Raw genomic sequence first — 144,179 nt, forward strand, 5'->3', positions numbered from 1 at the left:
AATCTTTGATTTTTGCACAGAAGCATTATCTTGATATAAAAAGTCCTGAAACTCGAACAGTTATGTCGATCGAGATGAGCACCCTTGATTCATCAGTAAGAACGACCTTCTGCCAAAAAGAGAAAGACTCCCTGAACAAAATGATAAGCCATTTTGAATAAAAACACTTGCTTTTTCCTCACACTGACTCGTTTTCCGCATTTCTTTTAGAAAAAACGTTTTCTGTAAAAAATATTTAAAATAACATTTCATTAAATCTTTTCTTAAAAAAGGATTTTTTGTCGCATTTCTTTAAAAAAGCATTTATCGTAGCAAGAGAAAGAGCTATGGTCAACTCTGATACGCTCCAGGAAGTTTTTGGGATCTTTAAAATATCGTTAAGTAACTTTCGCCCAATTTTTTGGCATAGGAACTGTTATTTTTCAGATAACGTTTGTATGCATGCTGCGAGCTGGATCTCGGATTCAACTTGAGTTGTTTTTGTTTTTTAGTCCGACATATCGTAGCCTAAATGAAAATCCGACATCTCGTAGCGTAAAAACCTGGCAAACAGTGAAAGAACAAAGCGGTTTAACCATCTTTTCTGTTTGAGCGCAGAAAATGGTAATGAAAATGTATAATCTTTACACCTTTTTTCACGCCTCGGATCAATTACAGCTGATGAAGAACAAATCATGCTTTAAAAATAGAAATTATGTTGTACGTAGCGTCTTGGTACCTTATTTATTTTTTCAAATCAGTGTTTTGATTTGAAGCACGTTTTGAAATATAATTGAGAGTTTGCATCATAGGACGGCAAATCAACGTTGTGATCTTTTCTTGGGTCTTTCCCATTACAGCCCTCCAGGCGAAATTTTAGACCCCATTATTGTATGTTTACCATGGTGAGCTACAGGTTGTCTGCTATAATGGGAAAGACCCTTATCTTTTTGTACCCCCCAGCTTAGCAGGTGAATATTATTTGCACCCCCAGACCCACCACTTGTCATATTTTTACATGTTTATTTGGGTCTTTCCCATTATAGCCCCCCCATGAAATTATAGCCCCCCCATTATGGTATAATTACCATGATTGGGGGGCTTTAAGTTATGTGACCACTAAGCTGGGGGGGGGGGCTATAATGCGAAAGACCTGTTTATTTACTATGCAATGGTACGTGCTCTGTGACGGGGGGAGCATAAAGTAATGGGGGCACTAACTGAAAATATCCCAGGGTTTTTATACTTTATATGCACAAAATTCCCTCACAAACAGTCACCAAAGTTATTGACTTTCATCTGGAAATTTGGAAACTTAACAATTTATTTGGTTTAAGTTTAATCGGAAAAATGCGTGGAAATACGTATGGAAACGGGGAAATAAGTATGCCATTTACGGGAGTTATTACCTACGATATAAAACATTACAATGATACTAACGGTCTATGGGAGAGAGTTACATCATTGGCCCTCAACACAATCTCGTACATGATGTGTTCAGAACTGATTGGATGTATGAAAACTGTGCGGCCGTTTTTCACTTCTTTCTGCACTTTCACGCTTTCCTCACTTTTCTCCTTCCCGTCATCACCATTTCCATTGAGTTTCTCAACTTCGGGATGCAGCTTTTTCCTAATTCCTATGAACAAAAAAGGGATCTTTTTCGTTTGTGCCCAACCCCCCCCCCCCCCAAAGTACGTTATGCACTCCAGTTGCAGAGCACGTTTCATTACCTAGTAAACTAGTAAATCATTAAGTAAAAACATGGCACGTGCGTCTGGGGGGGGGGGGTGGAAAAAACAAGCACTCACTAAGCTCGGGGGGGGGGGGGTCACAAACGGAATAGATCCCAAAAAAGTTATTATCTATTCTGTTTTCCCCGCGATTTCATAAAGATCCCCTGTTTTTCCCTGGCCTGGAACCCATATCGTGCCATGCTGGGGCAAATATGCGTGTGTGCGACTATAATGTGAAAGACTCAACCCCCATTTAGAAAATGATCAGTTTCCACCTTTAGACAATTTTTTGTGTTTTAGACCATGCGTCCAGTTGCCATTCCGTCGGAGCGTCGAGTTACTCTCAATTTCTTTTAGTTCTTGCAAGGCCTCGTTTAAAATTTCGTCAAAGTTTATCACATTTGCTTCATCTCTTCCGTCCATTTCGTCATGGCTCTCATTCACCGTCGGAACATTTCTACGCATTTTGCGAGAATTCGCCATATTGTTGATGAAAACGTGAATTTTGTCTGCAGACGTGACGCACGTGGCAAGAGTCAAAACGTATTCCCGGTGGATAACTGCACCTACGCAGTTTTTGTCCCACAGTCCTCGTGTGGACACTATTTTTACAACAGCCGAATTGTTATATAAGACCGGTATTCCTTCCACTATTCGTTTTTCGCTATCAAATGATTCTGGTCTTCTGGCGCAGTTTGCGAAGGATGCCAACGTGTTTATTGTGATTACAAGCAAAGCAACTTTTGTGATACACATTTTGATAATGTTAGATTGTTTTTGTTTTCGAGTATTTGTAATCCTTGGTTTCATGCGATTCCTATGTCAAGAATTGTCTCTAGACAAACTATGGAAATCCACCTGAGTTATTTGTTGTTTTTCTTTTAAGGCAAAACATCCCGCCATTTTAATTACTTGAAGAGAGTCACTCGATAAAAGTCAACAGTGTGGTTTTGGGCAAAAATCAGCTGCTTTGTTCTTGGGCGCAAAAAGAAAACACAACAGCAGGGGTTCCAGAAATGACTTGTTCGAAAGAGGTTTCTTTCTCATAGCCCTTCCCCGAGCTTAGAGGTCATATAACATGCAGCCCACAAATAGTGTACTTATGCAACAATGCGATGAGGGCTAAAAATTCATGATGGGGTTCTGATTGGAATTACCAGAAGAGAGATTTATTTAACGTGCTCTCCACCAAAAGGTACCTTAATGGCTACAAAAAACTTTTTCCCACTACGTTTTACGTCTCTGGGTACAGAGCACATTTTTACATCCCCGCTTAGAGTGGCATTATAGAGTGTCATAATGAAAAAAATATGGCACGTGATCTTTAGGGCGGGGGATGTAAATAATATGCACAAGTAAGCAAAGTCACTAACGGAAATGATCCAAGCTGCCAAACCCCCAAGAGCTTGTGCTATTATTAAGGATCCTTCCCTTTGTGCCCCCTTAAGAGGTGCAATTTATGAGCTCTTTAAAAGGATAGTGCATAACTTGTTGAATAATTTAACAGTCTCGTTTTATTAAATGATATTTGAATCTCAGATAAACTGAACCGCAAAAGTAAATTACCACCCCCTATTTTCACAAAGCAAAAATTTAAATTTTGATGCAATATTAATCCAATTTAAAATCAAATTTCGAAAACATTTTTAAACCATTGATCCACTACATTACTCTTTTCGCCTATCTATGAAATTCAGATAAAACACAACATTAACTTTCCAGAAATCCCAATGTAAAAGTTGATGAAATCAAGCAAATTTCACAGTAAAACGAAAGTGATCACAAGATGTGGATCTTTTCCGTTTGTGTCCCCAATACGTTATGCTCCCCAGTTACAGAGCACATGTCATTACAAAGCAAATCCTTATGTAAAAATAGCACGTGCATCTGGGGGTTGCAAATAATATACACCCACTAAGCTGTGGGGGGGGGGGGGGCAGAAACGGAAAAGATCCCAAGATGTGATAATTTTCAGGTTTGTTCAACTATGACTATGTTCGGCTGAGTTTGGCTAAGTTTGGCCATGGCATTTGTCTTAACTGTGACATTTGGGTGAAACGCATACATTTTATATTGGGTTTTCAGGTAAGTGAATGTTGTGTTTTATCTGAATTTCATTGGTAGACGAGAAGACTAGTGAAAGTGATCAGTGACGTAAAAATTGTTTGTGAAACTGATTTTATGTTGGAGTAACGTTGCCACAGAAATTGAATTACTTTTGCCGTTCAGTGTAAATTTTGAGATCAAATTCAAATTAAGTGCGGTTAAATTTTACTTTTAGCTCAATTCTAACTCTTTGCCCCGTTGCGATAGCTCATACCTTCAAAAAATCTGCTGTATATAAGTTATCTGCTATAATCTGCTATATAGCTCCACGGTAGACGAGAAGACTAGTGAAGGGGATCAGTGGTGTAAAAATTGTTTTCGAAACTGATTTTATGTTGGAGTAACACTGCCACAGAAATTGAATTTTTTTTTGCCGTTCAGTGTGAATTTAGAGATCAAATTCATATTAATTGCGGTTAAATTTTACTTTTAGCTCAATTCTAACTCTTTGCCCCGTTGCGATAGCTCATACCTTCAAAAAATCTGCTGTATATAAGTTATCTGCTATAATCTGCCATATAGCTCCACGGTAGACGAGAAGACTAGTGAAGGGGATCAGTGGTGTAAAAATTGTTTTCGAAACTGATTTTATGTTGGAGTAACATTGCCACAGAAATTGAAATATTTTTGCCGTTCAGTGTGAATTTAGAGATCAAATTCATATTAATTGCGATCAAATTTTACTTTTAGCTCATTTCTAACGCTTTGCCCCGTTGCAATAACTCAGATCTTCAAAAAATCTGCTGTATATAGGTTATCTGCTCTAATCTGCTAGAACTCCACAGATTTTGAAAAACAGTGTTTTACATGCTAACCTCACTAAAGTGTGTCAAATGTTGGCAAAAACTACAAAATAATAGCTAAAAATCATTCAAGTGTTACAAGAAAGTTAATAGTTTTTCGAATCGTACATATTGAATTACTGAATGATAGAGATATCATTAATCCATTAGATTTTCCGAGTTCAATGATAATTTAACTCAGTTCCCGTACCGAATGCCAAGTGTAAATCAATACTGGGCAAATGTAAATGCAAGTCTCCCATGTAATATAATTTGCTCGCTTTCTCACTTGAAATTTGTTTCTTTCAAGCGTATTTTAACAGCCCAAAAGACAAAATTTGAACAGTCGCGGTGGCGCAGTTGGGAGAACAAATATCTCGGCAGCGGGACATCGTCGGCGCTTTCCCCGTACGAAACTTTATTTTCTCACTTGGCTTAGACTTGCGAAATCTGACAAGTGTTAAGTGCGTTATGATCATAGCTCTGAATCAGTACTGATACCTAGACTTGGAATTAGATTTGCCCAGTACTGATATTGACTTGGCGTTAAGTACGGGTGTATAGCTTGACTATTTTATTTATAGAAAATTGAAGTTACGGCATATATGTGCCATCTTTTCTGTTCCCGGTGATTTTCATTTAATAATTTATGGCACGTAATATATACTTCATTTTCATAACTGTCTGTTACTCTGTAGTTATTGGCACATTTAAGAGGTAGACAAATGGATGAATTTTTGTTTCCGGTTGTCAAAAAAATTAGTACCATAGAGCTATTCCTGCAAAAGAAAAGCGAAAAAAAATATTACAAACACGATTATTCTTTGTCTGCTTACATTATAAGCAAAGTTTGATTACCGTATACGTCTTAATTTCAACACTTGGCTGCACAAATAAATTGTAAATGCCGTTTGTATATAATTGTATATATTAGTGTATGAAATGAAACCAATATGCTATATCATGTATAAGTGGGGGGTGCAAACGGACGTGGGGGGGGGGGGGGGGGGGGGGCAATAACAGAAAAGAGCCACTATTTTCAGCTAATTTTTATGAATTTATATGAGACATATATGCTACCGTCCAAAATTACGGATAGGCAGGATTTGGGAAAAGTGTTTCGGGCTAAAACGGTTTCAGGGTTAAAAGACGCAGGCTTAAAATTATACAATATTAAAATATCGGTGGTTTAAGAGTCGGGATTTTTTTCCTTTCACTGCTATCACAATATTTGCTTACTTATGAATGTGCTTATCGCTTTTAAACCTTTAAAAGCTAAACCCATTTTAACGTTTCTGCCACACCTATATCCATTGACCAATTACTAATAGAAAATCAGTTTCTATAAATACTATAATTCCGACTCGCTTGAATGGAAATTATTTTAAAAATCTCCATGTACTTTCTGGCAATACGCGGCATTAAATGTTTTAAAATCCAATTGGATTATTGACAATATTTCACAAAATACTTCCCGCATTTCCGCTCATTTTTAATTGAGGCAAATTGAGCGAATTGAGGTAATCGCCTTTCCGGGGTTAATTTGTTCAGGGGTTAATTCAGACGTGTCTTAATTTGTAACTTGGGCCCCGCTTAATACTGGACAGGAAAATCGATCGAGGTACTATCATTCCTGTTATTACTATTTTTGCTAATACCCAAGAAATTCTGCCACTAAATGGAGCGATTCACATTTAAAGACCGCAAAATATACTACACAATAGTGTACAGTTATTTTTTCATGTGGCTACTTTAAAAATAGGTGTTCAAACATCTTTTAAATTTTGGCATCAATTTGGAAAGGATCATAAGCTGTTTGAAGAAAATATTAGACATCCACCTTACACAGAAAAACTTCAAAAATTTTCTAAGACTTTTTCGGTGCCTCAGAAAACGCGCAAAAACTAATGCGGCGTCGCATAAGTCCGTATTTACCCTTTCACGGTGCCGTACCCATAAGTTATACCTGCCGAGAACTCTATTCTTCCACCTTAAAAAATTTTAAATTAAACCGCTTATCTCTTTCATGTTATTTCTCATTGATTTTCAACAATGAAATGTGTTTTACAGCCATGAAATGTTACAAAACATTCTTTCTACAAATTTTTATAGAATTTAGCTTTTTGAGATGAATTCCTTCCTATATTGATGAGATGCAGTTGCCCCAGGCAGTTTTGAAAGTCAAAACTGACGATTGTCACACATTAAAGTTTTCAAGAAAAAAAAATTAAATTGTGTTTTTCAAATTTCGAATTTTAGCAAACACCATTTTGAATCACAACTTCATAAGTGGTTCAGACTATTTTGTTGATCTGGGAACTGTACCGCAACCAAGAATTAAAAAAGGTTGGGTTGGTAAAAAACTAACTAAACAAAACTTTCATCTTTAAAAAAAAGCCTTTTATCTTTAATTCATGTATCTTGTTTTCTGTTTTCTAATTCTTATCTTGGTTACGCTGATGAACTGTGCAAGTACGCTCCTTCAGTCTCCTAAAGAAATTTCGCATTTTTTTGCATCTAAAATTTTGCATATATAATTCTTCATATAACTCCGCTTCTAATTATAGTAACTGAGCTACTAACTGTAGGATCTCAAGAATAAACGTCGAACAAATGGTTTTTAACTTAGTTTAACTGCATTTGTCAAAAACTGCCTATTTTAAACATTATAAAGCTTAAGTAGAAATTGTAGCACGGCTTCACTATGTTGCCGTAGTATGACTTAGAAGGTTTAGTGAGGCTTTTTCGGGTAAGTAACACTTCGGGTAAGTTCTGCTTCCAATGTTGCTGGCAAGTTTGATGCAAATTTTCAAGAACGTTATGAGTTAATAAATTATTGTTCGTAACCATTTGGCAGGGGAAGTAAAGACAACAAACTTTCTGTCTCGACAAGTTTTGTTGGAATTATGTACGAGGTGAATCGTTTGCTTTCAACAATTATAAAAAGCGTTTTTAACCTGATTTGGATCAGCTTTGCTCACACATGACTGCGACTGCAATGAGGCCCAAATTGTTCGTTGAAATTCCAGACGGTAACTAGTTGATTAATTAGTAACCCGGTTGGTCTACTTTGATAATTTAGATTGAAGAAGACACATTTCTTCCGATCCGATGTTTACTTTTGTTTTTCAATGACTATTACGTTGAGTTAACAGGGTAGGGAGCAGAAATGGCAAAAGAAATTTCCAAAAATGTGGCTTGCTTTATGAGGCAGATAAAAGTAACACAGTATTTTGTGCTTATTTATCTTTTTCGTCGTTGTTTAGACAGAAGATATACCATCCACAGTTTGCAAAAAGAAAGGACGAGTTGTCGCTCAAAGATTTGTCTTGAGTCATCGGTATCATCACAACTTCAATGCTTTGTTTTAAAATTGCCCACAGAGGAAGCATTTCAAATTGGATTCTCATTAAAGTTCTGTGTGAATCAACTAGAAAAGGCCGTTTCTGAGCAAAAGTCCCCAGCATTTTTACGTCCTGTAGAAAATAAAAGGTAATGTCTAAAGAACCATTTAAAAGCGCCTTGGACTTTCTGATTGGGTAAACTACCTGACAATCGGGATTCCTATTCTTTTTACTGATTTAAAATCAGTGGACACCTGATTTCAGAGTTTCTTAATTGCGTATAACAAACTCAATTCAAAACTTGAGACAAATTGATTAGCCACAAAAAATGAACGAAAATTGTACGGTAAAGGCAATTCTCCAGCCAAAACGTGTGTATATTGGCGCAAAACATCAAAATACGAAATCAAAAACTTAGCGGGAGTTCGAGCACCCCACGCGCCACAGCTGTCTCGAGTAAACAGACATAGCAGATCGTTGCTCATACCTTCTAGTTTTAACTTAATTCACTTTCTTTTCTCTCTCTCTTACTTACTTATTCTTTCTTTCTCTCCCCTTCCGGACAAAACAGTTTCACTTACCTTTTTGCCTAACAATGACCACTAACAACTGCAAACGCGGCTAACCAGAGATACACAACGACAAGAAATCTTAATCAGGAAAATCCAGTAGAAACAATTCACGGTGTTTAAAATGGCTCCGTACCCCAGTAACAGTGCACAGTTTAGAACCAAAGACGCAAAATAAAATTGCATTACAAACTCACAAGCTCTTGAAAGCGCTTTTGTAATAAATTTGATTTTTAATGGTTGTAAATATATTTCTTGCTTCATCAAGAGGTCGTTTCTGAGCAAAAGTGTTGACAGTTTCAGTTCCGTGAATGATGAATCTGCAATTCTCATGTTCAATAAGGAGACGAGCTGTGCTGTTTTTTGGTATAAGGAAACTATTCAATAGGCGTCCAGCAATTAAAAAGGTGCAAATTAGTGGTGTCCTTGTTACTTTAGAAGAAATGCTTTTCAGGATAGGGTTAAGTACCCAAATTAGAATTATGCTTCTAGTTTGAGAAACCACGTGTGCCATAATCGGCTACGTTTTAAAATTTCGGATCTTAACGTCATTCAGACAGTTGCTGAAGAGTAGGTTTGAAAGTCTCTTTCCGAAAAAAATCGTTTTCTCAATAGTTGAGTAAAACGCGGCTATTAGATCAAGACCACTAAAAAACAAGACGTGAGAGATCTTAAGGCAATTCATGTCTTTCAAATGTCCATGAGAGGTACGTCAAGAATGTCAATTTCCAGCTCTTTGCGCTTTGCGCCGTTGCCCTGCTAAAACTTGTCATCGTTTTAGTAGGGCAACGGCGCTTTTTCCGATAAAAAAATTGATTAAAAATTTTTCTGCGTCTTTTTCTACGGATTAATTGAAAAACAAACAACATAATTGTGGATGCGTCCAAAAAGATTTTTTAATGATTTTCTGGGACTTGCAAAATTGAAGATGAAATCGCTCTGATCAAACCAAGTTGCGGTATCAAAAAGCTATCAAGAACTTCGTAACTGTTGGCTCAACTGTTCGGGAAATGGATCCGCTTGTTTGTTTCCCAATTCCCACAATTTAGACTGCTGAAGAATCATTTTAAACTGGATTTTCAATAGAAAAGAAATTCCAATTGGATAATTTGTCTTGACAAAGGCTCCACTTTCATCCTAACACTTTAATGGTTTCTGTTGAAAAATTGATTCCATAGTGCGGCATGTTTCTGAGTTTCTCAGGAGGCGTTGAGATGATTTTGTTAGCTTGATACTAACTTTTTGAAGACCATTTTCTACTTGATCGGCTATCTCCAGTCAGGTATTTATATCTGGAAGGGATGAAACCAAGCCAACCATATGAGGCTGTTATTTTAGGGGCAAATGATCTTCGAAGATGTGAAATTTCTTGAGCGTATTTGTTTAGAACTAAAATGACCACTGGTGGGGAAAATGTTGCGCGAAAGATGAACCCAGCATAATGAAACTGACTTACAGTACAGTTAATTGGCCAGAGAAAAGGAAGATTAGACTGATGAAATTCGACTCTTTTGATCGATATCTGCGAGAACAGCAAACGGTTAACTATTCTCCAGGAAAGCAATTGAGAAGATCTGGTTTCGTTACGGGCTACTTAAGATTATATTTTGAACCGGATGCCGAGGCGAGCAACATTGTATTATGTGAAGTTTCAGACATTTCTTTTGCGTTTTGCATAGTTTTCCTTGATCATTTCCATTTGTGCCCCCCCCCCCCCCCCCAATACGTTATGCACCTCCAGTTACAGAGCACGTATCATTAAATAGTAAATCATTGTGTAAAAATATGGCACGTGCGTCTGGGGGTTGTAAATAATATGCACCAACTAAGCTGGGCAGGCACAAACCGAAAAGATCCAAAAAAATTTATGATGTTCATTCTGCGCATACTGAGATAGCAAGATAACACTGATGAACACTGTTTTAACTATATAGAAATGTAATACAATAGATAAGTACTGAAATTCTATGAGACAAGAGTCCGGGCCACCATTTATATGAAGTAAATTATATGCAATAATCCAAACTCGGCGACAGTGGCTTTAGTTCCAGGGCAGCTAAGTTCAGGAAAAACAATAAAGCTGAGCAATTTCCTTTTCATACTGATCACCGGTCGGTAGCATTCTCTTCATGAGCCATCGATGGCAAAAATTGTATTTGTGTCAAATAAAAGAATGACCCAATCTTTTTTGTACACTGACGTCACAGTGTCAAACTTTCTCAAACAAAAATGTTTGGGGAAAAGTTTCGACAAACATGTGTCTCCTTCTGCACTTTTTGTGTGGTTTATCACCACCTCCCCCAGTTATTCCACCCATGAATCCCCTCATTTTGTACTTCGGCTGACATCAGAAGATGAATAGCTGCTTACAATTCCACCCCCTACGTTACTTCCACTACTGCTGTCGGGCACACCAACCCCGACTACTCCCACCAAATGTGGGTGATGGTGATTGGGTTGATGAAGGTTGGGGGTGGGGGTGGGATGCGAAAGGAGTTGACGAAAGTGGAACTGAAAAAAAAAGAGTTCATTGCAGTTTGTCAAATTCTGGATTTAGATTTTGACATCGGTTTGTACAGTGATCAATGAGTGATTTTTACCAAAACAAAGTTTTGTTGTATGAAATAAGAGATGCATTAGAATGATATAACAGCTACAGTAAGATTAAGACTTCAGGCTTCAAATCAAAACATGGGCGGCAGATTGCCGGAAAATAGCCGCGATAAACGCTTGTGACCTACCACGAATTAAAACAACTAAAGAAATCAGATTGACAGATCGACCACCAGAATTTTTTTTGTTAGATTCGGACTGCCAATTTTATGAGACACATTTAATCTACAAGGAAAAAACTCTAATGCAGCTTTTTTAAAAATAATATTCAATATTGAAACTCAAGACTCTATTACTCAGGAACTAGGGCATATAAGTTTCGCACTACTTAGATGCACGCTTTTGACCTTTAATTAGTCAGTGTTCATAAAATTTAAAGTTCCATAAGTGAGTTCAGATGTGATTTTTTTAGTGAGGTAAGTCACGCAGTTGATCTAAAAGCAGAAATGACGTCACAAATACAAATTTTAACTGCAAAGCATTAGAAGTCACTGAAGTCATTGAAAAAGTCAATTAAGTAGTCGTCAGGGTGAGACAAAACAAATATCTGTTAGACGAAGTAAAAAACAGCAGGACAAGTCCTGGCGTACAATTCAAAGAATTTTCCTTGACTAAACAGAAAACTAGACCTAGAACGGACTGTGAATGTATTGGGAAAACCATTACGAGAAAAATTCAATCAAAAACAGTAAAAATTAAAATGAAGTTGCCGAATGTGAACAAAAAACCACTAGCGAGAAATCGATTTAATCGAATTTTTGTTCAACCACCGTTTTCTCACTCTAATTTGAAATTAGAGTTCAAAAAAATCACGCCGCAAAACTACTCGCTTTTTCGCTCCACTTCCCGTTTCGGTGTGACCAAAATCACTACTCCAATTTGACTTCAATTCAAATTCTTTGATTTTTAAAAAATTAGGAGCGCAATAAAAGCCGCCTGGAAGTGCTGACGCGGCTATTAATCAAAACGTGCACGAATTAGAAAGTTTGCGGAAATGGGAATACAAAAAGACGCCAGCGGGACTCAACGAACTTTCGTCTATTTTACCCTGACTACCGATAATAGAGGGACTTAGAGCCTATCTGCAAGGGTACGTGGTTTACAATATTGGATTTGTTGCATTAGCCCCCGAAGCTTATAGGACATAAAACGTTCCCCCCATTACCCTAAGTAAACCATAAGGCCTAATATTTTGTGAGGATTGGGTCTAAAAATGGAAATACCCCTCAAAAAGATCTAGAAAGAGTCTTTGAAAGTGAGAATCCAAATTTTAACTTTTTTACTGAAACAACGACTGCGTGAACTCAAGAACTTTTAATCAACACCTGTTGCGATAGTAGCAGTTGAATAAAATGCCAGTTAATAAATTTTAATACTCGATCGACACTGGAAATACACTTCAGCGTTAGACTACGAGTATATCACACTCTTTTATCTTCACTGTTACTAAGTAAACAGTGGCGATAAAAAAGTGTCGATAAACTCGTAGTCTAATGATGAAAACAGTTTGATATACTTCTAGTCTAAAAAATTTGTGTGTTGTGTGTGCTGTGTGGTGTGTGTGTGCGTGTGTGTGGTGCAATTGCGTGCGTGTGGTTGTGTGTGTGTGTGTGTGTGTCTATGTGTGGTATGTGTGTGTGTGGTCTGTGTGTTTGTGTGTGGTGTGATGTGTGTGGTGTGTGTGCGTGCGTGTGTGTTTGTGCGTGCGTGCGTGTGTGTGTGTACGTGCGTGCGTGCGAGTGCGTGTATGCGTGTGTGTGTGTAAGTGTGTGTGTGTGTGTGTGCGCGCGTGTGTGTGTGTGTGTGTGTTTGTGTGTGTGTGCGTGTGTGGGTGCGTGTGATGTGTGTGGTGTGTGCTTGCGTATGTGTTTGTGCGTGCGTGCGTGCGAGTGCGTGTATGCGTGTGTGTGTGTGTGTGTAAGTGTGTGTAAGTGTAAGTGTGTGTGTGTGCGTGTGTGTTTGTGTGTGTGTGCGTGTGTGTGTGTGCTTGAGTGTGTGTTTGTGTGCATGCGTGTGTGTGTGTGTGCTTGTGTTGTGTGTGTGTGTGCGTGCGTGTGTGGATGCGCGTGCGTGTGTGTGTGAGTGCGTGTGTGTGTGTCTGTGTGTAAGTGTGTGTGTGTGGGGGGGGGGGGGGCGAATGAGGACAAAACGAAGAAGAGATCCGAAAAAATATCACTTACCTTTGAAAATGTAATTGTCCACAAAAAATAGAAATGAAAAACCAATAAAACTGCGTTCAATTTTGAAATGATCGCAACAGCTGTTGATTAAAAAAATTACCACACGGTTGTTATCGCCCTCGAAGTTATCATAACACCTCGGCTTCGCCTCAGAGTTTGATAACTTCTCGGTGGCGATAACAAACGTGTGGTAATAATCATTATCAATCCAATTTCCAAAGCCCGGGTTATCTAATAGTACGCAAAGTTTGAAGGTTAACATCAGTACTTTTTAAGCCAACTGATTTCTGATTGTTTTCTCTCTCATTTTTGATAGAAAAAGGATTTTCCCGAACAATTTTGAATTATAACAAACAAATTTGGCACGTGCATTTTTTATTTCATCAAATTATAATGGAGACAAACGTGTTATATTAGTGCAAAAAATGGAGCCCAATATTGAACTTACCCTGTAGAATAACCAGTGGATGTCACTTGAAATGGTTGCCTCTTAAGAGCGCAATCTCAAGTTATGGTTTCAGAGGGCGGTCGACGATGTCTCTTTATTATCAACGTCGTGTTTCAATTTGGAGTTGTTGGGTTTTTAATATTTTCCAATTTCAACTACGGCTGGGAAGCTTCTTTGAGTAAGGATAACTTTGATATTGTTACTGGAGCTAAGTCCAAAAATCCAACTCGGATGAGAAGAGGAGGTGACGAGCATTACATGCGAGGGGGTGTGTGGTACTACTGTTTGAAACCCTATACTGATGACTGCAAAGTAAGTAAACTGTTGGGTTTTGCGGATTACTGAAGAAAAGGAGCATCCCCAGGCGCACGTGCCGTTCTTTACTTTGTATATATTGCATGTATATATTTTCTTAAGAAAGTCTCAATCTGTTTATTTTGCATTTTCCTATTCACCAACTAAGCCTCCTGTAAAACGTGATTACACGTGACTTTCTCTTGAAGAGCTGCAACTCCTATGATTGCTTCGATAATGGGTCTCACTTTCATGAAACACAGAAGGAGTTTTAACTATTTATTTTGTTTAATTCTTTAATAGCTAAATGCTTTTCATAATCAAAATTAGCCAAACAAAATTCTTTGCATATGTTTAGCTGAACCCAGGTCGAAGTGACCAGACCGAAGTGACCCCTGATCAGACGAGTTTTGAGCGCACACATGTTCCCGGTGCGCTCGAATTACATGGTCTGGAAAAGGCTTCGAGCGCACTTTTGTCTGCACAATGGTCTGGAACTTGCCTGATCAGAGGCCACTTTGTTCTGGGACGGTCTGATCAGAGGTCACTTTGGTCTGGGAGGGTCTGATCAGAGGCAGTTTCAAGCGCACACAAGTCTGATCGGAGGCCGTTTCGAGCGCACACTAGTCTGACCAGAGACCAATTCGAGAGACATTTTTTTCAAGTTTTTTTTTGTTTTCTTACTGACTTTTGTTGTCTCGGGTAAGAGACAACAATAAAACAGCATTCTAATCGCAACTTCATCTGAAAATCTGATGGGTTTGATCAGAACCAAGGGGTCCAGCTGATAACAACTGCCGGTCCCCCCAAGAAAAGAATTTGAATCAAAGTAGATCAAGACGTTTTTATGCAGAGCTGTCTAAGTTCATTTTTTTCAGTTAAAAGCATAAAAAATTGGCATACTCAGTAATTTTTTTTGATCATTTTTTTTCGATTTACTTTCATTAACAATACTTTCAGGATTGGTTTTTTGTTAGTTGAATATAAGATTGATAAAATGATAGATGAAATGAATATATTATAACGATATTGAGAGATTTGTTCATGTTTAAAGTCAATCTCTGATCAGACTATTTCGAACGCACTTTAGTCTGGACAATGGTCTGGAACTCGTCTGGACAATGGTCTGGAACTTGTCTGATCAGGGGTCACTTCGGTCTGGAGCTCGCCTGATCAGAGGCGGCTTCGAGTGCACTTCGAGCGCACAATGATCTTCGAGCGCATTCTCGTCTGATCAGAGGTCACTTCGTTCTGGGACGGTCTGATCAGTGGTCCCACTTGTCTGGGACGGTCTGATCAGAGGCGATTTCGAACGTGACCTCAACCTGGGAAATCTTTTATTGTATTATCTGTCGAGACAAAATCATTTTAACCCCAGATTCCTTCTTGTCATACGTCGAGCTAAAATCTTTTTAAATCAGCTATCGGTGGAGGACATTTTCATTAGCCAGACATAATTTTTCGGATCTTTTCGGTTTGTGCCCCCCAGCTTAGAGGGTGCATATTATCTGCACCCCCCAGACGCACGTGCCATATTTTCACATAAGGATATATCATGTAAAGACACACGTATCTGTAAATGGGGGAGCAAAACGTACGGGGGGGGGCACAAACGGAAATGATTCAATTTTTCAAGTGGTGAGCATTTCGGGTTCGGGTGTCTTGTTGCTTAGTTTTTTAATCAATGATCAGACATACCTTTCGAATATGAAAGAATTCATTTTGAGAAAAAATACCGCTTATTTTTTCGACTTCATTAAATGGCCAGATGAAAAAAATTAAGGATGAAATTGACTAATTGGGCCATTTAAACCTAGCGGAAGAGGCCAGAAATACACAACAGATACTGAGGGAAACCGATGATGTGTGCAATGAGAGCGCATTGGGCATGACCACAAAGACTCCAGAACCAAGAGTGGCAGTAACCCAAGCAAAAGAGAAAGTGGAAAGCGTGTTCACAGACGTGAGGGACCATTCTGAGTAGAGTCACTGTCACGGTTCTGGCACTGTGTTCGTACCAGAAGTTTGTGTCGTGGACTTGCTTCAAACAAAAAAGTGAAGCACTGGCCAGCCTGAAGACAATTGTTCTCAGTGTGGGGATGCCCAAGAAGCTGAGACAAGACGTTGCAAAGGAGTTTTTCTCGCAGCAGTTAAAGAGGTACTGTATAGACTCAGCAACTCTACGCCAGAAGACCATACCAGAGACGCTAAAAATGGGTTTCCTGAGAGGTGAGAAAGGCAACAGGAGATCACTGGAGATGACAACATGTTTACTCAATTACTCAGGATTTCCCCAGATGATGCGGGGAGCAGCAGTTCTCCAAGCAGCGAGAATCAGAAATTTGATTTTGACACACAGAAGAGACAGTTGCCAGCAAAGCTGACGTCAGGTGTAAAACCTATCCTTCTCATTAGTAAACTATAAACATTTGTTTGCATGGTCTTCACGAGAAAGAGCGACAGAGTAAACAGTAAACTTGATCCGAGGCAATAGAGTGAATGTTTGTGGGTTACACTGAGAGTGGACAAGAGATACCCCATGTCAATAGCCAACTAACCCAAGGTGGTCACAGTTTGAGATGTGATTATCAAAGAGTCTGAAGTGGGCTTAATCCCTAACAACACAGAGACTCCTGACCTCCTAGATGAAGGGTAACAGCAGCTGTAGACGTGTCTACCAAATCATATTCACCAAAACGATGGCAACAAAGAAAGACAGGGCATTTGCACTGCAATAAAACCCAAGAACAACACTGAGACCTGATGCGTTGGACTATTAGGAAGCAGCACTTGAACATACACTGGAGGAAGCGGACAGAGCAGAGCCCAGACGAAGTGTACGTGCAAGTAACGGTCCGCAATTTTTCAGAGAAGTCAGAAACCATCTTGTGATGACCGAGCTTGACTGCTTGGAACCAATACAGTTTACTAGCCCGGCAAGTTAATGATTGGGACGGGTGGCATCAGGAAATAAAAGACGATTTCGATCAATTTCAAGACAACGAGAATTGAAACCTTGTGTAGACACTAATAAACGGTAGCTTCATTCCAAGCAAAGGACCCCAAAAGCCTAAACCGGGACCCAGTGCTCATGTTGACAACCACAAAGCGCGCCATTTGGCGGAAGACTTCAAACAAGTTGAAGAAGTGGACTTTTTGAGATCTTTGCACCCACCTGTAAACCAGAGACTTTCAGGATTCTACTTTGACTATCAATCAACCAAGCAGAATAAAGTGATGCACCAGTCTGATGTATTGATAACCTTCTTGCGCCCACCAACTGGGGAAAAGTGTATCTGGAACAACCGAAGGCCTTTGTGAAACAAAAATTGGATGGAGAAAAGTTAACAAATGAATAAATCATTCAATGGTTTGAAACGAGCTGCTAGTAACGGGTACAAGGAGGTGGTGAAATTCCGGTTTGTTGGCATCTTAGTAGTATCAAGAAGCATGAAAATGATCTCCGATATCAAACAGGCACCCAGGAGAACATTCCACATGGAAGACACAGGAAGTCTACAGTGATTTCGAGGCCTCAGTATTAAAAGAGAAGAGGGCAAAGTAACAGTCGAACAAGAGAGCTGAACAAAAAAATGCTCGACCAATTTCTTTGTCAAGTCCACTTAATTTAAATGACTAAATCGTCCGTGTCACTTGCTTGCATTGTCAGATATCACGCTGTTAGAATGAGCTTGAACTCTGGAGCGCAGCAATGTAATTGAAACAAATTATTCCCTTGAACTAGTTTCACCCGAATATCTTTCAGGATTTCTATGCTGCTGTTTCCTTTTCCGAAAGTCAAGCTACGTCCTCTTTTCGTGCATCTTTAGACTGGCAGGAAGTTTGAAGTATAGTCAGACAAACACAAAAATCTTTATTCGGTTTGAATTGGAATTCTGTATTCGAGGGAATGCTGATCTCCGCACAGCATCTCCTCACCAGTCTGGAAGCCTCTCCGTTGGGATTTTTGATAACTGATTGAATGGGAACAAAGTCCAGGAACGCATCAATAATTGTCACTATGTGATCTGCACAATCACTATCCACTAGCACGCGCGTTTTCTCATCGCGTGTTGGACTCAAGTTTACCTGAAACTCTTTGCCGCCTGCATGCCCTGTCTAGGTGAGCATTCTCCGCGGGCTTGCTGCATTGCGTTGTCTCGTTCCTCCAACAGTCTTTGGCAAAATGTTCAGGGGTTCCACAAAAAAATCAGTTTTTTTCTGCATTTCTTCAATATGTCAGGCTTCATAGCCAATGCCACTGAACCACTTTGTCTTTTGTTTCTGTGTGCTATGTTCTCAAGAATTTCGGCAACGTTTTTCTCAAATCTGTAAAATTTGTAGTCAGGATGAAACGTTCCTGTATAACAAAACTTTCCTGCTTCATTGGCAGACCAATGCGAAGCAAGGCGTTGAAGAGGGCCTCTGAGACTGGGTCTCTTGCTTCGATGTTGAAACTTTCTGAGCAGTTCCTGTCCTCTGATGAAGAAGCTGTCCATTTTCTCAGACTCTCCAATTGCTGTTGAACAAGTTGTGCCACAAAAATCACCATTGTTCGTGTCTCCATACTCTGAAATCTCTCCTGCAAAATTTCCAAGACTTTGTTCCATCTGCATTGCTTTCATCTCCAACACAATCATGTCTTGTCACCTTGAGGGCTTTTTTATCTAGTGTTTGTGCCAGATGGCATCACAGATTGCTTCGTTTTCCTTGATTGCTGATATTTTTATCTCATATGCGTTCTTCGGCGCCTTGTGGTTCTTCCTCTCATTGCTTGCCCCATGGACCAATTGTGCAGGTTTATTGGTTTGCTCCTCTGTCCCCAGTAGTGCCTTGTAGAGCCCCTTCGTCTGCATCAACGCTCTCACTGTCTAAAGATGCATTGTAATGCGGGCAAGCCAAACAATTGTGAAAAAAAAGGAAAAAAGGTTTTTGACTGCCAAAATCAAATTAGTTGTGTGTTAGAAATTATTTCTTTAAACTTGAAAACTGCTAGGCCCATAAACTGTTGGTTTTTAGACTCTTTGCTTGCGGAAAAAATTTTTTTGAAATAATTAAGGAAATTAATTTTTCAAATTGAGAAAAAAAAAACAAAAAGATAGTTTACAGTATATTATAATTTTGGATTAAAAGGGACGCATAAATCAGGTTCAGATATACTCATTGTCAGTGCGAAAAAGTCCAGATACAAAACCAATTCTAGCACCAAGCTTCATAGTCGAGGTCACCAGGGTTGCCCAAAATGGCTTGTTTCTGCAAACTTCCTGGAAATCAATTTTAAAGGATATCTTAAATAGAATGCATTTGCACTTTTCTAAGAATTCATTCACATGTCGGAGCTATCGTAATCAATTAATACAGTCTGAGAAAATTTTCCATCTACTAAAAGCTATCTGGAATCATCAATTTGAAACGCGTATTGATTCACAGCACAATTCCGTGAAGATTCATTTGTATCCGATTTGACTTGAATCAATTAGATCCTGCCTGGTACGCTTAAGATTTCCAATTTTTTAAACTAAGTTTAAAGCTTTAATTTGACTCACAATTCTAACAGTTCGGCGGTCGCAAAAATTTTTATTGTTTAATTTGAGGTCTTAACGCGTAATCGTTTTGAGGTGGACACCAATTGAGGCCATATGAGTTTCATGCCCAAAAATATGTGGTTGAAAATTAATAGATCCCGATTTTTTTATGCAGCTGACCAATATGTTTAAATGCATGCCAGACTTCAAAGGAGGTTTTTTCCAAAATTTTGTCCGCCGTTGTTTACTCCTTGTTTTCTTCTACGTGCCAAGTTGTTAACTGCTTATTAAAACACTGTATCGAGGCTTTGAGAGTTATTGAAAGCAGAAACATGGATTCGGCGCCTCGTATCACAATTCTTACATTATTTCACCGCATGACTCCAATCGTGTCATTGTAGATTGATGAATTGTTTATGAAGGTTTATGAATTGATTTTAATGTTTTTAACGTTGGCGATGTTGCAACTCCATAATATTCTTCCTTTATGAAAAATTGGCAGTGGACTGAAGTTACTATAGACACTATTTCTTATGAGTATGTTCGGTTTTTGATGAAAGTTGCCTTGATATAAAATTAAGCTTAGGATATCTCACTTTTTCATACTCTACAATATAAACTTGTCTCACAACGACTGATTTTTGTAAAATTTGCAGTGAAATGCGTTGCAAAACGCGAAAAAAATTGCAACGAAACATTCAGCGTTAATTGTGCCGATTTTGACAAAAAGAATTGATAACAATTTAGTGCTGAATTTTTTGTATGAATTGCGGTTAATAGCAGTGAAAAAATTTTTACCTCTATTAACAAACAACAGTTGCTAAATCAGTTTGTGACGTTCCCGCATTCGACATGAATAAGTTGTAGTTGCTGTAGAGTGTGGACAAGGACTTTGTGGAGGCGGAAGAAGGTCTGAATGAGTCATGGGCTGCAATGCAATGTGTACAAGCATTCCTCATCTGTTCACTCCTATTGGCCACAACTGTCCTCATCCTCTGTTTCTACAACATTTTTAAGGTCAGTCAGTTGGGCACTTCTGTACATGAAACAACAAAAGATTGCTTATTAAGTGAGCGTAAACGTAATAACAAAAGTAAGCGTTCATACCGCAAGGTTAAGGTTTCGGTTTTGACGTCTCTTTATATCATCAACAATTCATGCAACCCATAGCCAAGATGTCAGATGTAAGCTGTTCAGATTAAATTAACGCTAAGGTTTGCGTTAATTTGGTGTAATTTAGTTTGTTTATATGGTTAAACGAAATGCGATAAAAAATATTAGAATTTGCGCTCTTTAGCGGAGCACGTTCTACGAATCATTTATTGCCTGAATAAGAGGTTGTTTCATGAAAATAGTTTCCTTCTGTTGTTTTCCAATTTAGATGTTTGTCTCAATTGAGTTTGTTAGATACTCTTTCTCCTGCTCTCAAATCTTTTTTAAGCAAAGAACCTCTCAAATTGCTCAAACAGAAACTTTATTTACGAATCGCGGCCCTAAGCCACTGAAAATAAGGGTTAAAACAAGTTTTATAGGACATTAATTTAGGTGGCCCACTTTATTCCACTTTTTTGGTTTTAAAGTGATATATTTTGTTCTAATCGCTGAAAAAAGCTCAATATAGCAAAAAATTGTCATTGGCAGAACAGTCTAAGGCTCTAAAACAGATTGGAACGAGGAGAAGACTCATAGAGATTGTAATGTTGAAAAAGCATTTTGAGCCTGTAGCTCTTGAGTGCGCTACATATACTTCGAACACAAAATTATAAAGCCCCTTTCAATTGATTCTTTTTGTGATTGAATGTCGGCCATGGCATAAACTTCCCAATGAAAAAAGTGGTGTCTATCGTCAATGCCTAATTAACAAAAAACAAAGGTCAGAATATTGATCAAGTCTAATCTAGGATGATTTGGTCTGGGTTTCAACAATTAAACCTTCAAAAGCGTTCCTAAAAAATTACTTTTGTTTTCATTTTATGACTTTTCAATAAAAAAACAACTAGAAGAAGAGCTAGCGCAAAAAATCCATTAAAAATTGCTAATTAGATTATACGCTCAATCACAAAAAAGATTATGTTTTTTTATCATACGAGGAAAAATTTCTTGTGTGAAATCACACGAGACGCATTTTTCACAGGAAAAATTTTGTGGTTTTTCGTCACACGAGAAATTTGTAGAGTGTAAAATACTACCGTGCTGTAATAACTCATAAATTGTACGCGGGTTGGTAAAAATCTGCGGGCAATAGACTGGGGAGCCCAAACAAAATAATGTTTCCAGTTTACTACTTACGTGATACTTTCAGTTTGATAATGAGCTAGCACTTTACCATATCTTAACGTCAACCATAGTCTGAGCAATATAGGCGGCAAAGATAGCCAGGCTGAGCTTTCATAACAAAGTGACCTCAGACAGAATAGCTTTGAGAGTCGCCTCTGGTCAGCCGTTTCCGACAAAAATGACATCTGATCGCACCAATTTCAGAACATTGTTTAGAATTTCAGGAGACCTCGGTGAAGGCTTTTTACATGCGATTGTCTAGACTGTCATGCGTTCGAAATTATCTCTGAATAGAGCTAGGTGCACTTGAGATTTCTTTATCAACAAACTGAAAATTTTTATGGAACAATCATGGCAATTACTTTCTGTAAAATATGGACCTTTCGCAACCAAAGGTTGGCGCTTTCTATTGTGGCGATGGATGACTGATTAATTGTGTTGTACTGATAGACGTAATTTGTGATAGAAATATAGAATACAGTCTGTTGAAAAAATCTTACCTTAAGTTGGGTTCTTAGACAAAGAACTAAAATTTACTGTTACAAAAAATTTTCATGAATTGCTTCCAAAAGAAACCTGTAGCAATTTTTCGTTTGATCTTTTTCATTGAGTGAAATTTTTTTGAGTGCATCTCTTAAAATTGGTTTAGTTTCATGACTTTCTGTGTAATATAAGCCGCTGTCATTTGGAGTTTCCAACAAAAATGACATTTGATGTTCTCATTCACTTTAACTGAACTGGTGTCAGTTTACCAATAAAAATTAAGTAAAAAGGGCGCAAAATTTTAACTTTAGTAGTAGCCATGTGATTCTAAAGTATCAATCTAGGCCTTCCAATGAAAAATGAAAAAACGTAACCCAACTGTCAGAGAGTAATTCAGGTGACGTCATTTGGCTGTGTTCAGCTTAAACTGCACTCGAAACAAATCTTAATCAAACTTGTGTGAGCATGAAACCACCCTTTATCAAGATTTCGTGCCATTTCGTCTGATAAGGTTTTTGCGCGTTTAAATCAGATTATGAGTGCTTAAGTGTTTTTGAGTTCATCGGTGGTCAGGTTGTCCCGGGCTGATTAGACCACTGATAAAAATTTTTTCTGCGTCAAAATGCCCTTGATCAGACATGATTCAAACGCTCGTCCAGATTTTATGCGCCCCGTGATTTGCCCAAATTATTTCCTTCATACGCACGATCAGCAGATTTACGTTTGAAAATGGCATGCGTGTGATTGTATTTGGGTAGTACCTCAAACTGGGTAGCAGGTAAAAATTACAGACAGAAAAGAAAATTCGCCAAAAAGGTCAGCAAAAAATTTACTGTTGCCTAGTTGAAAAATAGGTTTAAGAAGAAAATTTCACCATTAGTCCAGAATAAATACTAGAAAACACTGGTTGGTCGATATTGATTATGAGAGGACTGCAGGTCAAACCTAATTTTCAAGGTAGATCACATAATGAGCAGAACTAAAAAAAATGAGAGGTGACCGTGAGTTGCCCAATGATTGCCTAAGTTGACAAAAGGACGACCAATACTGTCGAGGTCGACGGATCATTGCCAAGATTGACCATAAACTGCCTCTCTTTGAGAAAAGCGTTTAACCCCGCGACACCCGAACTAAAATATGGTACTAATTATTTTGGCTAAACATCACACGGATAGACTTTTACCTTCTAGCAATCAACAAAACCGCGCGTCGGCTTGAGAAAAGAATTATTTGATTATTTGATTGTGAAAAGACCGTGGATTGACTTGTGGAAAAACTGTTGTCGACCAAGTCATGGAATAAAAGAGTCGTGGATCGACTCGTGAAAAATGCCTTTGATCATTATCAAACATTCATTTTTGCCCGTATCGTAGTTCCTTTGATCCATTTATTTTCCATATGCAACAAAAATTGTTCAGAAAACAACTAAGAACGAGCAAAAGGTTACTCTGTCTGGTATGGGTGGACACAAAATTCTGATCTCATGGCCTCCTAAATTGGACAAAGTTTATAACTTATTTGATAGATTGCATTTTTGCAATGCTGCGCGGCTTAGGTCTGCGAAGCTCGTTCATCTTTTTTGCGTTGATGAAGTCCTTCTAGTATTATAAAAAATCTTTGCTGACCGATATTGTCCTTGAAAAGAGCGTGTGTTGATCCACGGAACAACCGCGGTCGACGAATATTGGTTATGCAAAAACCACATTGGGCTGATTTATGGAAATTTTTATATGGTCGACCTCCCATTCTGGGCGCTCATGGAAGAGCGTAAAATGTGGGGATAAGAGGATAAAACGAGAAAGACACCTAACTACAGGCCGGTCTGCCCGAACGCTGATCCCCAGTAGAAATTATGACTAGTTATGTATCTGAGATCTGATCATGTCAGGTCATAGGACGAGGAAGCCGCAAATCATAAATTCTAACCCAACTTAACTAATGATCAAATAAATAATGTAACAATGTTTATTGCAGAACAGACGCTGTCCATCTGAAGTGTGCGCAGCCTTGGCAGTCTCACAAGTAGTGTTAGTGTTAATCCTTGTCATAATGATGACAGTGTTGTTCACATCCTCAGACGACAGCTACCTCCCACGCAGTATAGGCTCAGCCACCTGGTTCACATGGGCATCTCTCACTCTAGCCATCAGTGTGTCCATTGTAGCCTGCATTGCTGTCAGGAAAGGGCCAAAGTCAACTAACTGCTTTTGAAAACGAAGCCGTTTCTTTTCCCCTCGTTAAATATTTGGTTTCACATACAGGTTTGACAAAAAATAGTGCGCGTTATCATTTTGCTAATGATTCGTAGTGCCAAACACCAGCTTTTTTGACTGATTAATTTTTTAATTAAAAGCAGAAAAACATATAAAAAGTTCTTCGTAGAAAATTTTCAGGTTTTTCAGGAAGACATATTCAGGCAGAACTTTTAGTATGTGAAGTTGTTGAACTTTAAATCTATGCGATTACTTGTGATCATATTCCAATGAGGGGACAAGAAAACAGTTCCCCGATTCAATTAAGCACACTTTTATTCACTCGTAAGCGCTATAGTTCGTTCAATCATAAATTTTCAATTGGTAATCAAGTTCTTTTTAATCTTCTGACAATTAGGCTTTATTTTTTCTTAAATCAATTTCTGAGCGTATAAGGAACTGTTCAATATGTTGTAAAGACATACTATGTGCAAAAATTTGTTTAATTTGCAGTACATAACTTAATTCTAATTAATTATTATCTGTCATCAGCTATGAGAAGATACAAATTACAAATTGATGATGTAATAGTAAAAGAAACTCAATTAACAATATATATCTAAAAAAGATTTTGGCTATCTCATTTGTTGCCAAAGTCAATGCAAAATGCGTATCCGCTATCAGAACAACTATTGAGAGAGTTGTTTGTGTAGTTTCTTGATAATATTTTCTAGCGTGATATCTAATTGTTCCGACCCCACTTGTGGGGGGGAGGAACTATATACTCAAATGGTTTTTTTTGTTCCGTGAATTTTGGCCGACCGATATATTCATCGTAGAGAAATGTGCGTGGTATCATTAAAAAGCTCGTCCAGCGTAGAATTCGAAATTAAAAAGATTTTTTTGAATTTCGTTTTTTTCGAGGAGTTATCGAGGTTTAAAGTTTCATGTGATATTTGGTTCCCTTTTGTTCACTTTTACCGTAATTTTCGTTCGAATTAACGTTTTTTCTACGAAAAATTTAATTCAAAACTAGATTTTACGCCAAAAGTAAATCAATTTTAGGTTTTTAATAGACGAAAGGAGATAATAAAGATTAGTTCTAGTCTTAGAGGGAAGTTTAATATATAAAAAAAATTCGAATTAGGTTTGGGAGCTCTTTTTTTTAGAAAATTTAGCAATTTTTTTGTTTTTTCAAGTCACCTAGAGACTACTAGACACTTTTAATATCAAAGTTCCGTTAATGACAAACCTCTTTTACGATCAAATGAAGCCCAATGAACAAAAAATTTGTTTCGAAGGGATCGCTCATGAATTTTTTGGACTCGTATCTCAAATTTCGTAATTTCAAATGAAATTTTGATTTATTTTTTGAGGTTTTACTATAGTTTTATAAGCCTATGGCATAAATTTGTTGACTAAAGGTGCAATAGATTTGCTAATGAGCATTAAGTGAACCTATCTAGTGCTGTGTGTGGACAGCTAATGGCTGTTAAGACTTTGAAAATAAATTTTCGAAAGTTTTTTTAAAATTAGTAAATCATAAAACTATTTTTGTGAACTGTAAGTTCGTCTCAGTAAAAATAAGATTAAACTCCTTCATACCACTGCAATATAAGTTAATCTCATTAGCGGCTTTATCAAATAACTATTGGTTATACGTCTTCAATGCCACAAGATTTCAAATTTTTAAAAAAGTTTTTTGGACATTTCGTTTCATTGGTTCATTTTGAAATCTTATCACGTCATCCTAATTTTGATGGCTACATCTTCCTTTAGTGAAGACGTCCAAAGGATCATAGATAAAACTTTCTGCGAAAAAAATATGGTTTAAATGGCTACACTTTCTTCTCCCATTTTTCTAAAGAAATTTTGGTTTTTGCCTGTATTTGTTGTTTTTTGTCCATAGTCATAAGACATATTGTGATGACTTATTGATTACCTAGGCATCATAAACATCCTTGTATTTACAACGTGGCATAGCTGAGCGTTTTCAAAGAATTCCTATGAAAGCTTTTGACCTTAATGGCTGTTAACACTTTAATAATATTTTTTTATTTTTTTTTGAACATAAATCAATCTTAAGCTTATTTTCGCGGATTGTAAGTCAGTCTCGGTAATGTCGTATCCGCTTTTTTTACATCAGCAACAATTTATCTTGTTAGCGGTTTTGTCTTCTAACTATTGGTTTTTTGACTTCGGTGCACGAGTTTTCATAATTTTTAAAATTTTTGGATTTTTTTTAGTAATTTTGGTTCCTTTTGAAATCGTATTACATTATCCTAATATTGATAGCTCCCATTGGCTCAGTGAAGACGTTCAATGGATCGTTGAAAAGTTTTCAGAGAAAAAAGCTTATGGTTTAAATAGCTTCGACACTTTCTTCTCTCAATTTTCTACCGAACTTTTGGATTTTGCTTGTTTTTGTTGTTGTTTTCATAGTCAATGACTTGTTGTAATGTCTTATTGATAAATTTTGAATGACAAACATCCTAGTCGTCACATCATCTAGGAATAATTTATCGTATTAAAAGCCTTCCGTTGAAAGCTGTAGAATTTTTTGACTTTGATACTATGGGTTTTCTCAAAAATTTCGTGGTTTTGATGTATTTTTCTTTGCCATACGACTTATTGTGATGAGTTATTGATGTCACATGAATGAAACCTATGATTGCTATTTCATCGAGGCAGAATTTGGCGTGTTTAATTAACTTGAAATGTAGCATTTTTTTTAAATTCAAACATCTATTTTTGTTATCTCTTCATTTGGTTGACAATTAAGTCAAAAATGTAGATGAGCTCGGGTCGGAACATCATGTGCGAACGCACATTAACGAGCCGCCTTGTTACTTACGTGATAGAAAAGGGATTATTTTAAATGCCAGGGCCACTTCTTGTTTTTCTGAAACCAGCTGTTTCAATCCAAGTTCTCCAATTTTTCTATAATATTTTTTCTTTGATTGTTGCGTCATTTTAGAATTTCCGTCGTTTGAGGCAACAAATTTAGGCAAAGAAATAGGCGCGGCGCCATTGGATCTTTTTTTTAATAATTAAGATTTTGGTTTGAGGAAAATTTCAAAGTTTCCAAGACAATAAAAAAGACTGGTTTTTTATGCACTTCGTGATGAAATTAGTCAGCATTGGTTAAGCAAACAAATTGTGATATAAGTCAACAACCTGTTTTTGCAATTTTATTATCTGAGTTCACAAATTAAAATTTTATCAAAATTAATTAGAATCTAATTGCTTCGTTTTCCTAACATTTTATTTCTGCATCAGAAAATTGGTTATTGATCTTTATTAATTACTCTTGGATGAAATTTGAAGCAATTATTGCGCATGTGTTTCTCTCTAATGCAATTCACTTTGCGAGTAAACTTTTTACGGTTGATTTCTTGAACTTTCTGAGTGGTTTAAACTGCGGTTGTTTGCTGAGCGCCGACTATGGTAGTTGTAGCTGTGTGATAAATGTCATCAATTCTTATGCGGGAGATCAGGAGTTCGAAACCCAGTTTCTTCGCAAACTTTTGAGCCCAAATATTTGTAGTAGCTGATACCCCTTCTTAATTTCATTCCGCCGATAATTGTAGGAAAAAAATCTCTTCTTCATTCATCATCTCAAAAATCAATATTTAGTTTTGTTGCTACTCGTCAGTTTTTTTCAGGGAAATGTCAAACTATAAACCAACTCAATCATACATTTACTAGAACAGAAAATGTACCAGCGGTGCTCATGTTTGAAAAGTTGGGTGAGGTTTGTGGAGGATAGGGCTTGGAAATGTCACATTTGCAAACTCACATTCATTGTCTTTTTCTTTTCTTCTTCAGCTAAAATATAACAATTAGCCTATAGTTTTGTCTGTAACGGTAAATTTTGCGTTTCTCTAGCTGATGAAAAGCTGAGTTGCTAATAGCTAAATAATTATCCTCTGTTTTGAAGTCAAAATATTCAGTCTGTTGAATGTAAAGGCGCTTGAACCATTCAATTATAGACGACCAAGATTTCGAAACCATTAGTATGGGTTTTCAAGAAAAGGCAAAAAAGTATTGTCGCTGAAATTCTCAAAATAATGAAGAAGAAAGCATTTTTAATTATTCCTTTAAAATTTATTTCGTCCTAAGAATTAAAGTGTTTCAAAATCTAAAAGAGGCGCTATATAGCTATTCTAAATAACTCTCCATTGAGCAAAATTATACGTGATTGTGTGGCTCTAGTTGAATTGTATTAATCATGTTAAAATTTATTTTTCTACATCACTTTTCACTGCAGGTCCTCAAATTAAACGGAACAAAATCGGTGTTGAGGAAAAAGTGGCGTATTTTGAGACAATAGAATGAACGTCCCTCCATACATGATCGTTTTCATGACAAAAATATTCATGAATTCGGTTTCAGTAATTTTGGAATTCTGTTATGAAATTCCAGTGTGCTATTAGCCAAAATGAAGTTGAATGCAAAGTTGAATGCAAAGTTGAACACATTCCAAAATGCCGGTAATTCCGATCAATATATGTAAGAGTTTCTCGTCTTAAAAGCTCATTTTGGTCAGTGGGCTATCAATTTTAATTCGTTTCTTCAGTTTTGTCATAATTTTGACTATATACCACTATTAACAATGGCAACTAAACAATTTTCCGTCATTGTTGGGGTGATGGCCATGATTGTGACTGTATTTTTACTGGTCACCAGCTGTCAAGGATTAGCTCTGGCCTCGGGTGACCAAGATGCAGGAGCGTCATTTATTGCTAGAGAGTCTGCTGATTTATCCAGTTGTCTTGATTTAGTAGACACCAATAAAGAGCCAGGTAATTTAATACACAATAACCTAGACGAGAAAACCGAACAAAAACGCATGAATAAATGTTCGGTATGTTCGGTTTTCCACGTCAGAAATGCGTGGTTTTGTATTGGCAGTTTTTTTCGTATGTTTGGTCTCAAACGCGTGAAATTGTCGGTATGTTCGGTTTCTCGGATTCGGTATTTAACCTTAGATTCGATGGATTCTTATTCATTAAACCGTTTGATTCTTCCATAAAAATTGCAGGAGGTTCAACGTACCTAATGGAGACTATTTCTTCAAAAAAAATTGAAAATGGATTGACTTTTTTCTCTCTCATTTAGAAAATCAGTTAAACAAGTATGAATTTTTAATTGCTCTCAAACAAATTTTGGAGCAATTATATTAGCCGTGATTTTTTAATGCAATTTTTTTATCGATTTTTTGTCTGATCCATTTTTTGTCCTCTAAAACGGAATAAACGGGTAACACTCGGAGGGCATTAAGTTCTCGTATACCCCCCAAATCATCCTAAAGTCGCCCCCACTCAATCACAACCTCCCGCCCACCCCTAATTGCTTGACTTCGCCCTTACTTCGCTCACCCCTACCCCCTACTTCCCCTCAACGCTAGCATCACTGAGCCCTGAGCCCCAGATTGGTACCACCAAAGCCAACCGATTGCCGGCGCTTGAACAGTTTGCTCGACGTTATTTGGTAATGTTTGTTTGTTTGTCAAGTAAAAATTTTAACAGAATTGTTGAACATTGATGGGAATTCAGTTCATTAGGTCTTGATATGATAATGATAAATCAAGTGCATAAGTCATTTCTCATGATTTGCCATGGTTTGAAACCCACCATGCCGATGTTATCTTATGTTTAAAAGCGAACATATCGGATTTAAGAAACCGACCATACCGGCTTTTTCTTACGTAACACAACATACCAATTATACCTTATGTTTAAAAACCGACTTTAACGACAATATCGAAAATAAACGTAGGGTTTTTGTCATTTTTGTCTAACTGAAACCGAACAGAACGATGATTCTGAGGAAGCAGACTGGTAAGAGTTAAATTTGTTTAGCTTTTGTTGATCCTCAACACCCTTGCGGTTGTCCTTTGGTGAATTCAAAGGCAAAATCGAAATCAGGAAAGTTTGACGCACGACTCTTTGGACATTACAACTGGCAACCCTTGAGAATAAAAAGTTCCAATTGCCGGCAATAACCACCATCAAATTTAGAGCCAAACTTCGACAGAAATCGGCACAAAAAGTTTTCCTCCTGCTCACTAAAACATCAATAATATAACCACATTTGCTAGCTGCATTCACAAAGACATACTAACGATGTAAACAATCTGCTTGGAAATACCCTTGAGTAGAGTTTTATTTAGTAATATTATTTTAGCATTTCAAAGACAAAAAGGAAAGGTCTATTCTACATGGGTCATACGTTACTTAAGGAGAAGCAAATAAAACCTGACAACAAAAATCTTGTCGCAATTTAACAGAACCACAAGACGTCAGTTCTAGTTTCCTTCCGTAAACACAGCGGAAGAGGACAATACAATCAGTAGAATTTTTCAGGCCAAGTAAATAAGATTTGAAACATTTTTCGATAAGCAGTTAAAGATCTTTATGTTTTTTCAAAACTGAGACCTTCCGTGCATCCAAATACAGTATACTTACAGCGAGCGCTCAATTACAAAACTTTTGGTCTTTCAATTGTTTTATGCCAGAAAAATGACAGAAGGGAACAAAATTAATGTTCAAATTAGCAGCTGGAAACCAGGAAAAAAACAATGCTATATTTGAGGTGCTCAATGGCAACTTACTCCCTCTCTTAAATCAATCTCTATTGATAATTCAGAAAAAGTCAGGATCGCTGTATACTGCTGATCCACGCTATAGGCACTTAAACAACAAAGTTAGATCGCGGGACCAAATTGTATAAAATAAGAGTTCAACCCTTTATTATAGCCTTTAGTATACAGATAAAAGCAAAACTGAATTAGCATAAAATACAGCGCATTAAATAAGAAATGAGTACTTAGAGAAAGACTTATCACAATAAGAGAAGTGAATAACATTGAAATGGCAGAGGTTGAATTAGTCCAAGTTATTCTATAACTTAGATATAATCTAGAAAGATAAAATAGTAAACTCAACCTTCCACAGATCCAAAATTTATGCTAAGTTTAAACACTTCATGAGTCAGACGCTTTTGAAGTTATAGGTGAACAACTCACTCTATCGTAAGTTGAATTCAAATCATAATATCCAATAACACTGATAACAATAGCGAGGCACAACTGTATTCAATACGTATCAAGGCAAAAAAGCATCGTTAACTTACAGGCAAATCTAGCTTGATGTGTTTTAGCAGGTAATTGTCTGAGCCGATTTTCGGCTGAGATTGGTCACCAACACGTTTTCGAAACACAAAAATATTAAGCCTAAAAAGAGCGCAATCGATTTAGTATATTAGTAGGCTCAACGAAAATTATGTTGAACGAACTCTTTCCGAGCTTTCTATGCCAAATAGAACGTATTTTGTGTGCATTCACATGGTTAAGGAATATGACGTAATAAACTTTCTCGCTGGATGGATTGAATTGTTCATTTCTCGCTTTATTTAAATAGCGTTGCTCATTTACGCGGTAACATCCTCCGGCCCGGAAGAAAATGTTGCGAGGATCGGTACAAACTTAACGAGTGGGCAGACGAGCGATCCGGACGACGTGCGTACGACGGCGGAGCGGGCGACGCTGTCGGAGCCGTAACGGAGTTCTTCAATCCGAGCAGTTGGATAGTAACCCCTAGGGTTGCTTTCTTCAACGATCCAAACTAAGTCACCAACCTTGAGGTGATGCTCTGCAGGCCTCTGCCACTTACCTCTACGGTTTAGCGCAGGTACATACTCCTTAAGCCAACGTGCCCAAATTGCATTGGCGTAGGACTGTGCACGGGCGTACCGCTTACGATGATCGAACTCGTCGACGCCAAAGATGGACGGAATTCCGGTTGCTTGGTTACCGAGTAGAAATTGATTAGGTGTTATTGCGCCTAAATCGGACGGGTCGGCGCTTACGGGCGTTAACGGACGTGCGTTTAGTGCGTGTTCAAGGAGAAAAAAGTAGTGTTCAACACTTCATCTGTGAGGCGGCGTGTACCGAGAATGGTGTACAGTACTCTTTTAAAACTACGAACTAACATCTTCCAGATGCCACCTTAGTGTGGCGCACTAGGTGGATTGAACCTCCACTTAATTCCCTTATTTGCAAGCTCGGCGGCAATGTTAAGCATATTCCATTTTTCCATACATTGAAGGAGCTCTTTCACCGCTCCAATGAAGTTCGTACCATTATCCGACCAAATCTTAGCAGTAGTACCCGACGGAAGATGAACCGCTCCACTCTCATTACACAGGAACTAGTGTCCATGGACGGGACGACTTCAGCATGGACAGCACGAGTACCGAGTCTCTCCTTTGGGAGGTCTGCCATGATAGGTTGAATGGTTGCTGCACGGAACTTTCTGCACAAGACTCAATTTGATCTGATGGAACGCAGAGTGGAACGTAGTTTAAGGATGGCATAACGTTCCTGTACCTTTGACCGTAAGTAATCGATGCCCTGATGATGGTTCTTCAAATAAGTATGCCGCAGGAACAATTTAACAAGTGTGACGCGCATCCAGCACGATAGGATGCTTAGTGTCAACGTCATTTTCCACTAGACGTCGGAGTCGACCAGAAGAACGGATGAGACCATAAGACCCAATAAACGGAGTAAACTGAGCAATGCGGCTGCTCTTCTTAACAGATTTGTTGTCAAGAAGATCCTTTCTTTCAGTATTAAAGGACTCTCCTTAAACCAAGTACTGGAGATGACGCTCGGCTTCGTCAAGCTCAACAGGGTCGGCTATGCTGCCGTCTACGGTACGGTAACTTTCATGAGACGGTAACAGACGGAGCACATATGCGGTGACTCGTAGTAGTTTTTGATAAGAAGTGAACTTATCAAACGGGATTAGATTAGTGCTTTGTTCCTTAGGGGGCTTGGTTACGGATGCGGCTAGAGATGAGATGGAGTCATCAACGTCAGTATTTGGCACAAAAGGGAATTGCTTAGTTCTCGAGAAGTCAGGACCCCTCACCCAGCTACTTGATTGCAAAACTTCAGCGGACATGCCACGCGTGCCAGCATCTGCCGGATTATCACAAGTGGCGACGTGGTTCCATTGGTAAACGCTGGTGTTCTCCAGGATTTCACTAACACGATTTGCAATGAAGATGGGGTGTTTGTTTGTTGAGTTTATCCACTGCAAGACGATGGTACTATCTGTCCACAGTAACCGTTAATGCTCGACAGATTTCCCTTTTTAAACGGGCTGCGAGGAGGGCGGCTTGTAATTCCAACTTAGGAACTGTCATTACCTTCACAGGTGCAACAAGGGCCTTGCCCAAGACAAACGCCAGCTCTGTTATAATCTCCCCAGAGGTGCAAGTTACGTGAGCCCTAAAAAAACCTACTGCACAGAATACGTCTTGCAAGCTATCACCAAACATGTGGAGTTCAAGATGTTGGAATGGTCCTGAAAAGTAACTTCTCGGTATAGTGATCTCAGCTAACAGCGGCAGTTCAACACACCAGGCAAGGAATCTAACAACTGTGTCTTTAGGTAACTCATCATCCCAACTTTGTCAATTGACACGACAAATGTCTTTCAAGAATAACCGAGCACCAACAGTAAACGATGCAACAAGACCAATTGGGTCGTAGACCTTTGACAAAAGACTTAGGACCAAGCGCTTTTTTAAATTTTTCGTGATGGTGCTGTTAGTGCCCCTGCTCACAACCAGAGTATCGTTTTTGTGATCCCACTTAAGTCCAAGCACGTGCATTGATTCCTCCTTGGATACAACGATCAGTGGATTGAGCAGACCCATCAATTTGGTCAGCCAGATCTGGTACATTGCTTACAAACTTAGTAAGCTTGAACCCACCTAGATAGAGATGTACCAATTTCTTCGAGCTAATGAGGGTCCTCTCAAGGGATTCCACTGAGTCTAAGTAATCGTCCATGTAGAAGTTCTCAAGGACGGCTATCGCAGCTTCTAGATACTCCTTAGCATTATCACTTGCCGTGCTTTGAAGTGCGTAGTTGGCACAGGTAGGCGAATCTTTTGCCCCAAAGATGCGGCGTATATACTGGTGTACCACAATATTTGATGTGGGGTCCTTCCGCCACAAAAAGCGCAATGATGGCTGATCACATGGTAACACTCCAACTTGAAGGAACATTCCCTCGATGTCGGCGGATACGGCGAACGGATGTTGTCTGAACCGTAGGAGTACATAGATTAGGTGCTGTAGTAAGTCAGGTCCGGTGAGTAATGACTAATTCCTCTTTGATGGTATTCGAGTACTTTTTCCTTAAAGTCTGATCTTTCGTTAGCCGCTTTTCCAAAGATTTTAATTGAACCAGCGCTGAAAAACAATTGTTGGGCAGTTCGATGTTATCTTCAGCCCATAGCATTCCTACATCGTACCTTTTTCCATTATGCACGGTGGTGTTTTCAAGAATATCATGCGCACGCGCATCCGAGGCGGACCGTGGGTCTACTTGCTTAAGTGCGCCGTACGACTACATGTCGTACCAAGATTTTACCTGACTAGCGAGTTCAAAATCCTGCTCCATATTTGCTTTAAAACAAGTCGAGACTAAACCTGAAGACGACGGTAGATGGCCGCTTAGAACCCAACCTATGGGTAAGCGAACAGCGAAGGGCGAGCAATGCTCGTCGGCAGCGAAGTACTCTAACGGGCGGATGGCATGATACACATCCTGTCCAATTATCATCTCGATGTTTCCATAGCAATATGTAACTGGATCTAGAACTGCTAAGTGCGGGTATGTTTCCTGAAGTGCTTTAATGTTGATGACATCGGCGCCTACATTCAAATCTTCCTTTACGTAAGGGCTTACTTTAAATGGTTCAAATGCTTGGTTGTCACGTGGTGTTACAATTAGTTCAACTATCATAGTGTCTACAACCTCCTCGGTATTTATACCCTTGACTGTTAGTTTCAAAGCTGTACCGTGCAAACCAAGTCTATTTGCAAGATCATTGGACACCCAAGAGTTACTGCAAGCGGTATCGCACAAAACTAAAGCCGTGGTATCTTTACCAGAAGAACTCTTCAACTCTTCAACCTGAAGGAGGCCTTTCATATTGCTCACAGATGACAAATTAGTGGTCTCACTCGATGATTGGACACTAGATAGTTTACTTTGATTTGCGCCAGCATTAGAATTACTATTGTTGTTTGAAGGGGATTTTGAAGGATAAACCCTCTCAGCTCCATGAAGAAGTGTATTATGGGAGCTGTTGCAACCGTCCTTCCTGCATTTCCTGGGATTTGGGCATTGCCTGAACATAAGCTTTTCTCTCAAACATGAGAAACAGAGTTTTGCTTCCGCCACTACCTTTGCTCGCTGAGTGGGAGACTTTTCTTTAAATACCCTACACTCCCAGATGCGGTGGTTACCTTTTTACACAATGCAGCGAGGGGTTGGAGGTGTTGCCGATGTTGAGGCTGGTCTCTGTGTGCCCTTAGATTGCGTATTAGCAGCAAATATTCTTGAGGCAACTTTGGTCTTTACTACTGAGTTGGTGTTATCCTCAGGTCTTGGCTTTGAAGAAGTTTGCTTCATTAAGTCGTGTGCCTCGGCCTTCTTCTTCAACCAATCGTGGAAGTCAAGGAGTGTTAGTTTAATCCAATGTTTCTTCACTGTGCAGAGTGACCAAGACTCTTTTAGATCGGGCGGCAACTTTTGCACAGCCGTGTTAAGAAGTGAGGCGCTCTTTAGGTCTGAGTCATATGAAAGTGATTTAGAGACCCCAACAAGACTTGAAATTGTTGTAGAATAGTTTATGATGTTATCACTATTGTGCATCTTTAATGGAGGAAGAGAGCTGAGTTTGTCTAAGTGTGCACTGACTACTGCCTGTGGTTGGCCAAATTTACGTTCGAGTGTCTTAAGTGCGTCCTTATACATTACATCACCGTATGCGAACTCAGCGACGGCGGTTTTAGCTTTTCCAGTTACAAGAGTTTTTAAGTATGTTAACTTGACATCATCAGTCAAGGACTGTGCGTCTATGGCGCTTTTAAATTGTCCGAACTATTCGTGCCACTGCAGAGGATCACCATTGTACTGTGACAACTTCCACTCGGGCAGTGGATCGTTCTTCTTAAAAGTAATTGCGTCCGCCAACTGCTCTATCAAATCCGCAGAGTCCAAAGAGGGAGCCGAAGGTGTGGGATGCGGCGGGCCACCCCAACACAACGTGTTCGGAACGGTAGCTCCATACGTTGGCGGAATGATCGGAGTGGCAAAGGTGGGGGCGGTACCTGTGGAAAAACTAAATGGATTCGCTTGCAAGAAGTCTGATATTACGTAAATTTGGGCGCCTGCCGCTGGCTGCTTGTACATGAGATGAGCGGAGCGATGTAGTGATATGAGAGTTGATTAACGGGGCCTGTTGTACGGTGTATAAGTTTGCAGATGTACGTTCAAGTGGTACTGCATTATATGCGACTGCTGCCGGAAAACGCCAGACATTTGGATCCGGAGGAGCAGGAGGTGCGTGGGTTATAGAGACAAAATTTTGGGGCTGAAAGCTTTTTTGTGGGGGTGGTGGATGAATTAATTGAGGTACAAAAACGTTTGCGGAGGAAATGAATGGTGCAGGTGGAGAATGGGGTAACAGATTGACATTATTCGCCACGGGGTTAGTGGCGTGTAGTGGGAGTGCTTGTGGCGGCGAAGGATGAAAACGGAATGCTGGTGGGATTAACGGGAAATGCGGTGGTGCGGGGTTTAGAAAGGTGAATGGAGGGCCTGGTACACTCATGTGTGCTTGCTGCTGGTTAAGTGCTAGCGGAGCATTAACGAATGTATTTAAAGGTGGTGAACGCGGAGGGCTGACGAAAATCAACTGTCCCGGCATGCTTGACCTGCGAGGGAATTGTTGATTAACTGTAAAAATCGAAGTGCATTGTTGATTGAGACAGTTGTTGGGCAGTGTTTGGGGCGTTTAGTTGAGTTGGCATACCAAAGTTTATTGGTGGTGATGGAGGCGTATATTGAGGCTGTCGCTGCTCTTGCATGATGTTGTTTGCAACATGTGCATCATTGGTTACATTGGTTCTACTACTTGGTTCTTGCGGCTCATGGACAGGGAGGTTGATGTTGGTCTCAACTTGACCATGTGTATTGAGATTGAAGTGTGAGTTTGGAAGTTGAGCTGAAGAAGGTCGTTGGACAATTGCTGGGTTGGATTGGGCGATGGAACCAGAAAAGTGCACACTCGGTTCGTTTGCAACATCAGCCATGTTCCCGGCCGGTGACGAATTAAGTTTCTTGCTCTTGACTGAACTTCTTTTCGTAAAGAGCCCACTCATTTTGCCTGTACCAGACCCGTCTGCTGATGATTTTGTCATCAACTCAAATTCCTCAAGGGCTGCAGCAGCTACTTCCTTGCGATGATCCTCCTCAAGCTGCTCAATTTCCAATTCCCGCAATTTCGTTTGTTTTTCAATTTCAAGACGCTGTCTAGCAACGCGAAGCTTTGCCTCATGTTGTTTCTCAAGTTTCTCCCTTTTGAGTTTTGATAGTTCTAAGTCTCGTTGACGCTGACTTGATCTTTTTGAGGAAGTCATATGTGAACCTGATCTTGAATGGTGAGAGGTATACAGCTCTGCTGTCTCGTTGTAATTGACCGAATTGATATATCCTCGAGCAGCAGCAATGAACTCATCAGTTTTCTTTGTTACAGTGTCTCTAACCATTTTTCAAGGTTCTTACAGGCAGCATCTGGATCTTGTCTTTTGTGCCAGATCAAAGAGCTCTTCATTCTTATCAACTACTCTAGTTAAAGCATCATTACACTTCACAATCAGACGTTCGATCTTAACTTTCCTGTCTTGCTTATCAACAGCATTGTCAATTTCACCATAGATGTTATTAAGTTCAGCCTCTAATTTTGCCCTCGCACTATAAAGTTTGTTAAATTTGTCCTGCAATGTTGCCATCATCTTATGAAATCAGGAACCAAAAGTTTAATTTGGTACTAATACAAAACTACACATACACCTACAACAGCACAACACAAATGGGTTGAACCGAAGCCTAGTGTGACGGTTTGCCTAGCAAACCGCCAAAGATCAAAGTTGTTCGTCGAGTACAATAGTACCCGGCGAAAGCAGGAAAGAACAGTGAGCGCAGAAAGCGCGATACGGGACAGAACGGGAGACGGGACGGACGGGAAGAGACGCCGAACGAGTAACGCACGACGCAACGGGAAACCAGACGGACAAACGGGAGCGTTAGGTGAACAGCGAGCGACGAAGGAGGAAAATGGCACGGGCGGGGCGGAAACGTCGGGCGGACGGCGCGCGACGAAAAGGGAAAACGGTACGGACGAGAAGGTTACGTCGAGCGGGTACCGCGCGACCGGACGGGAAGCCGGGATAGCACGGGAGGGAGACGGTAAGCCACAAGCGAGGACGAGGGAAGATCAATGCTAGCAGACCACAGCAACAGACTCAACCAAATAAACTAGCCTTAACTCCTGAATAAACTTAAGTCACACCCTAGAAAGAGGGGGAGAAGCTACTGCCAGGAAAACTAGCACAAAACATTATGGGGTTTTATCTACGGCATCAAAACATCAAACAATTTACGGCAACGAAGTAGTATAACCAAAAGTAGAAAAGGTCAGGGATTTTACTAGCCGTAACTCCAGAACAAACTTCAGTCACACTCTAGCAAACCACCATACCCAGACAACAAAACTGCATGCTACCAAAATTAATAAAGCTACAACAAATTGCCACCAAACAAGTGTGGTGAAAGTCACAAAACAAACCAGCCGTAACTCCAGAATAAACTTAAGTCACACCCTAGCAAGCAAGGAGACTAAACAACCAACCAGCATACTAGCAGAAAAAAATTTACTACAGCAAAAACTCAACAAACTACATCATACAACAGATAAACGGGGAATAGAAAGAAACACGGCGACACGGAAGCAAAAGGACGGAAACTGAAAAATGAAACGAGATAGCATGCGGAAAACCGACGGTAGTGAATAACTCAAAAAAAGGGGAGAGCGAAACGTTTAGTAATGCGCTATTGGCGAGAACCAACCACAAACTAACCCGTAACTCGTGAGTAAACTAAGTCACACCGCCAGTCAGAGGGTAGACTCCCACAACAACGCAAGACTAAGTGACATTCAAGTTATCAAAGGCTTGAGTGAGTTCCGCCTCCTCAAACGCATGGCGGGTGCGAAGCGTTTTACGACGGCAGTTAGAGAGCTTTTTTGGTCGGGAGCGTGTTATCAAAGACCGAAGGCTGTTCTTATGTGATAACACTATAATGAGTGTTTTCAGATCAAGCGCAGGCCTTTGGTGTAACGCTTTGTACTCTTTAAGTAAACTAGGATCTTTCTGTTTACGTTTAGATACTGTCTTTCACTACATGGATGGTAACTAGAGTACTACGCTTGAGCTGATCGTAAATAACAGGCGTTCCCTCTCTGGGGCAATAGACTATAGCTTCTATGCGCTCCTGATACTCTTCAAGCACTGCAATAAGCTGCGAAGGTGTTAAAGGCTTATTGTTGTTACTGCGATGACGGGACAATGAGTTGTTCACCACATCATGCCATATTACTAGCCTTTTTTTTTCACGGAAGAAGTGACTCAATTGAAACTGAGCAGTTTTTCGTAATTTCACCGCGTTAGGATTGAAACTCAGACCCGGTAATGCGTAAAATCCTTTTTTATAATGGTCTTGTAACGCTTGAGGCAAAGTTTTTATGGCCTGATGCAGTGAACTTGCAGCTAATATGAAAAACCATATAATGTTTTTTACAACATAATTGATTTGAGCTTTGCTCAAACTCGAACCCTGATGTTAAGTGCACAATTTTCACGATTTACTAAGAATAAGCGCTTATTTGGAAAAAAATCAGTTATCTGATTTTTTATTTTTCTTCAAAATTTAAAAATCTTGACCAAACTCAAAATTCTACCATTTTTTATACAAGTTTTCGATCCGCAATCTGTCGATGCTCTAAATAAAGTATAGCAAAATTTTCTCAAGTTTGGTCATTTTTTTCAAACTTTTTTTTTCGCTTCGCTTGAAAGTGTAATAGACTTTACCCAAGTACCAACCTTCACCCCAATTTGGTCAATTCCTAATTTTGACCAAAAGTTTTCAAAATTGATGTTTTTCAACAGTGTATGGGTTGTGTTATGGGTAACCGTTATTCAAAAAAAATCAGCCTTCTGGGGCAATGGGGGGCAATAGATTTGCCGGATAAATAATCAATTTAATGCATCAAAACCCAGTTTTTTTGGTCGAGTCTCACAGTTTTGTCATCTTGCGTTCGATGAGAGTATCACCCTTTGCACTGCACCTCTACCTGCACCCTTGACACACCTGGCTGAATGTCAATCTGTGTATAGCACTCATGCCCAAAGAGATGATGTTATTGTTAATTGTTGTCTGCATTTCGGATCCAACGGCACTTGTCACCTTTTTCACTATGTCAAAACCTGCACCGGTCTGATACGTTGGTTCCCAGAGACATACAGGACTCCCATCTGGCTAAGTTCCAGAACCTCGTTGTAATTGTTTCGGCCTCTTCGATCGCTGATGGGCCGAAATGCAGCTGATACACAACTCCTTGCAATCCCTCCAATCCGCAAAGGCTAGGACTCCCTCTTCACAGCAAGTGCTCGTTAAAGTTGCAGAAGATCCTCCAGATGAGGAAAGGTTACTACTGTTTGGCACCAAAATATAGGTGAAACACTCACTCTATCGTAAGTTGAATTCAAATCATAATATCCAATAAGACTGATAGCAATAGCGAGGCACAACTGTATTCAATACGTATCAAGGCAAAAAAGCATCGTTAACTTACAGGCAAATCTAGCTTGATGTGTTTTAGCAGGTAATTGTCTGAGCCGATTTTCGGCTGAGATTGGTCACCAACACGTTTTCGAAACACAAAAATATTAAGCCTAAAAAGAGCGCAATCGATTTAGTATATTAGTAGGCTCAACGAAAATTATGTTGAACGAACTCTTTCCGAGCTTTCTATGCCAAATAGAACGTATTTTGTGTGCATTTACATGGTTAAGAAATATGACGTAACAAACTTTCTCGCTGCCTGGATTGAATTGTTCATTTCTCACTTTATTTAAATAGCGCTGCTCATTTACGCGGTAACAGAAGTTACGAACTGTCTAGAAAAACATTATGAGCCAAAATTTATCCTGCTGAATTGAGATGTAGGCAAAAATTTAAGGTACAAGATACTATTTTTTAAACTAAAGTTTTTAGAGACAAGAAAATTTATACTTGCGAACATCTGTTCTCTTGTTTCCCTTTGGATAGAGATAATATTGCCAACAGTGGTTTAATTCTCAAGGTGATTTGGTTTTATCAAATAATTATACGTACTCCAGTTTTTGTTGGTGTTCTCTAAATAATAACAATTCAATCCTACATGTAATTCTGTTCACCGAATAAAACGGACAACGTTCAAACCAGGTCTGTGGTTCACCAATTCTATCTTAGTTCTCAAGCTAATAACACAACTGTACCATGCTCATGTAATTAAGTGTATTGAAATTCAGTACAGTTGTCCAAAACTACAGGCAATAACCTCACCAATAGGATCGTCTTCAGCATTAATTGCATCAACACGCTATTTAAGGCCTACTGTGACAAAAACGATCGAACGCTAAAAACAAAACGAGTTAAGGGTGGAGAAGGATTGGTGGAGGCGTTTTCTTGGTTGTTGCTAGCTTAAGTTTAGAGAGCATAGTTCTAGGGGAAAGCAACACTTTTTGATAAAAATGGTGGTAATTTTTAAATCGGCATAATTAATTCACGAAATTAGAAAATCTTGGTTCATAAACGATCAACGATCATTGTTATCAGTTCAACCCATGCAATCAATCATGCAATCAAAATAGTTTCCTTTTTGGAAAAATTGTTTGAGGTAAAACTTCCTGTTCTGGACAATCACATTTCACCCGCCACTGAGGTACAACTAGTATGATAATTCATTAAATTTGGGCTCCCCGCTCATTGGGTGAGTCAAAAACTTATCACTATAGATTGTCCCCGCTCATGGATGACACACTATTCAATGCCGACTCGTCTCCTAACTTCTGTAACAAGGATTCAAAGATCTGCTCCCGTTTCATATGTGTCTATAATCTTGCATCCCTTGCGAGGAGCATGATTGCAGACCCCCAAATTGCTGTAACAGAGACTGATTGAGATAACCTACTGAAGGCTACCGACAACCCCGCCGGCTGCAAATTTCTGTTATCAGCCAGAGTAGCCATTCGTTTGCGGGTCTTACGAACTGTCTCTGAAAATCCTCCAAATGTTTCGAAAGCCAAAGGAATGAATTGAATTCCGACTTCACTACAATTCTGGGCGTACTGTTCGTACTTCCTGTCCTCAGCAGCTGACAGAGCGAAACCACTCTTCTCCGACGCATTTTTAATGAGGATTGACTGCAAGGGAGAAGTGACGGGAACGTCTAAAGCTGCTGGTAGATCATTATTCCAAACAGGTAAGAAGATATCGCCCGGTCTGGAGTTATTGTCGGGTAGTAAACTTTTCTGTTCAGAGATGGGTGACAAAAGAGCTCCCGAGCAAGCTGATATAATTTTGTCAATGGTGGTAGGTGTGGGCAAAAAAGGGGGGGGGGGTGTTGAAACTGCCTAAAATCCTCTTATCCACAGTAAATTGTCAGCTAAATTGCAGTCCAGAGGGACCAGGAAGTCTAGCAGCTGCGCGCATCTACTTAATGTCTGTCATCACGATTTACTAGTTTATCCTATTTTTCTTGACAAAAATTAAAATAGATGAAATAAATGTCAGACAAAAAATTGGTTGTGCGGTTAAGTAGCGTAAAAAGACCAACAGGGTTGGTCTAAGGTAATTGCAACGACCTTAGTTTGAAAGCAATTATTCGTCTATTGTATGATCACATTCTCCCGTGGTCCCAGGGAGATTCCATGTTCTCATTACAGTGAAAATATGAAGTTCATATTATTTATTTCATTATGTTTGGTCGGCAATAGTTGCGTATCTTCGGAATTTCAAAAGCAAATGAGAGCACTAAATTACACAGCCATATGTTTTCAACCCTCTTCAGTTAACCAATGAAATATGGACTGTTTTTCAACTCTAACTCCGGTTTGCAATTGAATCTGCTAAGCAGAGCAATAAACGTAAACGCATCTAGGAAATACCCCCTTTTGTATTTTAGCTATGTATGCTATGTATTAGCATCAGTATGAGTGTCGTTCGGCTACAGAACGCTTTTTTAAAGGTTTGGAAGGCTAACAAATTGACCATTTTTCGCCATGTTCACAGTAAAAAACGTTAGATTATCGCTACGCAAAACGTAAAATCAAATTTTCTGAATGCCTTCAAGTGTAAAACAAGTGTTTTTTCAACAAAACTTTATGACGGTTGTCTTGCAAGATCTTGCAAGATAAACGTCCGGATCTTGCATCTTGCACGATAGACGTTATTTGCCAGAATCTTGCAAGATCTTACAAGATAACCGTTGGAGTTCATCTGGGGGCCCCTCTGGTTCTAATTGCCTTGGGTATTTTCTTGAGATACAAGACCGAGCACACGAGCGCATAACTGGCGATAAGAGGTCATGTCAGTCTTATCAGGGGTCATTTTGGTTTGTGATTTTAAGCTTTAAAGGAGTTATTGGATGGGGAGTTATTTAAAATTTCAGATCAGCTGACTTGCGATTGTCTCCGGGCGTATTCCTGGATGTCAAACATTCCCAACTTTGACAGCTGCTGTCCACTGTACTACGGACAGTTGTCAACCCACCACTGCTTCCAAGATTTGTCAGTGTCAGCATCAGAGAGACTTGACAGTGAATGTTCAAATGTCGCAATAAAAATGGGAGTGTGTCTAATTGCCGGAACTGATATCTTTGCTGATCCAGTGAGATCTTCACGAGTGGTTCTCGCCAACAACAACAACAATAACAATAACAACAATAACAACAACAATAATAATAACAATAACAATATCTGTGACTCAGCCAGCTTCCTTGATCCAAAACTCTTGACAGTACTGGCAAGTATGTTCCTGAAATATCTGTTGTCTGAGTAGCTCGCTTACCTACCTCTTTGGAAGAGAAGAAAACTCACATAATTTCATCCGAATTTGATATTAAGATTCAGTTCAAATTTCTGATGATTGATTGCGCTCTATATTTTTTTTTCTATTAATTCAAACCGAGTTCTCAATCAACATCAATTGCGAATTTCAAGATGTCATAATTGTTAAAATTGACATTAAATCCTTTTTTTAAGTAAAATTTTGGACACACGCGGGGTGAGGTCGTGAAAAAATGATTCGACAAAACATTGAATCATGAACTAACTAACCACTATACCGTACTCGTATTTCGGAACAATAGCCCGGTACTTAATGAAACTCTAATTCAAACAATGAACCCGATAATTCGAATCATAACGCTTCATTCTGATTCTTCGCAGATTGTTCATGAAAGTAAATGAGGTCAAATTGACTGGGTAGTATTAAGGCAACTTAATATTGCGTTTAAAATGTGTTACATTAATTAAATTGAATTTATTTCTGAGACCTTTGTTACCAGAAGTAAGAATACTTAAAACAAAAGTAGTTCCTTTTTAACATCAAGCGTAGGCCTTCTTCTTTAAAGCACTGCAAAATTATCGAGTAACTTTAAAATGCTTAGAAAATTTGTTCAGAACCTCCTTAGGTACTTTTTTACAAGCCAAACTCGGTAGATCACTTTCTTCAGTGGAGAGATACAAATACACCATCATTGCAAACGTTAGCATATTCCGTTTTTTGCCAAAGATTCGAAAAATGACATATATGCTGTTGCTAATTGTTTTTTAATCTAAAAATTTTATCTCACTTTATTGGGAAATCAAAACCCCTTTATTTTTAGAGGATAATATTTTCAAAACCTTTAAACGAACTATTTTTGACTGTCTGTTGCGATGAAAAGGTTGCAACAATTTTCAATGCCTTCTGGAGGAGAAGAGAATATATATTAGACCATTTATACAAAATTGCAGCAAAATTAAAAAAAATGTCGAGCAAAGTGAGAAAAAGTCCAACAAACGCCGCAGTAGACAAAGACACTTTATATTGCCAAGTATTTCAAGTTGACTTGGTCTAATTCCCTGCTCTCCCCACAATTAACTTTTAAAGAAAAGTTTGCAAGTTTTTTATCTGAGCGAAAATTTACAAAAAGCTGAAAAAATTGTTTTTTGAGAAATTGTTTTTTAATAATATGCCGAATGTATTCTGTAACAAATCATTGTTCCGACCCCACCTGTGGGGGAGGGGAGGAACTATATACTCAAATGGGTTTTTTATTCAGACAATTTTTGCCAATCGATATATTCATCGTAGAGAAAATTGAGTGTTATCATTAAAAAGCTCGTCCAGCGTAGAATTCGAAACTAAAAAGATTTTTTGAATTTCCTTTTTTTTCGAATAGTTATCGAGGATTGAAGTTGTCGTGGTCGATAGCACGGGTCAAAAGAATTCAGCAAGTTGAATTTTAAATTAAATTTGGAACTGAAAATTTACAAAAATTAGCTCGTATTTATAGTACTTATCTATGCGAAAATATACAGAGAAAATTTAGATTTTACTTGATTGACATGTGAATAGATTGTAGTTCCGAATCCCGGAAGTGATTTTCTATTTTCATCAACATTTCATGAGAATCATATGTGGTCTAGGTACAATCGAGTTCATCATTTGGAAGTCGGTGGGTGTTAGTGTCAGATTTCTGTTGGTGGGAGAATTTACTTCTGACATAGGTCAAAAAGATAATGATAGCGCCAAAACAAAATTAGAATTGAGTTTAGTTTTGTGGCCATTACTTATCGATATAGCAACAAAGTTCGTCAAATGAGTTCTTCCTTTGTTCTTTGAAACTTTAAAAATTTTCTTGATGTTTCTTTGAAACCACCACATCCTCCCTCCTTTTTAAAAAAGTTTGTGGATATAGGTTCTCCAAATCTTTCGAGTTGTTTTTGGTTTCTTGTTGATGTTCATGAAGGCTTTGGTGGTTTAGGTAGCTTCATCTTGATGTGATGGTCCCACATCTGTGTTCTGAAGTTGTGGTTCTGATTCAAATATGGTCTGATTCAAAAAAGCAAAAGAAAGACTAGTTCTGGTCTTTAGGGAAGTGTACTATCAAAAAACCTCGAATTGTATTTGAGAGCTCATTTTAAGAAAAGTTTTCATATTTTTTTTGTTTTCTTGTGTCACCTAGAGTCTAGTCACTTTTCATACCACAGTTTCTTTACGGATAAGCTGATTTACAGTCTAATGACGCCCAATGAACTAAAATTTCGTTTTCAAGGCATCGCTAGTGCTTTTTTGGGCTTCCACTCTCGAGTTTTCGTAAATTTAAATTAATTTTTGATTTTCTTTCTGAAGTTTTACTAACTTTTTGGAGTAGTATAGCATTGGAGTCCTATGAATAAAAAAAAGTTTCGCAATGAGCATTAGGTGAAACTATCTAGAGCTTTGAGTGGACAGCTAATGGTTGCTAGGAATTTAAAAGTGATTTATCGCAATTTTTTTAACATTAACAGACAATAAACCCATTTTTCGTGAATTGTAAGTCAGTCTCAGTAATGACTGGTTCCTCTTTACTATTTTAGTATTATTGGTTCCTCTTGAAATCTTATCACATAATCCTGATATTGATATCTCCCGTTGACTCGGGGAAAACGTTCAGTGGGTCATGGATAAAGTTTTCAGAGAAAAGCCCATGGTTGAAATGGCTTTGACACTTTGTTCTCGCATTTTTCCACTGGATTTTTTATTTTTTCCTGTATTTGTTGTTGTTTCCAAAGTCAAAAGACTTATTGTGATCTTCTATAGACTACCTGTTCATGACAATTATCACTTTCTTCCAATCAAGTCAAAACCGAGCGTATTTATCGACTTCCGTTGAAAGCTTTTGAATTCAATAGCTGTAAAGACTTTAAAAAAATTTTTGGTGAAATTTTTTTCACGTCAACCGATCTTAAGCTTTTTTTCGTGAACTGTAAGTCAGCCTTAGTAATTACCGGACCCCTTTCTCTTCTGTTTCAACGAAATTTAATCTAGTTAGTGGTTTTATCTTCCAGCTATTGGTGTTATAACTTTGATGCACGAGTTTTCATAGTTTTTAAAATTTTTTGGGCATTTTTTTGTAAAATAGGGTCCTTTTGGAATACTAACACATTATTCGAATTTTGATAGTTACATTGGCTTCAATGGATCTTACTTAAAGTTTTCATAGAAAAGCTTATGGTTTAAATGGCTTCGACGCTTTCTTCTCGCACTTTTTAAATGTTTGGACAATGCCTTTACTTGTTGTTGTTGTTGTTTTCATAGTCAAAGACTTATCGTAATATCTTATTGGTGAAATACGAATGACAAACATCTTTGTCGCCTCATCGAGGCATAACTTAGCGTTTTTATGAGCTTCCGTTGAAAGATATTGAGTTTAATGGAGTTGATACTACGGTTCTTCTCAAAAATTTCGTGGTTTTAATGAATTTGTTCATTTTTGTTGAATTATTTATTGCAGTCCAATTTTTTAAAAAAGAATCCCATTGCCGTTGAAACGTTTATTGAAAACAGTACAATTTTGCTGAAAATCTCATTTTTTAAGGGCCTACACTTTTCTCGCTCATTTTTTTTTAATTTGCTGCTTTTGCCTTTTTTTTTATTTTTTAAGTAGTCGTAAAATTCTGATCGGTCTCATAGGCTACTTACTAATTGAGGTTTGAATGAATGATGTCAACCAAAGCAGTCATTTTAAAAACTTCAGGATTTTTTCTATTTTTTGTTGTTCTTTTGGTCAACTTGTAGCTTCTCTCATCATTGAGAGGTCCCACTCAATTCCTTCTAGTATGAAATTGATGACGTTTACTGATACTATGACGTAACTGATGTTTTATTTGTTGAACAATATGCCTTTTCATAAAGTTATGTGAGTGGTGTAATTGGTTTTCTTTTTCTCATCCTTTAGCACAACCGCGTATACCAATGGTTTTCAAATGTAGCCTATTTGAACTTATTTAATCATTCAGTATAATTCTAGCTGATTTAAGATAAATTAGGGTCCTTTTGGAATACTAACACATTATTCGAATTTTGATAGTTACATTGGCTTCAATGGATCTTACTTAAAGTATTCACAGAAAAGCTTATGGTTTAAATGGCTTCGACGCTTTCTTCTCGCACTTTTTAAATGTTTGGACAATGCCTTTATTTGTTGTTGTTGTTGTTTTCATAGTTGTTGTTTTCATAGCTTATGGTTCAAATAAAAATAAATAATATTCAGATAATAGCGAACGATTTTAGTGGCTTCACTAATTTGTGTTTTTGCAATGTTTGTAATTTTTTTTCGCAATTTTTGTGTTTTTCTGCATCTTTAGTCCGTTCATACGGCTTAGCCTAACCAAAAACAGTTTTTATTGGTTTCAATATGACTTTTTAGTAAATTGATCAAAAATTATTTCGTAAAAAGCCAATGATTTTTAAGACTTTTGAAATTTTTGGGTTTTACAAATGTTGATTGATTTATGAGTTTCGCCTCAATATTTCTTCTTTTTGTCGACTTGTTACCTAGTCTAATTAAGGAAAAATCATATCTGCTGTGTAGTCAGATAAAAGTAAATCTTTGTAGTCAGGCTTTTGTCTGATTGTAATTTGACGTTGTTACTGAGTGCATTTTAACTTCGAGTTTTTGGCGTGAAATTTTGTTTTTGCTTTTGTTGTTGCTGCTGTTTTTGTTTCTCGGAGTCTTTTTAATAGCAGTTCTGGTTGTAATGAGGCATGGCATTCTTTAATTCAATTGTTAGTTTGGTTGTGTTACGAATATATTTTTGATTATCTTTGTCAAAATGTAAGTCAAAAGACAGTTAATTCAAAAATGAACGCACATTAACGAGCCTCCTTGTTGTAATAAATGTCAGTAAACCAATTTTGTTTTGCTAGTTTATAAAAACCAAACAAGGTAGCTCCCTGGCACGCTAATTCGTCAATCTAACTTAACTTACAATTTTCCCAATTATTCCAATATTTTACCTAACCCAATATTCTAAACCTCAAACCAAAGCTGAATGTAAAATAGTGAATCTGAATTAAATAAAGGTTTACCACTGTTAATAAACCAAACAAAGGTCAAATTAACTGTTTTTGAAAAAAAATTACAATTGGTCCGTCAAATAAAACAATCCGTCAAATAATTTTGGTATTTTGTAATTTTTAGCATTTTGCTCGATCAATCTCACCATCTAAGTGGAAATCGAATCTTTAAATCAGCACGCGGATAGTTGTTTGAAACAATTAAATGTTTAATTTCAATGGAATTTTCGAAAAGAAACAATATTTCGATGAATCAATTTTTGTCACCTAATATGTTCCACACATTTTGACATCAACTTCATACTCAATAGTGAAATCTGTTATGAGGCAGTGCTAATAGCACGTAAGTGAAGGTACTTCCTTCTATTTTAGACGATTCAAACGATTTAATAAAAGCAGCTTCACTATTTTAATTTTGCTTTAATTAACGTCAACATTTACGTAGAAAACAAAAAGTTGATCTTTATCAGCAATTATTTCTTTGACATCAAAAAGGAGGCCAGAATGGCAAACACATACGTCGTCCTAATGGCAAAAAGGTTAAAGATGCAACAATCAGTGGTTGACTTGGAAAAGCGGACTTGGAAAAGATTATAGAAAAATTTGCCAAAACAATCTTGTGACGTGCAAACTAGAATTAGACACAAGTAAGCATGCATTTAATTTGAGCATATTTTGCGACCAATAGGTTGGAACAGTATGTGCACACTTTTTGTTTACAATTCGAGAAAAAAAAAGCAAAACATCATTTTATAAAGATACTTCATTTTTTCCGTAGGCTGAAAAATGGGAGTTGTTTACAGATAATTCAAAATTATCAACTGGTGCATTTCTATGACTATTTGTTTTATATAGCAAAATAGTTGACAACGTAATTGTTTTTTTTCATCTGGTAAAATTTAGGTTTCCCATTTGTTCATTTTTCAGAATAGAAATGTAATCGGGGTTGCTATTCAGAAAATGCAGCAATTTTGAGCCTCGGAAAATTGACGAGCGTTTGTCATATAAAAAAGAGAAGTTTGACAAACTTGAGACGTTTGTTGTTTTAGAGCGAGCCCCGTCTTCATTTTTCTAAGCATCAAATATCATTGACAATACAATTTTCATTGAAGAGAAGCTGTCAGCTGTTTTCGTTTTATTGGATTGTGAATGATTTCAATCTTGGATGCTAAAATCTTGACCCAAGCGAATAGAACTGCTGCAAAATACAATATTTACAGACCAAAATATCTGCTTCTCTTAATTATTTGGGCGTCTAAATTAACGTCAAAATGCAGAGATCCCAATTTATGCGAATTTAGACCACCACTATTTACCATCCGGTTTAAGGATTCCATCTGCTCAATGGAAAAGGAAAGGTGTTCTCATAAAAATTGAATATTAAAAATTGGCAAAAACACCAAGCATTTGCCGTTGATTGCAATAAAATCTAGGCATCTGGAAAAAATTGTCTCCTTTTTACCAATTAAATCCCAAATATTTGAAAGCAAAAGATTCATAGTTAATTCCCAAGCATCATCTTGTCTCCGATATCTTAGAACTCGTCCTCGAATACGGCTACTCCTATTTTTTGAAATACTATTAGACTTGACAAAAACTCGTTCAGCCGACACAGTCAAAGACCTGTACAACTTTTTCAATATGTGACAAAAATGTTCGGACTCATTATTGGGCCTGTTTTTCCTCTCCGGTGAAAACAATACACTAACACTGAATTGCAATCATTAGCAAAAGTTTCAAAACATCCATTAATCAATTAAAGTTGCTGTTTTCACAAATAACAAAATCACCATATCAACTATATTTGAATACTTTTAGCGAATTATCAGATAAAGCTGTTACATAATGCTCATTATTGATGACACTTGGACACAAATCAAGACAAACAAAGTCTTTCAACTTTACATTTTGGACTTTAGAACCGTTCGTAGTTTCCCAAAATATCAGAGTTTCAGATGATTGGTCAAAAGCCGACACAAACAACTGCCCAATATTTCCAGCAGGTGATGAGTAAATACAACTTCTCGTCAACTGCTTCATAGACATTCCTCCATAGAATTCGTGAACTTTTTCAGCCCTGATTTCTTTGAAACAATTTACTCCTGAATCTGTGTTCGTCGATAACTTCGAAACAACATGGCGCACGTTTTTGACGTTCAAACCTGGTCGGAAACTTGCTAAAAGGTGTCCAGAAGTTGCATCATAGTCCATACTCGTACAACTTCCTTTTAACTCGCTTCCGAATACATGGACTGTAGGTTCGTGCTCGTTTTCTTGCATATCAAAATACTTGCAACCATCAAAACCTCCGACCAAGAGTCCAGAACTATTGAAAGTTGAGGCAGCTTCAAAAGGAACAAAACTCAATGACGTAATAGGCAATGCCCTCATTTTATCACTGGGTTCAAAACAGTTCACGGGCTTAGAAAGTTCGCGAGCATCGTATGTAAAAATTGATCCGTTTTGAGCTGCTACATACATCAGGTTATTATTTTTGCGGTTGAATTCGCACGCCCAAATACTTGTGTTACTAGGCATAGTCCACTGCTGTATAACTACGTCACTTTTCAGACACGTAAGACACAATTTCTTATCATTGCCACCACTTAGAACTTTCGAGTCAAAAGCCGCTAATGCTTTTATACTATCGGAATGACATTTGATCATTTTCGAGGTCTTCATATCGAGGCCGCTTATTTTTCTTAAGCCATGACCTTGATTTATAGACAGGAAATCCAATGCTTGTGACGCGACTAAAACTTTTTGGCCTGGGTCGAAAACGACCCGCCTTGAGCTTCCCTTGGCACCTAATGGCAACTGAGAAACAGGTCGGTATATTTTACTTCTATTCGAGCTGTTGGATGTTGATAGTTGCTGCAATTGCATCTGTTCCTGTTCAACTTTTCTTTTAAACCTTTCAAATTCAGCTGATAACGTTTGTATTTTTAACTTCAAGTCACAGTTTTCAACTTCTAACCGCATTCGAACAGCTTTCTCTTGTTCTAAGTCTTCTAAAGCTTTGTTGCGTTCTGCTACATCTAAAGCTACCAACTTAGGACAGTATATTGTTCTGACATCTTTCTTCTTAGCAACAGTATTGCATTGCGGACACTTTTTAATATCTCCTCTATCAAGCCACGTGTAAATACACGATTCTCCAAACACATGTCCACATTTCAAAGACGCAATTCTGTGTTTTCCATAGTTTTCGAACTGTTCCAAGCAAATAATACAAGCAGCGTCATTGTCATTTGACGTGTTCAGATCGCAGTTTGGTCGTTTAGGCGATGCTTTAGCTGGACTACTACTTGCAAGACTGCCCCGATTCCTTTTTGCAGCTCTTGCCGACCTTGCGTGACTACTATGGCGGCTGTTTGAACTACGTCGATTTGCACTTCTACTATGAGATGAAGAATCGGAATTTACCGTGGTTCCAGAATCGCTTATTGTGATAGCAACTGAAGAGTTGGGTAGATTTGTGAATCCGTAGGTTTGGGTTTGCAGATCATAAACATCTGTTGATTCCACTTCGAATGAAACTATATCATCGGCTGTAGAATAGTCTGTACTGTCGTCACCCAGCACCACCAAATCGTCATCTTCGTCGTCTGCCATGACATTGGAGTCTTCACTTCAGCTGATGCACTTGGAGTCTTCAATTCATTTAGACTGTCAATAGAAACTGGTCCATGATGCACAAAACAAGTAAAAAACTGAAATGAAATTTAGAAACTGTATGCACAGTGAATAAAAATAGAGCATGAACATGTTTGCGTGAATGATTGAATATGTTCCATCACATCAAATTCGGAGCTGCGTATCCTAGTTGAAGTGGAAAGAAGACCAAAATTGATACATTTTTGACCAAAATTGATACATTTTTGATCAAAATTGATTTTTAGATCTCGCGAGAACCTAAATGTACTTGAGATACAGTAAAAATGTTTTTCTATGCAAGATAAATTTTACATCTCAATATTCAATGTCGAGAAAACACGAAAATTCCAGATCTGTTTATCCTGAATCGCAACAGGAAAATTGTGGTTCTGAGATCTAGCGCATATTCATTTTATAGCGGAAAAGTCTATAACAGCAGCAACTGTTTCCTAAATAACTCCAAATTAGACGAGAAGGTTAAAAAATAGAGTGACTTCAAAATGCTTAAAATAGGACCAAGGAGAAATTGATGTACAATCGATCGAGGGAAATTATTTTCAAATCACTTGAAAAACGAGATATATGCCCAAACTCAATAAATTCATACCTTTGATTTTACTTCATTACCAGCACGAGAAATTTGTTACAATGCAGAAATATGCACTAAACTGCTGAAAGCTCAAATTTTGCGCCAGAAATTCTCAAACACAGCCGACAGATTGCCGGAAAATAGCCGCGATAGACGCTTGGGGCCTTTCATGAATTGAAACAACTAAAGAGATTAGATAGACAGATCGACCACCAGTCCTTTAATAGACCACTAGACTTTTTGGGTTAGCTTTGAACTGTCATTTTTATGAGACACATAAGCTCTATAAGGAGAAAGCCCTAATAGGGCTTTTCAAAATTAGAATCTTTTCCGTTTGTGCCCCCTCAGCTTAGTGGGCGCACATTATTTGCACCCCTCAGATGCACGTGCAATATTTTTTTTACATAATGACTTACTATGTAATGGCACTTGCTCTGTAACTGGGGGACGCATAACGTACTGGGGGCACAAACGGAGAAAATCCCGCAATTAATATTCGAAATCAAAAACTCAAGACCCTAATAATCAAGAATTAGGGCATATATGTTTGGCACTACGTAGATGCACACTATTGACCTTTAACAAGTAAATATTCCATAAGTGAGTTCAGAAGTCATTTTTTTGAGTGAGGTAAGTCATTGAAAAAGTCAATTCCAAGAAGTCAGGGTTAGACAAAACAAAAATCTGTTAGACGAAGTAAAAAAACATAGCAGGACAAGTCCTGACGTACAATTCAAAGAATTTTCATTGACTAAACAGAAAAACTAGACCAAGAATGGACTATGAGTGAATTGAGAAAACCATTTTTAAAAAAATCAGATCAAAAAATAAGAAAAAAACAAAAAATCACTGTCAAAACTCCGCATGTGAACAAATAAACAACTAGCGAGAAATGAAAATTCAATTCAAACAAAAAACTAGGCCTAAAATGAGCTTTGAATGGATTGGGAAAACCAATTAGAAAAAAATCTGATCCAAAAAATCGGAAAAACAGTAAAAATCAGAGTGAAATTGCCGCATGTGAACAAAAAAACCACTACTGAGAAACTGAATTTTTGTTTAAACACCATTTTCTCACTCTACTTTAAAATTAGAGTGAAAAAAATCCGCGCCGCAAAACCACTCGCTTTTTCGCTCCATTTCCTGTTTCGGCGTGACCAAAATCACTACTCCAATTTGACTTCAAAAATCACGAAAATGTGTGAACAGATCTTAAAAAAAAGACAGCGCCCCAATACAATTCAAATTCTTTTAATTGTAAAAAATTAGGAGCGCTATAATAGCCGCCTGGAATTGAGGACGCGGCTGTTGAAAATGGATGTCAATTCATTGCTGAATTAGTTTTTGCTTCATTGAAAAACAAAAGCTTGATTGAAAAAACCAGGGGCAGCTCATGCCAAAGCTAATTTCTCAATCCGGAGGAAATCAAAACAAAAATAGAGCTGAGAACAACTTCAGTTTCTCAACTTCTTAAAAAATGTCTTTTTTTATTTCAACAATCCCATATTGTGTTAAACATTTTAAACATGTCCTGTTTCGTTGATTAAACCCTATTAAACTAAAGAAAGCCATTTTCGAAGTTAGGTTCCAAAAATTGTCAAACAATTAGTGTAAATTTTCAACAGATTTTTTTTCAAAGGATCTGATTAAAACACAAAAGCAAATTCAGCTCCAAGGATCAAATCAAGTTTCTTAGCAAGTTCTGTTTCATGCAGTTGGCAATTATTAAAATAACAATGGCAATGATTGCTTTTCCAGCAAACTTTTGTCCATTTGTTTCCGATATGTTTTGGTGAGAAAACGGCTGTTTTAATTTTGCTTTTGTATTCAACTTTGATAACTGTTTCTGTAGTCAATCACAAAATTCAAAAAATTCAAATTCTTGATTTTGAAATGCGTGAGGGGTTACAGGTGGAGGCGTAATTTCGAGCATACTTAGAGACTAGTAGGCCGTAACACTAGGAGAAATTAATGCTCTCCTGGTTTCACTTATTTTTTCCGTTTTTGAAGATAGTCTGACAAAAATCAGATAGTCTGACAAAAAGCGGTAGAAAGAAAAACTAAATACATAGACCAGCAGGACTAACATAATTGCTACTATCTTTATTTCAGAGGAATTAATAATACCCTCTCATTCGTTTTCCTGAACATCAAATTGGCAAAAACAACTAGAGGAAAATGGTGACATTTTATTAGACTATTGGAATTAATTTCATGATTTCAACAATTGAGCAAAAAACTGTTTTTGCCTAATCGTTGTTGAAGCATTAGACCTCTATATCGCCACTAAGAGAACGCTGCAACAATGCTGAGCTTCAACACTAACTTTCATTTAAAAAAATCAGTACTTGATTTGAACCAGCATTCATTCAATGACAAGTTATGTGTGCTACACAATCAACATCTGATCTCATGCTCACAAATCTCTTCTGGCCCGTTTTCAAGCTTATCGTTCATCCAGCTCAATTTTCTCTCAAGCAAATTACATAAAAATAACCTTCCGAAGGAAAACTTGCGCTTAAAATTCGAACATGGCGTTCATGATTCTGTCAATTTTCATCGCGTACTCAGCCTTTTCTTTAGCCAAGTTTAAGTTGAACAGAGAGCTGATTTCAAAATTCAAGTTCATCTTATCTTTCATTAGGTTTTGTGTGTAAAAACTAATAGGAGCGTAAAAATGAAACAAACCAACTAATGTCGGAAGAAATGCTCTCGAATGACAGGCGGGTGGAAAAAACAATTAACCACGCCGGGATTCAAATCAATAACCCCCGATCCCTAACCCGAAGCACTGTCCACTCGGCTACCAGGCCCCTTTTTGCTATGCTGCAACCAATTTTATATTAGCAACAAGCTTTACTTCGGAGTGAGAACAATAGAGATCACTCAGAAATGAAGAACGACAGCGTGAAAAAGTCACTTGAGAAGTCAAAGAATGTTCTCGAAGAAAAGCGCAAAAAAGGTCAAGCAAAAAATTTGCATAAAAAAGACCAACACGTTTACAATAATTGCTATGAATGGTCAAGCGAAAACCTTCCCATTTTTTCAAGAGCAATTAAAAAATGGGCAGGTTCATGTGGGTGGGCAGTAATACTCTAAAAACTACACTTCAAACAATGAAACAGTTTGGGTCAATCGTACACAGAGACTAGTGAGCCGGACGGCTCTGAGAAAACTTCTGTCTTTCTCTCGTTTGGTGGACAAAAAGTCAAATCGTCAGACGAAAAGAAACAATGAGGCAAAAAGTTGGTAGTACGAAAAATTGCATAAAAAAGACCAGCAGGACCAAATTGAGAGCAATTGAAAAGACATTCAAAAATAGTAGACAAAAACTTTAAAAAGAAAAACAGCACCAATATAAAAACCAAATTATGACTGACAAAAGATTCAGATTCAGTTTTTAATACACAATATAACATTACCTTTGCATTTCTCTAAATATTGATATCACTCATTATCTAATTCATCAAAAATTTTGCAAAACCGATTTCTGTACAAAATCTATTGAACTATTAAACTACCACTTTTAGGATTAACATCTTCACAAATTTCAATTCATAAGCACCGCTAAATTTACAGCGAGTTAGAGAAAACTTAAATTTATTTAACGATTTAATAGTTTTGTATTTTTAGCTAAAGCGAAATCAAAGAACTGAAGAATATGCACAATATAATTAGACTATGAGCAAATGTATTCCTTATAGGGCATACAACTGTATCCAGCTTATTCAATAAACATATACCAGGAAAGGAAGCAGCTTGATCATTACTTTTGAGATGTGTGCTGTATTATATTAATAACCGTTGCATCTAAGAAGTAGATGTAAATAGACTCAGCGTCTATCTATTCTTGGAAATCTGAATTGTGGTATAAGTATGAAACTAGCTGCACGAATCCGAAAGAAATAGCAGAGCTTTCCATTGTTCCGTTGACTACTGAACAGGCAAAAAGACTAAGCAAAAAACCGTTTTTCTCGGATATGAAATAATGCATCCCTCCCATTCTTGGAGCCAATACATCATCAATAGAATAACAACAGATAATATAATAGCCAGAACACGAATACAAAAAGCCGCATTTGGCCATTTTTACCTTTATTGGGAGGAGTATATACAATCGTCTATTGACACATACAAGCTGTGGGGAATACTTTCCGAAAATGGATGTATATTTCTGTTCCCCATTAATTACGGTAAAAAAATTCGCCTTTTTAAATATTTTAAAATTTTTTTCCTGGGTTTGTGCAGTTCATCCTCTAAAATAGCCGCCGTTGATTCCAATAAGCATGATTGGGATTGAAAGTCCGATTTATTTTGATGGCATTTCGTAGTTGAACATACTTCTGTTTCTCAGAGAGAGGCTAAAGGGGCTAATATCAATACCACTAAGCATTAGAGATGGTAACTAAGACTTATAGGAACGACGTTCAAATAGCGGGCATCTAAAATTGGGCTTTATGGGTTTATCCCGTTTCCATTTCTGACTTCAATTTTTTATACTGACTCTGTTCATTTTGAATTGCTTTGCTGAGCAACTGATGTTCAAAATCACTTTTAGCAGAATGAAAGAAGAGCGAAACTAGCCTAGAGAAGTCAAAAAGATATCACGCAAAAATGTTGAAAAAGCGGCAAACTGAGGTAAAGCGAAACATTTTTTTATTCGACGAAGTAAAAAAACATAGCACGACAAGTCCTGGCGTACAATTCAAAGAATTTTCATTGACTAAACAGAAAAACTAGACCTAGAATGGACTATGAGTGAATTCAGAAAAAGATTTTAAGAAAATCAGAACAAAAAAATAAGAAAAAAAACAGAAAATCAATATCAAAATGCCGCATGTGCACAAAAAAACCCCTAGCGAGAAATGAAAATTTAATTCAAACAAAAAACTAGGCCTAGAATGAGCTGTGAATGGATTGGGAAAACCAGTTAGAAAAAAATCCGATCCAAAAAATCGAAAAAAAAAACAGTAAAAATCAGAGTGAAATTGCCGCATGTGAACAAAAAAAACTACTACCGAAAAACCGAATTTTTGTTCAAACACCGTTTTCTCAATCTACTTTCACTCCATTTCCTGTTTCGGCGTGACCAAAATTACTACTCCAATTTGACTTCAAAAATCATGAAAATGTGTGAACAGATCTTAAAAAAAATAGCCGGAAGAATTCCGGAAACGACTCGAAGTGAAAATCCATTTAAACGCCATCCAACTACTCATCAAACAAAACATGCCTTCACTAATTTATGATTATCTTGAAACAAAGTCATGAAACAAAAAAGTAAAAACAAAAAAATCAAATCTGTTAAAATATGATAAAAAATCTGATCAAATTTTGTTATAAATTGAGATCCCGAAAAAACTATCTCTGCCAAAATAACTTCATCAAAAAAACTAGTACTTACAAAAACCACTTATGTGAAAATTGAGAAAAATCCTTTAGGCTAAAATTATAGCTAAAAAATAGCTCTAAAAACAACTTTCACTGAAAAACTGGAAAAAGTTACTAAATTTTTTAATATTTCAAAAACATATAAATCCAAAGAAAAATTCCCTTCAGCCAAAAGGGTATCCAGATGCTCGCAAAACAATAGGCAAGTCATAATAGGCAAGTCATAATAGGCAAAGAAACTTAGCAAAAAACAAAAAAAAACGAAAAACTGCAAAAAATTAAGAAAAATAGTTCCAAATTTCGCTATTTTTTGTCATATTTCTCAACAAAAAAATGATTCTAACCCACAAAACTGTAACCAATTGTTATCATAAAATTGCTCAAGTAGAAAGGGTTTCTTCAATACCCATTTGAACCAGTAAAACAAAATAATCGTCAAGAGAACGCAAGAATTAGCCCGAAAATCAGCAAAATACATTAAAAACCTCCGAATTATCATAAAATTCATATGAATTTCCAGAAACCTTCAAACCACTACCGAAACCAGTCTAAAATTAAAACAAAATCATAATCAAACCTCTGAACCGAAATAAATGAAAAAAACTGCTTTAAAATGCCGCACGTGAACAAAAAAATTTCGCTCGCTTAGAGAAAATTTTTTCACACATCAATTTCTCGCTCTCTCAAAAACAGCGGTATGAACAAAAACCACTCTCTTTTCGCTCCGCTTTTCACTTTTGTTCAGCGCCAAAATCACTCCAAATTTTTTCACGCGTTTCATTTCCCGCTTCAAAAATCACTCCAATAAAATTGATTAAAAAAAGGACTTCTCCAATACTCCTCTTCGAGTCGTAAAAAAAGGACTTCTCCAATACTCCTCTTCGAGTCGTAAAAAAAAGACACCGCCCCAATACAATTCAAATTCTTTGAATTGTAAAAAATAGGAGCGCTATAATAGCCGGCTGAGAAGATGAGGGCGGCTATTAAATATTACATATCCCGTGTACAATGATCGGAACACTATTAGCCGAAAGCCATTCAGCAGCAGGATCAGGACAGGCATCATCGTAATCAGGCGATGTCTCAGTTTCCCATTGCTATGCTGCGGTTCGGCTTCAAGAGGGGAATTATGAATGAAGGACTGGAGAGCGAGATCAGGCTATATGAGTGCGGGACGCGGCTCTGCATATGAGAAATGAAATGCTAAATCAGTCTAAGAAGGATTTGCGCATTGTCATATATAGGCATAAGAGGACAAAGGCCGATCGGAACCAGGGAAAATACTTGATGCGGCATCTAGGGCGAGCGCGAAACAGTTCTCGGGACACTGAAGCTTGTCTTTGAGTGGAGTTAAAGGAGTGCCGAGCTCTACTGCAGCACAGTCGAGAGCTTCGTGCACCTCCCGAACCCACCACATGACAAGCGTCATTGTCATTTCCAGCGCTTCACAAGGCATAACTGCTGATAAAGCAGATGATACAAACGAAGAACTTCAGAGGGAGAGATTTAACTAATGTTTCTATTGAAACGTAAACAAATGCACCCATCTTTTTAAAGGAAGCTAAGCAAGCTCAACCAGCATTTACATAAAACATAATATCGTGTTTCAAATTGAACCAAAGGATTATTGGCTTGAAATAATATGTGCTTGTGTATCTGAAGGCTGCTTCCCTTCCTAATCGAAGCCATCAGAGCTTTTCTCCCGTGACATTTTATTGTGGTTAACTCTATAGTCGACTCACAGCGGCAAATCAGTAGGTCACAAATATCGGCAGGCAGGTCAGTAGTATAGGCTTAGCAAAGGTGGGGGGAGGGGGGGGGTAAAAGGATGTACCTATGTATTAACATTAGGTATAGCCTTTTTTCATCTAATTACCCAAAGATGTACCTAAAAAGAGAGCGAGAACAATAGACCTGTCAGATTAAGTTAATTACCATAGGGGAATTGCGTCCACTTATATCAATTAAAGTATTACTCGACTTATTCATGTTGGATTTCTTTTGTTTAAATGCTATTCAACTTAAAGTAAGAATAATTACCAAATATCGGCGATCGTAGCACAGTACGCAATGCAAGCTGCGCGGAACTGCTCGAGCAAATCATGCCCCGGGAATGGAAGTTCGATTCCCGGCTTCCTAATTAAAAATAATGAGGCATATTGTTCTTTTTTTGTGTGAACAAAGAAAATTGTTGAATCAACCAAACCTCTTGATTAGAAATTTCAGGGGTTTAAAGTTAATTATCATTTCAAAAGAGTCAAAAGTCTCCTTCCATTGTTTTTGAATACAATGGGTTGTTAACAACTTTTCTATCCTAAGACTCTGTTTTCTTCTGAAAGAAAATTACTAATCTTTCAATTGTACTACTTTACTTATGCTACAATACTTTTTTAAAGTAAATGATCACAGAATATATTAACCAATCAAAACGGATTTGTTAAAAGGAAGTGGTTCTTTTTATTCATTGAATAACAAAATCAGTCTGCTCATTTTCTTCTCGCTTATCAAGTTGACTTGTTTCTCTTCAAAAAAAAATCTCACTCGTCTTTCTCTCTTTCAATTGTTCATATTTGAATTTGCTTCTATTTTGAATTCGCTCCTATTTTAAAATAACTTCTATTTTGAATTTTCTTCTATTTTCAAGTAAAATATAATTCAAGTAAAGATTTAATCAGATACAAGCTTTGCAGCTACTATTTTTACTTGATAAAGATTTAATTCATATACAAGCTTTGCAGCTACTATTTTTACTTGAAAACTTCTGGAATTGTCTACAAACCACTACCTCGTGAGTATTTTTCCTTAAATTTTGAATGTTAAAATGAAGACAAGTCAATTTCAACTTTTACTAATTTTGATTCTCTGTAAATTGTAAACTGTTCGTACAGCTTTTTCTGGTTCTGAATTGTTCAGTTTTTAATTTCTGTTTTGTTTAGATAATGGATTCAACAAAGAGCCTCAGAATTGTGCAGATCAGCAGTCAGGAAAGACTGGTGATCTATACTAGTGACGAGACAACAGATGTTGATACAGATCCCTGGGAGGCGGAGAGTCTCCAAAAAATTCCGAGGGTCCTGCTCTCAAATTTTGAAGAGATACTGAGCGCAAGTGGTCCAAGTTCGCTACAGTACACAAGAGTGGAGAAAGCGAGGCACACAAATAAACTACACAGCGTCAACATCCCTATCAGACGGTTACACAACACCAAGGATGTTGGCGTGAGTGTAAGGAGGCAACTATGTTGGTTTGAATATGGTCTCAAACCGATTTCCGGAGATGCAATTTCCAACACGATGTTGGTGAGTGGTTTAGAGAGGTTTTGGGAGTGTGACAGAATTGCAGAAAAAGGTCATACTCCCAATACTTCCCGTGATTACAGTAGCGGGCTTGATAATACAGGGCACAGTGATACTAACATCAGGGACGACCGAGACATCATTTATATCAGTAGTGATGATGAGCCCCAAAACATCCAGAGTGCTCCAAAAAAGGAGGCTCGTGGACAGTGGCTGCAAAAATCGAAGAGAAAGGGAGTAAAGAAGGTTTTAAATTTTGAAATCGAAACGAGTACTCCCAGAAAGCTACCGCAAACCGTAGAGGGGATGCTCAACTTTTTGGACCTGAGTCCAATCCCATTCTACAAGAAAGATTAAAGAGTTTCTGATTAAATGCTGTATGTTTATTGCTTTCTTGTTTAAATATTTTTCTTGTCTTCAATATTTCAATTCCACTGGTAATGATTTGTTTCTGATTAAATGCTGTATGAGTGTTTATTGCTTTCTTGTTTAAATATTTTTCTTGTCTTCAATATTTCAATTCCACCAATTTGTTTGTACTTCCTATCATTTCTTTTATCTGTTATGATGTAGTTGACTTTGATCATTCAATTAATCTTTTCCTTTTCTAGTTTTAAAAAAGTCTTTCGAGTATAGTATATTGTTTAAAAGTAGCTGAACTTATTGTTTAAAGTAGCCCTCAATTGAGTTGAGTGAAATCTAACATTAACACTTTTTAATGAACAGTAATCTACTACTTTTAGGAAGAGAGAAACATTGTACTGATCAAGATCAAAACTTCTAGACATATGTAATAAAAATCAGAGAATTTCATTTGATGAAAGAGACCAGAAATTTTCAGGAATATATTTAAAAAAAATTTGAGTGTTGAGTTTTTACTGTTGACTGAGCATATTTTAACATACTTCAAAAAAAATCAAATTAATGTTGAGGCACAGTTTTCTTTTTTTTTCATGTAGTTAATTGGAAGTGAAATCTTGTGTATTAGTTTATGTAAAAATGAGATCTCATTATTGAGAGAAATGGAATCTAGCATAGGATAAATTTTCACTTCATCCTTTTACAAAGTTAAATTCAGTTTAATAAATGTCTCCCATTTTTTTTTTCATTTTCAACTAAGAAAAGGTTTTTTAGCTCTACATTAATTTATCTTTTCATTGTAACAATGCAGTATGAGAAGTTATAGTATTCCAAAATGAATTTCTCAGCAGAAAAATCGTTTTGATTTTGGAAAAAATGCCTAGAACTTCTAATCCAAAGGAAAAGTGTCCTTCATGCGAAAAACTCATTCTAAAGTCCAATATGAGCAGACATCAGAAGCTTCATTCAAAAAGCTGCTCAATTTGCTCCAAATCATTTGGCGACGATGCTAAACTACAACATCATATTGCTTCTGTACATATGATTGTGAAGAAAAAGTTTTCTTGTAGCAGTTGTCCCTTATCGTTCTCTACGTATTATCAGCTTCATCACAAAAAGAGCATCCACCAAGGTTCATCTCCCATCAACTACGAAGAGGTTGACCTATCAATCTACGGAGACTCTCCCGCTCTTCACAATGAACTACAAACAGTTGAGCACTTCTTACGAGACTCAGTACTTGAACTCTCGAAAAAGAAGGTACATAATTTTAAATTACAGGATTTAAATCCAGAGGTAGTTATCGAGAAGCTTCTTATTGTTTACAATGAGCTACCAAGTGCTGCGAAAGTTAATATATCGTTTGGTTTCGTTCTACAGAACGTCCAAGACCGCGAAGAATTTCGGTACTTTTACGCAGCCGATAACAATCCCCTTTTTCTAAATCCAGTTATTATTTCTGATTATTCTGATTTGAATCTCATAAAAACAAGGTTAAGAGGCGACGATTTTTACCCAATCTCCTAACACAGCGCCCTGATACAAAATGGAAGTTTTATTGTGTTACAAATGTTACTTTCTTTGTGTTTCTACTGAGTGGTGTTCCGTTAGGATGCATCGACCTGCCCATTCCATGAATTTTACTTAGAAACCCTCTGGTAAAATGTTTTGTCTCCGATAGTGAGCTTGTTCCTTATCGAGATAATTTATGTATGTTTCGAGCACTAGCCTACGATTTATATGGAAACGAAGATCTTCAACAGAACACAAAGAACTTATTACAGCAATTCCTATCAGAACTTCGCACTGACGGTGCAGATTTCCAAGGAATAGACGAAAACGATATTCCTATTCTTGAAGAACTCATTGATAGGAACATTCAAATTTTTACTATACTATTAGATGATGACTCCAAAATGTTTGCAAAACTAACTCGTCGTTCATCGATGAATCGACTTCAGACAACATCTTTATTGAGGTATGAAAATCACATCTGTTGGACAGCAGATATCAACAAGTTCCTGAAAAAATTTCGTTGCTATATTTGTGACCACTTCTATGACAGATCATATAACCTAGTGAACCATATGAAAAATTGTTCTGAGACAACTCAACACAAATATCCAAGTGGTGCATATCAACTTTCCGATACGATTTTTGATAGATTAGAAGAATTCAACATTATTGTTCCAGATGAGCTTAGACTTTTCCCCAATCTAATTGTATACGATTTTGAATCAATAACAGTGCATGATAGTACAATCAAAAACACTGAATTGACAAGCTGGATAGGTAAACATGTTCCTATAAGTGTCTCGTTGTGTTCGAATTTTAATCCAGACACTCTATTTATCTGCAACGAAGATCCGAATCAACTCATTCGCGATTTTGTTCAAAATCTTGTTGCACTGTCCGCAAGTATAATGAAGGAAAAGCTACAAACTTATATTTCACAGCTGCAGGAAAAATACTACTCAGTTCGAGGACTAGTCCCAGTTATGGAAAATGAGCAACGCTCGATGGAAAGAAACTTTTTTGACAATGAAGCAGGAATAGATCATGATGATGATGATGATCAAGATCCCGAAACTCAGCGATACAAATGGGAGTTGAAAACCTTGTCAAATCTGATACAGGATTTTGAAAGTTACTACAGTACGGTACCTGTGTTTGGATTCAATAGTTCGCGATACGATTTGAATCTTATCAAGGAGTATCTGCTGTCTCACCTGCTCCTAGAGAAGAACGTAGTTCCAAAAGTAATTCGTCAAGGCAACAAATATATTGGGTTAAATTTCTTAGGTTTACAATTCCTAGATATTCTGAACTTCCTTGGAGGGACTTCATCTTTGGCGAGCTTTCTAAAGGCATACGGTGCAAGTGAGGAGAAGGGTTTTTCCCCTATGAGTGGTTTGACTCTACAGAGAAGTTAAAAGCGACTCAGTTACCTCCAATTGAGAGCTTCTGGAGTAAACTGAAAAATCACAATGTGTTAGCATTCGAGCATGAGAAGTTTTTGCAGTTGAAATCCAGTGGGATGAGAGACGAAGATATATTGAAAAAACTCAAGCTGAAAAACAGACCCTTGAGTGCGGAAGACAACTACGCTCAACTTCAAAACATTTGGCGCAGCAACAATATGCAAACGTTTCAAGACTTTCTCAAGTGGTATAATAATAAAGATGTGGAGCCAACTCGTGAAGCTATGTTGAAAATGATTGATTTTTACCACTCACAACAAGTAGATATGTTGAAACTGGGCTACACTCTACCTAACCTGGCAAACAGGTTTCTTCATTCGTCAACGAACGCAACCTTTTTCCCATTCTTTGAGAAAGATAAAGACTATGATATCTACATCAGAAAATGGTTGACAGGAGGACCATCGATAATCTTCACGCGATATGCAAAAGTTGGGGAAACGAAGATTAGAGAGTCTGAGAATGTGTGCAAGTCTATAATAGGCATTGATGCGAGTCAACTCTACCCATTTTCGATGACCAAGGAAATGCCAACGGGACTCTACACAAAATGGGAGTTCAATGAGGACACTTCAAAGTTTCACCCAAAAAGGAATTGGAGAAGTTTTTTTGAACAGCAGGTTATTGATTACATGCAAACCACGCGTCCACAATGTACAATCCAATCACAATTTAGTCACAAGAAACAGAAAAAAATTGGAAGTTATTTTGTTGATGGTTTTTGCTCTCATTGCAACACAGTGTTCGAGGCAATGGGATGCTACTTTCACTTTTGTCGTTGTCAGGAACAAAAACCATTATTATTCGAAGATACTGAAAAAAGATTAAAGAAGCGGGAACGAGGTAATGATCGGCGAGATTATCTCGAGAGATTGGGATACACGATTGTGGAAATTTGGGAGTGCCAGTGGAAAAAGTGGAAGACAGATAACACAAATGGAGTAAAAGAATTCGTGAACAAAAATTATCCATTTGTGTCGCCACTGTCCAAAAGCGCTCTTATTGAACGAATCAAACGAGAAGATTTGTTCGGAGTTGTTGATTGTAGTCTGGAGGTTCCAGAGGAGCTATACCCCTACTTTGAAGATTTTCCTCCTATTTTTAAGAATTGTGAAGTTGGACGAGATGACATTGGAGAGCACAAGAAAGATTATGCACAACGCAATCGTTTGTTATCTAGACCACAGAAAATGCTAATATCCAGTTTCAAGCTTGAACGCGGTCCAATTATAACTCCCCTTTTGTTATTTTATCTGGAAAAAGGAGTGATTCTAAGAGACGTTTTTTGGTTCCTACAATACACTCCCCGCCGCTGCTTCCAGTCCTTTGTGCAAAACGTTGTCGACGCACGCCGCGAAGGAGACCGAAACAAAGACTCAACAGTTGTTGCGGAGACCATGAAATTGATAGGTAACAGCTCATACGGATATCAAATAATGGATCGTAGCAGGCATACAAACACAAAGTACGTCAAGGGCCGCAAGTTAATAAGTTTATCAACAACAAGTTTTTCAAGAGCCTAAATGAGTTGCCGCAAGAAATTTTTGAAGTGGAGTTAAACAAGACACGTATCATTATTCATAAAGAACCAATAATAGTTGGTTTTTTTTATTCTGCAGTACGCTAAACTTACAATGTTACAACTCAAGTACAATTTCTTCTCCTCTTTCTGCGATCCAAACAAATATGAGTTGATTGAAATGGATACCGACAGTCTGTACATGGCGCTTAGTGAGGAAAAACTTGACAAAATCATTCGGCCAGAAATGCAATCGTTGTGGTACTGGATGAGACAGAGCGACTGCAGTGATAATTTTGCAGCAAACTCAGACAGCAACTTTTTCCCACGTGAATGTTGCAACAAGCATGCGAATTTTGACAAGAGAACTCCAGGCTTGTTCAAAGAAGAATTTAGATGCTCAGAAATGATTGCTTTGTGCTCAAAAACTTATTGCTGCTACGATGAGCAATCAGATACTGTAAAATTATCCAGTAAGGGACTCAACAAAAACAACATCGAGGAACCCTTCGAGGAACCAAATACAGAAAAGTATTGTTTGACGAGGGGCGAGTATACTCAACGAACCGAGGATTTCGCGTAGTCGACAATAAGAAAGTATGCACTTATGAACTCAAAAACGTGGGACTGTCATACTTTTATCCGAAGCGTAAAGTCTGAAGACGGAATTCACACTACTCCTTTAGATATATAACTCATTTTCATTAGATTTTGTAAACTTTTAGCCTGCTTTCGTTTTATATCTTTTTCAATTCACTGTTTACCTCACAAAATGTCTTTTAAAAAAAATCATTGTATAAAATAACTAAATTAGATACAAATACACATACAAATGATTAAGTACAAAATTTACTATTTTTTTTAAAAAAGTTTTGAAAACCATTTGCATTATTTTACGGATTAATGTTTAAACAATTAGAGGTTTTGGTTGTCAAAACTTACAAAACATTAGCAAAAAATTTTAGTATATAAAAATCATTCAAATATTTAGACGAGACTTTAGAAAATAACACATGTGCGAAATAAATAGCATATAAACCACACAATTCTGAATCTTGGAGTTTTTCCTGTACTAATGAACCAAAGTTTGATTTTGTCCTGATGCCATATTTTTCCAAAACTTCTCCCATCGAATCACCGTAGAACAACTTTCCATTTTTATTGGCTAGCAAAATCCAGTGCGAGCCCGGTTGAGTAGATGGATCTGTGTTGATTATACAAAACGTGTTTCTAGGTAAGTTTTTTGGTCGAAGATCTTCAGGGAAGGAACCGATGATATTTGAACTTTAGGTGTGGGCTGTTGACAACATGTAAGAGTTGTTGATTATCCATTTTTGGTGACTGATTCCTCCTTATCAATTGCAATTGAACTTATACGTTCACCACTAACAAATAATTCTACAGTATTAGCCAAATTGTTAGCAAAGTAGAGCTCCAAACGAATTCCTGCTCCAACTACATCAGGAAAATGCATTTCGACATTGGCCTCCTGTGTTGAAGTGAGATCGAAAAATAAATGAAAATGGTTTTCAAAATCCTTGTATTGAATGTTAGGACCGTCATCATCAAACTTGAGTGCTTTCATCGTTTCTGCATAAGCTCTCACATGATTTTCCGTTTGCAAGCTAACTATAGTTTGATTCCCACGCACAATTTTAACTTGTCGAAGACCAAATTTACGAAAATGGAACGGATTCGTGTTATATGTTCCACTGAACTCATTATTCAGATTCATAGCAATATCAATCATTCGAATTGGCTTGTTTGAAAATATATTTTCTTGTATAAACTGATTCTGTCCTGCGGGAATGATAAACGTTTTTCGAAGCTCTTCATTATAATAAAATATGGCAGGTTCTCGCAGCAGTCTGCTTTTGAAACTTCTCATCCAGTTATCTGAGATTGCTACCTGTCTAGTAAAAAGGCAAGCTTCCAAAATTGTAGCCTCAGAGTTCAGCCCACCAGTATCGATCATATAGAACGCTGGAGGTGACCGAATCAATTTTAGTCTGAGGTTGACATTTGGGAGAAGTAAAGTTTCACAAGCAAATAGACCTATTGCTAACGGACCGTAAAAAGGAAAAATCATCTTTATCCTTTTTAAAAACAGTATCTGTAAATGCTCTTTTTGTAAAATCGTTTGGCTCAATCTCGTATCGATATCCTAGGTATTGAGATAAGCTTTCCTTTGTTCCTTTTGTCCCTGAAAATTCAGCAAAGACAAAAGCTTGATGAGCATAAAGAGAATTGGCACTGTGAACTTGTTCATTGTTAAGATATACTTCGCAATTAGAGAAAAGAGAATGAAGAGCATTGTTTACCAATAATGTTTCTTCGGCATTATCTAAACGTGTTCGATCTCCTTTAATAACCCTTCCTCTGATGAATAAACGAGTAGAGAGCAAGTCAGTAAAAATATTACGATCAGTTTCCAATTGAAATTCGATTGTTCACTCGTTTAAGGAATTTGTTGGAAATATTTGCTGTTCATTGGACCAAAGAATGGGGTCTAGAATTGGAACTTTCCCAAAAAAGTCTAGCATTGAGTGAGACAAGGAATTCATTTGCATTTTAGCCGACCGTTTTTTATAATGATAATTGAAGAAATGATCAAGATTTTTTCTGGAATAATAACGTAAGTTGAACTTGACCAATAGGGAAGAAGGGAACAAGGTACCCAGCAGCGTTTCTTAATTCTACATGGATACTGTGGAAGTTGGATTTGATTACTTTATGGAATCTCCAGTGTTCGAAACTGCGATAACTCAGAACCTGATATCTCTTAAAAATCTCATCGTTATCTAGATGTTTGAATGGGAAGGAGCGTAGAAGAGGACATTTCACATCATCGACTGAATTGGGTTCAACTATATCCAAGTAGAGTAAAATTGTATGTGTTCCAGTAATATCAAAAGGGAGATCTGCCGTTGCCCAGGACTTGGTGTTGTATGATCCTTTCAAATCAGGTGGCATAACAGGTTTGTCAGCTTCAACGCCCAAAATAGCAGCCAAACTTTTGCTGAAGGATACAATTTGAGATCCTCTATTGCAAAAAGTTAGCCTTCGACTTTTTTGTCGATGTTGATAGAAAATTGAGGATCTAAGTTTTTGGGATGTCGTGCTTTTTTGGTTATATCCGTAAGATTCTTCGCAAATTCGTCAATAGAGTTAAAAACTGCTGGTGGAATAGCGAATACATGCTTAAATTTCTCATCATAGTGAAATGTCATCAATTCTCCTTCAATGTTATAACATATACCGGGATATGATGCTTCGACTAAAGCTACTTCCCATGATCCATCCAGCTCAATTTTGTCGGGAAGAAAATTGGTGAACGAAGCCATTGCATTTTGAGGGTAAACTTGAGAGGAAGCGTTGGATACTAATTCTAGATAAAACGAATTCATATGACTGTTCTGTGTGACGTTTGTTTGGGAAAATGATTAGTCAAGGTTCTTCAAAAAGTCTTTGCGAATTTTTTGTCGAGTAACACTTTGTCTAGTGTTTTCCCTGTTTTTTGTACCACCACCAACTTGTTTCTGTATTGTTGATTTTGCAGTTTTCTTTACTGCTTTTTTAATTGAAGTGTCCTGATAAAACACCACCAATTTCGGGAATGGCTGACTCGATTACATCTCGTCCAATTTTTTTTTGCTGCACGTAAAACGTATTTCATGAGAATAGGAAGAGTTGTTCTTGCGACTGTTCTAGCCAAGGCTCCAAAGCCATGCCCCCTCTGATGGGGAACTCCTTTAAAATAAGGCAGATTGTAACTGTCCATTTTCTAGCGCGACTAATTGAAAAATGATTATGCAACTTTTGACAATTCTTGTTCATAAAAGATTCCATCAATGTTTTCACCTTTCTGATCAACAACAAAATAGGTCGGGAAGGGCGCTAAAGTGTTTATTTTTCGAACTAGGAAAATTTCATGGGTATAGTGAGGTTTATATCCTTTCTGAAATTTGCTCTCTGCTAAGGCCAACCTAACTTTATCTCCTACTTGAAACTTGGGCTTTGTATTTTTTCGAAGCTTCATTCGCTTGTACATGACAGTCAAGAAGTCAGCATTCACTACATCCTTGGGCGCCAACCCAATATTCCGATTGATTCTTGAGTTAATGACGTCAACAAACATTTGCAATTCTTTGATATAAGTTAATGTGTCGTTTTCTTCCAGGTAGCGGTAAATTAAATTTTTCAGGGTTCGTATAGCTCTCTCGCCAAAAGTTACTTTTGTTTCACTATAAGTGTGATAATATTTGACTCCCACATCCTCGCAGAAATTGGTCATATCGCCAAAAAACTCTTCCTTGATCTAACCATAATTTTTTTCGGGAACTTGAGCTCGCTCTTCTTTGAACACATTTTGATAAAAGCTGCTTTCACGGCCTCTGCTCCTTTTCTCCGTAATGGTTCTACTCGCAGGTATCGAGAAAAAACATCTACAGTAAACAGTAAAAAGTTGATACCTCGGTTCCATTGTGATAGCTTATCCATTTGTGCAAGGTCCAAGCACCAAATCTCATCAATATAGCGAGCATGCGCTTTTAGCCGGGGAAATTTTTGTCTGATTCCTTTGTACTTCGTATAAGAGTCTTTTGATTGTAAAAATTCTGTAACTTTCTCGCGACTGATTCCACTTGCTTTTGTTAGGTTGTTGATAGAACCGAAAGCTGCTGGTCCCCTCTCGTTAAACAATTTCTGCAATTTGATTCTATCTAAAACTGTAATTGAACCAGTCTGAGCCATACTGTGTCCTCAAAATGTTGTTTTTAACCAGATGTGGTCTCAGATTTAGAACTTTAAGAATTAGAAATTAGTTTGGATCAACTGGAGCGTTCTTCAATTTAATTGAATGAAGGAATGTTTTTATGTCAACTCCTGTGTCAACGTTGTCGACAATAATTGTATTGGAAAGTGAAATTTTCAACCGTTTGTTTTCGTATATCTCTTTCAAAGTTTTCAATGTCTCAGGAGAGTTCTTGTAGTGGAATTCCAGGTGTGTCTTAAGTTCTTTAGGTGAACGATTGGGTTCTTCGGAACGTTCTTCTTTCACTTTTTTGATAACTGGGAAAACTGTTTCTTCTTTTTTATAAATCTCGCTGTAGGGTTCCGATGGTTTCCTTTTTCTGGTTTCCCACAGTTCTTTTTTGACCTGATCAAAACTTTTTGACCTGACTCATTGAAAAAAGTTGAAAATTTGTTCATACAAGGTTGGTATATGTAACTTAATATTGTTATTCCAGCTTTTGAGCCCAATATAAGTCTTCTGGAACTTAGGGTTGTTGATTTTGATGTGAGCTTTCTAAGTTGTTTTTGGAAGCGAGTAAACTGATTTCTTCTTAATCCTGTGAGGTTTCCTTCAATCAAGTTTACAATACACTCACATCTGATGAATTCTTTAGGACAATGTAGAAAAGCTGGCTGAAACTTCTTGTTGAGATTCCGAAAAAGCTTCAGAGTATAATAATTCTGTGCGTTTATCATTAATATCACTAATACGAGCACGACTGTTCGGTACGAAGAATTCTGAAGGAAATGAAGTTACATTTGAACAATATCTTAACAAATCAGGTGTAGATGGTCTCAAATCAATCATAAGATGCCCATATGGTTCTTGTGTTGCGTCATTATACCATTGTTTTAGTTGTTTTCCCAGACCCAGTTGTCTTCCCAATATATAAATTTGCTGAACATCTCTGGGTGATTTGAACAAAACAATGTGAGTAGTCTGAAGCTCGGCGTCACGTCCAGTTTTATTTTTGTGGAAGAGATTATGTTTGATATAAACACAATTTAAATTTCGATGTCTACCGGCTGTCGCAATTTCGTTGATTTTTCCGACTTGGAAAGAATGTCTAATGAGTCATCGAATATAAGTAAATATTTTGTGCCGTCAGCTGGTAAGTTCTCAATTAATTCAAAGTCAACACCCTGAATGAATTCTATGCCTGCAATTAATTGCATCATTGTATCGTAAATTGTCTGAAAGTGCTTATAAAAGTATAAAATTCGATCAAACGAGGGTTGAAAAGTTTTCATTTGAAGCATATCATTAATGAAAACAGTTTTCCCAGATCCGGAAGGCCCAACCAGATACATCAGAATGCGTTCCTTTGTTGATATAATCTTGTTCATTTTATGCTCTGGGGTTAGGAAGTATGTAACCTACAGCACTTGAAAGAATAGCAATCCAAACTGTTCGTTCGTCACAAGTTCTAGCAAAAATAAGGTTGATAATTGAAAAAAGAAGTATTAATACAACTAAGCACTGGAATATTGACAAAAAAGCTGTTCGAGAGCAAGTGCGTCCGCAAAATTTCAAAGGAGGTCGCTCCTGTTTGTTATTATCGAAAATAAAATCAGCTGCGTGATTGTTATGATCTGTCATTAGAGTGCAACTGATTTTTGTTCGTGTTTAGGAAATAATGATTCACACTTTGATTGAATGGAATCGTGGTGAAAATTTCAGAAAACAACAATATGCTAGACCTGTTATATGTCCCAAGAAACAAAAGTTAAATTTTGAATTAAGGAATGGAACCATGTAACAGTACCCAGGACCAATATTTAGATTTGTTTTCAGGTATCCCGTTGCATCATGAAATGTGGCATGTAAACGAAAAATTTTCGACCAATTCAAAAGTTTTTCTAACTGTGAATCGCCAACTCCTATTAGACCTCCAAAGGGAGCTTCTCTGTTAATTTTATCTAGATCTGCATTTTTGTCAAAACTTCGACACAGACAGCCAAAAAATAATTTTTCCTTTTTGTATTTCCAACAAAAAGTTGACTGATTTCTTTTTCGAACTCTACAATTTCCTTAATATTCATATCAAGCAACTGTTCTGAAAGAATTTAATTCAAAAAGTGAATAAATAAAGACATCACATACATTATAAAAGTTTACAATTACTTCTATGCACTTTGCGATTTTGTCGGGTTTTTGACTTTGTTCAGCACTGAAATAATTTCATTGCTCATTCGATGTAATTTCTGCAACTCCCCAATTCTGACAGAAAGGAAGCATTTCCTTCTAAAACTGTCCTTTTCAGTCCCTCGAGATAAGAGCTTGATGCTGAAATAACATCGATTCGGATCATCTTGGTTCTGGTCACACATACTTTTCGCCTAGCAGTCTCACTCAATTCCCAGAACACATCGAATTTTGCTTTCCTCCACATCAGTTGGCTGGAACAAAGTTTCGTCAATCATCAATTTTGCAGTAACTTCTGTGGGTTCAAATTGTAGTGCTTCTTTCAACATCTCAGGTAATTTTTGGATGAAAATTTTCAATTCCCAGACCGACAGCATCAGAAACTGATGTAGAACAAATTCACCTTCGACATTTTCGCGAAAGACTTTCAAGTGCGTCCAATTCGAGCTTGTGTTGAGTCTCCTCTGGGATGCTGATTTGAAATTTCCGGTTGCTGTATTCTTGGAAAGACCAAAGGTTGTTGTTTCCTTGGCGATCCTTATTTGGTTTGGATTCAGTGTCCTCAACTTTCACGTTGATATCATTAAACAAAGAATATATGCTTTCATTATGATAATCAAACTGGGAGGAAGGAATAACTGGTTTTCCCTTATGGTTTCGTTTGCGGAAGGGGAAAGCGTAGGGTTTTTTGCTGTCAGCTGAGACTGAACTTTGATCCATCTGTGGCGTGTGAAGTAAGTAAAAGATGAGTTTTTAAAGCAAGAAAGGAAGAATTGAATAAATAAGGTAACTGAATATTGAAAACGAAAAGCAACAAATGAATGAATTATCTTCAAGAAAGAGCTTCATAAATCGAACCAATGAAATTTTAGTAAGAACGAGAATTATTGCGACTTCGCAACCAATGAGATCATGTTAAAGCAGTCGTAGCCAATGAGATTTGTGTTCATCGTGAGGGAGAATTTAGCAAAGAATACAAGCAACTGTTAAGACTTATATTGGAGAGAACCTGTAGTTCGAGAAAGGAACATTTTGATGAAGTGATTGGTTCTCATCATTGTCATTTTCTTGGATAGGAAGAATAAGATCTCGGAAATTGGGAAGATCGAAGGTTTCTGATTTTGTAGAAATTGTATCAGCAAGTTTGGAGAACATGTCTTCTACCCACCATACACCGTAGTGATTTATTTCACGAGAGTACGGGAACAAAATACCTTTGCAGTCTTTCAGTGGATGAAATCCTTGTTCTTTTCGAATTTTCCCAATGGCCTGGAAATAAGTGGGGAGAGAAAGTACTGAATTGTTGACTTTTTCTTCTCCTAAGTGGAGGTTATGATATCTAGCAGCCTCTAAAGTTCTCCACAAATCTTTCGGAAGTGTTAAGCTAGTAGTCTGTGTTTTTATTGTTACTCTTGTGCAATCCATCTCAAAGGATAATTCGATGTTGTTATCGGTTACTGTTGTTTTAAATTTCAATTCCTCTTTGTTGGGAGCGAAATCTAAATCAGAATGAAGTGTCGACAGAAAAGATGTTGAAGGAAGTAAAGGAAGTATTGGAGTATTTTGCATTTTTTAGACCACTGATGTTCAACTGAGTCAAAACACAAAATGATCAGAGTCTCTCAATCTTAACTCATTTCAAAATAAATTATACAAATGATATGATTGGATAAAAAATTTTAGAAATTTGTTTTTTTTTTGAAATAGTAAAAGAAACTTATGAAAAAAAACTCAGTAAAACAACAATTTTTTTTTCAAAAAAAATTAATGTAAAACTTTTACATAAAAAACTTCAAAAATTGAAAATTGGAAAAATAGAAAAGTAAAAAAAATCAAAATCTGCATTTTTTGTTAAAAAGCTTATGTAAAAAACGACATTTTTGAAGCAATTATGTTTTAAGAAGAACGATTTTTTTACAAAAAAAATAAAAAAATTTACATAAAAAAACTTCAAAACCTGAAAAACAGAAAAAAACATCAAAATCTGCATTTTTTGTTATAAACCTTATGTAAAAAACGACATTTTTCAAAAAAAATTCTAAGTAAATTAACATTTTTATCAAAAAAATATTTTTAAATTAAACTTAAAAATTCGAAAAAAAAATGAAAACTATTTTTTTGGAAAACCAACAAATGGAAAAAAAAGAAAATTTCAAATTATGCTTTTTTCATCAAAAACCTTATGTAAAAACCGACATTTTTCAAAAAAAATTTCTAAGTGAATTAACCTTTTTATCAATAAAAATTTTTTTTAACTAATCACAAAAATTCGAATAAAAATCTTTTTTTTTCGAAAACTAACAAATGGAAAGAAAAGAAAACATCAAATTATGCTTGTTTATTGAAAAAGCTTGTGCACCTGCTGGATCTATCCGATAAAAGAATTGTTTCCTGGACACAAAAAAAGGTTAATTAGACAAGATTAGCTGAAGTGCATTAGAGCGGATGCATTTCCCTGGGGTAATTAAGATAATTAGGGGATAACATAGGTACATCCTTGTACCCCCCCCCCCCACCTTTGCTAAGCCTATACTACTCAGGTCGGTGGTACCTATATTTACTAAAAATTTTTACCCGAAGACGTTTTGACCACCACTTCCCGAGTTATGACGTTCGGAATTTTGGTGTCATGCGGGAAGTCGACGAAAAGAGTGCGGTCATTGCTAGTTTTCTTCTGGGATTTAGGTGGTAAATATTTGTGGGTTGTTGCAACTACGGAAGAACCTCCAGTGACAATAATTATTTTTTATCAATTTGACCACGCATCTTGGATGGCTGACCCCTTTTGGGGAGTTTTGTTTTTTGACTGCGCACGGCGAATTGCATGGAATGATGGGAAAAGCACTCCATACCTTATTTTAGCTTTAGGGGGCATGAATTAGTGAAGTACACATACATGAAGAACAAGGTGAAAAAATCGGCTTGACGCCAAAAATGCCTGCGCAAATAAAGCGACAAGGATAGCGGATTCTGACGTTGATCTCTTGGTTTAGTGAAGAGAATTCCTCCTACGGATGTGTCAATTAGTTTAAATGATTTTAATCAAGATAAGATAATGATAACCGAGATAGAAAAAGGTTTAATGGTTTAATCAGGGTATCAAGATTAAAAGAACAGAGTTCGAAAGCAGCTGGTTTAGTGGGACTAAACTTCTGAAGTTGCAAGACCAGTGAGTGCTGTGAGCAACTTAGAAAATTCAAGTGAATCACGAGAAAAATTTGTGGATAATCCAAATTATTCGCAATTATTTTGTTCTAAAGTTGTTAGTTTCTTGAGTGTTGTTTTAATTACTACTATGGGACAGAAATCTGTATCGTTGCTCTTCAATCAATTAACGTGTTTTGGACAAAGCGTTTTTAACAGCCTGCGAGAGTGGGCGAGGGGAAATTTCAGAGAAGAGACAAGGTAGCGCTTGCTTCACCATTTTCTTTTATACCTCCGGTTTGTTCTAAGTAAGATTGATCGATCTTCTGGGCGACAGATTCCCCTCACTGTTAGCCTAGTTAGAAATTCAGAAGACGACAGCTATGCCATCTTTAGTTACACTACATAACTTATTAATTTGCTCACATAGGCTTTATGAAAACATAATGTTCACGACAAACGGAAACCGATTCGGTTCCTGCTTCTTCGTCTATCATTGTTGTCTCGCAATTCAGGAGGTCGATGTTGGCATATTTAGAAGATGCCTCTCTATGTCTGGATCAAGGGACAAAGCTGAGTGAGATAGGCCCCAGAAACGGGCGGGCTTTAGACTTTGGGGAGCTCCTCTTGCCCTGGTAAACAACCAGCCCAGGTGAGAGTGGCATCCATTGCAAGAGGCAGGAGTCCATGCATACCCGGGGAACCAGCTAAAACATATGTGCAGTTGAAAACAAAGCACTTAAAGTTTAATGGGCATATAACTTTTAGACCACCAGGCGCATGTACTATTTTTTACATAGTAACGTGCTATATAGCAACACAAATTGTTATTGGGGGGGGGGGGGGGGGGGGCATAAAAAACACTGGGGTGCCGAAACAGAATAGATCCCAAAAAAGTATAGTTGTCGTTAATGCCCCCCTGGATATACCTGCGATTAAGTTAGAAAGCTAATGAACGGTTGGGGTTGGTACCATTGTCATCAACTCCCAAGACATCTAAATGCTCCGTTATCCGTTTCTCCTGAGGGACATTAGGCGATACCTAGTGTTCTCAATTATAGCCAGCCTGATATACAAAATTAGAGAGAATTAAAGTACTCGAGCATCGGTGGTTCAGTGGTAGAATTGTCGCCTGCCACGCGATAGACCCGGGTTCGATTCCCGGCCGATGCAACCTTTTCAACTTATAAATGTGTCATCAAAAACAATCAATTGTTTTTTAAATGTTTTAAAAAATCTGTAAATAACCAGCTTTCCCCGCATCTTTCACCTCCAGCTTGTGCACTGCTCGCTCGTTAACGCACCGTAAATGATTCTGTGGGAGGGTTATGGGGCATGAGGGGAGAAGTTCACTATCCCGTATGCATAAACCAACATCAGAGAACGATTCGGTCCTATTCAATCCAGTTTAATGGCATATAACTTTCTTGAGGGGGAGGGGGAGGGGAGGGTGAGGGGAGGGGAGGGTGAGGGAGAGGGGGGTTGGGTTGGTTCCAAAGTATATCGTAAGCTTCCATCTTTTAATTTAGTTCGCCAACAGACGTCCTTATAAATATTTGGATCTTTTCCGTTTGTGCCCCCCCAGCTTAGTGGGTGCATATTATTTGCAACCCCCAGATGCACGTGCAATATTTTTACATAATGATTTACTATGTAATGACACGTGCTCTGTAACTGGGGGGAGCATAACGTACTGGGGGGGGGGGGGGGGGGGGCACAAACGGAAAAGATCCAAATATTTATAGGATCGATCTGTTCTGTTTCGTCACGTCGGATTCGGATGTCAATCTTGCAAGATTATGCACAATCTTGCAAGATTCTTAAATGGGGAAGACCCAAAAAGATTAACATCCGGTTTCGATCAGGTATGACATCTTATCAGTTAAGTTACTTACAGTTACTCACAAATATGTATTAAAAAATTAACAGGCGCCTGGGGGTGAAAAAGTTTTATGCCCACTAAGCTGAGAGGAAACAGAATATACCCCATTTATTTGAGCGTGCCATTGGTAGGTGGGACAGTATTTGATAAAAAGGACTACAGAAGAAATGTAGTATAAGGTTAGTCATTGATTGTGTTCTTCGAGCAAACCAACTCAAGGCAGGATGGCCGAGCGGTCTAAGGCGCTGCGTTAAGGCCGCAGTATCTTCGGATGCGTGGGTTCGAATCCCACTCCTGTCAATACTTTTATTTTATTTTGTAAAAGGCTAAAAAACTCAGCCATTCACCTGTTTTCAGTTTGAGGCCTTCCCACACAGTTGACTTTGCCCGATATTTTATTCAAAGTCAAGGTCTCGTAGATGACACCTCCCGGATTCACGTAGCTGGCCAGGGCGCCAGTATTTGACATGACTATAACCTCTGACACACTCGCCAGTTTAGCAGAACATATGGAACAGAAGAGATACTCCGATCGCCTCAAAAACTCAAGCTCTAATTTCAGACGATGAAGGGCACAGCTGCAATCTAACAATTTAAGCTTGACTCGATTTGATAACGGAAGAAAGCTTGCAACCAGGAAAGAGAAATCGCTCGGATCCTCCACCAGCTTCGCCATTCCACTTTCGTTTTTAAATAACTGTCTAAGAATGGTCCTAATTTGATACATGATAGAGTAGACATTATTTGATTCGATCGTCCAACTTGGCAGGCGAACAGCACCATAGTAGTATTGTTGACACTTCGAAGGTCGCGACCTTGAGAACTCAAATTGCAATGCACTAAATTTGTCGATATCCCGAAACAGATTGTAGTGCAAGTTATTGTCTGGTAAAATTTGAATTTTCAAAGATCTCACACCATCACCTTCATGTGAGCTCATGAAGTCTAAGATCCTGCATCTCTGTCGAGCTTCCGCAATAACTTTGAAGTTATCCTCATCATCTTCCGCGGACATTACGACTTCAGCTACAACCGCAATTTTTCCGACCGAGTCAGCGGGGTGGAAACTTCTGACCAGGCTGCGATCGGGTAGTGGGAGTATGACGAATGTTTTGTCACCTGAGAGCACTCGGCGGAGTAGTGCTACGTCTCTCTGTCTGTTGAAGTACATTGGCATTGACTGTTTCGGAAGGAGCACGTGGGAGACTTGACGCATGAAAGGTAGCACCAACACGTCCTTTTCCTCGTGTACTGTACGTCCCGCTATAACCTTAAAAACAATAACATTGCCCAGCTCAATTAATTGAGATCATTTTCTCAAATTGAAATAGCAAAAAAATTGACAATCATTCAATTTGCTCCATCGAATTAAAACTTTTTACATTTCCCATTAAACACCCCCCTTTTAGTGGGTCTAGAATCTTTTGACCCTCCAATTATAATATCGCTGCCTTCCTCGTTGATTTCTACTATTCCATAGGTTAAAAACTTTACAATGGTTCTAGAAAACGTTAGCTGCTAGATTGCCAGAGAATAGCTGCGACAGCTTTGTAGAGCTTTAGTCTAAAAACACCAATGAAACAAATGCGACGACCTAAGAGAAACCTCAGCGAAAAAAAAACAGATTTTGTTTTAGTCTCTTCAATTGATTTAGACTAATGTACCGTAAAACTTCCCCGAAATAATCTCAAAAAAGGTTATTTTGTTTCCCCACCAGTTACAGGAGATAACAATATTTGACTCCTATTATTATAGTGAGCAAATCTCAATTGGAGAGGAGGTAAGTATTTACACGAAAGAACAACAAACTCGCTCCAATAAGTGTGAACAACGACGTCACTCACGCAGTGGAAAAATTGCATGAAAATGAATATCAGCCGATTTGAAGTGAACTTGACGTCACAAGTCGTAAAAAAAACGGACGTAAAAATACAGCCAGAAGAGACCGCAATTGTCACGAAGCAAAACCTGACTTCAGGCACAGCCAATCTATTTAAAAATATATTTACTTCATTAATACTCAATTAGCCAAACAAAAAACAAAAATGAAGGATAAACAAAACCTGACTTTATTTCTCCACAAGTTTCGACTCCAAAACAATTATTCTGAACTACAGGTAAGATACTATCTATTTCTACACAATTGATGACATACAATATTGTGCACGAAAGAGAACAAGCAGAACACAGATTAAATTAAAGAAGAGGACAAGGAAAATAAATAGTTCAGAATCTGGAAAACAGAATCAGAATTAAATTCTGGAAAACTATAAAAAGTGCGATATCCCAACAAATTTTCCCAAGACCTTTATACACAGTTTCTGTTTGAGCAGAGACCAAACACAAGGCATATGACACATTAAACGCTAATGAAAACCCAAAAAGGCAAAAAAAAAGAAAATCCAAATGAAAAACAAAATGTTTCAGAAAAAATCTGGCCCATCAAATGATCTCTCACAAACAAAGCCTGTAGATTTATTCTAAACTTAAACCTTCGCCACAGAAATTTATAAAAGCACAGTCACCAAAAGAAAGGGGAACAAAACCTCAAAATTAGATAAAAGAAATAGGTCAGAATTTGACTTAATTCAATCATTTTCTAAAAAAGTTTCGAAAATTAAATCAGATGACATAAACACGCTAACGAAACTATGGAAGATTATTTTCAGCAAAAACCTACCAGAATGCTCGAAGTTAGCGAACAATATGAAAAAAGTCAAAAAGCGTCAAACGGAGAATGACAAAATGGCTCAAAATTGCATCTTAAGTCTTTAAATAAGTGTCATAATTATTAGATAAAATTGTCAAAAATGCTACCAAAGTTTTTTGAAAAAATTCTTGAAGCGCAAAACTTATAGAGTTGAATCTAAACGAACTTCCCGGCTTAACGAAAACTTGTCACACCTATTTCCCATTTCTATAAAATGCGACATGGAAAGAAAACAACTGTTCTCTCTCTCTCTCTCTCTGTGGTTCAATTCTATTTAGCAAGTCGACCTAATACTTAGTTCCACGAGCAGTATTGACTTTTACATGTTTTTAATATCCAAAAAATTATCGAAAAGACGCTCCATCAATATTGCTTAGTTGTGCAAAAGTTGTACAAAATATCGAGAAACGGGTTACGGGAGCTCTGCCCAGCCATCGCAGCTGCTGAAAAACGCACTAAATTAAGTGCCATCTATTAAACTTAATGTTCATAATTTAAGTTTCTTTGCGTTAAGTTCAAGAAGCAGTTTTTCTCAACAAGTATGCCACAACACGCAAATTCAATTTCTTACTGGTTGAAAACACCGAACAAATCGCCGCTTCGAAGTGCATTGAAATTTCACATCAAAAACCGGCGGAGTAGACCAAAAAAACTGCGATTAGCTCATTTTGAGCTTCAGCAATTGCTTCCCGGCCATTAATCCCTAAATAATTCAAAACTGATAAGTCTAAGAAGACTCCTGTTTCTATATAAATTGATCACTGCTGGATTCGAACCAGCATTTGTTCAATAGCAAGTTGTGTGCGCCACACCATCATCATCTTTTGCTCTCAAATCTCTTCTTGTCCGTTTTACGTGCGATTAAGCTTTTAACCTTCAAACATTTGCGCTTCAAACTCGAACATGGCTTACATGATTCTGTAAATGTCCATTGCGTCCCTGGCTTATTTAGACAAGTTTCCGTTCAACAGAGACAGCTCATATTCCAAACTAATTCAAGTTCATTTTAATTTTCATTAGCTATTGTGTGTTAAAAAATAACTCACGGAGAGCCATTAAGTGACAAAATGAATGAATGGACCTATGGATAAACGGGACAAGCATTAAGTGGGTGGGGTGTTAAACTATAAGAACCGCCACTCAAACCATGAATTTATGTCTCTTAACCAGTTGCGGTATATCATATACTTCGAGGCGTAGTGAGCCGTACGGTTCCAAGAAAACTTAATACCCTCCAAATTTACCTGCGTCTCCCGTTTTTGCGGATTAAAAGTCAAATGGTTAGATAAAAAAATGATCAGACGAAAAGTCGGTAGTATGAAAAGTTTCGTAAAAGATCAGCACGACAAATATAATTAATACAAGCTTCGTTTCAGTGCAAAATGTGTTTTCCTGCAAATCGAATAGGAAGAAACAGCTTACTGGTAAATCTGTCAAGACACATTAGACAACTATTGAATTAATTTTATGACACCAAAACTTTGGCAAAAACTGTTTTTGCCTTATAATTTTTGAAGCATTTGACCCCAATTTTGCAAATAATAGAAAGCTGCAAAAAGCTGAACTTCAACTCTAACTTTAGGGCTTACTCTTCCAAGAAATTTTCATGTTTTGACCACGTGTTTATAAAATCATACTTTCTTGAGATCTGTGAGCCAAAGTGTGGCAGAAATGAGCAAACTTCTAGGACAGAAACCTTAAAGCAAGATTCTTGGAAGCAAGGCTACTACTTGCTACTTGGAAGGAAGTTTCTTCGTTTATTTTGCAAGCACACTGAATATTGACGCTTTTTACCAGAACAACTAATGAAGCTTCAAATTGTCGGCTATTCAAAGTACGAATTTTGTAAGAGAAAAAACGAGGGAAGTGCTAACGAAGAAACAAATAGCTCAATCTGAGATCCGATCTTGGGTTTAAATAAGTTAGAATCTAGTTCTGAAAATCTCAGCCAAGCTCAAACTGACGCAAGCACCCTCATCTCTGGGCTATAATTGCCTTAGGCGTCCCATAACTATATTCTAACATATAATTAGATTTCAGCAACGAGCGAGCATTAGATTTAAAGCACCAGATTTTAGCTACTAGAAATGCAACAACTTCTGTTGTTTTAAAATCTACGATCAAAGTTAGGGAACAGACCAAAACCCATATAAAGACGCACTTCATACCATACCAGATCGCACTCACTAAGACGAGCTTATTTTAGAGAGCACATTACAAGCAACAAAAAGGCAAAATTCATCAAAATAATGATCCTTTACCTCCATGTCATCCCCAAGGTACTGGTGCCTCTCTGGAAGACTCCGATCAAAATTCATGTTTTGGATCTGATCTACAGACAACCCAGGAACATTTGCATCGTCAATCTCTCGCACCCTCTCCCCAGAGCGGCGGAATGCACGGCGTCGGATGTAGTTGAAGAGGTTTTGCAGCCCCATGTTGCGACGACGTTGATCGACGTAGTAATTGGCACCAGTTCCAGTTAAGAGTCTTAATTCACCGGTATCGTCCGTGGCCAAGACTCCTACTCCTTGATTGTCGTCCCATCGGTCTAAATTTGCGAGCTGAAAAATATGAAGCAATTTAATACAATTTAAAAAATAAAATTCAATTTTCAAACTGTTTTTATGCCGAAACTTTGAAGTCCCATCAATGAAATTATCAGCAGCATCGATGTAAAAATTGTCTAATGAAGACTCGAAACCATAAGAAACCGTCATTAAGCGCCAAAATTATATGCGCAAATGGCTGTATTTGGCCGAAGTCGATACGAACGCCATCACAGCATCAGTTCCTGTAACCGAGTATTTAACAAAAATTAACGTACTCAGTGGGTTAACCAATTGTAGGCATATGTCGAGCAACACATAGAAACTCCTACTACATAGAACGAAAAAATTTAACATGACCGATTGTTCAATGAATTTTCTCCGGAATGGTAGTAGTTTTTGGCTCAAAAGTATACCCACCAATTACTTTATTATTATTGGTTTAAGCACCACTTAAAATCTCAACAGTGCCGAAAAATTAAAACAGATAGGTTTTGAGATGAATTTTCGCATGAACAAAATGTTAGATGTCAGATGGTATGTTTTAACTAAAAACCTGATTCCACTCAACAGCAACGGCATGCGAGAACGAACTTTTTCAAAATTAGAACGAAATTTGGGCACAAGTAAATTTTAAATATATTGAGATCTTGTAAACCTCGTGTTTCGTTTAATTAGTTCCGATAAATAAAGCGTCAGTTTGACAGGCAGATGTACGAAGCGATGCTCATACAATAAAATTTGAAAAAGAAAACGTTGCTTAATTGGCAATCAGTATAGGTGCGTCAGGTACAATAAGGTTGGCGTAAAAGGTGACAATCGAACGATCAAACGCGCAGCAGAGTTCAGCATTCGATGAAGCTCTGCTAACAAAAAGTTATGGCAGACCATAATGAAGCGAAATACCAATTACCAAAAACAAATGCCATTCAATAAAACAAAACCGACTGACGTCGGGCAAATTGCTCTCAAACGACTGGCGAGCGGTTTGCTTCGGTACTAGCCAGCTTGAGCTTAACCAGACTAGCATTACGGGGTTTGGTAGAGTGGAGTGGGGGTCTTAATGAAGGGGGCGCTGACGGGGGGAGGGGTGAAATTTAAACATAATTAGTAAAGTCAAAAGCCTCAGATGAAAAATCATTCAAACAGAAAATCACAAAGACCAAGGAAATCCCATAATTGCCACCAATTTTGCTTTAGAGTTATTAAAAACATCCAGTAAAATGACCGGGAAAATCTTACTGGACATGCTTAACAGTAACAAACTGGACACCAATTTGTTAACAACAGTAAAATACTCAGCAACTAAAATTGTTTACTAATGCATCGCCTGGTCGGAGTTGAACTAAAAACTAAGAAAATCAGAAACAGGAAAAATTACGAAATAAGCATAGTTGAATGGAAACGGAGGATTTTCCTCAAATTTGTATTCTTTTTCTAAATTAACGATGACGACATTAACAAAAAGTAAATTAACATGTCCCGATGCTACAATCCGATGTAACAATCCTACAAGAAAAATCGTTCACTCCCTTTAATCACGTTTGGACAAAGTAAACACAAAATAAAGGCCAGAAGCTGATTAAAAAGTCAAAATCCTTAACAAATTATTAACGCTAAAATTTATCACGAAAAGCCTACTAACGACCAATAATAGATAAAACGCCTATAATACATCTTGACGAATCACACTGTAGCTTAATGAAACAAACACATTGAATGAAAAAATTTGGTTAAAACAAACTAAAGAATGCCCCACATGAACAAATAATTTCCCTAACAGATTCACGTGCCATTTTTTCACGTGGAACTCCTTTTTTCAAACACAAACCGTCAAAACCGATAAAACTCTGAAGAATTTCATTCTAGCCTGTTTCAGGGCGTGGGGTGTTTATAGCCTGTTTCAGTGTGTGTGTGTGTGGGGGGGGGTTTGTTCAAAGTCAGATTTCTTTACAGCTTTATTAGACAATTGTAAGGATTTTAGAAGTAGAAAATGAAAACTCGGCGCACTTTTGATTACACTTTCAGTTGTAAACTACCAAGGATTAAGTTACCGGCTTAAATTCTGGATGTGAGCACTCTTGATCATGCAAAAATCAAGAAGTCAAGCGTGACAAAGCGACCCGAAAAGTCAAATCACTCAAGTGAGCCAAACAATATCCTAGGATGAAACTGTCAAGCGAAAATCTGACGAAAACACAAACCTTTACAAAAACGTTTCAAACTTTGTTGGAGAGCATTTAAATGTCATTGATAAGGTTGAAACTACATTATTATAATCAACTAGGAACTGACAAAAAATCAATGGTCTCCAGTTTTTAGTCGCTTCTTCAGTTTATAGCATTCCAACAAGTCTTAATATGGAGTTGGTTTTAAGGGCAACTAGAACGTACAGATGTCCGTTGTTTAAAGAAAATCAACCATTGATTGTAAAAATAAAAAGAAGTAGGGGGCCAAAATCTCAAATCAATGGCATTAAGGACGTTCGTAGTCATTTCTTCTAAGCTAATACATGTATCGAATTCGAGGGCTTTTTCTCTATCAAGACAATTACTAAAATGCTTGCAACTAACTCTCCCGATCATATTGTAGTGAGCCTCACAAAAGAGCAGCGGACAGCTAAAATCTTTTTTAAGCTGGTGCAAATTCATGCGAAAGATTTCTGTGAGACTGGTAACTCCAATATCCCGAGGCCACCCGCCAACAAAAAGTAAAACTTTTTTTACTCCGCACTACGTTACTCAAAACTTAATCCCGACGTGACCTGTAGTTGGTCCATTAAATGTCGCTTCGCTTTTTGCCGTTCCTAATTTAGTATTTATTTTTTTCTTAGATAAAATAGCATAAGATAATTTTTTTTGTTTTTTCATCTGCATAGATCTTTCTGCTGTGTTGTAATAAAATCCATCATTTGGTCAATTGACGTCTTTTCCTACTATGCCAAAAAATAGATGACAAATAATTCAAAGCCATTAAACGAAAAAGAAGAGCAATAATACATTTCAAATATTCCAAAGCCTTTCAAAAACTTTTCCAAGAGCTCCGAACGCAGATTTAACATTTGAAGTCTGTCACATACCGCCAAATACGAGGAGGGGCTCGTTTAGGTTGAGAGGTAGAACGGGTCTAAAAAAATTGCTAACATTTGATTTAAAAAAAATCGATCTAGAACAGGGCAACTAGAACAGAAAGATGTCCGTTATTTGAAGAATATCAAGCCTGGATTGTAAAAACCAAAAAAAGTTGGGGTCAAAATCTCAAATCAATGGCATTACGGAGGACGTTCGAAGTCATTTCTTCTAAGCTAATACTTGTATCGAATTCGAGGGCTTTTTCTCTATCACGACAATTTCTAAAATGTTTGCAACTAACTCTCCCGATCATATTGCAGTGAGCCCCACAAAAGAGCAGCGCACAGCTAAAATTTTTTTAAAGCTGGTGCAAATTTATGCGAAAGATTTCAGTGAGACTGGTAACTCCAATATCATGAGGCCACCCGCCAACCAGAAGTTTTACTAAAACCTTTTTACTCCGCACTACGTTTCTCAAAATTTTATCCCGACGTGATCTGTAGTTGGTCCATTAAATGTCGCTGCGCTTTTCGCCGTTCCTAATTTAGTATTTATTTTTTTCTTAGATAAAATCGCATAAGATTTATTTTTTTGTTTTTTCATATTCATAGATGTTTCTCTGTGTTGTAATAAAATCCATCATTTGGTCAATTGACGTCTTTTCCCACTAAGCTAAAAAATTAGATGACAAATAATTCAAAGCCATTAAACGACAAAGAAGAGCAATAATACAATTCAAATATTTTATAGCCTTTCAAAAACTTTTTCACAAACTCCGAACTCAGATTTAACATTTAACGTCTGTCACATACCGCCAAATACGAGGAGGTGCTCGTTTAGGTTGAGAGGTAGAACGGGTCTAAAAAAACTGCTAACAATTGATTTAAAAAAATCGATCTAGAACAGGCAACTAGAACAGAAAGATGTCCGTTATTTCAAGAAAACCAAGCCTCGATTGAAAAACCAAAAATGTTGGGGTCAAAATCTCAAATCAATGGCATTACGGAGGACGTTCGGAGTCATTTCTTCTAAACTAATACATGTATCGAATTCGAGGGCTTTTTCTCTATCAAGACAATTTCTAAAATACTTGCAACTAACTCTCCCGATCATATTGTAGTGAGCCCCACAAAAGAGCAGCGGACAGCTAAAATCTTTTTTAAGCTGGTGAAAATTTATGCGAAAGATTTCAGTGAGACTGTTAACTCCAATATCCTGAGGCCACCCGCCAACCAGAAGTTTTACTGAAAACTTTTTTTACTCCGCACTACGTTTCTCAAAGTTTTATCCCGACGTAATCTGTAGTTGGTCTATTAAATGTCGCTGTGCTTTTTGCCGTTCTTAATTTAGTATTTATTTTTTTTCTTAGATAAAATAGCATAAGATTTATTTTTTTGCTTTTTCATATGCATAGATCTTTCTGCTGTGTTGAAATAAAATCTATCATTTGGTCAATTGACGTCTTTTCCTACAAAGCTAAAAAATTAGATGACAAATAATTCAAAGCCATTAAACGAAAAAGAAGAGCAATAATACATTTCGAATATTGCAAAGCCTTTCAAAAACTTTTTCACGAGCTCCGAACTCAGATTTAACATTTGAAGTCTGTCACATACCGCCAAATACGAGGAGGGGTTCGTTTAGGTTGAGAGGTAGAACGGGTTTAAAAAAACTGCTAACATTTGATTAAAAAAATTGATCTAGAACAGGGCAACTAGAACAGAAAGATGTCCGTTATTTGAAGAATATCAAGCCTCGATTGTAAAAACCAAAAAAGTCGGGGAAAAAATCTCAAATCAATGGTATTACGGAGGACGTTCGAAGTCATTTCTTCTGAGCTAATACTTGTATCGAATTCGAGGGCTTTTTCTCTATCAAGACAATTTCTAAAATGCTTGCAAATAACTCTCCCGATCATATTGTAGTGAGCCCCACAAAAGAGCAGCGGACAGCTAAAATCTTTTTTAAGCTGGTGCAAATTCATGCGAAAGATTTCAGTGAGACTGGTAACTCCAATATACTGAGGCCATCCGCCCACCAGAAGTTTTACTGAAAACTTTTTTACTCTGCACTACGTTACTCAAAGTTTAATCCCGACGTGACCTGTAGTTGGTCCATTAAATGTCGCTGTGCTTTTTGCCGTTCTTAATTTCGTATTTATTTTTTCTTAGATGTAATAGCATAAGATTTATTTTCTTTGTTTTTTCATATGCATAGATCTTTCTGCTGTGTTGTATTAAAATCTACCATTTGGTCAATTGACGTCTTTTCCTACTAAGCTAAAAAAAATTAGATGACAAATAATTCAAGCCATTAAACGAAAAAGAAGAGCAATAATACATTTCAAATATTCCAAAGCCTTTCAAAAACTTTTTCACGAGCTCCGAACTCAGATTTAACATTTGAAGTCTGTCACATACCGCCAAATACGAGGAGGGGCTCGTTTAGGTTGAGAGGTAGAACGGGTCTAAAAAAACTGCTAACATTTGATTAAAAAAATCGATCTAGAACAGGGCAACTAGAACAGAAAGATGTCCGTTATTTGAAGAATATCAAGCCTCGATTGTAAAAACCAAAAAAAGTAGGGGAAAAAATCTCAAATCAATGGTATTACGGAGGACGTTCGAAGTCATTTCTTCTAAGCTAATACTTGTATCGAATTCGAGGGCTTTTTCTCTATCAAGACAATTTCTAAAATGCTTGCAACTAACTCTCCCGATCATATTGTAGTGAGCCCCACAAAAGAGCAGCGGACAGCTAAAATCTTTTTTAAGCTGGTGCAAATTCATGCGAAAGATTTCAGTGAGACTGGTAACTCCAATATACTGAGGCCATCCGCCCACCAGAAGTTTTACTGAAAACTTTTTTACTCTGCACTACGTTACTCAAAGTTTAATCCCGACGTGACCTGTAGTTGGTCCATTAAATGTCGCTGTGCTTTTTGCCGTTCTTAATTTTGTATTTATTTTTTCTTAGATGTAATAGCATAAGATTTATTTTCTTTGTTTTTTCATATGCATAGATCTTTCTGCTGTGTTGTAATAAAATCCACCATTTGGTCAATTGACGTCTTTTCCTACTAAGCTAAAAAAAATTAGATGACAAATAATTCAAAGCCATTAAACGAAAAAGAAGAGCAATAATACATTTCAAATATTCCAAAGCCTTTCAAAAACTTTTTCACGAGCTCCGAACTCAGATTTAACATTTAGTCTGTCACATACCGCCAAATACGAGGAGGGGCTCGTTTAGGTTGAGAGGTAGAACGGGTCTAAAAAAACTGCTAACATTTGATTAAAAAAATCGATCTAGAACAGGGCAACTAGAACAGAAAGATGTCCGTTATTTGAAGAATATCAAGCCTCGATTGTAAAAACCAAAAAAAGTAGGGGAAAAAATCTCAAATCAATGGTATTACGGAGGACGTTCGAAGTCATTTCTTCTAAGCTTATACTTGTATCGAATTCGAGGGCTTTTTCTCTATCAAGACAATTTCTAAAATGCTTGCAACTAACTCTCCCGATCATATTGTAGTGAGCCCCACAAAAGAGCAGCGGACAGCTAAAATCTTTTTTAAGCTGGTGCAAATTCATGCGAAAGATTTCAGTGAGACTGGTAACTCCAATATACTGAGGCCATCCGCCCACCAGAAGTTTTACTGAAAACTTTTTTACTCTGCACTACGTTACTCAAAGTTTAATCCCGACGTGACCTGTAGTTGGTCCATTAAATGTCGCTGTGCTTTTTGCCGTTCTTAATTTCGTATTTATTTTTTCTTAGATGTAATAGCATAAGATTTATTTACTTTGTTTTTTCATATGCATAGATCTTTCTGCTGTGTTGTAATAAAATCCACCATTTGGTCAATTGACGTCTTTTCCTACTAAGCTAAAAAAAAATTAGATGACAAATAATTCAAAGCCATTAAACGAAAAAGAAGAGCAATAATACATTTCAAATATCCCAAAGCCTTTCAAAAACTTTTTCACGAGCTCCGAACTCAGATTTAACATTTGAAGTCTGTCACATACCGCCAAATACGAGGAGGGGCTCGTTTAGGTTGAGAGGTAGAACGGGTCTAAAAAAACTGCTAACATTTGATTAAAAAAATCGATCTAGAACAGGGCAACTAGAACAGAAAGATGTCCGTTATTTGAAGAATATCAAGCCTCGATTGTAAAAACCAAAAAAAGTAGGGGAAAAAATCTCAAATCAATGGTATTACGGAGGACGTTCGAAGTCATTTCTTCTAAGCTTATACTTGTATCGAATTCGAGGGCTTTTTCTCTATCAAGACAATTTCTAAAATGCTTGCAACTAACTCTCCCGATCATATTGTAGTGAGCCCCACAAAAGAGCAGCGGACAGCTAAAATCTTTTTTAAGCTGGTGCAAATTCATGCGAAAGATTTCAGTGAGACTGGTAACTCCAATATACTGAGGCCATCCGCCCACCAGAAGTTTTACTGAAAACTTTTTTACTCTGCACTACGTTACTCAAAGTTTAATCCCGACGTGACCTGTAGTTGGTCCATTAAATGTCGCTGTGCTTTTTGCCGTTCTTAATTTCGTATTTATTTTTTCTTAGATGTAATAGCATAAGATTTATTTTCTTTGTTTTTTCATATGCATAGATCTTTCTGCTGTGTTGTAATAAAATCCACCATTTGGTCAATTGACGTCTTTTCCTACTAAGCTAAAAAAAACTAGATGACAAATAATTCAAAGCCATTAAACGAAAAAGAAGAGCAATAATACATTTCAAATATTCCAAAGCCTTTCAAAAACTTTTTCACGAGCTCCGAACTCAGATTTAACATTTGAAGTCTGTCACACACCGCCAAATACGAGGAGGGGCTCGTTTAGGTTGAGAGGTAGAACGGGTCTAAAAAAACTGCTAACATTTGATTTAAAAAAACGATCTAGAACAGGGCAACTAGAACAGAAAGATGTCCGTTATTTGAAGAATATCAAGCCTCGATTGTAAAAACCAAAAAAAGTTGGGGTCAAAATCTCAAATCAATGGCATTACGGAGGAAGTTCGAAGTCATTTCTTCTAAGCTAACACTTGAATCGAATTCGAGGGCTTTTTCTCTATCAAGACAATTTCTAAAATGCTTGCAACTAATTCTCCCGATCATATTGTAGTGAGCCCCACAAAAGAGCAGCGGACAGCTAAAATATTTTTTAAGCTGGAGCAAATTTATGCGAAAGATTTCAGTGAGACTGGTAACTCCAATATCCTGAGGCCACCCGCCAACCAGAAATTTTACTGAAAACCTTTTTACTCCGCACTACGTTTCTCAAACTTTTCTCCCGACGTTATCTGTAGTTGGTCCATTAAACGTCGCTGCGCTTTTTGCCGTTCCTAATTTAGTATTTATTTTTTTCTTAGATAAAATCGCATAAGATTTATTTTTTTTTGTTTTTTCATATTCATAGATGTTTCTGCTGTGTTGTAATAAAATCCATCATTTGGTCAATTGACGTCTTTTCCTACTAAGCTAAAAAATTAGATGACAAATAATTCGAAGCCATTAAACGACAAAGAAGAGCAATAATACATTTCAAATAATTTATAGCCTTTCAAAAACTTTTTCACAAACTCCGAACTCAGATTTAACATTTGAAGTCTGTCACATACCGCCAAATACGAGGAGGGGCTCGTTTAGGTTGAGAGGTAGAACGGGTCTAAAAAAACTGCTAACATTTGATTTAAAAAATCGATCTAGAACAGGGCAACTAGAACAGAAAGATGTCCGTTATTTGAAGAAGATCAAGCCTCGATTGTAAAAACCAAAAAAAGTAGGGGAAAAAAATCTGAAATCAATGGTATTACGGAGGACGTTCGAAGTCATTTCTTCTAAGCTAATACTTGTATCGAATTCGAGGGCTTTTTCTCTATCAAGACGATTTCTAAAATGCTTGCAACTAACTCTCCCAATCATATTGTAGTGAGCCCCACAAAAGAGCAGCGGACAGCTAAAATCTTTCTTAAGCTGATGCAAATTCATGCGAAAGATTTCAGTGAGACTGGTAACTCCAATATACTGAGGCCATCCGCCAACCAGAAGTTTTACGGAAAACTTTTTTACTCCGCACTACGTTACTCAAAGTTTAATCCCGACGTGACCTGTAGTTGGTCCATTAAATGTCGCTGTGCTTTTTGCCGTTCTTAATTTAGTATTTATTTTTTCTTAGATGTAATAGCATAAGATTTATTTTCTTTGTTTTTTCATATGTATAGATCTTTCTGCTGTGTTGTAATAAAATCCATCATTTGGTCAATTGACGTCTTTTCCTACTAAGCTAAAAAAATTAGATGACAAATAATTCAAAGCCATTAAACGAAAAAGAAGAGCAATAATACATTTCAAATATTCCAAAGCCTTTCAAAAACTTTTTCACGAGCTCCGAACTCAGATTTAACATTTGAAGTCTGTCACATACCGCCAAAATATTTTATAGCCTTTCAAAAACTTTTTCGCAAACTCCGATCTCAGATTTAACATTCAAAGTCTGTCAGATACCACCAAATCCGAGGAGGGGCTCGTTTAAGTTGAGAGGCTCGTTTAAGTCGAAGTTAAAACCGTCGATCAGACAAAAAACAAACAAAAACTACCAAAAAGGACTACATTAGCTGCCCCAAACTTAGCTACAGCAATTATTGCACTCACAAAAAATTAAAAGCAATCTGAATTTTTTAAAATGCTCTTATAAGTAGATGTTATGTTATAGTCTAACTGAATTCTTTTCCCGGAACAGAAGTCATTTCCAGAATTTTCGAAAACCGTTTTTACTTACCTCATCAAACCTACGGGCAATAAAAGTTCCGGTGAAACCAGTCTTGGAGTGTATTAGACCGAAGGGCTCTAAGAGAACTTGATGTCCTTCGGGCGTTAACTCTTTATCATTTTGAGGAGGAAGGTCAAAAGGTCAGACCAAAAATCAGCCAAGCGAAAAATCGCATTAGAAAGACCACAGGACTAGTATAATTGCTGTAAACTTCACTTGACTGCAGTTTATAACTTTTCTCTAAATTCTCTAAATGTTCATGTAAAAACGCGAACGCAGACCTTTCAAACTTGAAAAACACAAATTTGGAGTTGATTGTGCAGCTTAGCAAAACAATGCATTTTTAATCTTGAGGCTGATATGGCATTTAGTTCAGTAGTCACAATCTAATCTTTGGATAAAATCAGACTTCAAGTTTTTGCAAAATTTTAAATTTTTTAGATATTGTGAAAAAGCATACTCTGAAAATATTGTACTTGAGAAAATGTTCATATGTTTTCACCTTTCTTTAATTAATCGTAATTTGCTCACCCCTTGGGCCAACTCTTTGCTTCTAAATTTTGTTTAGTTCCACTGTTCTCAAAAGTTACCAAAAAGATGTTTTGAGAAATCACTCCGTTTTGCTTTTAGATATATGATCTAAATAACTAGAAACCAATTTTGATGCCTCATTGATTAAGGCCATCCATCGTCTCAACTCATGATCGCTACACTAATCAATTCGTATACAAAAAAGTAGTTCTCTACTACTTAGAACTATTGCTTAGAAATATATATTTTTTTCAACCATAACTTTTGCCAGTTTTTGCAGCATTTTCATACACGTTTGCCAAGTGTATGAAAACCTGGTAATCGAGATAAAGATAAAACATCTGCGACAAAGAACAGGTCCAATAATAGCGCTCAGCTATCGCTGTTATTAATCAAACTTTTAAAACTCGCAATCTTACCTCTCCGTCGTCATCGTCATCTGTTGATGAATCTAGCTCGTCTCGATCTTCATTATAATCAAGAAGGTCTTCATCATCTTCTGACTGTTCCATTGTCACTATTTCTTGCTGCTCGTCTTGAACAGGTCCAATTGTATTAGAAACATCGCTCATTACATGGGATGTAGAACCCTCAGATATGAGTCCATGTTGTACGGTACCATCAGCGCTTAAAGATGGGGTGTTCTCAAGCGCATTCTCTGAATTGGATGAGTTGACAATCGTAGAACTCCAATCATCTACTGCAGTGTTAAATGTAGTTTGGCCGTTAGAAGTACTAGCGGTGGTGAAGTCATCGTCCAATCCAACGCTCCTGGCAGAACTACTATGTGGAACGTCAAGCTCGAAGAACCGATTGAAATCAATGAGAGTTTCTTGTTGGAGGTCTGTTGTTGTGAATTGGATATCAACAGAATCAGTATCTAAAAACGAATGCCGACCACTGTTTTGATCACTTTCCGATTGCTGATTAAAAGGGATAATCTCAGATACTTCCTCATTGGCACTGAAGAAGTTCTCATCCGACTCCTCGCCAGCTGACATTTTATATCATATTCTTTCTGAAACTCCTCAAGAAGAATGACTTGCTCCTTGTTGCTGTAATCTATTATGCATGATATCAGTTACAAGCAGTAGTTTAGGCTTCAAGCAATTTTTGGCGTAGGGGTTCCACTCATCGTTGACAGCTGAGCGGACTCTTCTGATTCACGTTGCAGCTTCCAGTTGAGCTGAAGGGCACAGGAACAAGTATTTTTCGTACTGTAGCTGGTATTAAAGTAAATCTAGTAAAATTTGCCGAGAATTTGTTTATTTAATTTGACCTTCGGCCTATTTAATTCTTTTACGATTACACTCAATAGCATTTTTTGTTCGATTCAAGAAATTTTTCTGTTTTTTTTTTGGTAATAGTCTTTTCAGTTTCCCATATTTCTAATTTTTGCTGCCTTGTTTTACATTTGTCGGTATCAATTTCAGGTTCGTTAATGGCAAGTTTGATGTCATATAGTATTTGGAACGGCCTCAGATTTGTTCATTTTCCTTGTCTGTGATCGCTGTCAAATTTTCCACGTACCGCTGACTAGATCGTTGTATTGTGCTTGGAAGGGATAGCACAGATAAATCAAGTCTTTTTGAAGCCACAAGGACCTTGGGGCCACAAGGATCTCGCGATAAAGTTGTTTCACTGGAGCGCAAGTTCTGCATAAACCAAAAAATAGGGTACGATCCACCCAATGAACAGAACAGTGAGCCCCACTATGAAACATCACAGTAGCTCATAGATTATACCACAAAAATGCATTGTAATTTAAACTTTTCGCAATAGGTTAGGCTCCAGGAGCAGCGTCAAAACATAAAATTAATACTAGTCTTATTAGGCGTCAAGCCTTCTCTCTCGCACAGCACCAATACAGGTATTATCAACCTCAGCTACTCATTTAGAACCACGACAGGCTCTGAAGAACACTTCCTCTCCGTAGGAATGCTAAACTTCTTCAAGCGAGTGTCCATCATTGTGTCTGAGTAGGTGAAGTCTTTTCTTTCTGAGGTTTTTGTTACCAGTTTCTTTATAGTGCCTGTTGCAGAGGGCCATACGCCTCCCAAGCAAGAAAACACAAGCGGGAAGAAACTCAGTTTTCTATTTCCTAAATGCGTAGTTGATATTTCAACTTTTGAGTTGTCATGGTATTTCTAGGCCTCTTTTGGACAACTTGGCGCACGGATAGAAATTTTTTAAAGTTGAACCTAGACCACCACAAACCAATTGCATTCCATTTGGAGCGTTGTCATCAGTGCTAGTTGATTTCCTGTAAAAGATTTCTCCTTCTAGCAACAGAAGTGGTGTTAACTTCGACGTCACAGCAAACGTCATGCATTATCTTCCAATCGCATCTCTTAAATCTTTGTGCCGCATGTGGATACAACCCCCACTTGCTCAGTGGACGTCATTGGCTATTGTGAAATTTCCACCGCAAGCGCAACCGATAGGTAGATTTTTTGGCTCCAGATTGTACGAATGCACAAACGTTTCAGTGACACGGCAGCGAGCCAGGTGTAGGCTCATTTTTCTAATTCCAATCCGATCACGTGACGTTCTTCTTCAAGTCACCAGCGGAGTGTGTTTTTTGAAATTTCCGTACTCTTCACTCCAGCGTTGCTCGACAACAGCAAGCAACGAAGCGTAATACGCATCAATTTCTGTTCAACCTCTGATATTGAGTCTAACCTACCGGATCGGCAGTGAATAACTGACGTGCGTCCACGGTCTCAGGCGAGTTAGGAGCCAAAATTCTTGATTACTTTTCTTGGCGTCTAAGGAAATGTTCTGAATTTTCCAAGCGATAAACTCCAGTTTCCACTGTATTTGCGCAGAAGTTTGGAAACTATGGTATGTGATCGCCAGGAAGGATTCCAATTCGCAACTATCAAGGATTCATCACAAAACAAACAGCCGTCTATTATTTTAACTTCAGTTTCACGAGCTCTGGATTTAGCGTGGTCCTTTACAATCAAAGGCTTTTCAGTGCTTTTACTAGATATCAGTGCTGCTTACCAAGATCGGACAAATTGGTTAAAAATTTGGGTATTTCCCATTATAGCCCCCGGCAGCTTAGTGGTCAGATAAAGAATAGCCTCCTTCCAGCTTAGTGGTCAGATAACCTATAGCCCCCAATCATGGTAAGAAAACCATAGGGGGGATATAATTTCTGTGGACTATAATGGGAAAAACTCAAAATATTCAGTAGGTTCTTCAAAATTCTTTCTGCACTGCCTATGATTTATTGTTATATTAGAATTGTGCATGAGTTCAATCAATGGGAGTATGGTACATCATAATTTTAACATCTCCAGGCGTGGTGCTTTTCAAGGATTTCAGACAAGTATCGGCTGCGAACAGGCCAGGAATTTGGAGCCACGCAGCTGAAAAAAGCAAATTCATTGTACATTTTAAAAGTCTCATATACTTAAGAGCAAATTGTCGACTGATGGAATTGGGGTCTTTCCCATTATAGCCCCCCCCCCCATTAAATTATAGCCCCCCATTATGGTATAATTACCATGATTGGGGGGGGGCTATAGGTTATCTGACCACTAAGCTGGGGGGGGGGGCTATAATGGGAAAGACCCAGGAATTGAATGCTTTTTCGGCGTCTTTTTGAGGTAGTGTTTTTTTTCGGGGGGTTCATGAGCAGAACGCAACGAAGAAATACTAAATCAATCCCATATGTTCGCCCAGGCACAGCTGACTATTGTCTCCATGAAAACGCAATCATTTCCAATGAGCTTTGACACATTTGCCAATGATACTACGCAGGACTTCATAATGCCAATGGTTATACCGCTGAAATAGTTCACGTCGAAGTTTGGAGTCAACTCGAATACACATGGAGAAATTTATGAAATATGTTTTTTAGCTTAGCTTCTTCATAGCCAGATAAAGATCTTTTCGGCCAATTCTGAAGTTCAAGGAAAAATGCTTGATTTTTTGCGGAAAAATGTGCAAGTAATTGATTTTGGACGAAACCATAGCAGGTCAGATACCATAGTGGGTTTGAAAGACACCCAGGTCAGGGATTTGGAAAAATTAATTGCAATTAGTTGTCGAGAAAAAATAATTGCAATTAGTTTTCTAAAAAGTGGAGCAATCAATTAATTTGATTGACAAAACATAAAAATCAATTATTGCAATAATTGCAATTACTGATCAATTAAGTTTGGGGTTCAATCAATTATTTTTTTGCCTTGATTTACACAAAAAATGTACGCAAATGATTATATTATCTGAATTATTCAATTTCTACTCAACGACGAAAACCTTTTTAACACCCAAATTACATACGATCTCTGACAGAAGTTTGTGATCTGGGAACTTTTTCCCTAGTTGGGGGTTTGCGACCTGACAAAATGCTGCTTCAATTTCCGTCAATTATTGGACAATTAATAATTTCGTTCCAATCGATTATTGCAATTAAAATAAAGTAACCATTCAATTAGTGAAGTCAATTAATTCCAATTATTGCAATTCCAATGTAAAAGAAACCAATTTGTCAAATTAAAATTCATTCCGATAATTAATATAAATGTTTTCGAACTTTACGTTCATCTTCAGGTTAAAACTGTTTCACATATTGTCAAAGCATAAAATGAATATGTATTTACATTTGTCTGAGACCACCATTAAAACAATTCTAGGAATTATTCTAAAAAATTAAATGGAAAATTTTTTCTAATATACAATATTTATCCTATTTACAACTCATATTTACATCTTATCAATTTCTTTAAAACCACTCCTATTCCGGATTTTTCGATTTTGGCCTTGTTTTTGTATTTCTAGGGTTTTTCTAAATTTGCCCTAACCCTAAGTATACCTCTTGTGAAGGTTTTGCAAATTCCGTTTTGTGATGCACAAAATGTTTTTTTGCCCTATGTATCCTTATCTTGTCAAAATTATGATTTGAACTAATATTTTAGCGTGAGTTCCCGCCCCCTATATTAATCACGTGTGTTTACTGCCGGCTTCAGCTTGCTGATGTGTATAGCTTCGACAGCCATTAGCTTTTCTACTGTCCGACAGGCGTTCGGAATTTTCCATTCAATGTCATTCGTGGCGACACAACATTCAACCAGATGTTGAGCCACCTGTGAATCTTTCTTTTGATGTTCTGATATCCTTGTTGTACCATGCCGGCTAGTTTGCCCAACATAGATGGATCCGCCTCCATTACATTTTATCTCATAAACCACGTGGATTTCAGGTCTCTATCGAAAGATGATTTCAGGGTGGGGAGGCATGATCTTAATTTAAGTGTTATGAAAAACCACTTGCAATTAGCATAGTTTCTTCAATTTGCTTGCAAAGTTTAAAATAAGGTTGTCTCTGTATTGTAGAAGATTAGTTGGCTTATCATGAGATCTAGTCTTACTTTTTTGATGCTCCTTTGGTGTTGTTCTCAATTGAACTTTACCGCCGCTTATTATCTTTTCTAAAATCTGGTTGACTATTTTTGAAGACCCCTTCTCTGGATACTGATTTTTGGTCCACCAAAATTTGTTTTTTTTTCAAGAACCTGGTCGAAGACCAGCCAATTAGATTTTGCATTAAATACCCTGTAAAACATCCTCGAATCTCATTTTTCTTATGCTGAAGCGGTGCACCCTGATCTCAAATCCCTGACCCAGGTTGAGTTGCCAGGTAGAAACTGGCATATGAAAACTGCCTGGAAACAGAAACGTCTGTCCAGAGGAAAATATCCTCTGTTCAGACTTTTGTGCAGCAGTTTTAGGTCTTTCATGTGTTCAACAGACTCTTGTGCGTCGATTTTAAAAATTTTGTGCGTATATGTTTAGACTTTCAATTTTTTACCAGAATTTCCTGTCTTCAACAGATTATGCCAATTCGTTCCAGATTTTCATACCTTCAAACTCAAAAAGACTGCAACTACTGCTTATAACTTATATACTTAAAATAAAAATTTTTCAATTTGTTTACACGTCCTCAAAATTATTATTCATTACTCGAACTTACGCAAACGTAAGAATGGCATTGCAAAAGTTTTAGGCATAGCTAATTCGCACCCACATAAATTTTTTTCAGCTAGTTTTAAAGATCAAGAAAAATGCCTGACGTTTTGCGGAACAATCTGTGATTAGATGATTTGAAGAAGCCATAGCGGGATTAGATTAAGTTGAAAGAACCCAAGTTAAGTTGCCAAGCAGAAACGGGTATGTCAAAATCGCCAGAGACGAAAAATGGCTGTCCAGCCTGCCACAGAGGGAAAATTCTTCTGTTCAATTTTTTGTGCGCTAATTTTAAGAATTTCATGTCTTCAACAGAATCTTGTGCAACCTTTTTCAGACTTTCGTGCATTTTTGATCAGACTTTTGCGCATTGACCAGGATTTTGTGAAGAACTTGCGCGATCGCGTCAACAATTTCATACGTTCAAATTAAGAAAAACTGCAATAACTGCAAATCCCTTATATTTAAAATTAGCATAATTTATTGATTTAGTATATACGTCCTCAAAATTATTAACTCTTTAACCAACACTGTGTGAGCTTAAAAAGCATTGCAAATTAATTTTGGCTGAATATGAAGTGATCTGAAGTGTAAAAAAGTAAATTATGAAATGCCCCTCCCCAACACTAGGTGAATATTGGCGGGTCCGGTGCTCCACGCCCGCACTACGCCATCATAAATTATTTTTCATTTCTTATATAATCGACAAATTGATACTAAAAACAAACATCAGCTGAGAAGAAAGTAATAAAGAAGATAGACAGAATTAAAAAAAAAACTATTGGCAAATGTAGATGAGTCAAACTAACAGCCTCCATTCTTCATCCACTGCTCCCATTGAAGCCTTAACGTTTTCGCGTTACCTAAGCGTACTTGAGCCCTGAAAACAGGATAGAACTTCTTAGGAGAGCAAAGCTCATTTGGGTATTTCCCATTATGGCCGTCCCCACACCCAGCTTAGTCGTCCGATAACCTATAGCCCCCAATCGTGGTAAGAAAACAATAAACGGGGGTAGGGGGGGCTATATTTCCACGGGGGGTCTATAACGGGGAAGACCCGCTGATTTTTGTCCTCAGATATGATATGATGTCCACGTGGCTGTCCTCCTTTCGCTCAGAGAGCTTTGACGCCAGTTGTTGCAGGCCTTTTGAAGTTGATGGGCCAGCTCCTCCATTGCATGCCAAAAATGGACAAAAAGTTGTTCAACATCAATCATTCTTTCTTCATATTTTTTCTTTTGTAATAAATTCAAGATACTTGTAGTCATCGCTACTGCTTTCATGGTGAAATCTTGCCAGAGGGTTTAAGATTTTTACATCAAAATAATTTCTGTTGGGCCTCGATTCCCAAAGTGCGGTGGAATTAAAATCTATTCTTGTATCATCATCAGTTGTTGTTGATTTAGAGGAGAAGTTTTCCCCTTGCAACCGCGGAAGATGGGGATCTCGACATCTTGAAAGACATCACTTAAAAAGTTCGCAAAGGTGTTGCAAGTTCATTATGTCTCATGTGGGTCTATCCTCTTTTCGGACAGTGGAGGGCACGTGCTACAGTGAATTGTTCCCTGCATGCGCATAGTGACGGCATCTTCACTGGGTGCAATCCTAGCGAAGGGCAGAGCCATCACACAGCTGCTTTTTGTTAGGTCAAAGTGAAATTGATTCAATTGCAAGGTGTTCAGCCAGCTGGTTGCTCTATTTTCCCTAATTCAAGTGAGCGAATATCGTTCTTATTCAATTCGCTCTTAATTCTCATTTTTTAAATTTGATATCAAGCTCTTTCTCTTTTTTTGTTTCATTTTCGATTTGTTGTTGATCTAGTTCGGCTTTGCGCAGAAATAGAGATAAGGGACTTATCAATTGAAATGATCCGTAGAAACAATTTTAGGGTTTAAGCACATTCAGAGTGCCCTCTCCTATTAGAAACAAACACATATTCCGGTATTTTTGATTGTAGGGAAAATGTTTTGATAGATTAGGTAATAGCTCATCGTTGCTTGATTTCTCACAATTTTTATCAAGCCATCAAAATTGGGGCGTCGTACGAGCTGAGAAGGTCAATTGGCCACTAATCAAGACGAGAAGAAAATAAAAACTTTTTAAGGTAGGCATTGGCTTGACCGGCCGGCTTTTTGAGAACGATTTCCCCTTTTACTGTGATTTTTCTACAAAATCTAGTTCTGCCTTATCTTATTCTATTACACTGCCAGGCGTTCTACAAGCGTCAGCTATTCACAGTTCGTGGTGTACAAAATATTGCTGTGCTTTTTAAGAAAGACGTTTTTGTTAATAATATGGCAATTGATGAGATGGTAACCGAAAGCAAGACCAAGTTTTTTGAATGAGTCGAAAAGTCTTTCAAGTTATCATGAGATGCCAGAGAGCATTACTTTTGCCCATACATCACTTGTGAGCTTTGAAGCAATCATCATGACGTTCGATTAAGTGTATAAAAGCAAGTCCATATATCGACATCGCAAGTGGTTCACGAATTTGATGGTCTAGATATGAGTTATTTATAGAATGAAAGAAAAAGGCCTAAATTTTCGGTGCGTCCTAAATCATGATCACAGTTGAGACTAATGAAGAAGTTTTTTGCATCGTTACAAAAAAGAGCGTCGAATCTGTGTTTTTAAAATCGTTTCGGTATTTTCAAGGCCTTCATAAATAGTTGTTGATCACGGCCCAATATCTTAAGGTCAACATTAGCACACTTGACAATAGTTCTGCCAGTAATTCGTCCTCGGTCTTCAACGATTTCTTTCGGTCGTATAAGGGGGCACCTGTGAAGAGCTACCAAGAATTAAATTATACGGAAGAAGGTAAGACAAATGAGAAGAAGGTATGCATATTGATAGATTAGCAATTGTTCTGCATAGATCAGGCAACAAAGACTTAGGAGAGTATAGAAGCCTTCGCAAATTGTTGACATTCATGCCGGAATGTCCATGGCTTCCATGCCTCTTCATGGCAGAATTTCTAGCCATTGAGGCATTGATTTTTTTAAATATGGGCTGATTTTATGGTAAGCTTTTTGGATGTTCAGTGCCCACTGAATAATTCAATATTTTTTTCGTGGTTCTGGATGTTTCTCGTGTAAGTTATCAAAGAATTGTTCTTGTCAATCTTGGCAGTGAAAAAAAGACATCACAATTCGCTTTTTCAGTAAGATTTCGGGAGGCCTTGTAAATTTTTCCTGTTGACATGCATTTATCGAATTCTTTGTACTCATCAACAGAATGTTTTGCTTTAAATCTGCTCATACAGTCTTGGATAGCTTTTGCTTGAAAAAACAGGGAAAATATGTCCCAATTTATTGTTCTATCTAGCCATCTTGCAATGATTTTATTTTTGAGGGGTAAGGTCTTGTTCTTGCAAGATTGAGATGAGGCATCACCATTGGGCAGTACACTACATTTTCAGGTTAAGATCAATTAAAATGGCACACAGATCATTCAAGATATGGGTGAACTTAAAGCCTGTCTCATTTCTTGGCAGCTTAATAAAGATGGCTTTGCAGTGAACATGAGGTTTGTAGATATTCCTCATGAGCTTTTTTTGCTTTCCTTGAGGTAAAGCCAGTAATTGGCGGGTTCAGGACAGGTTTCCTTTGAAACTTGCAATGTCTGGCTATCAGCCACTGCATGGCTTAGACGTGATGCTTCCGAGGAGATTGGAATTGCTTTTGTTTCGCAGCTTACACTGCATAAATTCTCATGGTGTTCGGGCCTTGCGCTGAGTGCGCTACACTTAAAATGCTAACAAGTGGTTCATTGGTAACACCAAACCCCTCCATCTTTAAGATTGTTTGAATATTTTGAACCAATGTGACTGCTGGACTGTAAGGAATGAATTTGCTTCGTTTTAAGCTAATATCTATAACACAAGAAGTAAAAGTTTTCAATGCAAAGCGAAGTGCAAGGCTAAGTGCATTTCGTATTGCATTCGACATATTGAAATTTACTTTTTACTCTTGTGCTTCAGCTTTAGGCCTTGAAAACTTTTAATAATGATTGGGATAATTTCCGTTTGTGCCCTACCCCAGTACGTTATGCTGCACCCAATTACAGAGCACTATTAATTACAGTGTAAATCACTGTGTAGAAATACAGCACATGCGTCAATGTGGCGCAAATAATATGCCCCTATTTAGCAGAGGGCCACAAACGGAGAATATGCAATCATTTTTACTTGATGATCAACAATAAAACTATTTCAGAGCATCTCTCTCTATGCCGGGATATTAGACAAAGCAAGCTTTATTCAATGCAGGTTTTTCTAGAAAGTTTTGTACATTTTAAATGTTTATTCCTTGAAGCATCAAGTAGTAATAGATAGATGAGTCGAAGCTAGAAAATTATTGTTTCCCCATGGTTATTGTAAACCTAAAATGGGTATCAAATGACAAGATTTGACCCAAATTGCCTATGAGAAGATTTCATTTTAACTTAAGTTGTCATCATAAATAAGTTTGATACAAATTTTGCTTTTTTGGACTTTAACTCAGCCTAATTTTTAGATTCTTAACTTTATTTTCATCCAAATGTTTGTCTCTTTCCAGTTTTGCTGGACTTCTTTTTCATAAAGTATTTCCATGGGTCCGTTTTCTGTCCTGAAAGTTTATTACGTGCAACTTATTGCTAGAGATTTCTTATTAAAGAGTCAGCATTCATGTTTCGTCAAAATTGGCGATTTAAAACACACCAAACTATCAGAAAATCTGACTGATTTTTGTTTTAAAAAATTTTCACAAATTTCAGAGGCAAAAAACCTAAAAAAGCCTTACTTTCATCATGTCTAATGAGAAGAAGACCTCTACAATTTAAACTCGTAGTTTCATTTACTCAACTAATACGGCAATATAGTCAAACCGCGATAATTGCTATATTATCATGAAACCAAGAGTTAATGAGTTTGTGGCAATTTTCCAACTGTTTTAGGTTGACCTGCAGTGGTGCAATGCTGTTCGGAGTTCTCTTTTTTGCTGCTTCTGAAGCTAAAGAAGAAGTCTGAACTAAAAATGCAAAACAGCATACTTATGAGGATACTTTTTGTCGGTCCATGAAAAGACCCTGCCAGACCCAAAGTTGCTATGAAAGGACCATAATTGACCCAATTTGCATAGGAAAATAACTTTGATCAACCAAGGGAAAAACTTATTTGCTCTACCCTAGCAGAGTGCTCATCTGTGTAATTACGGTTAATTTCAAAGAGAATCTGCTATATTTCTCAAAAATTTCTGGAGTTTAGCTCTGCACCCAGATCACATTGAGTGAGACATAATGAAGCATAATCTAACGCTTAAGAGCAAAACTACTGAGAAATTTATGGAAAAAAACAGATGCCAAACAATACATACCAATTTTTCTTTTATTTGGTGCCTCATAAAATTGTTTCAACATATGCTGCACGCATTAGAATACAATAATAAAAATAAATCGATGATTGCATTCAAATAAATTTTGTCCATGGAAAGGAAGGGCGTTTTTTGCCACAACCTATCTGCATCAATTCTATGAGTTTTTTTCTGAAACAAAATACGGGAGTTTTCTTAATAGCAGTACTATATAATAGCTCTACTGCATATTTGCAGTATATTAGGACCCGATAGCACAACAACCTCGATGAGGCATATTAAGATATGAATGTAGAGACAGTAAGATTTTCGTTGTAACTCGAGTAATATTAGGGGAATCAAGAATGGATTTATTGCAAAAAATGACAGCTTTGTAGTCCAAAAAAACATACAGCTTGTTTTCAGTATATATGAGAACTAACCAAGAAAAAACCAGAAAATCTTGCGGCATACTAGTTGACGCCATTTCTGAATTACATATAAAATTTTACTTGGAATTGAAACGCTTGTAATTGATCACAAAGTTCCAATAATCAACCAATATAAAAGAAATGTCAAAAATGGACAAATTTGAGCTCAAACGTGATCCACATTTGCACATTTGCTACAACTTTCAGATCTTTTCCGTTTATGCCGCTCCTTAATGGGTGCAAATTATTTGCCACCCTTTGACGCATGTGCTATGTTTTTAGAAAATAATTTACTATATAAAGGCACAAGCTCTGTAAATGGAGGGCACATAATGTACTGGGGCTCACAAACAAAAAACATCTTAAATTTCTAACTTGATACCTGCAATGGTCGAATTAAACGGATAAATTTGTATTTATTTGTTCATTTTGTCACACTTTAATTTTGTGAGCTGCACGACAAATTCTGAGTTCTTTTCGTTGCTCCTACGAAGCACTGAGTCAGTTAGAAGCAATACATAATTCCATTGTCGTCTTTTTCTACAGTTGTGGACTCAAACTGTTCCTAACCTAGCTCTTTGAGAACGAATTGGTAAAAAGTTGCTGAACCTGAGCCCCTGAAACTCGGCCTCCTAAGATGAGGGTAACACTGTCTGTTGTGCACTCAATCGGCAACTGAGTGAACTCTCACTGTGTTTCCATCTGGAATTAATAGCCTACCGTCAATGTCAATTATCGACATCTCCACTCCTGTCTGTGCTTGTTTTGGCAACTAGAATGCTATAGCTAAATGGTTATTATAAGCCGGCAAGGTTTAACGACTTCTATCTCATGAGTGCCTACCCTTAGTGAGCCTTCCCGTTCTGCCTCTGGTTTCTATTTGTTTTCGGCTGGTGTTCTATAGTTTTACGATCTTGAATTCCAAACTGTTTCAAAAAATTTGGTGTTTAAATTTCTCGTTCTTGATTTATTTCTTCATTTTTTTGTTAAACACTTATCCCTGTAAGCCATCCAGGAGTTTGGTTTTGGTTCTTTTTGCACTCGTGTTTTGATTTTCTCCATTTTTGTATTACTGCTTGCGGCTAAATTCTCTACCCAATCTCAAATGAACATTAGAACAGCTTGTTGCTTTTTATTTGTTGATATGAACAGACAGTAATCATATTTGCTCCTGTCAAATTTTTCTTAATTCAAGCAAAATGAAAGTTCTTCATACCATTTTGTAGCTGGCTGCATTAGCCCTTAAATTAATGCTTGAAAATTAAAAACTAATTTTGCAACATTTTTTGTTTTCTTGTTCCAGGCCTTTTTCGTTGCTCTAGCTAAACGTCATCCGCTATTTTTTTGTATGCTAATGCATATTTCGAATACTCATTTTTTTCTAAATGCTTAGAAACTTTTGTTACATATCGAGCTTTAAAATTGTCATTTTTTGCGAATTTAGTACTAATAAATTAAGTAAAAATTTGTAAATTTTTATGCATGCTAGTTGGAGCAAAAACTTCAGAATATTCTTTTTTATTTTGTTTAAAGCTTCGGTTACAGATCTAACTCTGAAATCGTCAATTTTTCGCCAGATATTTGTTTGTATTTTTTATCCAGATTCTTGGAATAACGTTTAAATTTTTTTCGTTTTTCAATTGATCCTAAACTGGGGTGTTCTAAAATTCTATAAACACAGTTTTCTATGCTTCATTTTTCTTATTTTTTTCTTTCAAAGCAATTGCTTTTTAAATAATTCAAGTAAAAAAATATTGTCTGCTTTGACGTTTGTAAAAAAATTGAGTAGCCTTTTCTATGAAGTTATGGAGGTGCCCGAGACCTCGCAGAACGTTTTGAGTATTTGTCTTGATAATCTTCTTTTCTTCTGCATCTAAATTCTTCATCTCGCCTCTTCATCGTGCTATGACACTAGTTGCTTGTCATTTTCTTCCATTAAAGGAAAAAATTTTGACTTGGTTCTATTGGTTTTTTGACACTTAGGAATAAACTCTAAACTATAAAACGTTTTTGAGCTCTGACTTGATTATGCTTGTTCAATTTGCTGTTCAACATCATTGTCTGAATTAAGTGGACTATCCCCAATACATTCGTTTTCAGTTAACTCAATCTGTTAACACAACTTACTTAGGTCACTTGTCACTTGAGGCGTGTTCTTCAAGTTGTTTATGTCGTGGTGTTGAAAATTTTTTTTCTTGCTATGAAGTCTTTTTTCCTAGCTCTGAAAGTCCTAGTAAGCTGTACTCAATGAAAATGATATTTAACAAAGTAATTGTTCGTTCTTTTTCTCAGATTTTGAGACATTAAATCTGTGGCGTTATCTAAAATACTAAAATGTTTACATAAGCTCTGTGAAACGTCTGAATCAAACACACATTCAAAAAATTCACAATTTGCAGAGCTGATTCTTTCTTTAAAAACAAAGTTTTTAATGCAGCAGGCCAAATTTGCTCCTCTGGCACAAATATTTTATTGGAATTTTGTGCATACTAAAGGCGTCTTGCATTCTCCACTACTCTTCAGTTAAACAATCTGCTGCATCAATTTGTTCTGCTGTTTCAAATTTTAGTCTGCTGCCTTAGAGAATATATTTTTTGAAAGCGAAACAATCTTAGGTCAGAAAATACTTTCCCAGTTTTTGCACACTTTTCACAAATGTCAGAGCTTTCAGAAGTTTTTCTGTAGAGCAGCCTCTTCTGCGAATGCTTTTCTGGTTTAGAGCCTCCTCTCAGGTATCCAAAATGACAATTAAATCAAAACATTTAAAGTAGGAGGAAGAGTTTTCATTTTTTGTATTTTTTGCCACTTATTTTCAGCACTGACTTACCTTCAAGTGAAACGTTTTATTTTTTTCCGATCAAAACTAGATACTGTCCTGTCATACGGCAATGGATACCAATCACATATCCATATCTGTATTTAGTGCAAATTACATTATTTAGTTCCATTTGAAGGGCAAGTGCTGTTCTGATTTCAGTTAAGTTTATTTCCTCCCACTTTTAGTAAAGTAATGTCTTTTCATACTGTCTAGGCAGGAAATTTATTTGTTCATACTATAAACAAATCTTAAATTTGCTTCCTTGTTCGTGATTGAGTTGAACAAACCTTTTCTTAATTTGTAATCACTTAAAACTCTCAGTCTCCCATTTGCAACTCTAGAATTCAGTTTAATTTAAATCTTGCAAAACGCTTCTCATTTTAACTCAGTAACTTCGACAAGTGCCAATCGCACCGCGGTTTACCATTCTAGATACTAACAACTCAGATATAAATAAGTAGCTCGCCAATTGCGGCGCAATTGCCCACTTCGATTTGTAATCGAACATTCGCAACTCAATTGGATTCATCCATCGCAATTGAGTATAACATGGCGCAGCCAGCAGCGGACTCCAAGAAGACACCACTTCACATAGAGGCATTTTGGGAAAAGCCGACAGCAACACCTCCTCTGACGTGGGACAAATGGACACAACAGTGGAAATTGGCTCTACTAGCTAAAGAGGGAATTCAATTAGACAATCTGTTAAACGATCCTCCATCAACAGTAACCTACCCACCCGAACCAACCTATGAAGAACCAGTAGAAAACCATACACAAGCGACGGAACGAGATCGGAAAGTCCGTAATCAACAATTGAAAGTCAACTGGCAAAACCGCTGTAAAAAGGTTGATGAGAATGGGTTTTTTGTAGAAATAAACCTTGGGGAATTTTCGAACAGAAAGCGATATCACTGTTGTACTTGAGTATTGGAACGGAGGGACGACGAACTTTCAAGAGTAAACACCCCCACTTCCAAATCGAGAAACAAGCTTTCAAAGAATTGTGGCAGGCAATGGAGGATTCTTTCACGAAAGTTCTAATATAACTTATGATCGCTTTGTTTTCCACTCTTGTAAGCAACAAAAGGGAGAATCTGTAGAAAGTTTCTATGGTCGCCTCATAGAATTAGCAGAAAATTGTACCCTAGGTAGTGAAGAAACTACCCTGATTCGCTATGCATTCATATTAAATATGATTGATCATTAGACTCAAAAAGAACTGTTGAAAGAAACAGTCGAGCCATCCAAAGCATTGGAGATAGCTATACAAATGGAGATGGGAGCGCAGAATCAACACAAGATAAACCAGAATTTGATATCAAGCTTTAACTCTGTGAATTTAATCAACAATCACCAAATACGCAATCGCAACGCAAATGCCCAACAAACCAAGCGAGATTTCACACGATACGCATCTGTATCTCAGAATTACCAATACACAAGCATTTGTGTGAATTGTGGCCTCCGTTGGAGTCATAACCATAAACAGATTTGCCCCGCGAATGGAAAAAATGTAATAATTGTGCCATCACTGGTCATTTCGCAAGAAAAAGTCGCAAACCAAAAAAGTCACCGGGACAAACACAGAAAGCTCAACAACCAAACGTCAATCAAATCGATCAATCTCCCGAAAAGAGTGATGATGAAGAATCTGTCAATTACATAACGAGCTACCAACAACTGTATGAACAGGTGTATGACTCAAAATATGATAGCGATTCAGATGATTACGTGGCGGTGATTTCGTCAGACTCGGTACATCAGCTGGAACCCCTAAATGTAGAGGTACAACTGGGGAAAGTTAAGGCGCTAGCAATGATCGACTCTGGAAGTGCCGTTAGCATCATAACGGAAACTTTGGCAGACAAAACCCTCCAAACCACAAAATCTGCAAAGTGGACCGACACGAAAGACAGAAGAAATTTGAAAACTTTTTCAAACGAACCCATAAAAGTTCTTGGACATTTGGAAACCAAAATCACCTACAATCAGTGGAAAGATAAAGCAGCAGTGTTCACTGTGGTAGAAGATGGGCACAGAAACATAATCGGGAGAGACTTTTTCACAACCCTGGGGCTTGTAGTGGTACAACAACAACAACCCGATAATGGTAAATGCGTTAAGAACATTAATACCTCTACATGTAAAATTAAAGAGACAATCGCGACGCAATTTCCTCATTTAGTATAAAGAATTGGTTTTTCCAAAACACATGTAGCGAAATCAAAGTTTCATCAAAAGTTTACAGCAAAGCATCAAAAAGGTCGTTACCCTTCAGAAATGCCATTTTGCAAAAACTGAAATCGAATGGTTAGGCTATAAGTTTACACAAACTGGAATTTCACCCCTAGAAAGTAAAACTGCAGCAATAATAACAATACCACCACCAACGACACTAAAACGCCATAGACCATTTTTAGGGTCAGTACACTATATTGGTAAATTCATACCACATCTTGCACAATTATGCCACCCACTTCGACCACTTCTCAAGAAATCAGTAAAGTTTATCTGGACAGAAGAACACACAAAACATTTTAATCTAATTCAAGAAAAAAATGCCAATAGCACAGAAAATAGCCATTATAACCCTAAACTTGATGTCAGAGTCAAATGTGATGCCTCTTGTTCCGGACTGGGGGCCACTTTGGAGCAAAATACACCAGACGGTTGGAAACCAATAGCATTCGCATCATGATTCCTCAACTCAACAGAGGAACGCTATAGTGTTAATGAATTGGAGTAATTGAGAATAGTTTGGTCAATTGACTATTTCAAATACTATTTGTACGGAAAAAATTTTTATTGTAGTAACAGACCATAGAGCTCTCCTGTCCATACTCAAAGAGCACAGATCAAACAAATCGTATAACAGCCGATTATCACGATGGATAGATAGACTACTTCCGTACAACTTCACAATAGAACATATGCCAAGTGCAAAAATGGGTCTCGTCGACTATATCTCAAGAAATCCATATGCGAGAGCTAAAAAGATATCTACATATGACGAGCACTTTGTTGTGGCAACAATCTCAAAAATCCTTGATTCTATGAAATACCTGATTACCAATAAACAAAATGCAACTAAAAAATTCAATAGCATACTAAAGTCAAATTGGCCATCACACAAGTTAAAACGGCCATTCGCGCCGCAACTGCCTACATTACAAAATTCTATTTCACATATACGCAATAAAACATTTGCATCGCAATCACTCCCTTCACTACCGAAAACACCATTCGCGACTCAATTAACACTTACTACTTCTAAATCTAATCCGTATTTTAAACATCCAATTGCATCGCAAATGCCACTTAAAGTTACAAAATTCCAATTTGCACCAAATAACTGTAAAGTTGATAATTCACATTCCATTAACAAATTCGCTGCAAAAGAGGTGCAAATGTCAGACAGTAAAGAATGTGAACACTCTGAACAATTATCCCCAAAAAAGCCCATTGATGGTATTAAGTCAAATAATCCACCTAAAAACGCTAAATTTAGCGCTAAAACAAAAATTCCAAAGTATAAATACCACTTGCACAAGAATCACTCGCTTTTTGCCCAAATTCAACCTACAAATAACTTAACAATAAATAAACAAAATAAATTTTCTATCTTGGATAATTCAGTCAACTCTATTAGTACAATGTCCAAAGCCAAAGCTACCCGATCCAAATCAACACCAACAAAAACAAGGGTGACATTTTCGGATACGACTCCATCTACGCCAGGAATAAACACTACCTCAAACACAGAAACACCCACTGGTAGCATGATTGAGGAGACAGACGATATATTGTTCACCGAGACTCTCAAAAAGGTCTTCAGCAAGAAGTTCCTGGCCATCTTAACAGGCAAAGATGCAATCCTCAAGGAGGTTCGGGATTGTGTCATTCGAAATGATCCAGACAGACTGCAAGAGATAAGTCCCTATCTCTTTTCATATTGGCGGGCCTTGAGTGTCAAGCATGGCTGTGTGTGTATGGATGAGCCGATAGCCATCCCAAAGGCAATTAAAGACGCGGTATTGGAGGACATTCATTCAACACATCCAGGAAGTTTTGCCATGCTATCTCTTGCACAGAACATTTGGTGGCCCTACATACTTAGAGATATACTGGCATAAGCCAGTGATTTCATAGCCGGCACGGAAATTGGTAAGAACCTTAAATCAGTGATTTCAATCCGCAAATGGGCACCTCTTCCAAAATGTAGTGAACCAAATGACGAAATACAAATAGATTTTGGCGGTCCAATTTTGAACGAAAACGGCATAGAACAATATATCATTACAAGTATAGATAGATATTCAAAATATCACACAGCAGAAATAGTAAATAACGCTTCAGGCCCAAATGTACTCAAATTTTTAAATAAATATATATATATATATATATATATATATATCAACACGGAGTACCTAGAACTATTAGATTAGATCAAGCTAGATATTTTCAGGAAAAAAGTTTGAAACATTCTGTACCCAAAAAAAATATTACACCTATCTATGCACCAGCAAATGATCACAGAGCAATTGGGTTAATAGAACGTATTATTCAAACAATTAAACGTCAATTATCTTGCATGAAATGTCAACTAAATAAAAAATTTGACTTAGAAAATTCACTTAAAGCAATAATACAACGACTAAGAATATCTAAACAAAAAACAATAAACACCACACCATTTTAGGCACAATTTGGTAGGAAATGTAACACACCTATATCAAATATCACTACTAAATCTAATAGTAAATATCTTAATTATAATGCAATATTTAAATTTTATTTAGACGAAGATACAATTCCGGGTCGGTCATACCTGTCAGAGGAACAATGGGCAGATACGGCCCTTTTTTCGGACACAGAAATTGAACGCGTCATTTGTGCCGCGAGTGCTAGAGCAAGAGCTGAACAAGACAAACGAAATGACGGGGAACAACTACTGATTAAATCGGAGGGAATTTCCAGATCAATTCCCTGCTCTGAACGTAGCATCCAAGTAAAGCTGGCTCGAAAACTCCACGAGAACCAAAGAGAAAAGATAAACCTGGATAGGTTATACGAAGTATTGGCACCTGGGAGCACAGTGTGCAAAGTGAGCCCTACAATCAGTGTAATTAAGGAACCGAACAGACAGGAGGTACGAGTCAGAAATTCTGACATTGCAAAATTCGGTACGCGTGCGGTACGGGACACTGACCTATCACAATATATCGAAAGACGGCCGAAAAAGATTAACGAGAAGACCATTGAACAGAAAATATACAAACTTAAAGGGGATCTGATAAGAAAAAATATAGGGGATAAGTAAATAAAACGAAACAGAAGCAGTCTGACGATGTTAGTGTAGTCTCATCAGGCAGATCGTGCATTTCCTCCGCGAGTAATGTAGCCAGATCCCTGAAAATGAGAATACCGAAAAGAAACCCAAAACACGACGACGCTTTTATTAATCGGTCCGATCTAACGCAAATTCTGCAATTCAGTCCAATTTCACCATATGCACCACAATCAACTCTGATGCACCTGGCCCATCTGCGACGCAAATGGCTTCATCAAAACCACCAACGCCTTCTCTGAGAAAAACGAGTAAAAAACAGCTCACAATTAGCGATACCTCTGACGTAAGAAAAAGTAAGCGAACATTGAAAGAGAAGTCATCTCAAACTATTGTAGAAAAAGTCAGGAACACTGAAGGTTATTCTGAAAATGAGCGACAGGACATTGGAGAAAATTCTACAAGAAATTCATCGGATTGGACAGAGGACACCCAAAATTTGCCCAGGGAGATGACCGTTCTCCAAGCAGAACATGAAGAAAATTTTGATACAGAATAAACATTATCAAACTTCATAAACTCTTATATTTTACTTATTATTTAATATTTTATTATTTAGTAACCGGTGAATAATTAATAATTTTCTGATTTTAATTAGTAATTTTATTTTCTCTCAAAGAGGGGGAAATGTCATACGGCAATGGATACCATTCACATATCCATATCCGTATTTAGTGCAAATTACATTATTTAGTTCCATTTGAAGGGCAAGTGCTGTTCTGATTTCAGTTAAGTTTATTTCCTCCCATTTTTAGTAAAGTAATGTCTGTTCATACTGTCTAGGCAGGAAATTCATTTGTTCATACTATAAACAAATCTTAAATTTGTTTCCTTGTTCGTGATTGAGTTCAACAAACCTTTTCTTAATTTGTAATCACTTAAAACTCTCAGTCTCCCATTTGCAACTCTAGAATTCAGTTTAATTTAAATCTTGCAAAACGCTTCTCAATTTAACTCAGTAACTTCGACAAGTGCCAATCGCACCGCGATTGACCATTCTAGATACTAACAACTCAGATAGAAATAAGTAGCTCGCCGATTGCGGCGCAATTGCCCACTTCGATTTGTAATCGAACAATCGCAACTCAATTGAATTCATCCATCGCAATTGAGTATAACATGTCCAAAAATCGTTGTTAATTGTCCAAAAATCATTGTTTTTGTAAAGCATTGTTAATCTCCAACATTTTCAAATCATCACCTTTTCCCTTTCAACTGGAAAAACTTAATTCTGCTTTTGTTAAAAACTAGGTAGTGAGAGTAGTTTTTTTTGCACTCAGATACAATCAAAATTTGTCCGGAAATCAGTGCAATTTTCTCTTCCTTTCAAATCATCATCTTCTCCTTCTATTGTTTTTAGCTTTTGAATTATTAGCTTTGGCGTCCTGTTGTTGATACTTTTTGATCAAATACGCCTGAGTCTATAAATAAGGCTGTTTAGGAAACTGCAATTGAAATTCAAGTGAATAAATCAGTTGCAAAGACTATAAGAGGACTCTTCTGTTTCTGAAAACAAGCACTTGATAAAAAATTGTTTGCTTTGCAAATACTATACAACACCTTGTTTTCTCGGAATATAGCAGCTAAAAGTGTATTCCAGTTTGACGAAAAACATTTCTAGCTGACTTGGCTTTGTGCTGATCCTACTTTTCATCTCTCTTTCTGTGAATCTCTCCGTTTTTTTTCGACTCATTTTGAGTTCCCGAACGTTTTTAAAAGGATTGTTGCTCTCTTGCACCACAAAATGCTTGCATTGTAGTTTATTTGCCGATTTTTAAGCCATTTGAGAGCCTGTCTGCAAAATGGGCAACGCCTTCGAATAACACCTCGCCAGCATAATACAGTCGAGTATTCAAAACTTGGGCACTGATAAATTACTTATATACGGCTTCATCTTCACGTAGTTGTAATTTTATCGACTTTTTCATCAAGCTGGTAACTGTTGTTTTCATATCACTTGTAGGCATTGCTGTAGAAGTAGTCGCGCGTTATTATTTTTACCAAGGTCATTTTTCACGCAATCATGAGCATTAGGATTCTGTCGTTCATTGTCATAGCACCATATCTTGTTTGTTTCTTCTCATTTTTATCAATATCTGCCATTTTAGCCCGCGTATAGGCTTTCTGTGCTTCTCTGTTCATCAATGCAATCATCTGCTAATACCTCTGGTTGGTCCTGTGGCTTAACTGTCCTTGTGAAGACTTGAACTAGCTTCTTGTGTGGAAAAATTGGCATCAAGTTACTCCTCAATCGATAGTTTTCTGCTAGTGCTTTGAAAGCTATCCACTTCAAAGTGTTGTTTGATGCATCCATTTTGAAATACACAATTTTTTGTTGAGGTACCTCTTTTAATTTAGATGTCTATCTTTGGATCAGAGCAAAAATTGTTAACAGATTCACCAGTCTCAATCAAAATACGTCGATACTTCGGAGATTGAAGCTGTTTCAGCTAAAAAACGGATTTATTGAGGTTTTTGGAATAAGTTCAATTAATTTTAGGAGACTCAAGCAGATTTGGAATTTCAAGAAAATAAGTTTTTTTTAGGTCTGAAATAAGTATATATTACCGGTTATTTTTTAGGAAACGTTAACATAACAAAGCACGGGCCATCCTGGTACCATCTTGTGTTCACTGAACCAATTTTAATTTATATGCATTTTAACTGTCTTTTCCTATAGTTTTGGACTCAATCTGGTCCTACCCTAGCTCTCTAACTCGCAAGAAGGTTGTTTGAACTCAGCTTTTGGTACTTGGCCACAAAAGATGAGTGTAACACTGCCTGTTGCTTATTCAGTCGCTAAATGACTGAACCCCACTGTTTCCCCGCTTGAATTCATAGCATGTCGTCAAACTCAATTATTGACATCTCCAATCATGTCTCTGCTTGTCATGGCAACTAGAGTGCTGTTGCTAGTTGGTTAAAAACACTCTGCAAGGTTTAACGACTTCTATCTCATGAGTGTCTACCCTTCGCGAGTCTTTCCGTTCTGTCTCTGGATTTGTTTTGTATTTGGCTGTACAGGTTTAAAACCTTGCATTCCAAATTTTAAATTAAACTTGATGTTTACATTTTTCGCTTTTATTTTAATCCTTCAGTTGCTTGTAAAACACCTGCCCCTGTAGTTTGATCTTGGCTCAGTTGGAATTTGTCTTTTGAATTTTTCTATTAGTATTTTACTGCTTCCAGCCAAGTCCTCTAGCCAGTTTCAACTGAACAAATAAAAAACCTGTTGTTTTGCATTTGTTTGTATAAAAGGACAGTAATCACATTTGCTCCTGTAAAATTTTTTATAATTTAGGAAAATTGAAATTTCCTCACACCCTTTTGTAGCCAACTTTTCTTAGTCTCAAAGTTACGTACAAAGTTTGCAAACTAATTTTGCAGCCTTTTTTGTCTATTTGTTCCAGGAGTTTTTGTTGCCTAGCTAAAGGTCTTCCACTATTTTTGAATGATAGTAGGCCACTTTTTTTTCATTTGGTTTTAGCAACTAATTTTAGGTAGCTTCTTTAGCCAAAAAAATCAGAAATTGCTTTGGAGCACAGTTAGAGCAAAAAACCAGATTACTCAATGTTTTCTAAATGTTTAGAAACTTTCGCTATATATCGAGCTTTGAAATCGTCAGTTTTTTTTCGAATTTATTACTAAAATTTTTAGCTTAAAATTTGAAAATTTTTTGGATATGCTAGTTGGAGCAAGAAATTCAGAAAAAATGGGTACGGTAAGGCAATCCAGCTCTAATTGTCAATTTTCCGCCAGATAGTTGTTTGGTTTTGTATATCCAAGGTCTTGAAATAGCGTTTTGCGTTTTTTGTTTTTCCTTAAATCCTGAACTTGGCTGTTCTAAAAACCTTTAAACACAGTTTTCTTTGCTTGAATTTTTTTCTGTTTCGAAGCAAATGCTTTTTAAATGTCACACCTTCCAAAAATTGTCTGATTTTTGTACATAAAATGAGTAGCTTTTACTATAGAGTTATGGAGGATTCCAAGACCTCGCGGATCGTTTTAAATATGTCTTTTATTTTTTTCCATCTTTTAATAAGTTCTTCATCTCATCGTATTATGATAATTTTTTTTGACAAAGGATTAAAATCTAAACCACTAATTGCTCTGACCCTATTTTTCTTATTCAATTTCCTATTCGATATCAGTATCTAAATTAAGTGGACTATCCTTAATATTTTTTTCAAGTATTTCTATCTCTTACCATAACTCATTTAAGTCACTTGTAACTTTAGGCTCATTCTTCACCTTGTTTATATCACGGAGGAGAGAAATCTCATTTTTTGCCCGGCTATGATCTAGAAGTCCTTGTAGGCTGTACTCATTAAACGTGATATTTGTCCAAAAAGTGTTTGTGTTCTTCTTAGATAGAATTTGGCATTATCAACATACTAAAGAATTGCTCTCTGATGCCTCTGCATCGAACATAGAATTTTTTTTTTGATCTTATCCAATTTTTTTAGATCGGCTACACATTCAATTACTCTAGGTGGTCTCTTCTCGGCTTTTTAGCAAAAAAAATTACAGGAGTTGAACTGTTTTTTCTTCTCTAGAAACTAAGTTTCTTTGCAGCAGGCTCTGTCTGCTCCTCTGACCCAAAAACAATTTCTCTCGCATCCTCGACTATTCTTCTATTTTGATTTTTATGTACACCAAATCAGTTTGCTATTTATTACTTTAGTCTGCTGCCTTAGACAATCTTTTTCGACAACCTAATACTTCTGGCTATTATGCTTTATTTTTTTTACTATTGAGCAACTGCTGAACTCATCCACAAAACTGATTTCATTTGTTTTTCCCCTACACTTGATGGAAATATTTATCCAATGACGTCAGAAAACAATTTTCCCAGTTTTTGGTTAACGCAGCTTTCACAATTGTCAAAAGTTTTAGAATTTTTTCTGCAAATTAATCTCTTCTTCAAATGTTTTTCTTGTCAAGAGCCTCCTCTCAAGTTTACAAAATACAACTTGTGTTACTTTTTTTGAAGTAAGAAGATGGAAGTCTTTCTTTAAATCTAACTTTTTTGGTAGTTAGTTTCAGTTCTGATTTACCTTTTAACTGGAATACTTGATTTTCCTTTGATCTAAACTACATACTGAAATTTTTTTTTTGCACTTGGGTAACTTCAAAATTTGTCCGAAAATCAGTTTTATGTAGAATTCTGTTAATTTCTCTTGCTTTCAAATCATAATCTTCTTCTTCTATTTTTCCTAGCTCCTGTTGGAAATTTTAGCTGTGGCGTCCGGTTTTTGATAATTTTTGATCAAAAACGCTTGAGTCTGCCACTGAGATAGTTCAGGAAACTCCAATTGTATTTCAAGTGAATAAATTAGTTGCAGAGACTATATGAAGGCTCTTTTGTTTCTGTTTACATGAACTAGATAAAAAATTTTGCTTTCAATACTACGTAACACCTTGATTTTTTTCAAAAATAGCAATTTAAAGTGTATTCAAGTGTGACGAAAGACATTTCTAGATGATTTGGCCTGTGCTGATCCTCCTTTTCAGCTCTCTATCTGCGGTTCTCCCCTAACTTTGATAGAAGCATCCTCAGTTCCAGAACGTTTTTAACAGGATTGTAGCTCTCCTGCACCGCAAAATGGCCGCATTGTAATTTGCAGATTATTGATATACGGCTTAATCTTCTTGTAATTGTGGTTTTATTATTTTTTTCATCAAGCTGATAACTGTAGTTCTCTAAGATACTAAAATAAAGCTCTGTGATGCTTTTGCATCGTACATAGATTATTGAATGCTAAACAAATTTTAGGATTGGCTACACTATCAAACATTATAGGTTGCCAGTTCTCGGCTTTCAAGCAAATAAATTTACAGAAGCTGAACTGTCATTTTTTGTACACTAAGTTTCATTTGCAGAAAGTTCTGCCTGCTCAACTGACTCGAAAATAATATTGCAGTTTTGAGTATCTCAAATTTGTCTTGCATCCTCGACTACTCTTCTATTTTTATTTTTGATTTATACCAAATTGATAATTTTAGTCTGCCGCTTTAGACAACCTATTTTGAAAACCAATAACTAATTAAATAAGTTTATTTAATTTAGGATGTTCAAGAATATCGAAATTTTAGGAAAAAAGTCTTATTTATAGTCTGAAAGAAAGTATAATTTACATGTTACTTTTTAGGAAAAGTTATCATAACAAAGTATAGGCCATCTTGGGGCGCAAGGTTTGGTATTACATTATACTTTTTCCTTTTTCATAATATATTTTATACTTTCTCTTAATTTCAGTACTAAAAACATTTTAATTTTACGTTTGATCTAAACTAGATACTGAACGTAGTTTTTTGCACGCAGGTACAGTCACAACTTGTTCAAAATCAGTTTTATGTAGAGCATTTTTAATTTCTATAGCTTTCAATTCATCATCATCTTCCATTTTCCTTAACTCCTCTTAGATTATTAGCTCTGGCGTCCAGTTATTGATATTTTTTTGATGAAATACGCCTGAGTCTACTAATAAGGCTGTTTAAGAAACTGCTATTGCATTTCAAGTGAAAAAATCAGTTGCAAAACTATTAGAGGACTGTTCTGTTTCTGAAAGTAAGCACTTGATAAGAGATATTTTGCTTTGCAAATACTACATAACACTTTGTTTTCTAGGAAGATAGCAGCCTAAAGTGTATTCCAGTTTGACGATAAACATTTCTAGATGACACAGCTTTTTGGCTGATCCTACTTTTCATCTCTCTATCAGTGGCTCTCCCCTGCTTTTGTTAGACGCATTTTCAGCTCCAGAACGATTTTAACAGGATTGTAGCTCTCTTGGGTTTTTAAGCCTTTTGAGAACCTGACTGCAAATTGAGCAAGCCTCTGAAGAATTCATCTCCAGCATAATACAGTCGAGTAACCAAAACTTGTGCACTGATAAATTACTGATATATGGCTTCATTCTCACGTAGTTGTAATTTTATCGACTTTTTCATCAAGCTGGTAACTGTTGTTTTCTTATCAATTCTAGGCATTGCTGTAGAAGTAATCAAGCGTTATTTTTTTTACCAAGGTCATTGTTCACGCAATTATGAGCATTAGGATTTTGCCATCCATTGTTATAGGGATATAGTACCATATCTTGTTTGTTTCTACTCATTTTTTATCAATATCTGCCATCTTAGCCTGCGTAAAGGTTTTCTGTTCTTCTCTGTTCATCAATGGCGTCATCTGTTGGTACCGTTGGTTGGTCCTGGGGCTTAAATGTGTCTGTGAAGACGTTAATTAGTTTCTTGGTTGTGGAAAAATTGGCTAAAAATTACTCTGTAATATATAGTTTTCTGCTAGACAACTGAAATTTTTCTACTTCAAGCTGTTGTACGACATCTTTAATTTGAAAAGTACAATTTATTTTCCAGGTATCTTTTTTAACTTAGCTTTCAAATTTTAGTCAAGATCGAAAACTGTCAATAGACTCACCATTCTCAACCAATACACTTTTGGCACCAGAGGTCTGAAGGCTGTACCGATAAACTGTTAGCAGGATATTAGGCTACGGTTGCGCACAAACTCCAAGGAGTGAGTACTTTTTATGATGCTTTAGAGATTGAAGTTGTTTCAGCTAAAGCAAATCAGAGTTTTTGAGGTTTTTGGAATAAGTTCATTCAATTTTTGGAGGTTCGAGATGATCGGAAATTTCGGAAAATAAGGCGTATTTAGAGTCTGAAAAAAGTATAATTTACAGGTTACTTTTTAGGAAAATTATCATAACAAAGTATAGGCCATCCTGGTGTGCAAGAATTGGTTTTATTTTACATTTTTTTAAATACTTTTTACGCAAAAATTTTCATCACTTGAAATAGTGAACGTCGCTCCATTGATTCCGCACAGCTCAAGCATGATTCCAAATAATATTCTAAATTGTTTAATTTGTTGGCTGCAGTTGTTGTTGTCAGTTACAAAATCTTGTCTTCTTTTTTTTCTTATCCACATATTTCAAGTACCTAAAATTTTAGGCGTTTTCTAAGTTTATTTCCACGCTCTAATATTAGCAGTTAATGACGTTTGGGACATTTTCTTCCTAAAGTTCAATAAAAGACGGCGTTGGAGGATTTTGAGTTGTTTATTACCATGCAAATATATCTAATTGTAGCTAGAGAGGAAGCCAAACAACATGCAAACAATATGTACAAAAATTTGATAGCAACTGTTCTATTTTAAAAATTAATCAAGGTTGACTTTCAGATTGCAATGAGCTCAATAAAACGCTTACACTTTTTGAAGACAAATTAGTTGTTTTCGAGAATTTTCTACGGCCTTCTAATTTTTTTTACTTAATTCACAGTACCCTTCTGTATCGGCGCTACGTTTCTCAACGAGTTGGTTGACCTACCTGGCGTGACGCTGTTGCACCGATTCTACTTTCACCGACTACATATATATTTGCGGAAACAACTTGATCAACTGTTTCGCCTTTTGCACGGCGTAATTGATGGTCACATATTTTGTTTAAGAAAATAGAGAAATCTCTCCAGAGAGTTAGGTCGGGCCCTGTCTGATGGAATTCCTTTGACTAAACTGCAATTTGAAAAAAAAAGTTTTACGATTTTCAAAATTTGACTGTTTATTGTAATTAATTTGCTTCCGGTCCCAGAATTCTGAATAACTGAAAAAACTTCTAGTCAACATTTTTAAATTATGCTTGTTGCCGGTTGGGGATAAAAAATCAACTTTTTGCGAAAATAATTTCAGCACTCATATTCGAATAAATTTTTTTCATTTGTTTATCAAGAATTTGGATAAAACACAGATGGCGGTAATATAAGACACAAAAACAAGGAGCCACAGAAGTCAGTTTTTACCAAAAAGTCTTTTGTTTTGACTTTTTTGATGATTTTTATCTTTTTTCTCAGAAATGCTCGATGCCTGACTTATGTTGTCCACGATGAAGGCTGTCTGCAGCAAAAAAATGGGGGTCGAGAAAATATTTTTTTGGCGGAAGAGCACTGCAAAAACATCTAGATTCCAAGGGCCGTTTTCTTAAGGAGTATGATGCTAACTTAATTGAACACTTGACATTTTGTAAAGTCCATTTGTTCATCGAAGTAGTTAAAATACAAACACAATACAAGAAACTACAAAACTACCCTATATAATGAAAAATAAAAAACATTTTTTTAAAATTTTTAATCCTAATTTTTTGAAATTTGACTAGAAAATGCTATAAATTAATCCAAATAAAGTTTTGAACAAGCTGATGTTGATGTTAGAGATCTAAAATATTGGGCCAAACAAACTTGGTTGAGGTTTTACTCCTGTTTTTGTGGAAAATCATATTGATTCTTTTGAATTTATAGTTTTTGACTTACTGTGTCAATGTAGAGCAAATTAGAACAGACGTGAGGCCTTGACTTTTGTAAGGCAGTCCTCACGTTAAACGGAAAGACAGTATTGAGGCTCCCTCAAAGTAGTATTCCTATAGCGAGAAAAGTGAACGGCAAGAAAAGTCAAGGCCCCACGCCAAAAGAACGGTCGTCATACGACAAGAAAACAATTTTTATTGCGTCGTTATCTTCATTATTTATCAGAATAATATCCGATGTAACGTTGGGCCAGTCAGCAACCAAAAATCAGCCGCATGAACTACTGTGAAAAGCAGACATCTGACTATATTTGTCCACCTGCCGAGAGATGAAATCCTTTTCGTATAGGGACCAAGGTGATTCTTACTTGACGATTCTTGCGACGTTCGACAGTTGCTTAACATTTCATTGTAAAATATATCAAAGAGGGGACTTTTTCTTTAAATCCGAAATGCCAGCACAGATTTTTTTTAATACAAAACACGATGTTTTTGACATGATTTAGATCCACTCATCCCTGCTAACCATTATTGGAATGCAGATTAACTGCACGTAATCTCAACAGACACCGTGAGTTATGCAGCAGAGAAATCCACATATGCGATTGAATCGAAATTTACTTAATATAAACAGAGTAGGTCTTCTCTCTGATTGTTGCCGTTGAAGTGCCTGGGGGCTGGCAGGGACTATAAAAAGCTCTTCAGCTTATTGTTCTGCGACCGGAGCGTGGAAGTTACCGGTCGTGCAGAAATCCCCCTCCATTTTCTATTTATACGTTCAGTCAATCATTAAAGCGTTCGTGATGATAATTGATTCCGCTGTGCTATTCCTAGCTCAAGTCGCATTTCGCAACTAGAACTCAGAGCGAATTAGTAGCATGATTGTTTCGGTCCACATTACACAAATATTTTGAAGATCTGATTGAGTTGGTCCCAAAATTTTTCTATCATTCGCCTAATGCGAGTTTACGCCCGGTGTGATGGCCGAGCATTAATAATTTCCTCAAAACATTCATTTCATTAAAACAATTCTTATGTCGACATATTTTGTTTTTAAATTTCATACATTTGTAAACGTAAAAAGAGCCCCAAAAGGTGCGAACAGGCTGACCGGGTTAACGTCCTAACAAAACGAGGTCACTAAAACTGCTGTATACCAAAATTGCGATTTTACACCTGCTAACAACAAAGTGTTAGTTTGACTTTTCTAAAAAATCACAGCTGCTGCCACTTATACAGAAGTGAAGCGAAAGAACTAAGACTCGTGAAATTCCGCATAGATCTGATTCAACACACTTCAAAGCTTAATAAAAGTAAGTGTGTGTGTGTGTCGCAGATTGCTGTGAACAATAAGAAAATTATGCCTGAGCTTTGTTGTGATCATAGAAACCGGGTTCAGTTTTGTGGAAAAAACGGGAGCTCTAGCTTCAGCAGAGAACACAGAGATTTTAGTTGAAGTCAGGTTGGCTTTGAAAGAACTAGGAAAACTATTTTCACAAGAAAACTTGAGCAGTAAAATACTGTGTCTTGCTAACGTGAAACTTGTAATTTATCTCATCATCAATTTGGTCTTAAAATTTGAGTAATTTGAGAGAAAGGAATTAAAAGAACCATAGTTAATTGAACAAAAGGGTGACAAAAATTTCTATTCTTTGACCAGACGAACTACTTGTAATCAGTTCGTTCACAGTAATAGGCGGTGAAAGATAGATTTTCAGTTCACAGACTTGAGTTTTCCGAACCGAAAACCTAGATGCTACTTCGTCTCTATGGCTTCGGCCCCAGTGACTAACGAAGGACCTCTGTTTTGACCAACAATTCAAGTCCGCTTACGGCAAAAGACGGGTTCTCCTCTGTGAATTGTGTTCTATTCTGAAACCGAATGTACCCCCTTAGATTCCTTTATAAACATAAACAGTGAGCAACCTATAGGGATACAAATTTTGGTTTTGAATGGCCCCAAACTGAATTATCGAGTTATTAAACAAAACTCAGAAGAACTTATATGATTTTTTAATTGGAACTTACTGAGAAGATCCAGCAATTGAGTTGATTATTCAGCAAAGCTGAACGATTAGTTATTTGGACTAAAAAAACGTTTAATGCAACGGTGATTTATAGAAAAACGGATATAAAGTTACAAAAGCGAACTGCACAACTTAGTTTCCCGACAGCTTGTAAACCGCTAATAACGAACTGTGCGGTATAAAACTTTCCTTGTCATTGATAGGAAAGCAGCCGTTACATTTGGTCCGCCGACCCGGACTGTGGAATACAAACCGCTGTCTAATCTCGAACAAAACAGAAGGAAAACGAAGCAATTCGCGTTTGCACAGTCAAGCAACGTTGAGGTGTGAACTTTGCCGAAAACAAAACCACAGGATAGAAAAGCGTCAAACTGCGGCGTCAAAGTAAACAAATTGTGACTCGGTCACGTAGTCACAGCAACCTCAAGAGACAAATAAAACACTGCGCAAAGCAGATTGAGCTGAAGGAGAAAGAAGGCTACGAACTGATCAAAAATAAGTTAAAACAGTATATAACCAAATTTTGCAATTCGATATCAACCTAGAGAAGCTACTTGACAAGAGGGGTGATATCTTCAACAATTTGGAATTCTACCGACGACACAAAATCCAACAACGCGAATTTTTTATCAACTTAGAAGCCGATTGGTTGCCATATATCCACGGCCAGGCAAGCATGGCTGATCAGCAGAATCAGACTCCTCTCTAAAGCAGGTCTTCAGAGCCAAATGATAAGGTTCCAAGATCTAGGGGAGAAACCTCCCAAGTTTCAGTTAATAATCAACAAAAAAGAAAACCAGGACAACGAGTCCAAAGCGTCTTCCGATAAAAGGGCAAAGAAAGCAGAGAAGCTTGCAGCTCTAGACAAGGAATTTAACACCAAAATGCGTCTGAGAAAAATTCAATATGAATTGAAGCAAAAGGAGCTTGAGATGGAGCTGCACCGTTTGGAGGTAGAAGGTGCGCTCAAACTGCAATACGAAAAGGAAGCCCTTGATGCCAGAGATTCTGGTTCTGGTGATGGTGCAGCGCCTATTATTAGAAGCTGATCCCCTTTCAATTGGAAAAGTCCGAGGGGCAAGGACATCTTCGGCTGGCTCGACCTAGCAGATAAGTTTGCAAACATTAAAGACTGTAGTTTTGATTATACAAAGAACGGTCAAGAAAACTATCGAGTCAGTTTTGATCGAGAAAGCCTACTTATATCCAGATCCCCAAGCCGCGAGCGTTTCAATTTCAGCCGTTTACCCAACCGGTCTGAGTGCAACGTACTAAGCAGTAGTAGTCAGCTACCAAAGTTGAAAATAAATTCTTTCGACGGCAACCCACTCGAGTGGCTGGAATGGTCGAACCTGGGAGAATGGGCGGCTATAGCAAGTATGGGCTACTCCGGAGATCTATATGGTGAAGCTTGGACTTTGTTGGAACGGAGGTTTGGCCGACCTTACCTAATCGTTGAAGCACAACTCAACACTTTGCGAAATCAACAGGCAATCCGAATGCATGATTCAAAAGCTTTAGTCAGTTATTCAACAACCTTCAGTAATGTAGTCAGTGTTCTGAAGCACTACAAATATGAAGGCGACTTGCGATCTAGTGCAACACTGCAAATTGCGATTGAAAAGTTGCCACCTAATCTGATGGGGAAATGGTGGTTCTATGTAGATGAAACCAATGAGGACCGACCAGATCTCTGTCTCCTAGACAAATGGTTATCAAGAATGTCATTCGTTTACTAAGGCATGTCACAGCCCCCAGGGGAACGTAAGGAGGATCATCGACGAAATGCGAACAAAACCAAGCAGTTCTCTAAATCCTCGAATTTTAGTGCGATTTCAAACGTAAAGGAAGCGCAGGCAACGAATAGCGATCACTGCCCATTAGCTGATGGAACGCACAAAATTTGGAACTGTCCTTTATTAAAGAACATGAACGTGCATGATCGTTATGCGGCTGTAAGGAAGCAACGCTTATGTTACGGATGTCTGGGAAAAGGACATGCAATCAAAGATTGTAAAGTCAACGCTTGTGGTATAAATGGATGTACCAAAAAGCACAACCAATTGCTACACTCAGAAAACCAAATGGACGAGGGAAATCACGCAGTCAACGTAAGCGCAGCATCAATCAGTCAAAGTGACGAAGTTACGAGTTTTCTTCAAATAGTTCCCGTCTCAATTCAGAGTGGCAGCAACAGGTTAAACACTTATGCTTTCCTCGATAGTGGATCAACGGTATCATTCGTCGAACAAAGCGTTAATGAGAAGTTGCGAGTCAAAGGCACCGATGTTACGCTCAACATAGCTGGCATACATGGAACGAAAGATTTGAAGACAGAAATGGTTCCCATCAAAATAAAGGGACCGCATTCAATAGTACATTCGATAGAAGCGTTTGTACACCCGTCAATTTCATTGGGAACCACAAACTACGACTACAACAAGCTGAAGCAAAGCTTCAACCACTTGAACGTTCTCCCAAACAAAACGTTTAACTTGACGGACGTCGGCATCATTTTTGGTCAAGGTGCTTACTAGCTACAGAGACCCCTGGACTACAGGATAGGAACACGAAGTGAACCTTTCGCCGTTCTAACAGAGTTAGGATGGGTAGTCAGTGGACCCATGACGGGCAAGAGAAGACAAAATGTTTGTAATTTCGCCTTCACAGATGTGAAAGTGGCTAAGAATATCCAAAAATGGTGGGACATAGAAATCTAGGCTTCCAAAAACAACGTCGTCAGTCAGTCAAAGAAGGAACTGCAGGCACAAAAGATGCTAGAGAGTACGACGAAGTTAACAGGAGAGCGGTACGAAGTGGGAATGCTGTGGAGTGAACCAGTGCCAAACCTACCGAACAACTACAGCTCAGCCCTGGGTCAGCTTTACTCACTGGAACGAAGATTCCAAAGGGACCCAAATCTGAAGAGTTTGTATCAACAGTCAATAGATACAGATGTAGAAAAGGGATTCGTAAAGATATTGAACGGGTCCGAAGTGAAAGGCACCTTCGGCAAAGAATGGTATTTGCCACACCAAAGTACAAAGGGGTATGCTTAAACGACAAGCTACTAGCAGGGCCTGATCTACTGCATGGTTTGATTGGAACGATTTTCAGATTTCGTGAAAGACCAGTAGCCCTAACAGCAGATATCGAATCGATGTTTCTGCAAGTGCAAGTTCCCGAGCAGGATAGAAATTGCTTGAGGTTTCTATGGCACCCAAGAACTAATGAACCTGTTCAAATATACAAAAATCAGCGTCACGTGTTTGGAGCTAAGAGTTCTCCAACTTGCCCAAACTTTGCTCTCAAACGAGTGGGACTCGATAACGAAGAATTGTTTCCAACTGCATCAAAAGCAATACAAAACAACTTCTACATGGACGATTTCATCAAATCAGTAGAAACCCCTGAAGAGGCAGTCGAAGTTTTCAGGCAGTTGCGACATCTTCTTTCGCAGCACGGATTTCAACTAACAAAGTGGATAAGCAACAGCGATGAGGTTTGCAAAGCAATCCCAGTCGACTTGAAATCAATCAGCATTACGAAGCAAGTCGAAGTGGAGGGATTTTCAATACAGAGGGATTTTCAGTGTTTGTACTACAATGGACTGTTACTGATGATAGTTTTCAAGTCTGCCGATGTACGAACAAGGAAGTTGAAGACCCTATAACCCAGAGCAAAATTCTGTCACTGGTATCTTCAGTATTCCTCCCCATCTGATTGATTGCTCCGTTCAGTTTTCACATGAGACGACTTCTGAAAGACATCTGGACTAAGAATGGGCAACATTGGGACAACCGAGTGGAGCCTGGTGAAGAAGCAGAGTTCTTGATGTGGAAGGAACAACTTCCAATTGTAGCTGAAACAAGCATTGGCAGAAGATACTTCAACAGAGAAAGGGATAAAACCGAACTTCATGTGTTTGCTGATGCATCTGAAGACACAATGTGTGCCGTGGCCTATCTAAGATCCCGACCAAAGGAATACTCAGCCGACTTAGCATTTGTAATTGGAAAATGCAGAGTAGCACCGATGAGGCATCTTTCAATACCACGACTGGAATTACAAGCAGCAGTCATGGCAGTACGGTTGAAGGAGCAGATGGTCAAGGAGCACGAAATGGAGATGCAATGATGCAGTTTTTGGTCGGACTCAACAACAGTACTTCAGTGGATACACAGCTCCCATCGTAAACAACAAGTGTTTGTGGCCAATCGAGTGGCTGAGATATTGGATACAACTGATGTTTCACAGTGGAGACATGTGAGCGGTATCAACAACCCAGCAGACATTGGCACGAGAGCGATCAACATTGAAGAACTCAGGAGGAGTGAGTGGCTCATTGGGCCGGCCAGGATAAAGCGACCAAAAAGTGAGTGGCCAGAGCAGGTGAATCTTGTTTTTGCCTCAGATGAAGATAACAAACCTTCATCAGTCTTCATGAAACAGGTTGAAGAAAAGAAAGCAATTATTCAGTGGGAACGATTCAGTAATTTTAGCAGACTAGTAAATACAATGGCATACGTACGGCCGGCATTCAGCAAATACAAACCCGCAACACTGTTAGTCAGTGTTGAAGAAAAGGAAAAAGCAAAAGCAATCATTTTCAAGTTACTACAGCGAGAACAGTTTGCTGAAGAGATGAAGTCTCTGAAGGTTGAAAGGAAATCCCAAAAGGCAGCAAAATTGTACAATTCTTACCATTCCTGGATGAGGAAGGAATTATTCGTGCCAAAGCAGAATAGGTAAAAGTCAATTGGCTTTAACGCCAAACATCCAATATTGTTACATTGGAAACATCATGCAATTGAATTGTTCTTGCGAAACGAGCACAAAAACAATCAACATGAAGTATCAGAGCATGTCAGAAACATTGTTCAGCAGAAGATGTGGATCCTAGGCATACGAAACGCCTTACGATCAATCAAGAACAAGTGTGTTACCTGCAGAAAAGGTAGAGCACAAACGATAACACCAGTAATGGCAGATCTACCCGAAGATTGGTTAGATGCTTCAACAGCCTTTACAAACGTTAGGGTTGACTACTTTGGCCCTTTCAATGTGAAGATTGGTCGAAGAAACGAAAAGCGATGGTGTTGTCTGTTCACATGTCTAACTGTGAGAGTGGTGCACATAGAAGTGGTAACCAATTTAGACACGGATAGCTGTCTCAATGCAATTTTGCGATTTATTGCACGAAGAGGCAAACCCAGTACAATCATCAGCGACAACGGGACAAACTTTGTTGGAGCTGAAGGAAAGATTGCAGAGTACGTTGCTGCATGGAACAAAGAACGGATCGATGAACATCTAATTCAGAAAGGAATCAGATGGAAGTTCAACCCACCCGCAGCAGCCCACTTTGGAGGGGTATGGGAACGGTTGGTCAGAAGTTGCAAGAAGGCAATGTATGTAGTCTTGGGGAACAGATCAGTCACAGAGGACGTTCTTTCAACAACGATGTGTATTGTGGAACAAACATTGAATGCGAGACCGTTGACTCCCGTGAGTTCATATTTTAATGACCTAGAAGCACTGACCCCCAATCACTTCTTGTTTGGCACCACGAATGTTTGCTTACCATACCTACCATGCGCAGAAGAATTCGTTGATTATCGAAAAGTCTTTCGACAAACTCAAGCCTATGCAAATCTCATTTGGGACAGATTTCGAAAAGAATATCTGCCAACGTTGAACAACCGGCAAAAGTGGCGATCTACAGCGAACGGAAACCTTACAGAAGGTGATCTCGTTTGGTTGATCGAAGACAGTGACAGGCGAGGATATTATAATCTGGGTCGAGTCACAGAGACCATCGAAGGGTCCGACGGAGTGATTCGATCAGCGAAAGTTCGAACAAAAAAAAGAGTTTACAAGAGACCAGTGGTGAAGCTCGCTCCTGTGTTACCAATTAGTAAAGATGTTTTCGTGATGGAAAACAGGGCCAGCGATGTGAAGGCCGAGCAGTAATAATTTCCTCAAAACATTCATTTCATTAAAACAATTCTTATGTCGACATAATTTGTTTCTAAATTTCATACATTTGTAAACATAAAAAGAGTAATAGGCGGTGAAAGATAGATTTTCAGTTCACAGACTTGAGTTTTCCAAACCAAAAACCTAGATGCTACGTCATCTCTATGGCTTCGGCCCCAGTGACTAACGAAGGACCTCTGTTTTGACCAACAATTCAAGTCCGCTTACGGCAAAAGACGGTTTCTCCTCTGTGAATTGTGTTCTATTCTGAAACCGAATGTACTCCCTTAGATTCTTTTATAAACATAAACAGTGAGCAACCTATAGGGATACAAATTTTGGTTTTGAATGGCCCCAAACTGAATTATCGAGTTATTAAACAAAACTCAGAAGAACTTATATGATTATTTAATTGGAACTTACTGAGAAGATCCAGCATTTGAGTTGATTATTCAGCAAAGCTGAACGATTAGTTATTTGGACTAAAAAAAACGTTTAATGCAACGGTGATTTACAGAAAAACGGATATAAATTTACAAAAGCGAACTGCACAACTTATTTTCCCGACAGCTTGTAAACCACTAATAACGAACTGTGCGGTATAAAACTTTCCTTGTCATTGATAGGAAAGCAGCCGTTACACCCGGGTCGAGGTTTTTTGGTGAATTTTTGTAAGAAATGGGGTGAGTTTTTGGGAGAAATGCGTTGATTGCGATGAATGCGCTTAAAAAAAATAATTCACCGCATTTCACCGCATTTTATACAAAAACTCACCGAATTTGCTTTCCAACGTTTACTGAATCTGATTTAAGCTCACGAGAAGTATAGAAGCAGGTGACAGCTGGCGCAGTGCAATAAGAAGTTGAAAGCGTGCAAGAGGAAGGAGTTTCGAACCCGTTAAAGGAAGCTTTTTTGTAATAATACTGAGAACGCGGTGAAAATAAATATTTCACCGCGATTCCCTGCAAAAAGATTTAAGAAATACGCGGTGAACATCATTTTTTTCACCGCATTTCACAGCATTTCTTACAAAATTTCGCCGCCAAACATCGACCCGGGCTGTGATTATAAATTCTTCTTGACAAATATTCGAGTTATTCTAGGAGATGGGTTAGGGCTAGGGTTAGGGAATGATCTCCTTTTACAAATGTCACCCAACAAAGAAGGGGAAAAGTGAAGCTATTGCAAGGAAGGACGCTGGAAACGGATGCTTTTCATTGTCCAACATTGGTGATGAGTTGACAGTTGTTTTATCAAGTGACTTTCATTCGTTTTTTTGAAAACCAATTTTGTAGATAATTACCACAAACATTTCTGTTGTCAAAAGTAAAAAAAGCTGTCAAAACAATCAGACTTGTCAAAAAGCTCTCAAGATTTTACCACATATAGGTTTCAATAAGAACTTTCAAACTATTATTTCACACTTTTGGTGCAAAATCTAGAGGATGTACTCACCCCTCATTTGCTGCTCAAAGAATCCTTATTCAAGATAAGGTAACAAGAAGTGCCCCCCCCCCCAATTTTATAAGTCAAGAGCTTGAGAGTGACTAACCGATGCTCGTTTTATCAATAAAAATTGCCTGACAAAATGTAGGACTGGCCATTATTATAACTTTAGAACTAACCTAAAATGCCCACTTTCACGGGGGAGTCCAGAAACAGTTTAACAATATCGGAAGAAGTCCGCAGATTTCCTCTTTGATATTAACTGCTTTTCTCTTAATAGTTTTTGAAGTCCCTGGCTACTTGTTCTTTTTTCTTCATTAGTATTTTTGGGAGTGCTCGAGTAAAATCATCTTTATCCGATTGCTCTTTTGTGGCGGTCTAAATTATGATGCCGAGCTTTTATTTTATACTCTCAATTGCGTTTAAATCTGGCGTCAGAGAGAGCCTTAGGCCCTCGTTAACAGGTGATCGCTTTGTATGCAGCTTTTCAAAACATTGTTTTGTGGTCGTGTAATTAATTTTCAAACGATTCTGAAGCAAAGATTGCTGATGAATAGCTATAAGCTTATTAAACATCAGCTCAGACGCAAAATTTTGAAGCTGCGAGTCTGTTTGTGTATTATGCATTCTTCTCTTGTAATACCTTCAATCAAACTGTATTAAACGATTTTTGTATGTTTGAGCGCACTGCACATGAAGTTGCCTGGTAACTTAATTTGAGCTCTAGTTCGTTACAATAGCTTTATTGTTATTCAAATTTTAATACTCTCTTCATGCGTTTAATTTTAAGCGCAAAAACGTCGTCTTGATAAAACATTACATCTAATCAATGTTTTAATTGTGAACAATTCATTTGTGTATTAACTACACATCAATTTGGTCCTAAGATATTCATTATAACAATTATCAGTTTTGGGCTATCGGTTCAGTCGTACGCGACCTGGCTAGAACATGTCTGCAGCTAGGGTATCCAGACCTCAGACCCAGTCTCTGATGATGCAGGAGCGGATGATGTCCAGTCTTCCGGATATCGCGCACCCCGCGTCCAGACTTGGCAACCCTGTCGACATCCAAATCGCAACCTCGGCGCCTCATAACATTGCGTCCAACGGGCTGGTTACCGACCGGAGTCTGATCAGAGCTCCAGACGAGGTTCCATTCCGGGTTGCCAGGAGTGCGGCCGTTACACCGCGTGTTGCCTCAAGCGGGGGAGGGATACACTTACCCCCAATTTCAAGGGGAAGCGCCGTTATATCGGCGTCCGGAACCCGTCCTAGCATTCCAGTTCTGGGACAAAAGTCAGATGTTCAACTTCGAGCAGATAGTGCACAATCTCACTTTAGCTCAACCTCAAACATACCAGACTATCAGTCCAAACTAAAATTGGAAGTGGATGAATTATTGGCTGCTGTTACCAAAAAAGTGAACGACAATTTCTACAATGTGAGAAACGCATTCGTAACTTCAGACATTGATGGCCAGGGAGCAATATCACGTGATCAATGCCATAGGGTTTTGATGACAGTCATGGGTCGCACAATTTCACTGAAACATTTCAACCATTTGCTAGTTCGAGTTGGGCTTGCGGATAAGTCGATAATTAACTATACGCAATTTTATACCGCATTCAGAGAAAAAGACAGCTCGGAGCCCCCTGCCATTTTTGACTCCCAGTTTAAACATTTTGCCCAAGATAAAAACATGCTCACAGCTACACAAGTGAACGCTTTGCTAAAGGAGAAAGCACGAAAGAGGGTTTTGGAACTGGGTGATATTATACCGAATTTCACAGTATCCGATGACCCAAATGACAAAGGTCGCATTATGAAACCAGAGTTGTATTCGGCATTGTTGAGACATGGGTTCAACATGTCAGACGCGGAGTTTGACAAACTGTGGGCTCGCTATGACGAGCAAAATCTTGGCGTTGTGGACTCCAAATTGCTGGCTAAGAAACTTGGAATACATTTTATGAAAAGTGAATCCAGCGACATTTCCGAGAAATCGGAAGTTTCCAAACGGAAAGTTCTTGGGGGTCATGAAATCGAGCGAAAGCTTCTAGGGGAGTTACACAGGAGCCACGTTAAAGTCAGAGAAGCGTTTTCTGAACTGGATCCGGATCAAAAGGGATTCCTGCCTTTTGAAGACATGTTTAAGGCGTTTGCAACTCTTGGAATTGACATATCCAAAGCAGTCATGCTTGAAATGCTTCATAGACATGGAATTATGTGTGATGCAACAAATACATCAGTTCCATATGACGACTTGTTAGAGAAAATTCAATCCCATAAAGACGATGACGCGTTTAGCAAATTAGTAAATGAAATCCGAGGCAACGAAATGACCCAAAGCATCACAAACGTGGAGCAGAAGTTAAAGAATCTATTTCAACCACACTTACAACATCTTTTAGAGGCATTTGACAAAGCGGATAGACTTCATTTGATGTTCTTGTCGCAGGATGACTTCAAGAATGTTCTAGAAACTGAGCTCAACATCAAAATTGACGACAAAGAAATGGAATCTTTGTCAGAACGTCTGCCTTTGGACGAAGACGGTCACGTTCTTTATCTCAAATTCCTGGACCAGTTCAACTTCCGGGCTATCAATGGGGCTATTTTGGAGGAACCAGAAGAAGAAAATGAAGAAGCGTGGGAGGAATTCGAGAAAGGTCGTTCAGCTGCCGAGTTGACGAAACAGATTAAAATTGCTCTCCGGGAACATTACTTTGACATGGAGAGTTATTATAAGACCAACATTGACTACAACACAGACACAGGAAAGCTAACACAGGTACAGTTGAAAAACATGCTTAATTCATTCATGGTTCCTGAGTTGAACCATGGCGAGGTCCGGACACTGTGGAAAACGTTTCATTTGAACCAAAATAAAACTCTCGACTACCAGATGTTTGTCAGGCATTTCTTATATGATAAAAGAACAGCTGCGTTCCCCAGTCAGAGACTCCTGCCACCACAGATCGGAGATTCAGATTTGATTCGAAGATCAAACATGGTCAACAGCTCGCGAGATCTTGTCTTCAACATGCTGCATCGAAAACTGGACGTTTACTGGAACCAAGTTCGAGGAGAGATGAAGTACTTGGATCCGTATCATACAGGATTCGTATCTTATCAACAATTCAAGAACGTCATGAGCGAATTGCAGGTTGAGTTGGACCCTTACGAGTTGAATGTTTTGTGTGAAAAGTTTGACACTGCCAATGACAAAAGAGTAAACTACATCGCGATGTTGGAACAGTTCGCGGGCCGAACTAAACCCACAAATATGGTCGAAGTTTTCAACCAAAACGCCAACAAAATTCCAGACGACAGCGAGGTTGTCGTCGACAAAATGACCGAAATGACAAACAGACTTCGTGAACGACTTTTGGGCGACGTTAAAAATTTGCGAAAAGCGTTTAAGAAACTGGACGATACCAAGTCTGGATACTTGTCAATTTCAGAGTTCAGATCAGTGCTGGAGTTGTGCAACGTAGTTTTAGACGAAGAGGAGTCGTTTCAGCTGGCTGCGAGGTATGACGACAACCTGAGTGGAAAGTTGAAATATGACAGTTTTCTACGGGATCTGCAGAAGACGCCCAAACACTTGAAGGATCGCCCGCTTGTTAATACAAATGGCCCCCTTCTGGTTTGATCAGTCGGATACAACACCCAGACAACTGACTCAAAAATCAATTTAGTTTCCTATTATATTATTAACTAAGAGTCTATCCAAATTCAAGAGTAATTTTACTTCGTATATTTCAAGGAACGCAAATTCTTACTACCGTTAATTAGCTCTGCTGAAAAAATTACTAAGGTAAAACAAAAAGTGATTTTGAAGCCTTGCTAAGTTCTAGTTGCATCCGTGTTCTCACACCAGAATTGATTGAGCTTTACACATGTCAGACAGTACTAATTTAACCCCAGTTGAAATTTGTCCAAAAACATAAGAATTGATCGTTTCTGATCGGTTTATTTAGGAAAAAAACAGTCAAAGCCAATGTTTTTTGACCAGCTTGAGCGTCTGTGATCGTCTTTTTGACATACCAAGTGATAGTGTCTGAGCGTTTTTTAAACCCAAGAAATTTTAACACCATTTCTGAACCGTTTCTGAGCGTCAAAGAAATCAACAATTTTTAAACCTTTTTTTAAAGGAGATAACCGTTTTTAACCGCTATTTTTTAGGAGATAACCAATTTCAACCGTCATTTTTGAATGGACAACCGTTTTGAGCGTATTTTTAAGCAGGGTGATCATTTTTGAGCGATCTTTAAATCTACGAAATGACCGTTAAAGTTCAGCCAGATCAAAAACTTGTTCTTTTACAAAACATAATAGTCTGGCGAGACTCTTACGTCGGCCCTCAATTCATTTGAGTAAGTCCATGACTGGAATGAAAAACTTTTGAAACGAAACTTTTCAAAAAGAGTTTTTGGAGCGCAAAATTTTTTAACAAAGAAAATATTTTCTTCATAGAGCAGCAAAATTTTTGAGCAGGTCAAAACTTTGCTCACAAATTCACAAAGATATAGGTTGCCTATTGTTATGTAATCATCAATCGATTACTTCATCCTTAAAAGATGTTTTGCATATATCCACAGTACATCATTCATTTCAATTGTTCAAAAATAAGTTTGAACAACCTTTTCTTTAATGGTTTATTCTATAGATAACGCAAAATCGGTATTCCACGATGTGCTCCAATTGTTTTCAAATTATATCTCATCGAGACGTTTTCACATCGAGACGTTTTTACATTGGGATTTTTTCTTCGATAATCTTTTTAATTTGCATATATTTAGTTTGGAATTTTGTTTGTTTAGAAAAAACAATTTCCCAGTAGAAGAAGGCATACAATTGAGGAAAATTCGACGCATAGAACATAATTCGATAAAAAGCCAAAATTTTTACATTTTCGTTTCAATATCTTTTCAATATTTCCAATTTAGTTGAAAAATGATATGAAACTTTTTAAAATTAACTGTTGGTTGCTACGAAAAAAATAAAGAAAAAGGCGAGTTAAGAGTTTCAACGCCTTCTTCTCAATTTTTGCATAGTTTAATAAGAGAATTGAGTCGACCGAAAATTGCAATAGCTTAGCGTTGAAGTTTGGTATGGTTTCAACGCATTCACCGCTTTTGTTATAATCTTTTTATGCAATATGTTATGCGTTGAAGATGTTATGCAATATGTTATGCGTTGAATATGTTATGCTATGCGTTGGTAAATTTAGTTTTTATTTTCGTTATATTTTCGATACATAGAACTTTTTTATCGCACTCAACGCTGTTCTTACTTTTTTTGCAATTTTTTTATAGAACGGGTTACATAATTCGCATTTCTTATTTTGAACGCCGATCTTGGCGTTTGTTGAAATCAAACATAAAATTTGTCAAAAACGTCCTAATTTGGTCGTTTCCTAAACAAAGAATCAAGAACGACAGACTCCCAAGAAAAGCCTTCAAAAACTGCAGTATCCTGAAAAAACGGTCCAAGACGATTATTTCTTAGATGTACCAATCAAAAACGATAACTTCCTAAAGCTACCGATCGAAAACGCTCACAATTGAACAAAAATGATCATTTCCAACAACATTTAGACCGTTTTTCATCAATTTGGTCAACAGGGGAAGTCACTATTCCTGGCCTGTGCGGCAGACGGTTCGTAAAATTTGAATTCAAGCAAAAATTTTTTTAGCTTTTGCAAATTATTCCTATGTTTCCCTAACCTTTTTTAAGTTAAGCACTGTAGCACTGTTAAAATAATTAACAAAAAGACTTTGCTTTAAATAATTGTCCTCATGAACCCTGACAAATCTAAATTGTCATATGGTTAACGCCAGTGGAACTGATGAAATCTGCTAGTTTAGTCTGAGAGCAATAGGTTTTTCTAGAACGACTGAATTTGTTCAATTGATAAATAGGTAAAACTGGACTTTATAATTTGATTATAAAGATCAATTTTTACTGGTTAAACAATACCTGCAGTTTTAGTTGAGCCTCTCTCATTAACATAGTAGATATTTCTAAAATTATCCAAAAGTTTTATTGGCTCTATTTTTAAGTGTATCGAAATAAAGAGATGCCTCTGTGGGCAATATGATAGCGTTGTTTTTTGTTATAATGCTTTACGCTGAATTGGCTCATTTTTGGAGCTTGGATGTTCAGTTTTTGTACGTTATATAATAAGGTTGTCAATAAAAAGCGAAAAAACAGCTGTTGTTGTCCCCCATAGTCTCAATTTGCGAAAGTTTCCGGCCTGGAAATAACTTTTTTCTAAGTGAACTGACATCTTGAAAACATACTTTGAGCGGAAATTAGGGTGATGCATGGAGAAAACTGAAAACTCAAACTTATTTTTTCCAAAAACTTTCAAGAGTTTCAAGCTTGACAGAAAAAGCACTCCTAAAGCCAGGATGATTTTTTTCAAACAGTCATACGCTTACAGCTCAGTATAGAAACTTTGCCAACCGAGTGCTCTTAACAACTTTCAGAAATAGATTCTCCCAATTTGGTACCCTTTACGATTCTCAGATTTCTGATTTGCGACAGAGACACTGAGTAGAGGTTATATTCTGAGTTGGTGAAAGCGGCGAGAATTAACAATAAACCACAGAAAAACACCAAGCGCAAAACTGAGAGAATGAAATTGAGTAGAAGTAAGAGAATGAAAATTGGTGTATTTCAAGAGGCAGGAGAAAGATGCTAGACGGTTATGTAAATTTAAGCGCAATTAGATGAGCAAAAATTAACATAAGTATATAGGTAGCAAGTTATCATCAAAAAAAATTAACTACAATCTCCGTATTGTAATTTCACTGCACTACATTAACAGATGATATTGTTACAATGTACCACAATTTGCCTTTCTTAGGAAAAATGTTTCAACACGAGATTAAACCAAAATTTGAACAAAAAACGATTTGAATATCATTTTAAACTTAATAATTGGTTATAAATTAGTTACAATATATGACTACCTAGTGATATTATCAAATGAGTTTTGATTTTTTTTGCACATCCGATCATTCAGGCCTCATCTTCAATCTCATCATTCAGTTTCGGGGTCGAACATTGAGGACTTTGATTTGAGGGTCAAGACAAAGGTCGTTGGGAGTACCGTTCCTTTGGCCGCCGAAGGACGAGGGTTTTTGTCAGGTGCCACTTGCGCTAATTGAAAGATTGTCACTAATTGAAAGATGTGCTGAATTTTTGTAACAGATATGTTGAAATTATGTAAGGAATGTACTGTAAGTGTTGAATTTGGGATTTTTTGAATTACTGACTTTTTGTAAGAGAAGTGCTGAAAAATGTGCCGAAATTATGTAAGAAATGCGTTGACAAGTGCTGAAAATATTTTTATTCAGCTCATTCAGCGCCTAAAACTAAACTTTCAGCACTTTCAGCATATTCCTTACAAAATTTCAGTGCGTTCAGCGCATCTCTTAGAAAATTTTGCCGCTTACAGCCGCTCAAATCTCGACCCGGGTTGTGTGAAATCTGTACAATTGCGTTTTGAAGTTAAAAGTTTTTGACATCACTGTCGTCTCCTTTTTCGCTTCGGGTTTGGTGCTTCAGGAAGACAAGATGTGATAGAGTCAAGAGATGAATCCTTAACTAATTTTTGTAGTAATAATGTCCTCTTTGAGTCATTTTGCTAGAGTGAAAAGATGTTATCTGTTGTAATGCACCGGCTGGAGCAATTATAGGAGGCCATACGACTTTGTTAAAGAAGTTGAATTACGGGTAGTTGTGAGAGATCAGTGACCATAGTATTGTTTTCTGGTTTTTTCGGCGCTTGTCCTCTAGGTAGTTTAAGCATGCGTACGTGCATGATCCTTTCTACGGTACGCCAATTGTTTTGGTTCTCTTTATTTGAATGATTTTTCGTCCCCCTTTCTAGAAATTATCAGAAATTCTTTTGCGTGTTGTTCAGTTTTTGCCTCCGTCGCCGTTGCTTTCGTTTGTTTATATATAGTTGACTATTTTGGATTTTGGATGATAGCTCAATCGGAGTGGAGATTGCATGATCCATTATGGTCGCAATCATTGTCGTCAGTTATGATCAAGGTGCCTGCCTCAATGATTTGGCTTGCTCGTTTTGGCCAGATTTAATTACCAATTCAGAATAAGAACAGTCCAGATTGGTCCTTTTATGATGAGCCACCCAAACGCTTGCAGCAAACGGGAGCCGTATTAGTGTGCAGTTCTACTATTTTTATTCTTACCTGACCAAAGTGGGGATAATATAAAAACAAAAATTTTACACGTGGAAAACCAAAGAACGCTAATGAAATGAGTTTCATAAACTGTTGATCTATTGCTCTGATAACCACCGTTATGTTAACCAAGTTTATATATATATATATATATATATATATATATATATATGTATATATATATATATATATATATATATATATATATATATATATATATATATAGATGAATATTTGTTCCTCGCTCTGCTTTGGTCCTCGATTTTTCAATTTCTAGGTTCCCATCCCCAACGTTTATTCCTCTGGAATCATATATCCTTAAAGTATGTTGGTTTGTTTTCTCATGACCTACCCAGGGGCTAGAACGTCAAATAATCCCTCCAACTGTTTCTTTTAAATCTATCTGATGGGCTTTTTTATGAAAGTTTTTGCAGTACAGCTCTTCTTTGAGAAAAAATGAGTGGAAAGCTGTTTTTTCTAAAAACGCTATACTTGATCCAGGTTTTTTGGTATCTAGTATTTAAGTAATTTGCTGCCCTGTTCATATTTCATTCTTTTTTTCATAATTTTTTAAGGGGATTCAGCGCTCTTCTGGGAGAAGTTTATTATGTCGAAGTTTATTACTATGTACTAATTTTTTTGTGGTTTTGTAACGCAACTCATTATCTTGTTTTTGTTTACATATGAAACTGATATTTAATAAATCTTGATACCGACTTCGTGTCAAACATGTTTGTGTTCATATGTTTTAATATAATGTTCGTGTTGTTTTATTAAAAAAAGAACAGGCAAATTGTTTTGTGTTTTTTTCACCAATAACGTAGTCCAGCAAAGTCATTTTGAATCCGGGACTATATATTTTTCATGTGGTCAAAGTTGATTGGCAGGTAAAACAGGTTTCAAGTGATTCAATTCAATTGCCTATCTGGCCATCTTGTGTCCTTTTTTTACCATGAAGCAATATTTTTTTTGTTTTCAGCATCTGGAGGCATATTTGCAACTTCGAAAAAACCAGTTTCAGTACGATATGTGCCTGATTTATCTCCCCTTATAATGTACAAGTTTAAAAGTTGAGCGGCTTTTGAAAGAAAATTAGACAAATATATGCTTTATATACTTTAGATCTTTGTAGAACATTTTGGATCATTTTGTGTTAAATTTATACGATATGTCATTCATTTTTCGTTATATTGATTACACTAAAGCTTTAAAATATTCATTTGGTTTTTAATTTCTAAATCAACTTATTTCAGAAAATTTTGTTCCTAATACTGTACTGGACTCCGAATTCTTTTTAAAAACGCTTGTGAATTGATCTCTTGACTGTTATGAAAATAAAAGAGGCAAACTTTTGGATAAAACAATTACCATGGTTTTCTATTTTTCTTTCTTTTGAAAGTTTTTAGTTCGACAATAACTCTATTGCCATGTGTTATTGGAACTAGTCTGCTAATATGATGTTTTGATTAGAGTTTTTTCCCAAAATTTAAAGTAAACAAAAATTTTTATCACAATTCCAATACGTGATGTTTTTGGGTAAAAATTTTTTGGCCAAGCGATTTTTTTTAAGACAGTAACGATTGGTTGTGTTGATTGATATATAATTTCCAGGAGGCAGCTTTTGTGCTAATGCAATTTTAACATCCTCAAAAACATCACTGTCCGCAAAATATTTGTAGGCCATCAAAAAATACGATAAAATGCATCTATTCTACAAGCCAACCTCGCTTCCTAAAGGTGCATTGATTGTTATTTTTTACTTCATCGAGTACGCTAGAAAATATTTTAATGTCAGGATACATCCATACTGTCTTCTACACTGAAAATCTCGAGCTAAAACCAACTTGATTGGGGAGTGACTTTATGTGCAAACGCACATTACCGCGCCTCCTTGTTGGAGTTCACACGTCATTACCAATCTGACAATATATATATATATATATATATATATATATATATATATATATATATATATATATATGAGCTTATATTACAGAGCACGTTTTCTAAGCTGACCTAATTGTATATTTGATCCGTAGTCATTTCGCTTGATCATTTTGAACTGAGTTATATTAAACTTATTTACCTCTTCCATGAATTCATAACAATGCATAAATCTAATTTTTTGAAAACTTGCTGTTGTAAGATATAAGATTCTGTATAGTATTAGATTCTCTCAACGTATTAGATACAAAATCTTACGATGTATCTCAATAGAAACCTTTCGAGATCAAAGTATAGCTTAGA

General features: G+C 37.3%; 6 protein-coding genes and 2 non-coding genes across 8 annotated transcripts in view; 5 read left to right on the forward strand and 3 right to left on the reverse strand.

Annotated features, from left to right (window-relative positions):
• The window catches only part of LOC142338360 (uncharacterized), a 4,458-nt gene extending 1,873 nt beyond the window's left edge, over positions 1 to 2,585 (reverse strand). Inside the window, exons 1-2 of the mRNA XM_075388074.1 lie at positions 1,991 to 2,585; positions 1,420 to 1,618 (exon numbers count right to left, since the gene is read on the reverse strand). Coding sequence (XP_075244189.1) covers positions 1,420 to 1,618; positions 1,991 to 2,525 — 734 coding nt within the window. The 5' untranslated portion in view covers positions 2,526 to 2,585. The remainder of the gene's footprint in view (positions 1 to 1,419; positions 1,619 to 1,990) is intronic.
• An 11,112-nt stretch (positions 2,586 to 13,697) lies between these two features.
• On the forward strand, positions 13,698 to 24,612 carry LOC142338361 (uncharacterized). Its single transcript, XM_075388075.1, has 3 exons — positions 13,698 to 14,069; positions 20,453 to 20,593; positions 24,311 to 24,612. Exons 1-3 carry the CDS (start codon positions 13,821 to 13,823, stop codon positions 24,545 to 24,547), a joined length of 627 nt encoding a protein of 208 aa, XP_075244190.1. The 5' UTR covers positions 13,698 to 13,820; the 3' UTR covers positions 24,548 to 24,612.
• A 4,380-nt stretch (positions 24,613 to 28,992) lies between these two features.
• LOC142338362 (uncharacterized) lies at positions 28,993 to 44,751 on the forward strand. The gene is made up of 2 exons (XM_075388076.1): positions 28,993 to 29,333; positions 44,173 to 44,751. Exons 1-2 carry the CDS (start codon positions 29,144 to 29,146, stop codon positions 44,559 to 44,561), a joined length of 579 nt encoding a protein of 192 aa, XP_075244191.1. The 5' UTR covers positions 28,993 to 29,143; the 3' UTR covers positions 44,562 to 44,751.
• Positions 44,752 to 51,307: 6,556 nt separating this feature from the next.
• Positions 51,308 to 53,344, reverse strand: LOC142338363 (E3 ubiquitin-protein ligase rfwd3.S-like). The gene has a single exon (XM_075388077.1). The coding sequence runs from the start codon at positions 53,223 to 53,225 to the stop codon at positions 51,405 to 51,407; it is 1,821 nt and encodes a 606-aa protein (XP_075244192.1). The 5' UTR covers positions 53,226 to 53,344; the 3' UTR covers positions 51,308 to 51,404.
• A 24,121-nt stretch (positions 53,345 to 77,465) lies between these two features.
• On the reverse strand, positions 77,466 to 96,105 carry LOC142337575 (protein cereblon-like). The gene is made up of 4 exons (XM_075386904.1): positions 95,444 to 96,105; positions 84,341 to 84,643; positions 79,717 to 80,639; positions 77,466 to 78,194 (listed from the first exon to the last, which is right to left on the reverse strand). The coding sequence occupies exons 1-4, from the start codon at positions 96,023 to 96,025 to the stop codon at positions 77,999 to 78,001; spliced, it is 2,004 nt and encodes a 667-aa protein (XP_075243019.1). The 5' UTR covers positions 96,026 to 96,105; the 3' UTR covers positions 77,466 to 77,998.
• Positions 78,590 to 78,660, forward strand: Trnag-gcc (transfer RNA glycine (anticodon GCC)). Its single transcript has one exon. It is a non-coding gene; the product is annotated as a tRNA-Gly (tRNA).
• Positions 79,588 to 79,669, forward strand: Trnal-aag (transfer RNA leucine (anticodon AAG)). The gene has a single exon. It is a non-coding gene; the product is annotated as a tRNA-Leu (tRNA).
• A 38,239-nt stretch (positions 96,106 to 134,344) lies between the features above and the next one.
• On the forward strand, positions 134,345 to 137,463 carry LOC142337576 (EF-hand calcium-binding domain-containing protein 6-like). Its single transcript, XM_075386905.1, has one exon. It carries the CDS (start codon positions 134,660 to 134,662, stop codon positions 137,363 to 137,365), a length of 2,706 nt encoding a protein of 901 aa, XP_075243020.1. The 5' UTR covers positions 134,345 to 134,659; the 3' UTR covers positions 137,366 to 137,463.
• The last annotated feature ends 6,716 nt before the right edge of the window (positions 137,464 to 144,179 follow it).

Source organism: Convolutriloba macropyga, chromosome 4, assembly GCF_964194025.1.
Source record: "Convolutriloba macropyga chromosome 4, txConMacr16.3, whole genome shotgun sequence".
Taxonomy (NCBI): Eukaryota; Metazoa; Xenacoelomorpha; order Acoela; family Convolutidae; genus Convolutriloba; species Convolutriloba macropyga.

Excerpts from the sequence above, each read along its gene's own strand:
- LOC142338361 (XM_075388075.1), top strand. The coding sequence starts at position 13,821 with ATGGTTTCAGAGGGCGGTCGACGATGTCTCTTTATTATCAACGTCGTG. Across the intron at positions 14,070-20,452 it reads CCTATACTGATGACTGCAAA|AGTGTGGACAAGGACTTTGT; the intron begins GTAAGTAAACTG and ends TAGTTGCTGTAG. Across the intron at positions 20,594-24,310 it reads GTTTCTACAACATTTTTAAG|AACAGACGCTGTCCATCTGA; the intron begins GTCAGTCAGTTG and ends TGTTTATTGCAG.
- LOC142338362 (XM_075388076.1), top strand. The coding sequence starts at position 29,144 with ATGGCAACTAAACAATTTTCCGTCATTGTTGGGGTGATGGCCATGATT. Across the intron at positions 29,334-44,172 it reads AGACACCAATAAAGAGCCAG|ATCAGCTGACTTGCGATTGT; the intron begins GTAATTTAATAC and ends TTAAAATTTCAG.
- LOC142338363 (XM_075388077.1), bottom strand. The coding sequence starts at position 53,225 with ATGGCAGACGACGAAGATGACGATTTGGTGGTGCTGGGTGACGACAGT.
- LOC142337575 (XM_075386904.1), bottom strand. The coding sequence starts at position 96,025 with ATGTCAGCTGGCGAGGAGTCGGATGAGAACTTCTTCAGTGCCAATGAG. Across the intron at positions 84,644-95,443 it reads ATGACGATGACGACGGAGAG|CTCGCAAATTTAGACCGATG; the intron begins GTAAGATTGCGA and ends CATATTTTTCAG. Across the intron at positions 78,195-79,716 it reads AGGCCTCAAACTGAAAACAG|CTGGTTCCCCGGGTATGCAT; the intron begins GTGAATGGCTGA and ends CATATGTTTTAG.
- LOC142337576 (XM_075386905.1), top strand. The coding sequence starts at position 134,660 with ATGTCTGCAGCTAGGGTATCCAGACCTCAGACCCAGTCTCTGATGATG.